This window comes from Cololabis saira, chromosome 5 (assembly GCF_033807715.1).
Source record: "Cololabis saira isolate AMF1-May2022 chromosome 5, fColSai1.1, whole genome shotgun sequence".
NCBI classification, from domain to species: Eukaryota; Metazoa; Chordata; class Actinopteri; order Beloniformes; family Belonidae; genus Cololabis; species Cololabis saira.
Genome location: NC_084591.1, coordinates 32,201,676 through 32,345,241, shown reverse-complemented (window position 1 = coordinate 32,345,241; position 143,566 = coordinate 32,201,676). Strand labels below are relative to the sequence as shown.

Below are 143,566 nucleotides of genomic sequence, written 5' to 3'. Positions count from 1 at the left end.
CTCACCAGAGCATCACTTAGACTCTGGCACTGCAGGCCTTTCTCCACCACTAGCTAGAGTATGTTGGTGTCTCAAATACGTTCACGTCCCACATGACGTTCTTCACTTTGCTTGCAACGGCAAATAGAACAGTTGGATTCAGGGATTTCATTTTTCCAGCATCCCTCGACTCTCTCAGATGTTGACAGGCTTGTACCATGGACGCTGACTTCACGTCCAACCAATGTGCTGTCAAACGTGAAGAACGGGGCACGTGTCGGAGCTCCAGATGTCCGTCGTGAAGCTGACATCTCGCTTCCTTTAACTTACATGGCAGATTTTCAGAGTCTCGTAGATTCAGAGGCGTATCCCTGACACCACGAGTCTAAAACCTAAAAGGGGGCTTTATCTTGTCATCCAAGTTGTGTTTTTCTGTTATTGTTCCTTGACTTAATAAACTCCCACTGCTCCTTCACCTGAGGGCTCCTTACATACTTGATAAGGCTGCTTGTGGTGCTCCTATAAACATTAGAACCACCTTTTGGAAGCTTCGTTCAATGATCATCCAATGATTATTCAAGCGTAACCCCTTGTGCTGGATTTTAGAGCCATGAAGAAGAGCTGGGATTCTAAAAATGATGTGGTTATCAGATGGTGCATAGACATGAATACTCACACACCCTGATTAATATATTTTGGGAGAATCTGGTTTTATTTAGCTTAATGGAGATTTGCCATGTGCTTTCAGAACCCAATAATCTGTTAAGGCTTTTGGTTCTGGTCATTTCCAAGGATAAGCTGGAACCTGTCTGAGTTGGTTCCTCCTTCATGAAGCTGGAAGACTTTCTACCTGACTTCTCCTACAGCACTGAGCCAGTGAGTGGTTTTATTCAGGCGAAGAGAAGTTAATTTCTTTTCATTTTTCTTTCAGGTCTTGCTGGATTTGCCAGATTGTGTGCTGGAGATCAGTATGAGGTTTGTTTCACCTTCTTTGTTCCTGCTGAAATACTTGCTGTGGTTTTAAGAAACCACCGTTTTGGTTTGTCTCCATTAGTCCAGTGTGTGGGTTACCATAGCAACTATGTGGATTAGGACACATCAGCAAGGTTTTAAACGTGAGCTCTTATTGTTGATGAAATGGTTTAAACATCTAAAATATTTTCTATCTTTGATTATAAATAAAACTGTTTAGGTAAACAACGGATACATTTTTCATTCCACTGTGTTTGAGTTTATGTTGTTTATTTATGTTTTTGTTTATGTTGCTAGCAGTGATAACGTTCTTATTATAAATATTTTTCTATTTTTTGGGAGCTAACTGGTCTGTGTTTGAAGTAGAAATGCAGTTCACCAAAACGACCATATCAGTCTGGTGACGTGTGCTGTAACTTTTCTCAGACGGGTAATATGGTTCCCTAGAAAATCAAGGATTTATCAGAAAAACCTTCCACAGAGGTGAATGCAGGAATGTCGGTGAGTGTAAGGTAGAAATATATACTTTATTTATCCCAAGCTGGGATAGCTGGGTCTCTATTCTGCTCTGAAGGCCAGATTTCTCCTTACAGACCTCCATCTAGATGGAGGAACGTCTGCCCTCTCTCCCATGACGTGGTGCTCTGAAACTCACCTGTAGTTTCCGTTCTAGAAGCTTCCAAACGAGACAATTAACTCACAACCCGTTTGTCGACAATTTTATCGCAAAAACCACAAATGTTTTGTAGTTGTTACCATAGCAACAAGATTTCAATTGAGTTAGTTTCTCTTTAAATAGCAGTCGGATGGATGTTTGACCTCAGGTTACCACGGTAACCATAAACTCCTAGTCAGAGGTCAGTAACTGAAACTCAGAAGTGATGGTCATGGAAAGACCAGAGTTAGGGAGGGATGGGGGGCGGGTCGCCGTAGGACTCCCAGCACAGTTTCTTACTGTAGTAATGCTGACTGATGCAGGATTCAGTTCTTGACTAGTTCAGAGACATTTTTCAATGTGTGTGTGTGTGTGTATGTGTGTGTGTCCGTGTGTGTGTATGTGTGTGTGTGTTCATGCAGGTGTTCATGAAGTACGGTCGGCAGCGCTGGAAGCTGCGGGGGAGGATGGAGCTCAATGCCAAGCAGGTGTGGGACAGCGAGGAGATGGTGTTCGTCCCGCTCGTCAGTGACTTCCTGTCAGTGAAGGTTGGTGTCTCCTGGATGTTTTTATATTTAACTGTTTAGTTTTAACTCTAACCAGTAAAACCAGTCCGATCTGGACTGCTGTGGGTTTCAGCTAGACCAGGTCCAGGTTGGAGGGCACAGGCGGCTAAAACCAGGACAGGGTTCCTGACATCAGTCCTTCAGAGGCTGAAGGAACTGGATGGATGGATGGATGGATGGATGGATGGATGGATGGATGGATGGATGGATGGATGGATGGATGGATGGATGGATGGATGGATGGATGGATGGATGGATGGATGGATGGATGGATGGATGGATGGATGGATGGATGGATGGATTATGGCATAATCAGATGCATCTTTGTGGTTTCCTAGGTAACAGAGCTGAAGAGCTTAGCCAATCACGTGGTCATAGGGAACGTTTCCTGTGAAACGAAGGACCTGTTTGCTGCACTTCCTCAGACGGTTGCTGTGGACATCAACGATCTTGGAACCATCAAACTGAGCCTGGAGGTCACCTGGAAGTACGTGATACTTTCACTCTCAGAACCAGACCTGAACCTGCTGATGTTCATTGCTTTTCTTTATTGTCTCTGTTCTCCATCTTTTATGCATCAGTCCATTTGATAAAGATGACCTGAGCTCACTGGCGAGCACCGTCAACAAGGCGCCATCTGTCAGCAAGAGATTCTCCACCATCCTCAACCAGAGTCCGCCTGACACACCGTCTCTACGAGAACAAGCCTTCTACGTGAGTTTGTCACATGTCGGTTGTTGCTTTTAACCACCTAAAGAGGACCCCTGAACAGAGGGCAGTTGACCCCAGAGACAACTGAACCTGTGTTTAATCTCCTAAACCATAATTCAGTATACACGTTCAACACACCAAACGTGTGGAAAAAGGCCATTTGTAATCCTGGAAAGACCATTTCCACCTTACAGTTTACAGAGTTTGGTTCAGATCTTCTGGTCTAGACAGTTTGGTTCAGGTTTTCAGATCTAGACAGTTTGGTTCAGATCTTCTTGTCTAGACAGTTTGGTTAAGATATTCTGGTCTAGCCAATTTTGTTCGGATCTTCTGGTTTAGACAGTTTGGTTCAGATCTTCTGGTTTACAGTGTTTGGTTCAGATCTTCTGGTCTAGACAGTTTGGCTATGGTCTACTGATCTAGATTGTTTGGTTCAGATCTTCCAGTCTAGACAGTTTGGTTCAGCTCTTCTGGTTTACAGTGTTTGGTTCAGATATTCTGGTTTACAGTGTTTGGTTCAGATATTCTGGTTTACAGTGTTTGGTTCAGATCTTCCGGTCTAGACAGTTTGGTTTGGTCCACCCCCCCTAATGTCTCCATCCATCTCCTCCACCTGCTGCCGTTGTGGGGTCTAGTCTCTGCCTCGGAATCTAACCAGACGGCAGCACTGGCCGATGCTGACCATCTTCAGAGGTACGCTGAGCCACAGCTGCCCCTGCAGTGACATCTCTCCAGGACCGCCGTCAGCAGTAAGTCCTGATGACATCACAAGTAGAGTAGCAATCCTCTGGTACCCTGGTGATAGTGCAAAACTAGACTAGAACCGTGCTCATATGGATGGTAGTGGCTTCATGGAGACATGAGGTTTGTCTGGAAGGTTTCCAGCTGATTTCACCAGAAATCTGCTTCCTGTTCCTGCGTTTGGTGAAACTGCAGATCTGAACTCCTCATGTATAAATGTCCATCAGCCTGATGGACTCCATCCATCCATCCATCCATCCATCCATCCATCCATCCATCCATCCATCCATCCATCCATCCATCCATCCATCCATCCATCCATCCATCCATCCATCCATCCATCCATCCATCCATCCATCCATCCATCTATCCACCCTGTACATCACTCACTTTATTTGTATTCATCCTTCCTCCCTTCCTTCACTCAATTCTTCATTTTGTCATCCCTAATGTCACGAAAACCAACAAAGTGGACCACATCAGTCCAGCTCTGTGCTCTTTATCTACCTTATCTATTGTCCTTATTTCTTTCTTTTTTGTTTACATTTTAAATCATGCTTTCAATTTATATTTTAATGTCTCTGCAAAGCACTTTGAATCACCTTGTTGTTCAAATGATTTATAGATAAACTTGCCTTGCCTAGCCTTGTCCAGCTATCTTTCTCTCTATCTTATTCTTCTTTGTCTTCTTCTAACATATGTTTGCAACCAAGTGACCAGAGGAATTTATTTTGTATTGTTTTATTTCAGTGGTTTTCGATGTTCTCAGTCTTCTGCATCTTGATCTGTCACAGCAACCATCTCCATAACCTTAGCCATCAGTCCATTCCAGCTAAAACTCCTCGTTCCTGCTCCTGCCCACCTCACTGTTGTCACGTTGAACTCACACATCCTGGACCTCAGACACGTCCTGGACCTCAGACAGGTCCTGGGCCTCAGACAGGTCCTGGACCTCAGACAGGTCCTGGGCCTCAGACAGGTCCTGGACCTCAGACAAGTCCTACACCTCATGCGCATCCTGGACCTACCTCCGACATGTCCTGGATTTAAGACCTTTTTGAGATGCCAGGGTTCATCATCTGTCCCCCATCACTGTGTCATACACCTTCCTGCTGATCACAAACCAGAACCAGTGTCTGTGACAACACTGTAGTTAATGTTTAGCTCTGGGATGGTAGAAACAGCCGGAGGGTCTGTTCAGAGGTGAAGGTAGTCAGGTGTATGCAGGCCAATCCCCCTGTGAAGGTGGTAGCGAAGAACAGGGGAGGTGAATGGTTAAAGGTTTACCTCTGACTGTCCCTGATGAACTCCATTTAATCTTTAACAAGCCTGTTCCAGTTTCAGCTAACTCTCCGTCATGTCAACTTTATTCCACACCTCCTCCTTCCAGGGAATCATGGTGACATTCCCGATGAACTCGCCTCCAGTTTGATCTCTGACTAGATGAATAACCTGAATCCAGATATGGATGGATGGATAGGTAGATGGATGGGTGTGTGGGTGGGTGGGTGGATGGATGGATGGATGGATGGATGGATGGATGGATGGATGGATGGATGGATGGATGGATGGATGGATGGATGGATGGATGGCAATAGTCTAAGGGGCTTTTCCGTATAGGCTAATACGAAGCTTTAAAGGCTTGAGAGAACCTTGTGATTCAGACACGAATGAATGAATATGATTGTCAGGAAAAGTTGAGATGATATACAAATAACAATAAACAGAGTTACTCTTTGATTTCCTCAGTTTCACCAAGCTTTATCTGTGAGACAGATCTCCTCACATTTGTCTCTAGAAGACTGCAGAGGAGTTCATGGTCCGTGACTGACAGTGTGTCCAGGTCCAGACCATCATCCCTCGACTTCTATGCTCGACAATGGGTCTGAGGTGTTTCTGCTGGTTTTCTCCAAACATGGTTCTGGATATGTCCACTTTGGTTACCTGTGTCCAGAGGACATTGTTCCAGAGGTCTGTTGGTTTGTTCAGTGGTTTGTGAACCCCAGTCTTGGGTCCGTGTTCTTTTTGGACCAAAGACGTTTTGCCCTGGAAACTCTTCCAGTCTACATTTTACTGGGCTGTTATGGACTTGATCATCTAACATGCCTGTGGGCTCTGACATGGAGCTCTTGGTTTTGGTTTTTCCCTGAGTATCACTTGGTCTGATATGGGGCAAGTTTCCTCCTGGGAAGATTGACAGCTGTCTTCAGTGTTATCGTGAATAATCTTTTCAGATTAGAACGTTGTACTACAAATTTTTCGGAAAGAGTTTGATAACCCTTTCCATAGTTTTTAATGTCCAACCTGCGTCTAAAATTGAACGATTATTGATAGAAAAACTTAAACGCAACCGGTCTCTTTCAGAACATGATTCTTCGGCGACAAGAGTTGGAGAACGGGACAGCTTGGTCCAACTCTTCAGAATCGTCCGATGACTCGTCCAGTCCTCAACTTTCTGCTCAGGGAATGCGAAGCTCTCCGGTCCAGAAGGTAACACACGGTTCAGTTCTCCCACTGCTGCTGATTCACCGTTGTCTCTACATCTCTGTCCTGGTTCCGTGGGTTAATTCAGCAGAGCTTTATCAGCAGGAACCAAGACACAAAGAATGATGCAACGCATAAATATATAACTTGTCCAAGTATTATAAGTGGGTGACCCATCATACATATGGCCAGTACAGTCATTGACTGTATCCCATAATACATTACACCACTAGCACAGACTTTATAAGAGAACGGGACAAACCCTCTGTGGGGTCAACCCCAGGTCTCTGAAGAATGGTTTTGACTCTGCTGAACCCTAGTTAATCCAAAATGTGTAGAATGGATCCCAGGAGCTCAGTCGTAGCTTAGTCGTAGCTCAGACGTAGCTCAGTCGTAGCTTAGTCGTAGCTCAGCCGTAGCTCAGTCGTAGCTCAGTCGTGCTGGATCTCAGGGCAGAGGTAGCTAAGGTTCTGGAATGGCCCAGCCAGTCGTTGGCCAGAAGTCTGGTTAGCTCAATCAAGCCTGGAGGGCGGCTCAGTTGGAGGAGCTGCCTTAACTGAAGGGTTTCTGGCTGGACTTCCTCTGGTTAGCTCCAGCTAGCGGCCTACAGAAACAAAGGTAGCCTGTTTAACTAATCTTTGTCCAGGACACAGGAGCAATTGAAAAAAAACAAGTTATCTGAAATATTAAAAAGATTATACGGTGTTGGGTCTTTAAAGCTCACAAGTCAAGTTCAATGAAAATGCTAAATGGCTAAAAGGATGCCAGCTAGATGTTTGACACCACAGACTGCAATACAGCTGTCAGTCATAAAACCATGCCCATAAATGTGTGGTTTATATATAATTTTACCTTGACATACTCAAGAAAACTGCTGGTGTAGATCTGGACACTGGTGCTCTGTAAAGGAACTGCAGGTCTGGATTTGGACCCTGGTAATCGATAGACAAAACTGTGGGTCTGAATCTGAACCCTGGTGGTCAGTAGAGGAACTGCAGGTTTCTCTTCTTTCGTCGCGTTGTTCAGGTTTATAAAACGTCCCACTTTTACACTATTTTGCGGACCAAAAGGTGCACCAGTTTAGGTTATGCTTCCAAACCCTGCAATGTTCTGAGGATGTTCAGGTATAACCCTGTCTTTATCTGAAGCTAGTTGGGATGGAGTCCAGCAGACCCTCGAGTCTGGTGGATGGGTGATGCTTGAGATGCTGGTGGATGATCATTTAAAATAATCACAATTATGTTTTTATTCCATAATCAAGCACCTTTAGTCTGAAGGTCCCTGAGCTCTGACAGTGGAACCAACAGTGGGTCAATAGTGGTAACTAACTCCATCTGTCGTCGTGTCACTCTAGGCGGTCCTGGTGACTCCAGAGACAGAGGAAGCAACAGGAAGTCCCTCCCCACAGTCCGACGGACACTCTTCTACTCCAAACGGCGGTCAGAGTGTTTGCACTGCCACTGAGCCCACCAACGTCATCAGACGCACACAAAACAGCAGGTAAGATCCCAGTTTCACCTGTTAACTGGTTTCAGTGATGGAGACTCTCAGTGACTGGATGAACTGGTTTACAGGGAGGAGGAGGAGGTCGAGGCTGTGAAGATAAAGCCCAGCAGTGATGGGGAGGTGGCGATCGGCGGCTCAGGGGTGTTCTCTCGCTCTTTGAGCCACATCAGTGAAAGCAGCGCTGACGGAGTCGTGTTGACAGATCGCTCAGAGTCAGGAGAGGCAGTGTCCTCACCCTCTGAGGTGTCCATCAACGACATCGTCATGGAGATGCCTATCAAGAGCCCGGAGCCCCCCAGTCGGGTTGTTGCGGAGGAGGTTTTGTTGTCTACCACTGCCACCAATCAGACCCCACCTGAGTTTCCAGAGGCCACCCCCTCCCCCACAGTCTGTCCCTCCAAGGCCAAGGCACAGGAGCCTCTGGTACAAACGAATCTGGACCTGCCCCTCGTACAGAGCAAGGATGAGACGTACGTGGCTCGGCGGGTGGCAGTGGAGGAGGAGCTGCCAGCGATGGGCGGAGCTGTAGAGGACAGTGGGGTGGAGGATGCTCTAGGGGGACTGCTGTCCTCTATGGATGACTATAGAGGACAGTTCCCTGAGTTACAGCTGCTGGAGCAGGAGCTGAGGCTGCTGCAGGTCACGCTCAAGGTGAGGGGGGTGCATGTGAGGGGCGGGGGTACGACGGTCAAAGGTTAGGGGGGTCAAAAGTGAAGGGCGGGGGGTACTAGTGTCAAAGGTGTGGGGGGGGTGCAGGTGAGAGAGGTGGCTACGAGGGTCAAATGTGAGGGGAGTGCAGGTGAGGGGCAGGCCGGGGTGACATAATTCCTGGCAGTTCTTTGCCAATCCAGCACCTTAATGGACAACAAACCCTCTTTTGACCAGAAACCAACCAGAAAGCAGAAATATATAAATTGCACCTGTATACAAGTCTTATAGCATGTTCTTGGTTGCATGTTTCCAATATTCTTTCATCAATGTATCAGTTATGGATCTGGTGTAGTGTAGGTTCTTTTAAAAGTCTGGAGGAGGTTCTTCCCCCCCCGGCTTCCTCAGGCACTTATTCACCCTCACTTCCAAAAGCTCTCCTTACCCTTCGCTTCCCCAGGCTCTTCTTCCTCCTCACTTCCCCAGGCTTTTCTTCCCCCTCGCTTCTCTAGGCTCCTCTTCACCCTCACTTCTCCTGGCTCTTCCTCACCAGGCTCTTCTTCCCCAAGATTTTTCTTTCCCCTCGCTTCCTCAGACTCTTCTTCCCCCCTCGATTCCCCAATCTCTTCTTCCTCAGACTCTTCTTCCCCCCTCGATTCCCCAATCTCTTCTTCCCCAGGCTCTTCTTCCCCCCTCAATTCCCAAGGCTCTTCTTCCCCCTCGCTTCTCCAGGCTCTTCTTACCCAGGCTCTTCTTCTTCAGCTGATCCTTCTGACCCTTTATTTTTCTGCTGACTTTCATTCATTCTACGGATTGTAAACATGTGGAACATCTGTACTGGTGGAATTACAGACATAGCTGCTTCCAACTGTATGTTCCTTAATGTGTAGGGTGGCGGGCGAAGCCCCTCTCCCAGCGTGGTGAGCCTCACTGTGGAAACAGCTCTGGGTAGCTTTGACTTCCTGGACACGTCAGACTGGGAGGAAGATGATGAGGAGAGGAGTGGCAGGAGGAGCAGAAATAGCAGGTGAGGTCTGGTGGTGTTTGGGACGTGTGTTTACGATATATATATTTTTGAGTTTATTTCTAAACTTAAGTTAGACACAAAATTATTGCTCATAAATAAACAGTTATGAACTGCATTTGAGAACTCTGTTTCTGTAATTTTGTAGGCTTCATCAGGACCAGACTGGGCCCGGGCTATCCTCCCCTCCATCCCCCCTCACCACGGGCTGCCCAGCTCTGGACTGCTCCCTGGTGGTCCACCTGAGGAACTGCAGCACTCAGCTATTGGTAGGACATTCCTCTGGTTTCTGTTAGCAGATTAAGGTCCTGAAGCAGCAGCTAAGCAGTCCGTTAGAGTTCCAGATCAGCTCAGGTTCTGGTTCTGTCAGTATGAACAGAGGAGCAGGAAGTGGTGTTCTTTAGATTGGAGCTGAAGGTGATTCATGATGTAGGACCATCAGAGGTCTCAGTTAGTTTAACATTTGTCATGTTGTTGTGGTCACTGTTTTACTGGAAACGAGACCGTCTGTGGGAGGGTTACCGCAAGATCCTTACATACTAGCTTTAGCGTTTGCAGAACATTTCTCCATTTTCCTGATCTCGGTGCCTTTATTTCAGAGCCACTTTCCTGAAAGGTGGGAAATTAGATCACCTCTCTTTTCTGCCCGCTGAGGTACACAAAAAAAGGTAGAGCAGTCGTGTATGTAATATAAGGGCCATCCCCCCATTCCTTTACCGAGGGAGAATTTAACAAGTTTCTGAACACGTTGGACCTGTGCCAACCGTAGTCGTAAGAACAGAGGAGGAATTCCCTCCAGGGACAAGCAGCGCTCAAAGTTAGAACCGCTCACAAATTAAATGGCAGGTGAGGGAGACCTGGACGCTTCCTGCGGGAGGAGCTGCAGCGTTTTTAGTTACTGTACTGATGCTGTACGTCCAGCTTAATCTGTATAAGTACACTGTTCAAACCTTCCCCATCACGTTCTACACAAACACACACACACACCATCACATGCACATACATGCACAGCTCGGCCTGATAAAAGGACAATGACACTCCACAATGTGGAGAACGTTGACAGCGTCACCTTCCCCCACTATGATTCTTTTATTACTTACTTACCATGAACACAATGGTTGTGATTGACGCCTTCTGCCTCGTTATGACGTCCAGTCACACATTGTTTCCAGAATCCTGGTTTCATGTATGTATGGACGCGCATTTGATGGATTTTTCTGTATTTCTTGGGCCAGTATGTGAAGACCAGTGGAGTAAAACTGGTGGTGCACTTTTACGGAAACATTACAGAACACCGGTGTGTATGCGCCGAGTATTACCGGTAGTGATGCCCTAATAATCTGATCAGGTGATCGGCTAGCAGGGCGGATCAAGTAACTTCTGAATGATTGGAATCCGATGCATATGATCAGATTGTTTTCGTTTTTTTTTTACTATATCACATCATTTTTTGATTAATTTATTGTCTATCCTTAAGTTGCACCCTTAACAATTAGAGAATATGTCAGGCAGGAAGTGGGTGTAACCGTAAATCTTGAGTAGCTGCAGGCGGTGAGCTGATGTTAACGTAGAGCAAACTTCAGACGGGCTCCTCTGCAGTTTGGAAATGTTGGAAATTAGGAAATATTTGTGCATTGACAAAGTCTTGTGGCCGAGCAAGTAAAGTCAGAGGTCATTGAGTCGGTTTAGGAGGCAACTCAAGTGTTCATGAGTGGAACTGTTTCCTGCTCGTGTTGCTTATGGAGTTTCCTGGTCATGTGATTAATGCTCCTGGTCATCTGACACATGTTCTCTCTGGTGCAGCGTCTGGGCATGTTCGGTCCTCTGCGGTGTGGAGAGATGTACGCTTTAGACAGACTGCTGAGGGAGGCTGGAGTCCTCCAGATCATCCGCCGACTCGACAACCCGCAGCGCCCCAGACACCCAGAAGAAGGTACGAAGTCTCAGGACACGAATAAAGCTGCAGCCCTTAGCTCCAGGGACGGTCATTATTTTTGAAAACAATAAATATATTCATATTAAATATCCACTTCATTCATTAGAAAAATACGTGATTATCTTTATTGAACACCCCCACTACACATTTACAGTCCCTCATGACTTAAACCCATCTGGAGTCCAGGTAGTGAACTGAGGTTTAGAGCTACTTTGATTGGATGACCAGTTGCGTCCTCCACATGGTTATTTACCCACGGTTCAACAGCTGAAGGTAAGAACATGGATCCAGCAGTAATCAGAGTCCAACCCCCCCAAATATCCTTAAGAGTCCATGGACTCGCCCTAAGTCTGCTTCAGATATATGCTAGACAGATTCTATCTCTTGGCTGGCCAAGGAACACCTCACTGTCCTAGAGGAGCTGGAGAACTAGGAACACATCTCTGCCAGAGCAACTGGAGAACTGGAAATGCCTTGCTGTCCTAAAGGAACTGGAGAACTGGGAACGCCTCTCTGTCCTAGAGCTGCTGCTGAACTACACATGCTGGAGGTGGTGGCCAGGAAGTGGAATGTGGTTCACGCCAGACATCCTACAAATGTGCCCGAACATCCAGAATTGAATGTTGAGCGGCTCAGACCCAGACGCCCTGGAATTCCTTCCTGGAGAAGCTGAAGGAGCTTCAAGCAGCTGTTTTTGTTTTTTTATACTTTATTTTTGTAGAAAAATCATACAAAAAAACAACAAAACATACAGAATAACATACAACAAGCAGTCGGTCACCGATACATTGATACATACGCTATTCTCATGGGAATACTGTACATGTCAGTCCATACAGAAGGTGGTCAGTGGACATCTCTGGTGGTCACATACACAATCCATTTATCCCAGTATTGCAGATATTTTTCCATCCGTAGATTTAGTGAGAAGGTCATTCTTTCCATATTTTGAATGTTAGACACAGTATCTATCTAGTCTGTCTCTGTTGGAGGAGAGGCCTGTAACCATCTTCGCGTTACAGCTTTCTTGCTGGCTGCTAGCAATATTTTGAGTAGGTACTTATCACGCACAAATAAATGGGGTGCGATGTTGCCCAAATAAATAACGGAAAAAGAGCAATCAATTACATCACCAAAAATATTTTGTATTGCCTGTATGATCTCTTGCCAATATGGCAGAATAGCTGGTCAGCTCCAAAATATATGAAAATGATCTGCCAGCTGTTCTCCACAGTTCCTCCAGCATAGACCCCTGCCCGTCTCCCCTATCTGCTTACATTTTAACTTAGGGGGTTATGAAATACCTAACTAAATTCCGCCAGCAGAAATCTCGCCAGAGCCCGGAGCTGGCAGATCCAGACTGCACATAGCACATGTTCAACCAGTCTTCTTCTGTGATGACAATTGAAGATTCTTACTCCCATTTTAATCTAATCTTATTTCAACCATCTGTCTTTGTTGGCTTTTTCTTCTGCCAGTGTTTAATGGACGTGTTCAGTAAAGACAGACGTCTCAACAGTTTGTGGTTTTGTCTGTTATTGTGACTGATATGAAGAAAAAAATGACATTTCATGTTAAATTAGTCCTTCACATACTTGTATAACCCTGCATATCTCCTGTGTTTCAGTGATCCCACCGCTGGGCCAGTGTGCGGGCGCTGCGCTGCTATGGCAACAGTGTGTGGGACAGGGTAGCATCTACTACGTCTCTGCTGACAGCTTCCTGCTTGCCCTGTCTGAGGTCTACTGCAACCTGCTACAGGACCATGCCAGCTCAGGTAGACATCACATTATAGAAGAACCCGGACCCTGGTGGTCAGTAGAGGATCTGCAGGTCTGGATCCAGACCCTGGTGGTTGATAGAGGAACCGCAGGTTTCTTCACATCCTGGTTTGGATCAGGGTAGTGAGCTGTATGTCATCTCTTGGTTAATACTGAGTACCTGTTTCTGCAGTGTTCCTGTGCCTGACTGAGAGAGTCTTGGATCAGAGGTTACCACGGCGTGACAGCGGTCGAGATGGCGTTACAGTGACGTTGTTCCAGCTATGGAGCTACCTGGAGTCTCACAGCATCAGTGACGTGGAGACGCACCTGACCCAGCTGGCAGAAGAGGGTAACTCACACAGAGCAGTTTGTCTCGGTTCAGACCCTTCAGATGTGTAGACCTGCAGCCACCACGGGCCCCTTCTAGGGAGGGTGTAGGGAGGGTGAAGGGAACTCTGGACCAGCTCTTTACCCTCACAATGATCTGTTTGTTGTGCTGGTGTTGTCTCAGTGATCCAGGTCTTGGTAATCCTCTGGGGCTGAATCAAGGTAACTAGACTTCCTCTGCTCAAACTCACTGGCGGGGAGTTTGGATCTCATGATCTGTCCACCAGTCTGTTTGAACTGAAGGAACCTTCTGGTTGGAAGGTGAAACGTCCTCAAGAACCAAGGAAAGGAAGTTCCCGTGCCTTGATTCAAGCCTCTGACAGTTGTTTTTTGAGACTCAGAGAAGATGGATCCTTTTCAAGACTTAGAGAAGATGGGTATTAGACCGATTCTGTTCTTGGTCTCTGATTCTGTTCAGAACCACTTTGGACAGAAGTTCTAGGTGCAGGTCTGGAGTGGAGGGTGTTTTTGCTGACATTGATGTCCTGTTGGCTTCAGAGGCTTCCAGCGGTTACTTGGGCAGTTGTGCAGCCGGGATGAGAACCGGTACCTCCAGTTCTAAGACCATGGTCTAGGGTTATCTGGATAGTTCACCCTGGGTTGGAACTATGTTGCTTGCTTGAGTGAAAGAGCGCAAGTACTGTGGGGTGTTGTTTATAAGTAGGGGAAAAAGACAGCAGGAGATTGACAGGTGGGTTGGCCTAGTGGGAAAGAAAGTCAAACCCCTTTCTTTACCAGTTGATGTTTAGAAGTGTTCTCATTCGAGGAGATCAGTTGTAGTTTTACAAGGCTTCAACCACTGACACATGCTTCTGCCACCAGGAACTTCAGGAACTTCTGGGTTTTCTGTTCAGCAGAAGTGGTATTGAGCGTTTTCCTGGTACGTCAGTGGATCCTACCAGGTTCAACACGTTATTAAAGACTCAACAACTGGAGGAGGTCGATCCTGTTGCTGCTCCAGCTTTCCAAGTTTTACCTGGAACCTGCTATGGGCAAATACAAGCTGCTGAAATGAGTTCTTATCGAAGGCCATCTGGACTAACACTGCCTGAGGTGTTAGTTAGAAGACCTAGTGGTGACACAGTTGGGCTTGGGCATTGAAGACCAAGGTTCAAATCCCCAGGTTGTCAACAGAGGTGAACAACTGTGGGCCCCTGAGCAAGGCCCTAAACCCCCCAACTGCTCCCCAGGCGCCATAAAAATGGCAGCAGCTCCTAGTGGAACTTTTGACGGTTTAGAAGCAGAGGACTAATGTAGGTGTGTTTCGTGACATCATTACAACATTATTGTTATCTTGGTTGATTTGGTTTGGTTGGTCTTGGTGTCCCCCCAGTAGAGCCAGAACTGAGACAAGGGTCTGGGGATCCTTGCTCAGACAGGACCCAGTCCTGGTGGAAGAGGCTCTGTCTTCTCCATAAGAATGTTTTCATCCTCCTGTGGTTTGACTCTGAATCTGTCTCGTACCAGGCACGTTTGTGATCATTAACTTCATCCAACAGTGTGGCTAGTGCAGAGACTGGAGTCATGTGACCAGGAGGTGATCGTAAACGCGCTACGGCGGCCTGCAGAGTGCAGTCTGAGGAGGGAGGGGCTTCACGCCGTCGCCAGGTTACTGAAAGACCCTCGAGGGAAAGTGTCGGCGTCAGCCAGCTCGGTGCTGAGAGGACTGGCTGCTCAACCCCAACAGAGGGAGCAGGTGAGATCTGGACACCCGAGGACACCTGTGGACAGGTGACACCTGCGCATTTGTCCACAGGTGGACATTAAGTCGATGTTTTGCCACAAGCTGCGTGTCTGCTGCAGTTTTGGTGCAAAACTTGATGTCAATAACACCGAACTGTAAAATTAGGCCGGCGCCAGTTGCACGGTGACACGTACAGAGTACAGAGTACGCTGCATCGTTGGCATCCTTGTCTTTGCATATTGTTGTCCCCCCACGTCTGCTTCAAATCTGCCACGTTTGTTTACTAATGGTCTAACTCAGAGGTTTTCAACTGGTTTTGTCCCAGGGACCACCATTATAACCAAGAAGCAACTCGGGGACCAACTGCTTTTGGGGATGTTTGTTTTATTTTGCACCTTGCTTTTAAATAAGAGTATGGGCCTATATAGGCTATTTATTTGCATCAGTTTATATTTGTATTTGCACCTTTTGCTATAAAAAAAAAAACAGTCAATGAAAAGGAAGCCAAGAGGGCTTATAATATTACAAAGTTCACTCTCACTCATAATTTGGATGGGTAAATTATTCACAAAAATGAATAGTAAATGGAAAATAAATTGAGTCTAAAAATAAATATATATTTTTTAAATTATTATTGTTTTCCATTTACAATTTCACGGACCACCTGCAATACCGCCACAGACCACCAGAGGGCCGCGGACCACCGGTTGACAATCCCTGGTCTAACTAACCGGAAGAAGGCTAATGTGAAAGGGCGTGTAGCACCACCTAGTGTTGCAGAGTCGAACGCATCTCACTCGATAATTCTATTCTCTTCCTGCACACCTGTACTCGGATTTCTGGGAAAGTCCAGTTCAATCCTTGGCTAGATTATTGCCAATAGCTCGATTTAGATGTGTGATTGTCCTGCACCTCTTCAGGCGTTGGTGACCTGTCTGGAGCTGCTGGAGGACGACAGTGTGGACACCCGCGTGTGTGGATGTAAAGCCTTGGCGTGTCTGAAGGTACAGAAGGGATCATATTTCTACGATCCAGTTCAGGGCAGCGGCCCGGTCACCAAGCCTGTTCTGACTGAGGCTCAGTCCTGCTGCAGAAGACTCACCGTCTTCATGATCTGTCCTTTCAGGCCAAAGAAAGCATCGATCAGTTGGTGTATCTGTGTCGGACGGACAAAGAGGAAGTCAGAGATGCCGCCAAACAAGCGCTGCTGGTGCTGGGTAAGCCTTCATGTTACTGAGACCGCTGCCGGACACGTGGCCGTAAACCAGCGGGTGATATTGTGTCAGCGGAGGAGAGCTCAGAGAGAACAACTTCACTCTCCACTGTCTTTGTTGTACTGATGCATTGTGGTCGGTGTGTTGCTTCACACCGACTATGAGGGTTTCAAGGGTTAACAGAGAGAGACGGGCTCAATCTTGTCCAAGTCAGACATCTTTTACATGTTCATGCATTCACAAATTCACCCGTTCTCTCTTTTGTCTTCTGTTCTTCATCGCGTGGAGCAGGTGAAGAAGGGAAGATGGCCCACAGACATGTGGAGATCTCTCAGGACAGCTTACCCAGGCTCTTCGCTCCAGGAAGTATGGCCAGCACCGCCTTCTAACACCAAACCCAACCACACAGGTTCCCAGTACCTGTCCTGACCTGACCGAACCAGCAGCTCAGATTTACTGAACCACCGTGACCCGTCAGTCACAACAACCCCAACGTTACACAGCAGCTTCCAGTTGGGTTTTGAGTCATTCAGAGCTTCATTGGACGGGTGCAGACTCACCTGAGAACCTCAGGTGGTCTCGCTGTGTCTTCACCACATCTACCGAAGCGTCCAGAGCAGACGACGGATCAAAAAAGGTCCAAAGAGAGTTATTTTTTATCTTTTATAAGCTGTGTTTGAAACTGTGGTTTTGACTGCTGACTGTTGGACGTTAGGAGTTCTGGTCTGGACGGACTCGGTGGTCAGCAGTCAGCTTTATGAACCGTGCGGTTCTGCATGGACAGACCTGCTGAAGTTTACCACCTTATGCTGGTCACAGCTGTGCTTCGGCCATTTTTAAGACAGTTCTGGGGCCAAATCACCAAACCGAAGCCAGGCTTTAACCAGAGCCAAAAAGCAGGACTTGTGAGAGACTTTTCATCCTGCTGCCTCCCAACGAATCTGCCTTAAATCTTCAGTCTTCAACAGCCATCGTTTATCAGTGCTGTTGCTGGAAAGTCAAGAGAAGTGCTGTTCTTGGAGAGGAACTCCAGCATGCTCCGCAACACATGACGGGCCACAGGAACTTTTCTTCTGACGGAGCAGATCTTTGATGTGTTCATGGTATTGGAGCAACAACTAGGACACTGTTAATGCTGCGGCACCGCTGAGCCAAAGAAACAAGACGCTGGCGTTAGAAGAGAAGGAAGCTGCTACAAAATATTAACTACAGTCATCTGCAAAAGTAAACGTCCTTCTGATCCTGGTTTTTGACGTGAAAACATAATCAAAAATCCTCTGGTTTTTGGTCTGACAGTCAACCTGCACAAGAACATGGTTTAGTTGGCACCTCTGCGCCCACGATGGGAACAGAAGAGGTCCCCCTCATTTCCCCGTGAGCTGAGAAGAGCAGTAGATCTTCTAGTTGTAGAAGAGAAGAAGATCTTCTAGTTGTAGAAGAGAAGATCTATGAGAACCTGAGTTAGAAAACCTGAGATGTTGCTTTCCTGCCTCTCCTCCTCAGCCTCATCTCTTTTCTTCCTTGGTCAGTTCTTTCTCTACCCCTGCTGCAAACACCGGTTCACTTTTAGTTCCCATTCAGACCGTAGACCAATCACAGGATCAGAACCAACCCCCTGTGACATCACACACAGGTTTCTGAAGACGACCTCATCTTCCTCGTACTCACGTCACCATATTAGTAGGAACTGACTCAGGTCAAACACATGAGAAAAGCAGACCTGGAATCTGTGGACCATGCCCACCTCAACTCGGCTTACAGACACCTATGATCCTGACTGAAGTCAACTTACATTACGTTTTCAACCCATATGACGCCTGAAATTAGGACAGGAGGAGCTGAAACTGAAACTAGTAGAGCCAAAACCAGGACTTGTAGAACCAAAACCAGGACTATCAGAGCTGAAATCGAGACTATCAAAGCTGACAGAGGGACTAACAGAATTGAAACCGGGACTAGTAGAGCTAAAACTGGGACTATCAGAGCTGACACCGGGACTAGTAGTGCTGAAACTGGGGCTAGTAAAGCTGAAACCAGGACTATCAGAGCTGAACTCGCCGTTGTTCGTCACCCACAATAAGCCGAGGCCCTCTAGCAGCAGGTTTCCCAACATCCTGGATAAACACATGACCCGTACCCATAAACTTGGAAGGGTCTTGAAATGATCTAAAGCATTCAAGCTCTGATAAAGTGAACCGCGTCCGCCGGGGACGCTGAAGTGCGTGTTAGTTCCCCCATGACTTCAGCACCCACACCCTGGGTGGGGTTGGTGAAAGGGCCTTTCTGTGTGGAGTTTGCATGTTCTCCCCGTGTTCCCCTGGGTAGCTAGTGGGAGCTACCCTCACAAAAACATGCAACAGTCCTGGGCTATACATTCCCATCTGGCCAGTCGGGGCGCCAGATGGGGTGGGGAGGATCCGGCTGGAATAACCTGATCCTTCCACGCGCTACGTGCGGCCGAAGAAACCCCACCCTGTCTAGTGAAAAGATGCGGCCTGCTCACTCCTCAGGATAGGGAGGAGACCTGAGCTCAGTGCAGGGCCCTCCCGGGGTTGGTAGAGGATGGCAATGCCCAGGACTGACTTAGGTAGGAGCACGGGGTGATATAATGGGGAAAAAATCGGGGATAAAAATATTTAAAAAAAAAAAAAGGTGATCTGCGTCCAGGCTCTGTGCCAACCATTCTAAACCCTCCCAGAACCTTCCAGGACAACTCTGACTGTTGAGCAGTTAATAAAACAACAAGCCATATGATCGTTAAAACAAAAATTATCATGTTCTGTTAGATCCTTATTTACAGCTCAGAAGTTGAAAAAAGTGAAGACCCTGGTGGTCGGTAGAGGAACTGCAGGTATGCATCCAGACCTCAGTGGTCGGTAGAGGAACCGCAGGGCTGGATCCAGACCCTAGTGGTCGGTAGAGGAACTTCAGGGCTCGATCCAGACCTCAGTGGTCAGTAGAGGAACCACAGGATGCTTCGCTGCCTCATTAGGGGAAGTGGGTGTGGCCCCGTGGTTGAAGGTGCTTCTAGGGCTTGGATTGTGTTTCGGTGACGCAGGTTTTGTTATTGGAAATTTATTCCAGTGAACAATCTTACTGGATAGCAGTTGTGGGCCGTTCCAGGCTATTCCAGGCTGTTCCAGGCTGTTCCAGGTCGTTCCAGGCAGCTCCGGCCTGCTTTCGCTGTGTAACCAAAACAAAGCTGTTAGACCTTTCCTCTTCTCCTCACGTCTGTCGATCCCAGTTGTAAACCAGATGGAGATTCCTGCTGGACAATGTGCCAACATTGTTTGGTTCTCTCACGACTGAATCTGCAGTTTTATGCAGTCCCTAATCAGGATCAAGTTGTTGGAGGTGAGGGTTGATGGGAAGTCACGCTGCACAGGTTGAGATTAGTCTGGAATCGTGGAGGGATGTGGGGAAAGTGGCTGCTACCATATTTACTGCCGTCTGCTCAGGACGGGAACGCTTTTTTGTTTTCCAGTTCTTTTTAGTGCCTTGATGATGCAGACTTCAGAGATGAGCATCCTTATTTCAGGATGGACACGCCAGTGCAGCACATGTATAGATATTTTTTCACAAGCTTTATAAATTGTGCATCACTGGATATAAAATGTTTGTATTGTCAAATGTATACAAATTATTAAACATTTATTCAGATTTCTGTGTGTCGTGTTGATTCCTCTATGAATGCTTTATGAAACAACTAATTATTTTACTTTATTTCTGTTTACGTATTGTTTCCTGGACCAGGTCCTGGCCCATCCTTTTCAAGGCTTTCTTTCGTTTTTTCTCCTCATCTCTCTGTTGTCTTTTCTGCAGAATCTCGCCAGCTTCGGTCTGACGGGATTCTTCATGGCTTTATTTCAGTTTTGTCCACGCGTGCAGACACAGACCTGTGTCTGCACGCAGACACAGCAGGTCCCTCCCGGCAGGTCAAAGGTGGAGGAGGTTAATCATCACAAGAATAAGGTTAAGCAGAAAGTTCACATCGGAAATGCTCCGCCAGGACTGTGATGTTAATAACGTTATGCTAACTAACGGCCCCAGATGCAGATGTAATTATAATTTAAACATCCTTAATCACATGACATGTATTTTAGGTAAAAGGGGACTCCAAGACTCAGCCCAGTTCCCGGGTGGGGCTAATGACTGGATCAAACAAGTCTGGGACATGCTTACTTATGTCATCCTTCCACACTTACCCCTTTTACACCAAGCTGGTTCCAGGGCTGGTGCTAGTGCTGGTGCTAGAGCCGGTTCGCGGTTGGTTCTAAGTAAGAACCGTTTGCTTTTACACAGATGGTGTTGGCCTGCAGCTGGCCAGAGAGCCATGTCATCACGTCACCACTCCCCCAACACATTGTTGATAATGATCCCTGAATGTTGATCAGACCAGTTTGGATGGTCTCAATTTTACTGTCAAAATGAGCCATTATATCAACTTTGACTTGTTGAATGGCTTGCCAGATTGAATAGAGATCGACCTTCTCCGCCATGCCTCTGCACAAACAATTCCCTCACTACAGGAGACCAGGTAACTCCACAGTAGGGCTTAACAATGGTTAAAACGACAGTAAACAAATCTAGTCGATAACCTTATATCTGTGCACTTTGGTGAGGGTATTAAAGAGGTTTAAACAGCCCAAATTAATGCACCAATCTGGAGTCTGCAACAGACGCTCACTCAGATGTGGCCATCTTGAATGGATCATCTATAAATTAAAATGTTTATTTAAACTAGATATATCTTTATAACCAGCCCATAACATTGATGTAAACATACACACCTCAAAAAAAAAAAAAAAAAAAAGTCCAGGGCCCGCACGTCCCCAGGTCCTGCTCGTGCGGGCCCTGGACACGTGCGGGCCCCTATGCAGTCGCATTGTCTGCATATTCATCGATATCATGTGACGTCACACAGTACTCGCAACGCCATCTTGAGGACCGACTTGCAACATGCCGTCTATCTGTTGTGCCGTGGGATGCGACAACAATAAGTCTAAAAAAATGGGATTGACCTTTTATAATGTCCCCAAAAACACTGAGCGTCGAGAGAAATGGATTGCTGCTATCAGGAGGGACCACTGGACTCCTACAGAGCACTCTAGACTTTGCAGTGAGCGCTTTGTTTCGGGTAAGTAGGCTACCCACCCGTCCCTTGAAATACAGAATTGTTACGTAATTGGGAATTAAAAGTTGCGTTCCGTATTGAACCAACACGGAACGCAGTTTATTCTGTATTTCACAATTGTCCCATGCACGTCTGTCACACACAGGAACAACGAACTAACAGTAATAAACAAAATAAAGGAGAGGATATATTAAAGACAGCAACATGTGTTGGTTCTCTGTTATTTATTGATGTCATGTCACCTCATTCGTTTCAGTAAATTCAACTAATATATATATAAGGTGAAAACAAATATATTAGATATATTATTTCCATTACATGCAAAGTGATATATTCCAAGCCTTTATTTATTATATTTTTGATGATTATGGCTCACAGTTTATGAAAAGCCCAAATAAAAAATCTCCAAAAATTTGAATATTTTATTAAATCATTAAACAATTCAATCATCAAAATTATAACAGATAAAGGCTTAATATATCTTGCTTTGCATGTAATGAGACTATGTAATATATTAGTTTCACCCTGTAAGTTGAATTATTGAAATAAATTAACTTTTACACCATATTCTAATTTTCTGACCTTCACCTGTAGCTATATTTATATTTACTTGCATGCACATCTTGGCTGATGTGTGACTGATGTGATGTACAGAGCATTTCAGTTGCATGGTTGGCTGTCGGTAGGCTTCGGTACTTTTAAAAGCTTTGAGAGCTTTGCCGGTGTATGGAGAAAGATTGTGGACCAGGTAGATATATATGTCCGCAAAAGACAAATTTGGCAGGTTTTTGGCAGACTGGAGTGGAGTCAGTAATTGATTAGATATTATATACGGATCGAAACCTAAAGTGTCAATTTTCTGTAGATACCGTTGCTGTTCTTCGGGAGTTAAGTGAGTTATTAGGTGAGACGTCATATTGGCTGCGCGACGTGAAGGTCCCCGGTCGGTCCTCAACATGGCGCTGACAACAAAAAATGTCACGTGACTGATACCCATCGCCACTGTTCCAAACCCTGGAGGTCGTTAGCAGAACTGCAGTTAAGGATCCAGACACTGGAGGACCTGCAGGTCCGTTTCAGGACCATAGAGGTCTGTAACAGAACTGCAAGTCAGGATCCAGACCCTAGAATACAGTAGAAGATCTGCAGGTCTGGTTCCGGACCCTAGAGGCCAGTATCAGAACTGTAGCCATCAGACCGGAGATGCAATACTGAAACCATGTCAGGAGAATCAGAAGCAGAGAAATTCAGAACCAGCTGGAGGACTGGCCACAGTTCAGATCAGTCCTTCAGGTACATCCCATCAACCTGCCATCAATTATATTCTGATTAAAACCTGATAAAAATCAGCTGTTGCTGTAGAATTTGCTCAGATATTTTGCAATTGGACTGCTGAAAGCTGTGAGGCGCAAAGAGCTGCTAAATAAACTGTGAAATTTAAGAGAGGGAACACTGTCAGGACCACCGTCCACCGGAGAACGGGTTGCTCCACAGAGACGACATAAAGGTCAAGACCAGCCTCTAGGGCTGTTGAGAGGATGAGGAGAACACTTCACGAGGAGGCTACAGGAGGCTGCCGCAGCACTGAGGGAACTCCAGGAGGTTATGGTCACTACTCACATGTGACACATCTCCTGGATTCTGCCTCGGTCCGGTCTGGGGGGGTAGGAGCAAAAGGTGGAAACAGAATAAAGAATAAAAGTAGAATAAACAAGCGGGTTTAAATAACAGATCCGGTCAGTACCCCGAACCAGGAGGAAACAGGGTTTGACACGATGCCGGAACACGTTATCACGAACCAGAAGTCAGGCATGGGGGCTCTCCTCCCCTGGAACGGACCCGGCAGAGTCCAGACCTCAGTCCCATGAGAGTCCAGACCTCAGTCCCGTCAGAGTCCGGACCTCAGTCCCGTCAGAGTCCGGACCTCAGTCCTGTCGGATATCCATCCATCCATCCATCCATCCATCCATCCATCCATCCATCCATCCATCCATCCATCCATCCATCCATCCATCCATCCATCCATCCATCCATCCATCCATCCATCCATCCATCCATCCATCCATCCATCCATCCATCCATCCATCCATCCATCCATCCATCCATCCATCCATCCATCCAGACTTCCTTCACCCCAGACACTTCCTCCAGCTCCTCCGAGGGGAGTCCGAGATGTTCCCAGGCCAGCCGAGAGACATACAGTAGTCTCTCCAGCGTGTCCTGGGTCTTCGCCGGGGTCTCCTCCCGGTGGGACATGCCTGGAACACCTCCCTAGGGAGGAGGGACATGCCTGGAACACCTCCCTAGGGAGGAGGGACATGCCTGGAACACCTCCCTAGGGAGGAGGGACATGCCTGGAACACCTCCCTAGGGAGGAGGGACATGCCTGGAACACCTCCCTAGGGAGGCGTCCAGGAGGATCCGGTACAGATGCCCAAGCCACCTCAGCTGACTCCTCTCAATGTGGAGGAGCAGCGGCTCGACTCCGAGCTCCTCCCGGGTGACCGAACTCCTCACCCTATCTCTAAGGGAGTCCAGTCACCGTGCGGAGGAAACTCATCTCGGCCGCTTGTATCCGCGATCTTGTCCTTTCGGTCACTACCCAAAGTTCATGACCATAGGTGAGGGTAGGGGCGTAGATTGACCGGTAAATCGAGAGCTTCGCCTTTCGACTCAGCTCCTTCTTCACCACGACGGTCCGGTACATCGACCGCATAACTGCAGACGCTGCACCGATCCGTCCGTCAATCTCACGCTCCATCGTTCCCTCACTCGTGAACAAGATCCCGAGATACTTGAACTCCTCCACCTGAGGCAGGACTTCTCCACCCACCTGGAGAAGGCACGCCACCCTTTTCCGGTCGAGAACCATGGCCTCGGTTTTGGAGGTGCTGATTCTCATCCCTGCCGCGTCGCACTCTGCCTCAAACCGCCCCAGCACATGCTGAAGGTCCCGGTCCGATGAAGCCAACAGGACAACGTCATCTGCAAAAAGCAGAGACGAAATCCTGTGGTTCCCAAACCGGATCCCCTCCGGCCCTTGGCTGCGCCTAGAAATCCCACAAGGAACTCAGTAAAGATAATCAAACTCACATTTCTGACCTTATGCGTCACATCAATGCACATAGGTCACCTTTGTACAGACTCTTTAAAACCAACTAATATTATTTGTTCTTTTGCATTGCACCAATCACCACAACAAAATCCTTGTGTGTGTTAAACTACTTGGCAATAAACTTCTTTCTGATTCTGATTCTGATTTATATATCGTGTTTGATGGTTTGTTTCACTGTGATTGTATGTGTTTGACTTTGTGCTGCCTCTTGCCCAGGTCGTCATTGTAAATGAGAAACTGTTCTCAATTGACTTACCTGGTTAAATAAAGGTTAAATTAAAAAATAAAATAAAAGTCTTTTGGATCTGTTCTAGAGAACACTTGGTCCACATTCATGTCTGTTTTGTTTCTCCTAGGCCGGATTATCCATATACTAAACCGGGCGAGCGCCCAGGGGCACCAGCCAATGAGGGGGCACCAAATCAAATGACTAACTGGACCATATGTGTCATATTTTGTTATTTTCTCTATATATTTGCTGGAAGAGAAGCAAACAGCAGTAACCAATGATATAATAAAAATACATGAAAATAATCATAATAATAAAATAAAATAAAAGGAATTGCGTTTGAGTGAGTTACATTCTGATTGGAGCATCAGTGTAGTACGGCGTTTGTAGACTCATGTCTATCTGTGGTGCTACTCTTAGTTGGTTGCTTGTCTTATATTTATTTATAGTATGAGTGTTAAGCATGTACTTCAGCAATACGTTCATGTAAATCTATGGTCTTTATAACCATAGTAATTTACCCTTTTTTTTACCGTAAAATGTGGGAGGAGGGGGGCACTTCAGGTGAGGTCACCCTGGGGAACCACACTGATTTAATCTGGGTCTGTGTTTCTCTGTAGGAAAATGTAAGAGATATAACAATCCTGTCATCTTTATTTAAAAATCCTGTCATATTTATTTAAAAATCCTGACATCTTTAGTTAAAAACCCTGTCCTCGTCGTCTAACTTGTGGCCTGCCACAGCAGCTGCTGACCACCTTCTACTCTGCCATCATTCAATCTGTTCTCTGCACGTCCATCACTGTCTGGTTCAGATCAGCCACCAAACTAGACAGACACAGACTGCAACGGACAATCAGGATAATTGGGACTAACCTCCCATCTATCCAGGACCTGGACCGGTCCAGGACCAGGAAACGGGCAGGTAGCATCTCTGTAGACTCCTCACACCCAGGACACAGTCTGGTTGAACTCCTCCCCTCTGGACGGAACTACAGAGAACTATACGCTAAAACCTCCAGACTCATTCTTCCCCCAAGCTGTTGCTCTGGTGAACTCTCATCACTCATCAGTCTCAGAGTAATCAACCACTGTGCAATAATAATAATAAAAATAATAATAATAATAATAATAATAATAATAATAATAATAATAATAATAATAATAATAATAATAATAATAATAATAATAATAATAATAATAATAATAATAACACAATCATATGCTGTAACAATGCACCTTTCAATAATGCACCTTTCAAAAACCATGTCTACCTCATACTGCTGCACCTTTCACTTTTTTTAAATTGTATATATGTTAATAAGAGCTGTCATTTTTTTATTTACTGTACAGTAACAAAAAAATAACCGAGTCAAATTCCCTGTCTTGTTTGACCTGACTTGGCCCAATAAACATGATTCTGATTCTGTGATTCTGTGATGAACTGAAATTATGTAGATCTCTGTTGAGTTTTAAAAAAATATTGAAAGACAAAATAATTAGGGATTACAATGCAAAATTATTTGAATATAATTTAATTATGCAGAGCGATTTAGAGTAAATTTTCTTTTATTTCTTTTCTTTTGTATTACTGATAAACTGGGTGATCTTTTGGAAGGTACAGGATAGGCAAAAATAATCTTCGGCTTCAGCTTACTCCTTTTTCGGTTACACAGATTTTGTGTGCTATTGTTTATTGTGTGAAACTGATTAGTGTAAATATGTGATGATGTTTTGTCAGTTACATGCACACAAGTTAAGTTACATATAATGTAATGTAACCGAAATAAACTATTCATTCAAGCTGAACTCTATCATGAACAACCCCTCTCACCCCCTACATGACACCGTGGGAGCCCTCAGCAGCTCCTTCAGCCAAAGACTGATCCACCCGCTGCAAGAAGGAACGCTACCGCAGGTCCTTCATCCCCACAGCCATCAGACTGTACAATAACCAACTCTAGTCACTCGAGTGCAATAACCTGTTTTTCTGATGCAATAATCTTCTCCCTCTAAATACCTCACTGGTATTTTTGCACATGTATACAGGACTGTCTCAGAAAATTAGAATATTGTGATAAAGTTCTTTATTTTCTGTAATGCAATTAAAAAAACAAAAATGTCATACATTCTGGATTCATTACAAATCAACTGAAATATTGCAAGCCTTTTATTATTGATGATTATGGCTTACAGTTTGAGATTAAGATTCCCAGAATATTCAAATTTTTTGAGATAGGATATTTGAGTTTTCTTAAGCTGTAAACCATGATCAGCAATATTAAAATAATAAAAGGCTTGCAATATTTCAGTTGATTTGTAATGAATCCAGAATGTATGACATTTTTGCATTACAGAAAATAAAGGACTTTATCACAATATTCTAATTTTCTGAGACAGTCGTGTATATATTATTCGTTTTTCAGGTTTAGTATTTTTGTTTAGTATTTCTTTTGTACATTGTTCTTTATTTATATTGCTCTTTTTTTAATTATTTAGCTATTTATTGGTTCTTTTTATTTTTTAGGATATACATTTTTTTTTTTTCCTTTTCATACTTCATGTGTATTTTGTAAAATTGAGTGTGTATGGCTGCTGCTGCACAAGCAAATTTCTCCTCTGTGGGATTAATAAAGTTTATTCTATTCTACAGGACTGTCTCAGAAAATTAGAATATTGTGATAAAGTTCTTTATTTTCTGTAATGCAATTTAAAAAAACAAAAATGTCATACATTCTGGATTCATTACAAATCAACTGAAATATTGCAAGCTTTTTATTATTTTAATATTGCTGATTATGGTTTACAGTTTGAGATTAAGATTCCCAGAATATTCTAATTTTTGGGGATAGGATATTTGAGTTTTCTTAAGCTGTAAGCCATGATCAGCAATATTAAAATTAATGAATGAATGAATGAATTAATTAATCTTTATTTCGGCTTGTACAGAACAAGATGAAAAGGAAGGAAAAAAAAAAAATCAACATTTCTATTGCCGAAAAGGTGTAGGCTGAAGCCGTAGCTTATAGTGCCTACCCTTTTTTCTTTTGATCAAAAAATATGAAACATTAGTTTTTACTCAGTGAAAACAAACAATACATAAAGAAGAAAAAAATAAGTAAGACAAAATATAAAATTGACATTTCACATCCTAGAATGTTTTTGATTGTATACTTTATAATTATAGTGTTTTATATTTATTTACAATATTTTCTTTAAACAATTTCTTAAACTTGACGATAGAGCGACACATTTTTAGGTTGTTATTACAACTATTCCAAATTTCTCTAGCCTTAACTGATGTACATTTCTTTTTAATATTAGTTCTTGCTGTCGTCATCTCAAACATGAGTTTCCCCCTCAGGTCATAGCGGGTTTCTTTTATCTGGAACAGGTCCTGAATGCAGTTTGGAAGCAGTTTCTGCTGGGCTTTAAAGGCAAATAAAACAGTTTTCTGCTCTACTATATCATGGAATTTTAAGATATTATATTTAATAAAAAGATTATTTGATGGTTCATAATAGTCGGTTTTATTAATTATCCTTAACGCTCTTTTCTGTAATAGAAAAATAGGGTTTGTATTTGTTTTATAGGTGTTACCCCATATCTCCACACAATAAGTCATGTATGGAACTATGAGTGAGTTATACATTAAAAACTGTGCTCTTTGACAGAAAAAATAATTTGTTTTATTTACTATTGCTAGGGTTTTAGACATTCTTGATTTTACACTATTTATGTGTGATTTCCAGCTAAGTTTATCATCGATTATTACCCCCAGGAACTTATTTTCATATACTCTTTCTATTTCCATACCACTAATTTTAATTGTTATATGATTATTTTTTTTTCTAGTGCCAAAAATTATGAACTTAGTTTTAGTTAGGTTTAATGATAACTTATTGATATCAAACCATGCCTTCACATTTTTCAGTTCTCCTTCCAGTTCTAAATAATAAAAGGCTTGCAATATTTCAGTTGATTTGTAATGAATCCAGAATGTATGACACTTTTGCATTATAGAAAATAAAGGACTTTATCACAATATTCTAATTTTCTGAGACAGTCCTGTATATTATTCGTTTTATTCGTATTTCTTTTGTACATTGTTCTTATTTTATATTGCTCTTTTTTTAATTATTTAGCTATTAATTGGTTATTTTTATTTTTTAGGATTTTTTTTTTTATACCTTTTCATACTTCATGTGTATTTTGTAAAATTGTTGAGAGTGTGTATGTTTGTTGTTGCACAAGCAAATTTCTCCTCTGTAGGATTTATTAAGTTTATTCTATTCTATTCTATTCCTTCATTCTGATTCTGCCGGTGTGTGTGGTAACGGGCGCCCCTCCTGGCCACTCAGGAGCATTACAGGAGCTCCGACACCGCCCCTCAGCGGCCAGTCAGGGCGGTGCAGGAGCTTCGACACCACCCCCCAGCGGCCGCACAGGCGCACTGAGCCCGCAACTGCCATTTTGTGTCAGGATCTGCAGTAGTGGAGCAGGAGATTAAAAGAAGCTGCTGCGGCTCCGGGGCCGCTCAAACTCCGTGGGACAGGCTGCGTGGGTCCGCCGCGGGCCGCGGGACCTCACCGGCGCTCGAACAGGTGAAGTAGCACTACTTTTCTGAGGCGGAGGGGGTGAGTTTGCAGGATCTTTCACCGGCCTCTAGGTGTCACGATGGGGCTCGGTCCCGGCAGCTCCGAGGAGAGTGTTTGTCTCCCTCTATCGTTGTCCACAAACCCCACAAAGAGCGTTCAAACGTCCGCCCGGAGCGGCGCTGGCGCGGGCCCGGGCGGGACGGCGGGATTCCCGGATGGATCCGCGGACAGACGGGGGCCCAGGGGCCCGCCGACCCTCCGCGGAGCCGCGGTCGAGGGTTCGGGCCACGGCGTCCATTTCCTGCTTCTTTGTTCGCGCCGCAGCCTCGAGGACGCGGCGCGGCTCCCGCGCGACGGTTACATAAACTACGGTGGACGGTGACGTCAGCACTCATAAAGGGCCGGTCTGCAGTTCTGAGACCAGGTCCAGGTGGGGGCCAGAGCAGACCTGGACCGACCTGGACTGACCTGGACCAGATTGTCCCTCTTTGTAAAGATTATTGTGAAACCGGTTTTCTGTGTGGAAATGGGAGAAAAGCGTCTTTCTTGTGCTTTTTAGCAGTTAGACCAACTTAGACCAGGTCCCACACAAAAACCACTTTACTTTGACTGTTCCAACCTCGATTAGATGATCAATAACAACTATATAAAGTCATATTTGAATTGTGAAACAGGTAGTGATAAAAGGAAAAAAAGTGATTTTGGTAGTTTGACCAGGTGCTGTTCAAAAACATTCAAACCTGGACTAAATTAAAACCAGGTCCTGATCAAAAAACACAACAAACCTGCATCAGATTGTCCCTCTTTGTAAAGATTATTGAAAATGCAACCACTGTTTTGTGAAACCTGTTTTCTGTGTGGAAATGTGTGGAAAAAACCACTTTACTTTGACTCCTCCAACCTCGAATAGACGATCAATAAGTTATTGACAATAACAACTATATAAAGTATTATTATTGACTTGTAAAATAGGAATTGTTTTGTGATAAAAGGGGAAAAAAGTGATTTTGGTAGTTAGACCAGGTGCTGTTCAAAAACATTAAAACCTGGACTAAATTAAGACCAGGTCCTGATCGAAAACCACAACAGACCTGGATTAGATTGTCCCTCTGTAAAGATTATTGTGAAACCGGTTTTCTGTGTGGAAATGGGGGGAAAAAAGCGTCTTTCTTGTGCTTTTTGGCAGTTAGACAAACTTAGACCAGGTCCCACACAAAAAAACACCTTACTTTGACTGCTCCAACCTCGATTAGATGATCAATAACAACTATATAAAGTCATATTTGAATTGTGAAACAGGTAGTGATAAAAGGAAAAAAAGTGATTTTGGTAGTTAGACCAGGTGCTGTTCAAAAACATTAAAACCAGGTCCTGATCAAAAAACACAACAGACCTGGATCAGATTGTCCCTCTTTGTAAAGATTATTGTGAAACCTGTTTTCTGTGTGGAAATGGGGGGAGAAAAGCGTCTTTCTTGTGCTTTTTAGCAGTTAGACCAACATAGACCAGGTCCCACACAAAAACCACTTTACTTTGACTGCTCCAACCTCGATTAGATGATCAGTAACAACTATATACAGTATTATTATTGAATTGTAAAATAGGAATTGTTTTGTGATAAAAGGGAAAAAAGTGATTTTGGTAGTTAGACCAGGTGCTGTTCAAAAACATTCAAACCTGGACTAAATTAAGACCAGATCCTGGTTGAAAACCACAACAGACACGGCTCAAACCTGGATCAGATTGTCCCTCTTTGCTAGTCAGACCAGGTGCTGTTCAAAAACATTCAAACCTGGAATAAAATAATTAAATCAAATCAAATCAAACTTTATTTATAAAGCACCTTTCATACATAAAATGCAACACAAAGTGCTTTACATAAAACAAATACAAACATGAAATGTATTAATGCCCTGCCCCCCTCCCCGCACACACAGACAGACAGACACAAGCACACCACAATTCACCCAAGTTACACGCAGACACGCACGCAGACACGCACGCAGACACACGGTGTAGACATGACTGAGCATTGAGGATCCAGGTGAGGAAACGGTATCAGGGAGCCGTCCACACCAGGAGGTCCCATAACCTGCAACCACAAGGGGGGGGGGGTCCTCCACAGAGACCATCCAGACGTTCTGCCAATTTCTGCTGCTTTGCCAAAAAATGCTACCTAATGGTTTTCTACCTTTTGTAGAGCTACAATTTTACTGTGTCTTACTCTCTAAGCACACTTCCTTTTCCCCCAAGTGGTCCTTGTCGCTTGCCAGGCCGTCATTGTAAATAAGAATGTTATTAACGACCTGCCTGGTTAAATAAAGGCCAATGACTGAATGAATATCAAATAAAGCCATAGAATTATTTTTTTTTCTCTTTATCGCATAATGTTCAAAAAGTGTGATGTAATTCATGTCATGGGTAGTGTATTTTGAAGGATCAAATACTCAACATCCCATATTATCAATTTAGCGTGGCAATCAAACTTTGAAAATCGACCGTGCGCATGCGCAGAACCACAAAGTAGCATTTCTCGGCAGGTAGCAGAAATTGGCTCAAACCTGGATTAGATTGTCCCTCTTTGTAAAGATTATTGAAAACGCAACCACTGTCTTGTGAAACCTGTTTTCTGTGTGGAAATGGGGAAAAAAGCATCTCTCCTTTGCTTTTTGGCAGTTAGACCAACTTAGACCAGGTCCCACACAAAAAACACTTTACTTTGACTGCCCCAACCTCGATTAGATGATCAATAACAACTATATAAAGTACTAGTATTGACTTGTAAAATAGGAATGGTTTTGTGGTAAAAGGGAAAAAAGTGATTTTGGTAGTTAGACCAGGTGCTGTTCAAAAATATTAAAACCTGGACTAAATTAAGACCAGGTGCTGTTCAAAAACATTAAAACCTGGACTAAATTAAGACCAGGTCCTGATCGAAAACCACAACAGACACGGCTCAAACCCTCTTTGTCCCTCTTTGTAAAGATTATTGAAAACGCAAACACTGTCTTGTTAAAACCAGTTATTTGTGTGGAAATGGGGAAAAAAGGCGTCTTTCTTGTTTTTTTTTCGGGCAGTTAGACCAACATAGACCAGGTCCCACACAAAAACCACTTTACTTTGACTGCTCCACCAGGTGCTGTTCAAAAACATTAAAACCTGCACTAAATTAAGACCAGGTCCAGTTCAATCTATGACACTTAGACTGCTGAAACTGGTTTGAATCGATCCGTTGGCTAGTAACGCATGTAAAAGATGCAGCTTGCTGCATGAAACAGGAACCGTGGGGGTCGAGGACTTTGAGCAGCATCACGAGTCAGCAGACCTCGTTGTTGACGTCTGTGTCGCTGCTGGTTCAGGTTATCTCCAGGTGAAAGGCCTGTGTTCATGGACGTCCCAGAGAGATAGAACCACAGCTGATGCCATTTTCAGTAGATGACAGTTCCTGCTTCTCTAATAGATTACAACCTCAGGTCCAAAATAATTTGAAAGTAGAATTATATGAAACCAGAATGAAATGTAAACATCACTAACCAGCTGCTGGTCCTGTTACTCTGAGGGTTTGTTGAAGACTGCTGGGATTCCTGCTCCCTGAAACTCCCGTGATGGGGGTCAGGTCCCTGAAGATGATCTGTGCGGTGATGCACTATTCTGCTACACTTTCAGAAGTAAACGGGCCACTTTTGTTTAAGTGCAAAGTCAAGTTGAAATAAATCAAATCAACGTGGCTCGTCAGCAAAGTCATATCAGGGTAACCGGGGTAACATGGCGGGATGTTCTGGTAACGTGAGGATAATAATAATAATGATAATACATTTTATTTATAGGGCGCCTTTCATGGCACTCAAGGTCGCCGTACAACATCAAATACAGTCGATAAAATAATTAAGACAGACTCGTAAAATATAACAGACTGCACAGAACACGTAGCAGAGCAGCCACAAACAGGGGAACATCAGGTCTCATATGCCAGTCTGAAGATGTGGGTTTTGAGGAGGGACTTGAAAGGAGAGAAGGAGTCAGTGTTCCTGAGGTCAGGGGGGAGGGAGTTCCAGAGATGAGGGGCAGAGTGGCTGAAAGCTCTAGACCCCATGGTGGACAGACGGACTGGGGGGACGGTGAGGGTGGTGGAAGAAGCAGACCTGTGGAGCAGAGGACAACGTTGCATGATGGCGTATGTGTGACTTTATAAACTCAGAAGCTGTTCCTGCTAGACCCCATAGACGTCAAGGACAGTACATTTTTAAAGTAGTCGATAGCTCTGTGACACTGAAGCTCTTGGGTGGTGGGCGGTTATCATTTTCTCTTTTGGTCCCCCCTTATGATCCAGGTCCTGATCAAGGTTTCTTTCCTCCTAAAGGGGAGTTTTTCTTTCCACTGTTTTGTTTAAGGTTTTTCTCCCACTAGGGGAGTTTTTACCTGCCATTGTTTATGTAATAATTGCTCGGGGGTCATGTTCTGGGTCTCTGGAAAGATCTTAGAGACAAATTTTGTTGTAATGGACGCTAGGGGTGGGTATTGGGAAGGACCTCACGATACGATACGCATCACGATACTTGAGCCACGATACGATACACATTGCGATATCCCGATTATGCGATATCCCGATTATTATATTCTACATACTTCACCGAAAAATTTAAAAATGCATTACACATCTTAAAATCCAAGTTGTATATATGTACATCAGATGATGGTGATGGATCTTAAAATCCGAGTTGCACGTTCATCAGATTATAGTGACAATTCATGGGACAAACTGAGTCAAAACAATGTTTTATTATAACTATACAAGCTAAAGTTACAACATATTTGTATATGTTTTTCATATTATTTACATCATGTGAAATTAAAATTAAATTTAGTATGAGGTCGCTTTAATTATGTGGCAAATGATAATAAACACAAGAAAGATGGTACTAAAACCAAGGACAGGCACAGAGATCAGTCAGTATAGATATAAATCCATAAATAAATAAACCTCTGTCCATTATTTTTCATTTTTTAAGGACAGGCAATTGTGTTATATAAAAAATAAATTATAAAATGAAATAAAACGTGAAATAAAACCTGAGCTCAGTGCAGGGCCCTCCCAGGGTTGGTAGAGAGTGGCAAGGCCCAGGACTGTCACTTGGGTAGGAGCACTGAGTGATATAATGGGAAAAAATCGGGGATAAAAAATATTAAAACAAAAAAAAAAATCGATATTCAAATTTTTAATATCGATATTGAATCGGCTGGAAAAGTATCGCGATATATTGCCATATCGATTTTTGCCCACCCCTAATGGATGCTATATAAATTAAATTGAAATTGAATTGCAGTTTTTGGGGGTAGAGGGTTAGGGTTAGTTATCTGGGTCTAATGTACACGTCTTTAATGTTGTCATTTTTAGTGTCTTTGCACGCCGCTATGTTTGGCACTTAACACCACTCTGGTAAAGTTGAGTGACACGACTACACGTTCTTGGACATCTCACCTACAACTAGCTGTCAACACGTGCGGACACAAGACATGCACGTTAAGACGCACGCGTACGCCAGACGTCAGTCTCGTTATCCTTCCAGGTGAAGCTGAAACAGCCTTCTTCAGTAAAACAGTGCGGTATAGAACATACTGATAACGGCGCCGTATTTCCTGTAGCTTATCAGAACTGTGGTACTGACCTGGTAAGGTACTGGTACCAGAAGTGACCAGTACCCTGTACTTTCCCTAGCCCTCGCTGTGTAGAAACGTCTGGGGTATTGGTTTATAGTAGCGTCGAGGATTTTCTTTGAGATCATACAAGTCAGCATGCTTTACATTTAACTGTCAGTTATAATTACTTATTCTGAATTTATTACTGTCACAAAACATTGCTTTTTAATTTTTTTAAGGGCATTATTGATGATGATGGATGCACTGCCAGCTGGGGGAGCAGTTCTGGGGGAGCAGTTCTGGGGGTTACTCCTGGTTCTGCTGGATGAGTCTTGGATAACCATCAGCTCAATGATGTCTGTGTCCCCGGCGTGTTTCAGATATCGGTCAGCATGGACGGCAGGTCAGCAGAGAGCGTGGGCGAGGTGGACGTCCCCACTAAGGACTTCCCATCCATTCAGACCGTCCACACCCAGGACGCCATGGTGGCCGACCTGCTCCAGCAGGCCGCGGAGGCTGGCGGTGTGGTCCAGGGACAAACTGGAATCGTACTGGAATCAGGTTCGTCATCCATTGATAATTAAAAGAACTGTAGACTAGGCCCGGGACGATAACAAATTTTGCTGGACGATATATTGTCCCACAAATTATTGATGATAAACTATATTATTGTCGACATTGTCTAGACCAAAATAAGCACTTACGGTATATAATGTTAATATATCATAATAATGCAAGTACATCCTTTCAAATGTAATAATTAAACCTTTATCAGACATTGGAGAACTTTTAAATATGCAAAACAAATAAAACAAGCAAACGGGGGTTCGAGCCTTCGTGCCCCCAAGTGCAGACCGCCGCGACGTGCGGGACCCGCCCGGGGACCTCCGCACCCCTCGCAGAAACCGCCACCCCCCCAAACAGCAGCTCTCACCCGCGGGGGTGAGACGAAAAAGGGAGTGCCGTCTCCGCCGAGCCCCGCGGCTGCCGGTGGACCTAGGTCTCCGCGCTGACCGCGTACCACTGCGCCTGCGAAGGCCGGTGGAGGCGGACACACGCTCCCATCCACTTGGGGGATCTTGGCGGCGGACGCGTGGGGTGACGGAGCTCCGGCTCGCCCCTCGCCGCGCCGGTGCGCCCGGCAATCACCCGAGCACTGAGCCGTGGACTGGAGGGAGAGAGACGGCCGACCCCCGGGCCGCCACCGCCCCTCTCCTCATCACCCGCGCTCTCCTTTTTTTTCGCCTACGACCTCAGATCAGACGAGACAACCCGCTGAATTTAAGCATATTACTAAGCGGAGGAAAAGAAACTGGGGTCCGCGCTGTCTGCCCGGGGGATTAAACTCGGGGGATTCAACCCGCGGCTCCGCCTCCCCCCACAGATACAAAGAGTCTGAATGATTGACAAGATGGTTCACTCCGTTCATTTTTTTCCGCTAAGGAACAAACGCGCCCAGGTGCTAAGACCGATGCGCAGAGTGAGCCCTCTTGTCATCCAGTGTGTTTGGAGGCCGGAGACGAAGAAAACAAATATGCGTGCATATGGCCATTTATCGAGGCCGGAAAAATTATCAAGTCCATTTTCATTTATCGTGCGATTAATTGATTTATTGATTATCGTCCCAGGCCTACTGTAGACATCAGTTTCAGGTTGTGGGGGGGGCTTTGTGAATAGCTGTTTCAGCTCTGTATTCTACATCGATGTTTCAGGTCACGGTGAAGAAATGGTGGCAGTCAGCCAATCCCAGCAGCAACTGATGGAAACCGGGGTGGGGGTCCGTGTTGACGGTGGAGCAGGAGTGGAAATGATAGTTATGGACTCGCTGGATCCCACTTTGCTGCAGATGAAGACTGAGGTAAGCTCAATGTGGAGACTGATGAAGGTTATGGTTGATGTTTGAGTGTGAAGAAGAGAAAACTTATAGCAATACTTCATTAAAACCCCTTCAACGGTAAATCTATTATTATCATCCCTCTGAGTTATTAATCGTGGAGCATTTGTGATTTCCGGTAGATGACATTCTCTTCTGAGAGTTCCTCATTAGGTTTGATGTCGCTGAGGGATCCTGGTTTCTGAGCAGAGACGTCAACCTTCATTCTCAGGAGGACTGATGACCAACTCAAAATCAGTACTAGTGCTGGTGCCGGTGCTGGTGCTAGAGCCAGCTCTGAACAGGTTCCAGAAAGAACTGTTTTTTTTCCACTGGTTGGAGAGCCAGGATCCTACGTTGTTTGTGACGTCACCAAAGTAGAAACAGGAAATCAGTAAACGGAGCATGAAACCTAATATCTCAAAGAAAAACCTTTAATAGAAACACCTCTAATTTTAAAAAAAAAAAGCCAAATATCACAAAAAACCTTTTATGGTTTCATGAGCTGTTTTTTCAGACGTGACGATGTTCCAGTTTATCATTCTGCATGGATGGATGTGACGTAGCCGGCCGATCTAAAGTCACCAACATCTAGTTCCAGCTGTTTCTGGCCTCATTGAAATGATGTAGTTGTACTGTAACACCATTAATCATTACTACGGCGTTACTGCAGTACATCAGGGCCTCGTCTCTGAAGAATCAGTAATGGCCATCTGCTGCTCTTCTTGACTGTTTTCTCAACCGCGGTTGCGACAGTCGCAATTACTTGTCAAAGATGAAAGATAATTTTGTTCATCTTCTTCAAAGTGGAGATTTTCTTCGTCATTGTTTTGAAGAGTCGTCTGCAGGACGAGTTACGGAGACAGAACTAGGAGAGTTATGCTGATAAAAAGAAAAACAGATTAGTGGAAATATAGACCCCCGGCAGCAATTCCTTTATTTCTCTTTTCTACGAATGAGTCTGGTACTACAACCGGACTAGCAGAGCCCTATGTGCGTCCCACTGACTGACAGGACCTTGATTTCGGTGTTCTGGACACTAGAAGTACTGTGCAATACTAATTAAGTTGGGCCGGTAAAATATAAATAAAAACAGCATGCAATGATTTACAAACCTCATCAGCACATTTTATTCCCGGTGGAACATGACAACATATCAGGTGTTGGAACAGAGACATTAAAAATATTGGCTAATTTTGAACTTGCTGCAGTGTCTGAGGTTGCTGGGAGTTTTCTGTTTTGGGTTACGGTCTTGTTAGAAGACCCACCAGACCTGAAGCTGGACTGGCACCAGATGTATTTACTGTATTCCTCCAAATATCAACGCCATCCTCTTTTTTTGTGATCACATATTCAAGGCTACAAGGTTCCCAGTGCCCCAAGCAGCACGACCTCCCCACAGCATGATGCTCCCACCACCCTGCTTCAGTGTGGGAACTGTTGTGTGTTTTTATTTATATTATTTTTGTGAAAGCTTCCCCCTTCCTTCACCAAATCAGAACAGGGCATATGTGACTAAACAGCTGGAGTCATCTCTTCTTCTTCCTCTTCCTTTCAGCTGCGCCCTTCAGGGGTCGCCACAGCAACTCATCCATCTCCATCTACTCCTGTCCGCTGCCTCCTCTCCTGCCACACCAACCAACCTCATGTCCTCCTTCGCTACATCCATATATCTCCTCTTTGGTCTTCGTCTCCTGCCTGGCAGTTCCCACCGTAGGATCCTTTCCCCAATAAAATCACTGTCCCTCCTCTGGAAATGTCCAACCCATCTCTGACGTTCTCCAGAACATGTTTGTTCCTTTGATGTCCTCATCCTATCCATCATTGTCTCTCCCAAAGAGAACTTCAACATTTACAATTCTGCTACCTCTAGCTCTGCCTCCTGTCATTCTTCAATGCCACTGTCTCTAAACCAGATACCTCTCTGGTCTGTAGACCTCCTTTCATTCTTATTGATACTCTTTTGTCAGACATCACTCCTGACACTTTCCTCCAGCTGCTCCCTGCTCTCACTACAGATCACTGCCATCTGCAAACATCAGGGTCCATGAAAAGTCCTGTCTGACCTCATCTGTCAGTCTGTCCATCACCATAGCAACCAAGAAGGGGCTCATGGCTGATCCTTGGTGCAGTCCCACCTCCATCTTGAACTCATCTGTCACACCTCACCACCGTCTTGCAGATCCCGTACACGACCTGCACCGCTCTGATATACTTCTCTGCTACTCCAGACCTCCTACAGAACCACGGTTCCTCTCGGTACCCCGTCAGAATTTTATTCCAGATCTACAAAGACATGATGAAGCTCTCTCTGGGTTTCCCTGTACTTCTCCATCAGCATCCTCAAAGCAAATACTGCATTTGTAGAACTCTTTCTTGGCATGAAGCCATACTGCTGTCTATTGCTCCCTTCCGTCCTCAGTCCAGTTTCTGTGAGTCTGTCCCACAGCTTCACTCATTAACTTTATTCCTTGTAGCTGCCGCGACTGTTCTTGCCTCCGTTCCTCAGGCCTCCTCTCGCTGTCTCAGATCTTGTTGAACAACAGACTCAAAACCTCTACTGCCACCTCTCCCCAACTCTTCCACACCTCCACAGGTGTCTCATCAGGACCAACCACCTTTCTACTCTTCATCTTCTTCAATGTCCTCCCAACTTAACTTTTACTCATCTTCGGTACTTCGTGGTCCACAATGTCACCTCTTCTACTCTTGGTTCTCTAATTTTCTTCATTCATCGATTCTTCAAAGTTCTCTCTCCATCTTCCCATACTCTGCATCACTTCATCTGACTCACTCCAGAACTTCTCCTTCTCTTCTAACTCACATTCCTTGATTAAAAAAACACACCTTTAGGTTCCACCTACAGAACATTCCCAACAAAGTCCTCCTTCAAGATACCTCTTCCTCCATTCCTCCTCCCATCAGCACCACGGTAGAACAGCTTAAACCCCGCCCCAGGCTCCTGGCCTTTCTACCTGGACACACTGAGCATCCACTTTCCCCCTCTGCATCACCGCAACCAACTCTAGCATTTCCTGTCATCATCCCCACATTCAAACTCCCGACTCTCAGTCCTGGACTCTTGACTTTCCTCTTCTCTCTCTGCCTGTGGACACACCTTCGTCCTCTCCTCCTCCTTCGACCCACAGTAGCCCGGTTTTCATCAGCCCCCTGCAGGCTAACCCGGGCCGCGACCGACCTGGTATGGAAATCAGATTTGTGACTTGTATCATTGTTTATGTGACGTAGGTTTTACGTCGGATTCCCTTTCTGACACAACCGGCTGCATTTATCTGGGCTTGGGACCGGCACCAGGAAGACACTGGCCTGTGCCCCCCCACCCCTTAGGCTGCGTTAGCTGGAGTCAACTCTCATTCTCCTGAACTACAACTGAAGAGAAGTTGTGTTTTTCTGTTTTTTCAGGTGATGGACGGTGCAGTTAGAGGCTCTTCAGGTACAAGCGGGGTTACAGGTGCGGCTCATCAGGCTACTGTAACCACAGTGGACCAGACTCAGATCATCACCCTGCAGGTAGGTGGTTTTAACGCCAGGGACGGCGCCGTATCTGTCACTATGAAAGACAAGCTGACGAACTCCTCTCCATCCACAGGTGGTGAACATGGAGGAGCAGGCAGCCCTGGGCCTGGGGGAGCTCCAGCTGGTCCAGGTTCCTGTTTCTGCCACCGCTGTGGAGGCTCTGCAGCAAGGCACGTTCGTAGACACCACGGCCATGCCGAAGGACGGAGACCCGGTCATCTGCCACACGCTGCCGCTGCCGGAGGGCTTTCAGGTGCTTGCATCTTCTTGACCCTGAAGTAGACCAGAACTGTTTCAGTTTCTTCAAAAATAACTTTTCATATCCAATCAAAGGTTTGAATCACTCCCAGATACTTTGGAGGCTTAAATCTAGTACTGATCCACCCTCAGAAGATGAGGTTGCTTTGAGATGCAGACCGACGTAAATTCACTGCCTTCTTCTCATTTTATTTGATCATACTTTACTCAATTAAAAATTTTTATTTTATAAAATTGGTTTCAACTCATAAATTCTTGCTTATTGAAGTCAGAATTTAAAGTTTTGACTTCATAATGTCAGACTTTAGAAAGTCATTTATAGTCAAAATTTATCTGATTACTTTAATTAATGTCGCTTCGGGGATTAATAATGCATTTTTTAACTGAATTTAAGTTAACTAAAATGTGCCAGTTTACAAACGCAGACGTTTAAAAGTAAGACTAAAAAGCCAGACTTTTACCTCCTACAGAAAGTCTGACTTTATACATACAGACTTAATCAGGAGTTTAGAATATAAATCAGAAATTGACTTGTTAAACCGGAAAAATGTTTTTGTTAAGTCAGAAACTGAATTTCAGATTTGTTTAATTTATTAAGTGACACTATTAGAAGAGTTGTTAAAGCCTGACTTTTTAAAGTCAGACTTAAAGTTACAGAAGTGCATTTCTGTCACAAGTGCTGAAAATACCACTATTTTCAGGCAATATTACAAAACTAGGTCATTTGAAAACAGATCCGCTCTTTGGCGCCACCTGCAGCTCCCAATGTGGAGTGCACGTTGCCACCGCTCCCGTTGCAACTCTTCCAATCACAGCCAGGGCCGTGTTTACACAATGTCAATCACAGTCAGTGATGAAGCATTTTCTCACATGACCCACTGGTTTCTGAGGACCGGTTCCAAAGACCGTCTTTCTGCATACACGACAGAACAGAATTCAGAAATATTGACATTCCTAAGCTTGAAAAAGGTTTCGTGAATGACGTCAGAACTACTGGTATGAAAACGTGAAAGGTGTGTTTTATGAAGAGAACGACCTCCATCTCCCAACCTTGTCAGGATGTTATAAGTTAGTGATGCAACAATACAGATGTTAACACCAGATATCAGGCCTGATGTTGTGGAAATAGCCGGTTTTGGTATCGGAGAACAGGATTGGTCGTTGAGACGATCTAATTAACTGCATCAATCTGCCACGACACGTGATCTGAGCTCCACCTAAGTCACAATAAAAGACAAACACAGTCACTTGTCATTGTAATTCAACAGTAAATAACTGTAGCGTTAAAATGTTACAATCACATTGAAGTTTAACAAATGAAAACACTTCAGACGTGCGGCTTTGACTGAACGCAACAATATGTTGGATGTTTAGGTGGTGAAGGTTGGCGCTAACGGGGAGGTGGAGACTGTGGAGCAGGAGGAGGGAGCTGAAGCCCACCCTGTAGAAGAGGAGGAAGAAGGGGAGGTGGGCAACCAGCTGCTGGAGGGGGAGGACGAACCTGTTCATTCTCTTAATCATGACCCCGACTGGGCCAAAGATCCAGACTATCAGCCTCAATCAGAACTGAAGAGGAGTAAAAAGGTGAGCTGCCGAAGCCGCTGTTCCAGCCTTTGTTGTTGACGAATGTTCTGGAAAACTGAAGCAAACCTGTCACGCCTGTAGGGGAAGAAGAGTCGTCTGCGGTATGCCGAAGGAGATAAAGACATGGACGTGAGCGTTTACGACTTCGAGGAGGAGCAGCAGGAGGGTCTGCTGTCCGAGGTCAACGCCGAGAAAGTAGTCGGCAACATGAAACCTCCCAAACCCACCAAGATCAAGAAGAAAGGTAGGATGAAGGGATGTGACGTCGACGTAGAGACATTCAGAGAATAAACTCCAGCTAATGCTGCTCAACTTTACATCTTTGATGGATTTTAAATGGTTTGGGAAGGGGACGTTCCTCTTACCCAGAAGGCAGCAGTTTGGGCAGAGCAGCCCAGACCTGCCCCTCACCAAAAACCTCTTATATACACTTATTGTTTTGATGTATAAAGTACACTGCAGGTACCTGGAGGATGCAGTCAAAGCAGTCAGAACGTGATAGTGGAATACTTGGTTGTTGACCCCCTGGAACTATTAAGACACTCAGTTTTTTTTAGTTAAAAGGGAACAAGTGAGACCCTCTTGGTGGTATTACTGTAGCACTGATCCACCTCTAGATCTGCTCATTCCTCCCTCACGCATGAACACGCCTCCTTGTTGAACTCGTCCACTTGTGCAGCCACCGTATCACGGTGGAGGGGGTTTGTGTGCCCAAATGATCCCAGGTATTATGTTGTCTGGGGGGTCCCAGATGGCGTTACGTGAGGCAGATTGGTCTTCGGAAACAGGTTTGACTAAGAAGAGAAAACAAGGCACCTCTCCCAGGTGTAGGGTCCCATACCTGGAGGAGGGACTTGTTGGTGAGCGCCCAGTGGCCACCCCATTTCACTACCTGCACGGGGCCGTATGAGTCAGGTGCACATAGGGCTGGGCGATATATCGAGTATATTCGATGTATCTCGGCTTCTACACTGTGCGATGTACAAAATGACTATATTGTGAATATTCGAGTATACATTGTCACGCATTTGCTTTTAGCCGCGGGCATTAATTTAAAAGGCTTTTCTCACTCTCGTCTCGTTTCTCCTTCTCTGAGACATAGAACAAGCGCACCCTGTTACATACGTCAGTCACGTGCTGTCGTGCGTGCATCGTTATACGACCAGCTGCTGATGTTGGCACCGCTGTCCGGTCCGCCGGTCAGTTCCACCCCGCTTTATCTTTAACTTAACTTTAATTTAACTTTAACTTTCCCAAACTCGGCCGGTTGCTACGCGCGGCAGACTCTTTTCAAACTACACTGGGACGGTTTAGTAATGACGGGAGGGGATGTTTTCTCCTTGCACGCTGCGCTATTGCAGCTCCAACTATGCTGCTCAGTGCGACACACGTCCGCGCGCAGCGAGCCGCCGAGCCTTTCTCTTCCAGAGCTGAGAAACGTCACCTCATGTTGTCGGTCCCAGGCTCTGAAAAATGAGGGGGTTTGTGTCAGGATCCAGCCCAAAAAAGAAAAATGAACATTATCAGCTGTGTGATCCCTGCAAAGGAACATTTTTGCATCAAAAACATTTTAACAAACAACAACGAACCATGACAGCCTTTAGAATGGGGAAAATTGTAAAGTAAAAATAAAAAAAGCTTGCGGTTCTGTTTACCGTTTTACTGGGCTGGTGGCGGTAGCATTGAAACCAAGTCTTTCTGGGGTTACAGGAGTGAAGAAGACGTTTCAGTGTGAGCTATGCAGCTACACCTGTCCACGACGCTCCAACCTGGACCGCCACATGAAGAGCCACACCGATGAGCGGCCTCACAAATGTCACCTGTGTGGGAGAGCCTTCAGGACCGTGACCCTGCTGAGAAACCACCTGAACACTCACACAGGTGAGCATGCTGGAGCAGGTGTAGGAGTGGAGATGGTTGTGTTGGAGAAAAGCTTTGCCCATCATCTTTGTCCACGCAGGAACTCGGCCACACAAGTGCACAGACTGTGACATGGCTTTCGTAACCAGCGGAGAACTCGTCCGCCATCGTCGCTATAAACACACGCACGAGAAACCCTTCAAATGCTCCATGTGTGACTACGCCAGCGTGGAGGTGAGAACGGCTCTGCTGTACCAGTTTGAAATGTTACGAGCGTCGCTCACGGGGCATTTGTGTGCTCATTGTGCAGGTGAGTAAGCTGAAGCGCCACATTCGGTCCCACACCGGCGAGCGTCCATTCCAGTGCAGCCTGTGCAGCTACGCCAGCAGAGACACCTACAAGCTGAAGAGACACATGAGGACGCACTCAGGTAAAGCCAGACTCCATCTACACAGAGGAGGGGGGTGTTGTTTCTTTTTGATTATCCAGCAGAAAACTCAGTTTTCATGTTAAAAATATAATATATTATAAAAGGATTAATTTAAATCGTGATTGTTAGAAATTGACCTCTTGAAGGGGGCACCCTTTCAAACAGAACCTTTTAAAGCTTCAAAGTTTGACACTGGATTTCTGATTAAATTTTGAGACATGAACGGTACAGACTGGATCAGCTTGACCTGGGGTTCTGAAGCTTTTCTTGTCCCTCTACATCAGTGATTCTTCACCGGAGGTCAGCAGACCCCTAGTGGTCCGTGGTGTCATTTTAGGGGGGTGATGGGTCCGTGATAATAAAATATATATATTTTTAAAAAGATCCTCTAACATTTATTGAAATAGAATATTATTTTACTCAAATGTGACCGAGACCTTTATCCAACTAAACTACAGAGGGTAACATGACCTTCTTTTACTCTTTACAAGTGTAATTCGTTATATTTTAATGAGAAATATTGCACTTGTTTGCATTATTGAAGTTAATGCATGAGACTGTTAATAAAAAACGTAACACGATCTGTATCCTTTTTAAATTATGAGCCCCCTAGCGTTTCAGTGGGCATACGCCATTCAGTTCTCAAAAACTGCTTTTATTGTGAAATATTTGCAGGAAGCTGTTGGGGGAACGCTCATTAACTTGCAAAGTTCAAGTTAGCACTCGAGATTGCAATAATGTTATAAAAAAAAAAACAAAGAACACCATAAGGACAGTGACAAAAAAAATAATAAGGAAAAAAAGAAGTAGAGGATGATGGCTCGTATTTATGCTTGTTCCGAACGTAGCCAACTCTGAGACACCGGAAAAGAAAAAGTTTCTTTAGGTTCCTTCAGAATAGCCAGAAAACTAATGATCTTTTCATCGTTGTTAGCAGAATTCTGAATCCATAAATGTACATTTTCTAAGAGGCAGATACGTTTATCTTGAAGAAAGTTGAAGCATTAACGATTTTCATCTTTTCCAGTGTAAGAATGACATTTCAAGTTTAATGTTCATCACTTGCTGCCTATATTGTTCTGTTTGTCCTTTGCGTTGCTGCTCTTCGTACGTCTGTAGTTGCTGGACGCATTTCAGTAAAGAAAAACAGCAGTGGTGTCATGTTGTATACGGTTATACTTCTGACTTTGGGTCGACATTGTGCCCAAGTTGACACCTCTGGTATCACATGTACTGACCCGCAGAACCGAGGTGAGAAATGTTGGCATCTCGGCTGATTGTGTACGAGAACAAAGTGAACGCTCGGTCATACCGTTTACCAGACCAGTTTCCATGAAACCCCCCTGAAGATATGTGAGCTTCTCTCGGCTGCCAGTTGTGGCCAATGTCAAGCGTTTTTCAAAAGAGGAGATCATGTTTGTTGCTTTTGACCCTCTGACTAACTCCGTCTTCTTGCTCGATGTTGTTGTCAGGAGAGAAACCGTACGAGTGCTACATCTGCCACGCCCGCTTCACCCAGAGTGGAACCATGAAGATGCACATCCTGCAGAAGCACACGGAGAACGTGGCCAAATTCCACTGTCCTCACTGCGACACCGTCATCGCACGCAAGAGCGACCTGGGTGAGACACGGCCTCACGCTCACAGACGAGTTCCTCTGCCGCTTCCCCCACTCATGTCTCCTCCTAACTCGTGTCTCCTCCCGTCTGTGTGTTCGTGAAGGCGTCCACCTTCGGAAGCAGCACTCGTTCATCGAGACGGGGAAGAAGTGTCGCTACTGCGATGCGGTCTTTCACGAGCGCTACGCCCTGATCCAGCATCAGAAGTCCCACAAGAACGAGAAGAGGTTCAAATGTGACATGTGTGACTACTGCTGCCGCCAGGTTCGTACACACACACACACACACACACACACACACACACAGAGCCATCTGGGAGATTTGCGAGGCCCTGTGCGAAATGGCTTGGGGGGGCCCTTGCGCGCTCGCTACGCTCACGCGCGTGACAGTTTTGGGTTTTTCGGGTCCGATCGGGTGTCTATATGCGCAATTTTAACTCTCCAATTAGCAAAATACTGGATACCTTCCCCTGCCTCATCATTATCTGGGCTTGCCTGAACGCGGGGCCCACGGCTGCTTGTGACCCGGTCGGAATGGTGATTTTTGTAACAAATTTATCAAATGAGCCTTTCAGAGAGGCATTAAACTCTTCCATTTTCTTTAGTTTTTTTTTCTTTTTTCATCCCCTGATGGAAATTTCCTGAATCTGTCTCGTTCTCTCGTCATTGTGTGACAGTTTGTTCCAACTCCACCCGTCTGGATCAGAGCAGCTTGTGTTAACGCGCTTGGTCTGATCAGTTGTATTGAACAACAGACACGTGCATCATTGCACATATATTTATTGATATGCACAGACTAGTACACATTTAGGTCTGTAATGGAACGTGACTGTTGATATTTATAAGGGAAAAAACGGAACGAGAGAAAAAAAATTGGGAAAAAAAAAAAAACGGCCCACAGCGCGAGGCCCCGTGCACACACACACACACACACACACACACACACACACACACACACACACACACACACACACACACACACACACACACACACACACACACACACACACACACAAAACACCAGGATTTCCACTCATGAAAATGGTCCCACTGGAAGTTCAGTCTCTGCTGGACTCTGATCTGTTTCCAAGCGTTCAGTCCATAGAAGTGAACAATTCACTGGATGTTGACTCGTATTAGAACCCAGCAGATGACCCTCACCCCTCAGTCTCAGGCCACGTTTACACGTAGCAAAAACGGTGGTGTTTTCATCAAAAAACTCAGTTTTCACATTTGCTTTTAAACGGAGAGAAACGGACATTTAGGCTTCAGAACGTCACATTATGCAACAGAAACGTCACCAGCGTCATGAGTGCCACCTGTGTTTACAATTTGTTTGGCAACTGTCAATATTTTCTTGTATTTTACCTGTTTTATATTCTAAAGTCACACTTAAAAGTAACTCCACTTCTCTGTCACTCCAAACGAAAGACTCGTTCCATCTTGGAAGTAACTGGAAGTTACTCGTGTCATTTGTTGATGTTTTTTTCCAGGACTCTGATTGGCTAGCATGACTTTATCTTCTCGTTACACTGCCCCCTGTAGGTTTGGCTGCTCATAGCACCTTAACAGCAATTTATGCGGGATCCTGTAAATGATGGTATTTTTCAAAACATAGAGGGGAAAATATCCGTTTTTGTAAATACTATGTGTAAACGTGGCCTCATTCTCTTCCCAGAGTTCCCTGCTGATGTTTAGATGAACCGCTCTGCAACCTTTGCAGGGACATTCTTTGTTCATGACTGTGAAATCGTACTTTTATTTAAACATGAAGTTTATTGGAGCATTTCCTCAGAAACAGATGCAGAGCTGAAGTTTAGTCGGCCAGTCTCTGACCTGAGCTGCCAATAATCACTTTGCTGTCCGTGTGCTGCAGGAGCGCCACATGGTGATGCACCGCCGCACTCACACCGGAGAGAAGCCGTTCGCCTGCAGCCAGTGTGAGAAGACCTTCAGGCAGAAGCAGCTCCTGGACATGCACTTCAAGCGCTACCACGACCCCAACTTCGTCCCCACTGCCTTCGTTTGCCCCAAATGCAGCAAGACTTTCACTCGTAGGGTGAGGACACGCGCTGCCTGTCTCAGCTGAGGTGCCTCCCTGCCGGGTCTCTGACCAGTCCTGACTGCTGTTCTCCTGTTTTCCAGAACACCATGGCCCGCCATTCTGAGAACTGCAACGAGGGCGTGGAGGAGGCTGAGAACGGAGCTCCCAAGAGAGGAAGGAGAGGCAGGAAGAGGAAGATGATGACGGGGGACGACGACAGCGGTGAGGGTTGGATGCCGAATGCTGCAGCGTTGTGTGGTGACAACCTGATCTGATGTCTCTTTTTATCCCTGGTTCAGAGGACGACCTCCCCGAGCAGGACGAAGACGACGAGGGGGATGAAGAAGCTGCTCTGCTGCAGGAACAGGAGGAATCAGAGAGCATTGAGCTGGACCAGGCCCCCGCTGCCGTCCCCATGCCGGCCCCCGACGAGCCTCCAGTCAAGAGGAAACGAGGACGGCCCCCGAAGAACCCCCCCAAACCTCCCACTCCCACCAAGTCTGCAAAGAACTCCCCTGCAGGTGGGTGTCAGTTAGGGGTGTAACAATATATTGTGCCACGAAATTTCGCGATACAAAAACATCACGATGCGTGTCGTGGAGGTGACAAACTGTATCCTGATATTGGGTTATTAATATTAATCTATTGTGTTGACTAGAAACGTGCAGTGTATTGGTGCCGACCGCGCCTCAACCCGCGGACCAAAATCTTCCTCCGCTGAGAAGAAACTAGTACCGTTTTGGTCCCGATCACGGGACTCTTGCAGGTTTTGAGCTCTGAACTTTTACTCATGTAAGGCGTAGAGTTAAGCCTTACCTTATTAAATTAAACATTTTTGGGGTGGTGAGTAGGATAAACACGGGGACAACTTCTGCTGAGTTCGAGTGTACTTTAATGTCCCTCAACAGTGTAGGATTTCAGAGCATCAACACAGCACCTAGTGCCGTACTGTGACGTATCACTCCGCCCAATCTAAAACAGACTAATCACTACAGATAAACTGACTAGTGTCATTATAGTCCCTGATTTACATCAGAATATAAAGAATATATTTATAAAATAATGAACCCTGAATTACCAAAATAACCTTCTTAACAAAAATAAATCTCCTCTAACACTTATAAGGTGAGCATGAATCAATCTTTTTATGATGTAAAATTGTATGTATTTATTTACTTTTATTTATTTATTTAATTTTAGTTGTTAAATTTCTGGAAAAGAAAAAAGTCAAGTCATACATGAGAGAACTATTCAGTTTGTGACAAAATATCTTTACTTGTATGAAACTGAAGATGCATAATGCAAACCTGACATTTACTTTTAGTTCAGTTTGTGGAAAATGGTTGGCCTGGCTTTCTCTTTAAAACTTAAACAGTTATAGTTTCTTTCAAATAAAAGACAATTTTTTCCAGTCATATGTTCCTCATTCAAGGATTTAAAAAAATACTGCTATAATATCGTTATCGTGACCTCAATATCGTGTATCGTACCGTATCGTGAGATTAGTGTATCGTTACACCCCTAGTAACGATACACCCCTAGCTGCTGACGTTAGTGTTGGGCATCGTGGTCCCAGTTCCTCGTCCTCTGGAGTTCAACCTCCACTTGTTCTCCTTGTCTTCTGTCTTCTCCTGGTCTTTCTAACACTCGTGTCTGTCGGCCTGCAGCTGCTGCAGTCATCCAGGTGGAGGACGAGACCACCGGAGAAGTGGAGAACATCATCGTGAAGAAGGAGGACGGCTCTGTGAATGCCGTAACGGTGGACGGGGTGGAACTGGCCCCCGAGGGGGCGGAGACTATGGATCTGGGCGCAAACGACACGACAGCTGCTGCCGCCAACGGAGACCTGACACCAGAAATGATCCTGAGCATGATGGACCGGTGAACACGCCAAGACCCGCTCAAAGACTGCATGTACATACCTGATCTCATGATCATCACATGACCCACCAGATGGTTCTGATCTTTTCTCAGTCCGAGTGTGTCCTGAGTGGGGTCTGTTTGGTTCTTCTGCTCCAGGAAATCCTCTGACAAAGATCTATGTTTTAGTTTGATTCTCTTTTTCTTTTATATGTGTAGTTTTCCATCATCGAACCAGAACTGTAATCTAAACGATCTGTACTTCAGCTCCCAACCACCACAGGAACCAGAACCCTCCTGGTTGTGAATCATGTCCTTCATCTGCAGCTTCATCTGCTGCTTTTCCCATCCTCATTCCTGAGTTTGGACCCGTTTGCGTCTAAATTCTCTGAGGAATCAAGTTTGGTCGTATGATCGATCAGAGACAGCTGTGAGGCGACGGCTGACCCAGACAGAGGTTCTCCGTGAGCTGCAGTCCTCACGTTCATCATCTGTACCCACAGTAAACCAAACTCAGATTTTAAAAACTCAGCGCTCAGTTTCCGATGAAACCATCCGTATTTGTCCGGGGATGATGGACTTGATGGTCTGGAGGAACCGCAGGTGTCGGTCTGGACCAGCCGATCCCAGGTGGGACCATGATCCGATCCGTGTTGGTGTGCAGGTGAAACATTCTTCCCTCCAATGAAATTCCAGGTTCCAGGAATGCTGCTCCATCTGCAGGTCTGCAGGTGGGTGGAAGCTGGACGCGTGATGTCATCATGATTTCTTCCTGCTGGTTTCATCGTTGTCGTCTGAGCAGAGGAAATGTTTGTCTTGTCATTTCTGAACAGAACTCTGTACAGCTCAGAAAATAAATCATGTTAACAACAGCCAACACTGCACGCTTCCTTCTTTGTTCAGCTCAGGGATCGGATCAGAACCTGCTGAGGTCTGGCCGCCCCAAACTTTTACTGTCATTTAGCAGACGCCTTTGTTTTCAGACAGGAAGTCCGATGTCATGTTTCAGATAAACGCTGGACTTTCTGCTGGAAGATGAAGATCACAATCAGTCCAGCTTTATCTACATAGCGTCTATTACAAGTTGTCTCCAGGATGTTTCCAGAGACCAGAACCCCGATCAATTATTACATAAACAGTAGGTAAAAACTCCCTGGATCATAAGGGGGGAATCTCCTGCTGAAGACCAGCCGGGTAGAGCAGGAAAAAAGGATGAAGAACAGGAGAGACGGATACAGTGGGGCAAGAAAGGGTTTAGTCAGACACCAGTTGTGCAAGTTTTCCCACTTAGATAAGAGAGGCCTGTAATCTTCACAGGTATATCTCAACTATGAGAAAACATTTTTTTTAAATCCAGAAAAGTCACAGATTTTTTTAAAATGTATTTCAATTTCAATTTATTTGTTAACAGGGACTGTACATATTGATGAACACAAGTGTGTGCTTGCATGATTATAGCCATAGGCTAATTTCCACCATTCGTCCCTGCGGCAAATCAATGCCAGACACCAAAATCGGACACCAGCAAACAAGGAAGACAAGATATAACAACGAAACACAACATTCAAAAGACACGAGTGAGCTAGATAAGAAAGTTACAATTGATACCAGTAATTAGTAAGTGACCGTCATGTTTGAAGTGAAGAGATTTAAAGTGTTAATGCAGATTACACATCGTCCCATTATTTCTAGTGCTCGAATGCTCAGATTTGTAAAGTGCTAATGCATATTGCACATTGCAATTTGCATTTGCAAATTATAGAAGAAATTATAGAAGAAAATAAGTATTTGGTCAATAACAAAAGTTAATCTCAATACTTTGTTATATATCCTTTGTTAGCAATGACAGAGGTCAAATGTTTTCTGTAAGTCTTCACAAGGTTTTCTACTCTGTTGCTGGTATTTTGGTCCGTTCCTCCATGCAGACGGACTTTCAGCTCCCTCCAAAGATTTTCTATGGGGTTGAGATCTGGAGACTGGCTAGGCCACTCCAGTACCTTGAAATGTTTCTTCCGAAGCCACTCCTTCGTTGCCCGGGCGATGTGTTTGTATCATTGTCCTGCTGAAAGACCCAGCCACGTTTCATCTTCAATGCCCTTGCTGATGGAAGGAGGTTTTCACTCAAAATCTCACCATACATGGCCCCATTCTTTCTTTCCCTTACACGGATCAGTCGTCCTGGTCCCTTTGCAGAAAAACACCCCCAAATCATGATGTTCCCACCCCCGTGCTTCACAGTAGGTATGCTGTTCTTTGGATGCAACTCAGCTTTCTTTCTCCTCCAAACACGACAAGTTGTGTTTCTAGCAAACTTCAGATGGGCCTGGACACATCTGGCACTGCAGGATCTGAGTCCCTGGTCGTAGTGAGTTACTGATGGTTCCTTTGTTACTTTGGTCCCAGCTCTCTGCAGGTCATTCACTAGGTCCCCATGTGGTTCTGGGATCTTTACTCACCTTTCTTGATCATTTTTACCCCACGGGGTGAGATCTTGGTGGAGCCCCAGATGGAGGGAGATTATCAGTGTCTTGTATGTCTTCCATTTTCTAATAATTGCTCCCACAGTTGATTTCTTCACACCAAGCTGCTTACCTATTGCAGATTCAGTCTTCCCAGCCTGGTGCAGGTCTACAACTTTGTTTCTCACGTCCTTTGACCGCTCTTTGGTCTTGGCCATCGTGGAGTTTGGAGTATGACTGTTTGAGGTTGTGGACAGGTGTCTTTTATACTGATAACCAGTTAAAACATGTGTCTTTTATACTGATAACCAGTTAAAACAGTGCCATCAATACAGGTAACGAGTGGAGGACAGAGGAGCCTCTTCCTCTTCTCAGCTGCAGCTGCAGCTATGACTACTGGCCCTAACACACTAGAGTTTAAACTAACTATAGGCTTTACTAAACACTAACTATAGGCTTTACTAAACACTAACGTTTTAAGTTTGGTTTTAAAGGTGGAGGTGGTGTTGGTTTCCTTAACCCAAACTGGAAGTTGGTTCCATAGTAACGGTTCCTGGTAGCAGAGCCGTCCGGAACTATGAGTAAACCTGCACTCTAAGACTAGGGAGCTCTATTAGGAACATAAGGAACTATCAGGTCTTGGAGAAACCAAGAGTTTGGACGTTTAGGATTTATAAGTAAGTAACAGAACTTTGAATTGGAATCCTGAGTTTTACGGGGAGCCGATGGAGGGAGGCCAACACTGGAGAGGTGTGGTCTCTCTTGCTGATTCCTCTTAGCATTCACGCTGTTGCATTTTGGATCATCTGGAGGATATTCACAGAATTACTTGGACATCCTGCTAATAACACATTATAGTAATCTAGTCTATGAGATACACACACCTGAATTAGTTTTTCAGCATCACTCTGGGAGAGGATTTTCCTAATCTTTGTGAAATTATGGAGATGGAAAAACGTTGTTTTACAAACCTGATTAATATGCTGTTTAAACCACAAATCCTGATCAAAATAACTCACAGTTGCACTGGAGGCCATCGCAACATCATCTAATCCTTTCCTAAGGTGTTTGGACCAAAAATAATAACCTCTGATTTATTGGGAATTTAGAAGTAAAATGTTAGTGGACATCCAGTCCACTAGAGGTTCTATTTCATCTGGCTTCAAAGACAAATAGAACTGTGTATTATCAGCATAGCAATGAAAACTGATGCCGTGATTCTGGATTATACTTCCCAAGGGCTGCATGTATAAACTGAACAAGATTGGCCCTAGCACTGAACCCTGCGGGACACCGTAGTTAACCCTCATCTGTTCTGAAGAAACCTCATGTACATGAACAAACTGGAATCTGTCAGATAGATATGATTTAAAACAACCTAGAGGGTGTCCCTTTAATCCCAACAACATGCTCTAACCTGTGCAGTAAAATGCTGATCTACAGTGTCAAAAGCAGCACTGAGGTCCAGTAGAACCAGTATGGACACTAATCCCTTATCTGAGGTCATAAGAAGGTCATTGTTGACTCGAATAGGTGCGGTTTCTTGTGTTATTTAAGTTCCTTCATAAAGTTTTAAGTAACAAATGAAAGCAAAGAATATTCTGAATAAAGATGTTCTGCATCGTCAGCGAGCTAAATAATGACTCAGATCAGCTGCGAGCTGGTAAAGTAGAACGCTCACATTTACGCAGAATTAGGGGACTGATATTTTGATTGACAGCTGGCTAGGGTTAATTAGCTGTCGTTACTTTAGCTGCTTGGTGTTGTCTTAATTTGCTATAATGATTAGCTAAAGTATCTTCACTCAGCAGAGAAACCAGGTCCCAGTGTTCAGTAGAGGTTTTTTGAGGTCTTTTGTTTTAAACTTAACTGCCAACAGAGACAGTGAAGTTCCCGGTGAAGACGAGACCTTTTTCTCTCAGATGTTCTGACCCAGATACCAGCAGGCGTGGTCTCATTAGGAGGTTGTTCCACGTTTATGTCCATCTGTGGACCTTCTCCATCCATCCATCCATCCATCCATTTCCTTTTTTTTTAATCAAATTTTAATTTTATTTTCATTCAAACAGAGAACAAACAATGATGCACAGGCACTGAATATATTGTTACATCAATCCCCCCACCCCCACCATACCCACCCGGACACGTACATAAAATGAAAATAAACTATTAAAAGCCAGGACAATTATTTGACGTGTGTATATGAAATTAAAATAAAATTGAGACAGGGCGGCTAAAGAAAACAACAACAAAAAAAAAAAAAGGAGAGTGAGAGGACTTGTGGAACAGTTAATATAAATCTATGGATGCTTCACGATGCTGAGTGAGTTAAGTCAGATACACAACAAAAACCACGAGGATCAAAGCAAGCGCTTCAGCTGTGGTGAGCCACATATTCACATTTGCCTCTTTGGCTCCATTTATACGGGCTGACGATAACTCCATGTAAGTAACATCAAGAAAAGTCTAAATCCATTGTTTGATGGTCAAAGTATGAGGGGGCTTCCAACGTACTGCTATCATTTTCTTAGCAGCTGTTAGACCTGCTAATACGACACGTTTCTGACATTCAGTGACTCGAAGTGCGTAAAGATCATTCAGCAATAACACTGGTATGGTCACAGCTAACGTCTCTGCTATGCATCCATCCATTTCCTATACCTGCTTAATCCGTTGCAGGGTCACAGGGGTCTGCTGGAGCCTATCCCAGCTCATTACAGGCGAGAGGTAGGGGTTCACCCTGGACAGGTCACCAGTCCATCGGAGGGCCACATATAAACACACAACCAGACACACTCACACTCACACCTATGGGCAATTTAGAATAATCAATTAACCTAATATGCATGTTTTTGGACTGTGGGAGGAAGCCGTAGTACCCAGAGGGAACCACGCAAGCACGGGGAGAACATGCAAACTCCACACAGAAAGACCCCGCCGGGGAGTCGAACCAGGAACCTTCTTGGTGTGAGGCAACAGCCACTGTGCTGCCTCTGTGGACCTTCTCAGTTATTACAACTAACTCAGGTTTTGGAGCCGCCTGGTGACTGAAGGTCATAGCAGCCAGACGGTCTGTGACAGAGCTGCCAAAGTGTTCATGTGACCGTTTCTCCTGCAGTAGAAGCTCTCAAAGCCTCATTTGGTGCTCAGATCAAAGTGCACATTTCCTGACAGCGGTTAGCTCTGCAGAGGAGGTGTGCTCAACTTCCTGCCTGTTTTTCTAGAACAGTGACTCATAAAAATGAGACAGGATGTGTGCGTGTGATGGCACGCCCCCCAAGCCCCGCCCCTCCACAGCGCTGGACCACTTTTGCAAGTTCTGTACCGGCAGGTGACTTGAGCGTGTTGCTGATGTGCAGCGGAGAATCACAGCTGATGGTTTCCTGATCTACAGCATGGACGGTGTCTCTCAGAAGCTGCGAGGTAAGAGCGTCTCCATGGTTACCTTCTGTCCACCTAAAGATGTGCTGTGTAGCAGACTACAGAACTCAGTTCGTGTTCTCATCTTGTCTGGAGGTAAAGTCATTTCAACTCCACATACACAGAAACTTCCAAGAGGAACGCTTGTGGAACATCACAGATGTGCTCCTCATCAGCACAGACTCCCCTCAGTGAGCCAGAGCTTCAGGGAAGCTGTAGGCTCGACGAGTTTCCACTCTGACAGTCAGCAACGCCAACGGTTTTCATGAAAGAAACATGAGTCAGTCTGCAGGCGCGCACCGATGCAAACTGACGTAAGAACCTCCATCAGGGGCAGGTCTGGATCCAGAGAGGAGGTGACCTGAAAGAGCCGGTAGCCACAGCTACCTTTGACTGACATGCAGTGCATGTTTAGCCGTCGGCTTCCCGGGCAACGTTCGTGTATGAAGAAAAATAGACTTCAAAACAGGTCTTCAGAAACCAACGGGTCACGTGACCTAATGTTTAGTCCATTGTCTTTGTGGTCTGTGATGCGGACTTGAGAGTTGGAACAAAACTCGGGCTGCAGATGACGACGTGTCAGAAGTACAGACAAGTTTCCACACGGAGAAACGGCCATAGTCTTGTCTTTGTCTTCCTCCTGGCTGGTTCGTCCATCTGTCCTACCTACTCTGTTTCTTCCTGGTCTTGTGTTTTATGTAGTGGAGGTATTTTGGGTTTGTTTTGTCTTCCTGTCCTTACAGTGCTTTTGTTAAATTAAAAGACGGTTCAAACCCCGACAGCAATTACCTAAAACTTGAATCCCTTCTGCCCAGTTTTCAGATAAATGCATTAGCTTCAGCAGATCATTTTAAAGACATACTTTCATTGAGGTCTGAGCAGTTACCCCTAACTCTAATCCAACTGGGTTAATTGGGAAGTCTGCTAAATATCAATCTAAGTCATCTATCTTTACTGCCAGGTAGATATAAGTGGGATGGTAGCGCTGATGTCACTCACAGCTACAGATGTTAAACTGAGTTGCTGCTCTGCACAACTTTCTAACATCTAACAAGCTGCTTTGGTTCTAATATTCTGTTTTGAAGAACAGATTTCAACATTTTGTGTGGAAACACTGTGCAGTTTTCCTTTGAAGAGGTTGCCCCTGGCAACACAGCTCCAAGGATTATTCGGGCACACAAACCCTTATATCACAATAAGGAGGTCAATCATCTTCCGCAATGCGTTCCCTGTACCTGAGTGTTGTAGTGAAGACGGAGGTGACCACATGTTCCTACTCTCACCTGTGGTCACCAACTGTGGGGAGTGACGGAAAGAGCTAGACGACGACACAATCAGCTCATATAAGTTTCTCCTGCAGGGTGCATAGAAGGAGAGGTTCAGTCTTTCAGGAGAGACTTGGAGCAGAGTCACGGCTCCTGCACGTCCAGAGGACACAGCTAAGGTTGTTCATCTGGATGTCTCCTAGACGACTCCCCTGGGGGAGAACCCGAGACAGAAAGACAGACCCAAGACACCCTGGAGAGATGGCTCACATGGTCTCAAACAGCAGAAGGAGGTCTGATTTGACTGCTGCTTCCACAATGGATGGATGGACCTAACATAGGTTAGCTCTTTCAGTGTCGTTCATCCCATGCAAACCTATGATGCTCATGTCATCTTCCACCCTGTGATCAGACCTGTCATCCAACCTGTTTGGTTGTTGTTTTAGAAGGGACTTCTGACTTGAGGATGTTTGGACAGATTTGATCAACTTCACCTCCAGACTCCTCCAGACCAGTGAAGAACTGGGCTCTGTGGTCTGTTAACAGCATGAATACAAGCTGAACGGCATGAAACTTCTGCATTTCCGGTGGTGCCTCTTTAAATAAAAGCGAATGCAGAGGAAATTCTTTCTGTCTGACCTTGTTTGATCTGTGAACAGATGAAATCTCAGAGCTGGTGAAGCCTCACAGAGTGTGTGTGGTCGCCCCCGTCATCCTGAACGCCCCCAGCCAGCCGTGTGGTAAATCTGCAGACCGGTTTGTGGTGAGTAGTCTGTCTCTCCTGAGCCAGAAACAAATCTCTGAGAGGACGTCCATAAAGACGATAGCAATGCTGTTTCTAGTGTTTTAGGTTCTCTGTGTGTGTGTGTGTGTGTGTGTGTGCGTGTGCGTGTGCGTGTGCGTGTGCGTGTGCGTGTGCGTGTGCGTGTGCATGTGTGTGTGTGCAGGTGCTGAGTCGGTGGAGAGGTTACCTGGTCACAAACAAGAACCCGCTCAAGGTAAAACCCTGATCGAACATTGATCAGCAGCCAATCTTCAGCAATGACCGTTCAAATATAAGTTCCTTTAAGCACCGTGCTTCATCTATTTATCCAGTCTAGTTAACCTGTTGAACAATGTTTTCAGTGCACATGTTAATGTAGTGTAACCTCAGAGTACAGGGGTGTATTTGGAGGAACCTTTTAACATGTTTGGGACTGAAAACATCAGTGAGGACCTCAGAGGAATTTAACTGTCCCAGTTTCTGATTTCTGATTTTTGCAGGTGGAGAACACATTCAGCTACCTGGAGATTTCCTCCATCAACATCCCCAGCCTCACACAGGTAGGTCGTCAGCGTACAACTTCCTCAGTGCCATTCAGAGGATCCGAACTCATCCATGTTTTTGTTCAGAATGGCTCTCGTTAGAGCCCAGGTGAATCTGTGCAGGAGTCTGGTCCTGCTCTGTGAGGGTCAGATCCTTTGAAAAAGTCCATCGCTAACAGAAATAACAGACTTCTTTTTAAGCCAAAGATACTCACCTTTGACTTAAAAAACAGGGGGGAGATGTTTCATCAACACTTCCCTTCTTGCATAGGCACGGTAAGAAATCTTGCCTAGAATGATTAGGATGAGGATGGTTGGCCGAGACAACAGGAGAGGTGGAGCCCTAAGCCATACCTGTCACTGTTTTGGATCTAAATATAAGGGACATTTTCTGCCACCCGCTTTCCCTCCAAGCCCGACCAAGGTCCAGTATCCCTTACATTCTAAGAGAGGTTTACAACAAATCTACAATTACGTGAATCTGATAGGCCTACCTTTGTTGACACTGAAATGCTCTGGGCATTCCTATGTATGTAATTCCTATGATAGAGCCTAAATGAAAACACAGAAGTGAATTAAAGCACATGTATTTCTTTTACACACTGGTTGTCTTCAAGTGAAACATTTCGCTCATTTTCACTCATGTGGCTCTCTGGCGTTCACTGACTGATTACAGTCAGTGAATGCATGTTTCTGTGCCTCTAGCCACGCTTGTGCTGCTCACCGACATCATTCATTCCCCTGTGAGAGACACTAAAATCACAGTTACAAATCTTTCAGAATGCGTAACTGTGCCCCATCCTGCTCTTCATTAGGAAAGTATCCCATTTTTGGAGATATTTACATGAAGTCTTTGCTTTTTTGGCAGAAATGCCTTCTCTCTCGTTACATCCATCCATCTCTGATTTGTTGTTCCGAGATTGTTCCTGTTGTTCCCACTAACCTCGCGAGAACTACCACCGAGGCTACAGCAAGCAACATTTCTCGCGAGGCTAGTTAGAATTCAGTTTGGAGGTGTGGGGATGTTTAGGAGAGATAGCAGTTGAACTTTTAATAGAACGTTCAACATGATCTAAGAAAGATAGAAGATGCCAGAACAATGATCGCAAAGTGTTCTACTGCTGATTTTTCAGAACAAGGTTGATGTCCACAGCTGCCGTAACTATGGAGGCATAAAGCTGATGAGCCACACAATGAAGATCTGGGAAAGAGAAGTGGAAGCTCAATTAAGAAAGAACATCCCTATTTGTGAGCAGCAGCATGGGGTCATGATCAGACAGAGCTCTACAAAGGCAATATTTGCTTTAAGATTGCTGATGGAGAAATATAGGCAAGAAGCTGCATCTTGTGTTTGTGGATTTAGACTAAACATATGACAGGGTGCCAAGACTGGGACTGTGAATGACATGAAGGAGCTAAGATGTATGGTAGGTGTGATAGAAGGATTCAAAGTAGAGGTGAGATTGCATCATGGTACAGCTCTGAACCCTTTTTTGTTTGCTATGGGGATGGACAAGCTCACAGGTGAGGTCAGGCAGAAATCTCCTTGGACTATCATGTTTGCAGATGACAGGGATCTGTGCTGAGAACAAGGAACAGGTGAAGGGAAAAGCCGGATAGGTGGGCATATGCACATATGCACTAAACACTAAAAAGAAGAGGAATGAGGTTCAGGCATAGGAAGGCAGAGTATATTTGTGTTAATGAGAGGGAGGAGAGTGGAATGGTTAGGTTACGAGAAGTAGAGGTGGAGGAGGTATAGTAGTTTAAGTACTTGGGGTCAGAACAATGGAGTGTGGAAAAAAGGTGAAGAGGAGAGTACAGCCAAGGTGGAGTGGGTGGAGCAAAGTGTCAGGAGTGATGAGTTAGAAGAGGTTTAGAAGACATTATGTGGTTTATAGATGGTGGCACTGATGAAAAAAAAAAAAGAGCTGAAGATACCAATGTTCTCTTCAGCAGAGTTATAATAGTTTGTGATGTCTTAAAAGTTTCTATTTTTATTTTGTTTTTCACCGTATTTGATTATTTCAGTTTTAGTTAGTTTAACAAGCTCAGGGACCATGGATATAATTCAATTCAATTCAATTCAATTTTATTTATATAGCGTCTAATACAACAAAAGTTGTCTCTAGACGCTTTCCAGAGACCCATACCCAGAACATGACCCCCGAGCAGTTATTACATAAACAATGGCAGGTAAAAACTCCCCTAGAGGGAGAAAAGTCTTAAGCCGAACAGTGGCAAGGAAAAACTCCCCTTTAGGAGGGAAGAAACCTTGAGCAGGACCAGGCTCATAAGGGGGGACCCTCCTGCCGAGGGCCAGACTGGTGGGTCAGGGACGGCAACAGCACAGCAGGCAGGTGGAAGCAGCAACGGGATGACCAGGGGTGGGGACCGCAGGCCAGCACGCAGCTCCCGAAGCTCCGGCCCAATCAGCAAGTCCCAGGTTGGGGTGCAGGGTCAGGGAAAGACTTGTGCTCCGTAATGCAAGCTGCAAGCCACCCACGACCACCTGCAGGACAAAAGAGAGAAAAGGGAGGAGAAGGGGGGGGCCAGCAACGGGATGACCAGGGGTGGGGACCGCAGGCCAGCATGCAGCTCCCGAAGCTCCGGCCCAATCAGCAAGTCCCAGGTTGGGGTGCAGGGTCAGGGAAAGACTTGTGCTCCGTAATGCAAGCTGCAAGCCACCCACGACCACCTGCAGAGAGAGAAAAGGGAGGAGAAGGGGGGCCAGCAACGGGATGACCGGGGGTGGGGACCGCAGGCCAGCACGCAGCTCCCTAAGCTCCGGCCCAATCAGCAAGTCCCAGGTAGGGGTGCAGGGTCAGGGAAAGACTTGTGCTCCGTAATGCAAGCTACAAGCCACCCACGACCACCTGCAGGTTCCGGTTTCCGGCAAATCATGCTGCAACATGGACAAAAGAGAGAAAAGGGAGGAGAAGGGGGGGCCAGCACAAGAAACTACAGGAAAATATATGGGAAGAAATATGCTGACAAAGCTAACGGGCAGACAACAAAGAGGTAGACCATATAGGAGGATTATGGATATGGCGAAAGAGGACATGAAGCTAGTGGGTTTGCAAATAGAGGAGACAGAGGACGGGATGAAATAGAATAGAATGATTTGCTATGGCGACCCACTACTGGTGTTCCCCTGGGCCCTATCCTGGGGCCTCAGTCATTGCAACTACTTTGTGGCAAGGTGATCTGAGGATGATTTCAGTCCTTTCAACTCTCCTGAAGTTGATGAAAACAATTGAAAAACTGTTAGACGGGCACAGACAACATTCTCTGGTTCATGCAAGTCCATCATGTGTAATGTGGTTCCAGGTGGTGTTGGAAGTGGACCAACAGATTCTGTCCTTCAGCGTACTCCATGTCACAGATATGGAAGCCATGATCAGTCACATGACTGCTGCACTGAAGAGGATTTTCCATGATTCTTCTCCACGGTGGGTGTCCCTCAGGTTGTCTGTCTGTAACAGAACCAATAAGTTCAGGATGTGCTGTTGCCTCGTTTCAATTCCACTGTTACACAGATACAGACAAGGCGCAGTTAACAAAAAACATGAACAAGAACCCAAATAATATAACAAAAGTACATCTGAATGTGACATGTTTAAACATAAAATTCTAGGACCATATCCAGTATTTACACTATAAACATTGACAAAAGAGTCCCTAAAAGGTTTTGCAAGCCAAACACCCTAGCCTTTTAGGGGCCATGATCAAGTTTCTATTTCTGGGTCCCTAGTCATTAAAACGCCAGTGTGATGGGAGATGGGGTGCGGTTTCAGCTCCTTTAAGATTTTCATGTGATGCATTAATCTGTTGGACTTTAGGAAGAAAAAAACCTTTCTAGATTTGTGAATCTAAAGTTCATATTAGAGTTGAGCTGCCTAAATGAACCTAGTTATCTCACATACTGCAGCTAAAGCCCCGCACATCTGACTTTACAATACTTTTACAATACTCGGATGCTGCTTAACTGAGTCACAGTTGCAGGTCTTCACAGTGAAGTACTTTAATGTTCTTGTTTACAGACTACAAATGAAAACAACTCTTTAGCATAAAGCATAAAGTCAAATGGTCCTGCAACACTGGTGACTTTTCCAGGGTTAACCCGGCCTTTTAGCTGCCTTTCACCTGCCTTCTCATCCTCCCCTAAAGACCCTTAGCAGATTAATGCATCACCACGGATCATCTTAAAGGGTCTGACCTCCCCCATATTCAGGGGCGCAGCTTGTGAACAGGCAAGGCAGGCAACTGCTTGGGGCCCCGAGTTGTTGGGGGGCCCATAAGGCCCCCCCCCAAAAAAAAAAAAAAAAATTTTTTTTTTTTTTTTTAATTATTACTATAAACAAAGGTGTTTCCTGTCAGGGGTATTGAGGAATAAAAAACTATTTTGAAGGCTGTTTTTACTCCACAGATCTCAAAATGTGGTAACCGCAATGACCACACCTCCCTCCTTAAACAAACATAGGGCATTTATCAATGACATCTCAGTAGCCAGTAAGAAACCTCCCTCAAGGGCCCCTATGTCGTCATTCCCATGATCACGGATCATCCACCTGTACACAGTGTCAAAAAAAAAAAAAAATACACACAGTGTCGTGTGCACAGAATTTTACGTTCATGGAAGTTTTAAATGGAGCCGATTCAGCTCAGCCGAAGGTAAAGAAAAACATTTGGAATAAAAAACAAAATTTCATAACGTTTTCGTTGGTGTCAGTTTATTATAACATAACGGTGATGAATGCTGGTTTGAGGGGCCCCCTAGAAATTTTTGCCTAGGGCCCCAACAGACCCTAGAATCGCCTCTGCCCATATTAAAGAGTTTTATCAAACAAGGGCCCCCAAACAGAAACTGTCACAATGTCTCCAAAAGCAGGAACATCCTGCTGACGGGTTAATTTTCCTGAGATCTCGCAATTCTTCATTTTAACCAATCGCTGACTCTCAGTTCAGTCTGCTCTACACTCTGATGTTGTTTACAGTTAATGTAGTTTCTCCCCGGTGATTTTACACCACATTTGTATGATGGAACGAATTACTTTGACTGAGAGAAAAACTTCTTCAGTCTTGACTGGAAACTCCAGCATACCTGTGCCCTGGTCCAGCCTTCCTGAGCTGCTGCTATGGATGCAGATCCAGTAGGACCTTTATGTTATACATGTATTTGTTCTATCACCAGAAAGCTTCTAAAGATGGTTCCCCCAGATCTGCAGGAGAGACTCCACACACTGATGACCATGGTTGAGGAGCAGCTGGACGGCCAGCCGGGCCCCTGTGGTAGGCCCCTCCCTCACCCCGAATGCACCAAAATGGTTACATGTTTGAATACTCCTTCCAAAAAACATTTCCTCAATGTATGACAGTAAAGTTGAAGAATCAGGACATCAGGACAGAATAGAGCCCCTGGGGCCTCAGGTGGTATAGAAGGTTGTCCAAGGATTGGCAGTCCGAATCCCGCTCCCCCAGTCATCTGTCATTGTGTCCTTGGGCAAGACACTTGTGTGTGAATGTGTATGAATGTTCCGGCAGTGGTTGGACATGTTGAACATGGGAAGACTTGATTTAAATTCTGAGGCCTAGTTCTGAGGCCAGCCTCAATTTATTACAGCTGACTGCATGGTTTGAAACAAAGGAACCTCCAAAATGACTCAAGGCCTCAGCAGGCTTTGCATTTACGGCCCTTGGTGATAAGGAATAGCCTCCTCATTGGGCATGAACCCCCAATCACAGGAGGGGCCGCTGCCGATTTATGGCAGCTCAGGTCTGTCTATAAAGAGCAACCTCCCCCGTCTCTCTCTCTTTTTCTCCCAAGCGTTCTTCTCCCTCAGCCCTGTCCACTGTCCCATGGAGTTCTCTGTGAGCTATGAAGAAGGTCACAGCTCTTATTTTAGCATGAAGAGCTACTAGCTATGGGTCGGCTTTCTCCATTATTGTGCCTGAAGTAGCATCTGGTTGCCTTGAAATGGCAACCACAGTCTGCAGTGACCCGCGAACGATCCGAGCACCAGATGAACGGAACATGGGTCCCTTGCATGCCTCGACGTGAACGCCTTTGGACCAACCTGGAGCTGAAGGAAGCCCAGCTTCAGTGCCCATCCTGCATCCCCTCGCCCACACAGAGACGAGGAAAGCAGGAAAGAGAGAGCTGCTCTTCACCAGGGTCACTTCCCACCTGCATTGCTAGTCAAACAAACAAAGTAGGATGACAACAGACATGGATGCGACTCAGGGGAGCGAGGCGAGAAAATCTTTGCTGGGGCCTTTGAACGGCAAGTTTCTGTATAAAAAGAAAGAAGACAGGACTATCAACAAGAACGCAGTGATTTGTACATTTTGTAAAAAATAATTTTCCTATCACCGGAGCTGCTCCAGCCTGAATTATCATTTAAACGCTAAACATGTCCGGACGAGTTCCACTGTAAACGTTACAGGTACTAGTGCTTGAATTGCTGTATTGAGTCAGCTTTAGTTTTAATTTTAAATTGAGAGTCTGCTTAAGTGCCTATTTGAGACTCAACCTTATTTTATTTCTGAATTTAATTTATTTAACTGTATTTGTATTGCATTTTTGAATAATGCACCTGGCCTAATTGGTTTGCTGATGTGCTTGAGCTTTTTCTTTTGAATTTCATTTATGAATTCTGATTCATTTGAATGAGAAAGTTGTTTGTGTTTATTTTATACATATTTGTCACAGCTGCTGGTTGCAAAGGTCTGTGTTCAGACTCCTTCCTTCACTGTTATTCTGTAACGCCATCCCTGGCAACAGGCTGGCACGTATGGAATAACAGCTACTTTGAGACTGATTTTGCTGTTTAGTTATTATTTCCTGATCAAGTCAGCTGGTGCCCCGTTTTGATTGATTCATTTTGATAATTCCTGCGATGGACTGGCGACCTGTCCAGGGTGACCCCTGCTGCCTCTTGCCTGAAAATTATCTGGGATAAGCTCCAGCAGACCCCTGACCCTGCAAAGGATAAAGCGGGTATAGATAATGGATGGATGGATGGAGTCATCTTCTTTATTAATTATCAATAACTATCGTAAGACAATTATTAATATCTCTCCAATAACTGAATGAGCATTCCCTTTGTGGCACAACATCGGAGAGGCCGTTGGTGCGGATTGGCTGCTGCGTTTCTGTCAGTCTGCCCCGGGGCAGCTGTAGCTACACAGTTCACCATCACCAAATATGAATTAATAATGGACTCATTGATTTGATTTGATTTGATTTGGATCCCCATTAGCTGATGTAGTTTACATCAACTACTCTTCCTGGGGTCCGATCAATAAAACAATAAAAATAATATGTTAAAAATACAGTTCAGAAATACACTAACAAACATCACAAAAAGATTTACATAGACAACATACAGTCTATAAAAGTAACAACATTTAACAAATCAGCAAATTTAACAAACATCACAAAAAGATTTACGGTACATATACAACGTACAGTCTATAAAAGTACCAGCCATTAGCAAATCAGCAAATTTAGCAAATCATTTAGCAAGCAAATAGCAGCAAAGCATAGTCTTAACATCCAATCAGATATAGTGACATGTGATTTTGTGGGGGATCATCACACACATACAGTACAGTGTCAAAAACACACACACTCAGATACAGCAAGACACACCGTAAATAAATAATTTATGGCTACACTACCTTTTGTGAGCTATGAGTTTCTTCACTTGTTTTTTGAAACTGACCTATCTCTGGGTTTTAGAAATGTAATCCGGAAGAGAATTCCATTTAGCAATAACTCTGTAGAGCACTGTTTGTTGAGCGCTTTGAGTGTCCAGGAAAGTGCGATATAAATCCAGTCCATTATTATTATGAGATGGTATGATATGATATACTTGTTTTGTGTGGAATGATGGTATCTGAAGGTAAATACTTGTCTGATGTTGACCAGGAGGATTCTCTGACACGTATGCTGCCCTGTGCGACTTAAATGAGATGGCATTTAAGGAGGAGATCCAGTGGGTACGTGACCACTGTAATCTCACACATAACACTTCAGAGGGGCCTGTTTTTTTGTAAACTGGTTCAGTTGAGAAGAACTGGTTTCTGATTTGTGCCTTAAAATGAGACTTGTATGTTTGTGTAGGACATTGATAACCTTTACTACATACATCAGTGGAGGAAGTTCAACCTGCAGGACTTCAGCCACCTGGACAGCAGGTGAGATACAGCTTTGCTGCTTCTTCATGTAGTCTCATCTGATCAAAGTTACAGTTCCTTGTTGGTTGTCTCCTCAGCGACTTGGCATTGGCAGTGGCAGCTCTGTCATTCAACCAGTGGTTTACCAGGCTCTGCTGCAAAGAAATCAAACTGGTACACTTTTGCTTCATTTTTCTCTTTTGCTTGTGTTCTGTTCCCACATTAGCACCCCTGGTGCTGATGGCAGAAACAACAGTCTTTCAAGGCCTTTTTTAATCACAAAATACATGATATAAAGTGCATATGCTATGCACCAAACAAAGAAGAGAAAGCTTAGCTCCAATCCTATATGGACCATTTCCACTTAAACTAAGTGGAATTACCCTTGTGACCAGCTGAGGGAACACATTGTAAAAAGAGCAAAAACAGAAAGTTGGAAGCACTGAAGTTCACGTTTCTCTTTGTGTCCTCAGTCAGTTGATGTCCAACAGCAGCTGACCTTCCTCCTGTCCAGCTCTCCAAGTCTGCAGGAGCTCTCTCTGGAGGACTGTGGACTCAAAGTGTGAGTGTTTTTGAGACAAACTTGAGTGCAGCATAAAGCAGGTAAAGAAGAGAAAACAACAGCTCCTTCTACACACATTCACAAAGGCACTTTATAAATAAGCACTTGACTCTCAGCTCCCCCAAGCAGACATATTTAGCTAATTTACAGCTGATATTGCAGACAGCTTAACTTAACGCAGGTGTGTAAGGTCTTTGACGTTGTAGTGTTGAAACTCCACAATGCTACTGTCTGCTGCTGGTCGGGAAAAATTTCATCCGCAGACAGAAATCCATCCACAGATGCAGAGAAGAAGAAAAAAACGTTTTTAGGGAGATATTTTGGAAGGAAATACAAAATCCTCAAAGAGAAGTTTTAGCAGCTTCCCCAGCCGAAAATACACATTCCTTGGAATGGAGCCGAAAACGTCCACCAGCAACTGATAGGAAGCTAAGATCCTGCCTGGAGCTTTTAAAGACACGCTGCTTATGTAAAACAAACGGGCTATATCCAGCTCCTTGCTAAGGTCGAAATCACGTTACTTATATTTCCTTTACTGACCTAAAACAGCACAGTCATTCTCATTTTAAACATAATAAAGCAGTTGTGCTGTGGGTTGTACTAACACTTAACTTAGAAGGTGCTAACCATGGCTTCAAAACCAGTCTTTAGATACCTATGGGTGACATCAATGAAAGGTTTGTCCAGTTCTCCTCTGTCAAATATAGCGGAACTAACAATATGCAATGACAGAGCAGCTGAACCTGGTATTGCAACTCTTCAAAAGTCTCTCTTCTTGAAACAAACAACTCAAATGTACAAACATTTTCCCACATCCAGTCACGTGTAAGTTTTCCAAATAACATTGTTGATAAGTCAGACGTGTTATGAATCTGTATTCACCATGTAAACCTGAGCAGACTGTCTCTGTTTTTAATTTACCATCTAAATCATTGGTTCAAATCAAATCGTTGTTATCGTGTTGTTGTCAGAGATTTTGCAGTCAAAATGAGTGCAGCCCTCCGAGAGCACAAGTGCTCCCCCCTGCAGTCCATCAACCTGTCCGGCAACCCAGTAGAAGACAAAGGTATGCTTTCCATGAATCCCTTCAACATGCCATTATCAGAGCTGTCAACCATCTGCTGGATCACATGAATTCCAGACCTCTGGTGTCCGTCTCCCGTTCTGTGAGGGTTGGGTTTTTTCTCAAGGTTGTGTTGTGTGTTTTCTCTTGTAGGTGTAATGGCTCTAAGTCAGGAGTTACAACATCTGGATGAAGGAGTCAGTCATCTTTCCCTGAGTCGAGTGTCGATGACAGCTAAAGGTACATACAACACATCTGCTAAAGTCAGCACCCACTCTTTTAATACTGTAACATCATAATAGAAATAATGTGATCATAGTGGGTTTCAGAGTTTCAGAGACTGATAAGACCTCAGACGAGCAACATCATCTTACAGTAGATGTTTCTTGTGTGACTTCATCAGCGTCTCATGGTTCTGGAGGAGTTCTGGTCCATTCTTCTTTAAAATGTTGAGGTTTTTGGACATTCACTTCTCCCCAGATCTCTGAAAGTCCACCACAGCATCTAAGCCAGGTTCAGATCTGGAATTGGGTCAGTTTTTTCGGAAGCCTTTGTAGACCAGGAAGGCGTCATCCTCTGAAGGATGCATAGCCAATGAGTGCAAGTCTCCAGTTATCCTTCACCCCCGTGCTTGACGGTGGGTCTGGAGGTGAAGACCAAAACATCTCCACGTCGGTTTCATGTGTGCTTCCAGAAGTCTGCTGGTCTGTTCAGATGCAGGTTTTTGGACCTCGGTCCTGCGTCCAAACAGATTCAGTCTTCTTTTAATGGGCTGTCCCTGACTCTAAGATCAAACATGCTCATGCGTGTGTCGGCTCTGCCATAGAGATCTCTGATTTCTTTCTAGTTCTCTGAGCATTGCATGGTCTGATGTTGGGGTACATCTGCTGGGACGTTCACTCCTGGGAAGATTGAGACCTGTCCTGAATGTTTTCCATGTGTGAATATTCTTTCTCTATCTAGAACATTGAAACCATTTGGAAATGGTTTTATATTCCTTTCAAATTGGTATTCAACAACAACTGCTTCTCTAATCCCGTATCTGATCTTCAGGTGAACTCAAGAGCTGTCAATCAACCTCCCTTAACCACATCGCTTTAGAATGAGGACGGATGAGCTGAGATCTGTGGGATTTGTGGGATCTTTAGGATCTGTGGGATAATCCAAGTGTGGTCTGATTTGCTTTCAGGTCTGGGATGTCTTAGCAAGGTGTTGTCCTCCAATCAGCTCTTCTCAACCTCCCTGACCCACCTGGACCTGTCTGGAAACTCGGGGAGCCTGGTCACTGAAGACGCTACGGTACTCTGCAGTGTGTGTGTGTGTGTGTGTGTGTGTGTGTGTGTGTGTGTGTGTGTGTGTGTGTGTGTGTGTGTGTGTGTGTGTGTCCAGCAGCCTCAGCACCTGCTGGAGGTTCAACACACCACAGAGTAACACCTACTGATCTGTTAAAAGCTTGCTCCAGTTCTTGTAGACTTAATCCTTTTACATTCTTATTTTTATGTCATTGCTGTCACGATAACAGCCTTCATTCATGAAACCTGAGCAGAAAGAGTTTGTGTGAAGAAAATAAGGAGGGACTTAAACACTAATGTCTAATGTCTCAGGGTTCTGCTCCACGAACAGAGACCTTTCAAAATATTTTCAAAATAAAACACCATTAGCGCTTTGCGGTTGGTACATTGAAATCACTTTCACCTGTGGAGGCCGTGGGTGAACAGTTCAGAGGCTCTTCTATTTAAAAGCATTCGTCCTTCTTCTGTGTATAATTCCAGAAAGACAAGACAGAGAAAAATATGTCTTTAAAGGAGCAGGCTACTGCATGACTGTCACATGATCCCACTCCTGAACACATAAATTCCACTTCTCTGGTTCTGTTGAACTGGACAGGTTCTGCAGGTCTTTAACAGTTTTTAAGTCCGACCACAGACTCTTAGTCGCAATGAGGTGTATAAAAGATGTTTGAAGACATTTTTTCATCTTTCTGCGCAACTCCAGTTAATCCAAAAGAGATAGAACGGCCAGACCTGAAAGAAGGCTGGAAGACACCTACTTTATTTCAGCTAGCACAAATGAGCTGTTTTAGCTTAGCTAACTAAATATACGCTAACGTATAACAGGCAGCGATCCCCAAACCCTTGCACGAAACACTGAATCAAGGGATGTGAGGAGCTGTGGTAACTGGAGATGATGCTAACTAACATCTAACTAAAATAACTTCATTCTGACCAAATCTGTTCAAACAGCATGATACTGCCACTTGCTGCACCATGATTGTATGACTGCAATCCCTTGTGGTTTTATTTGATGGATGAGAACCCAACCACCTGCAGTTCCTCCATCCTGAACACCTCCCACTGGTTTAGAGCTGAGCTAGAGCATAGCAGACCAGGACAAATATGAACATCAGTGTGTTTATGTGTGATTGTGCATGTGTGTGTTTTGCAGTTTCTCTTCAAGTTCTTGTCCAGCACAAACTCGCTGTCCCACCTGGACCTCAGTGATACCAGCTGCCCCCTGGACACGGTCAGTTCCAGATGTTCATTTCTGTCCTCTGTCATGATGCTTTCACCCAGAGACTTGAGGTTTATAAATGACAATGTTCTTCCAAGTAAGAAGAGTGAAACTGGAGAAGTTGTGGTCTGCTTGTTACTACACATAGGGCCCGATTTACTAAGATCCTAAATAAAGAGTACTAAATTGCATGTGCACTGAAAAAGTTTGCGTGTGCTGTTGTTGTGTGTTTTGCGGGTGATCAACTAAGATTGCGTGCGCAATTGATAACAGGTGCAAACCGCAGTATTTAAATGAGGTGTTGCGTGTCTTAGGGTTTGCGCCATGGAGAGTCTGGATGGAAAGCAGGATAGTCGCAAGCGCAAAATGAAATTTGACGAGTTGGACTTAGAGATATTAGTGGAAGAGGCAAATTGTTGTGCCGTATTCAGCACCCCTGCCGTGAAAAGCACCCCCTCGTATATTCAATGATAAGTAGACCAAGAAAAAAAACAACACACTGACACTTCAATATATTTATATATACACACTCACACAAACACATACTTAGGAGTTTATATTATATATATTTACAAATATTATGGAAGACAACACAGTAAGCAGGCTATTAATTAATGACATCAATAACCATTTACCCGATTTTTGTTATCTGTGACTGTGATTGTGGGAAAGTATGACTATTGTGGAATCCATGAGCGCATTTAAACATGAATCATTAACACAAAACTGGACGCTAAACAGAACGTGACACGGAATGAGAATATCATTTTTGTCAGACAAGGGGGTGCTTTTCACGGCAGGGGTGCTGAATACGGCACAACACCGGGGTATGACAACTGCAGAGCAAGTATAGGCGCACAATAAGAAACACTTTTTTCTCCATGAAAACACGTGATTTATTTATTATCACAAATAAAAAAATGAATGTGCCTCCTGTGGCAACCTTTTGCTGAATAATACTCGATTTAACATTCAAATAAAATATTTCTCCTTTTGCATGTGGAGAATCCTCACAATAAATTGAGCCATCCCCACCCCAGTCCTCAAATCAGGCACCAACAAGCATCCCTGCGTAATGCTGGGCAGATTAGCACCTTCCTTTCGAACGTATTAAATACAGACGCAATCACAATCCCCGCAAAAAGCCGGGTGGTAAATGGACATATTTGCATTTTCCCTTCCCAGTATTTAGCGATTTCTGGCGGGTACGCCCCATATTGATTATTCATCAGGGCAAAGGTACTAAATGAACAGCGTGTGCTATTTTGCTCATTTGAGAGGCGCAGTCCTCTTTGCACGCTGTTAGTAGATCAGCTGGCACATTGGTTTGCGGGTGCTGTCAAGTTTGCACACGTTTTTACGCACGCAAACCTTTAGTAAATCAGGCCCATAATGTTTTGTGTTTCATACCTGCAACACTGGTCTAAAAGAAGGTGGGACACTTCTGGGAAAAAGACGACGGTAGAGATCAATGTGGAGAAACGTGGTTATTTCATCAAGAAACTGCTAAAGATTGAGAGTAAAACCTCTGGAGACCTCATGAACTGGTGCTGGCGCAGCTGCCGGCCACTGTTCATGTTGTGGATCCGGGACCCGTCATCTCTGACGAGGCTGACAAACTCCTCCTGGAGCTGTGTTGACGTGCGTGAGCACGTACACATGTGATCAGTGAGGAAGCATAAACTGTTGCTATGGTAACCACATTTGCCTGTATCCCTCTTCTTCCTGCTGAGCATTTTCTGGAGGCAAGTCACCAAGCCGAGCTCAAACCAACCATCGGTGTTTGTAAATGAGTTTCTTGTGAGTAGCGAACTCTACTGGATGCACTTATGTCATTTTTATTGTGTTAATATTTCATATTTGAGATTTATGGCATGTTAGTGACAGAAAAGTTAACCAGAGTTGTGCTGGTGTGTAAGATCACAGGACTAATGGTTTCCTGTTGAGATTTAAAAGGACACTGAGCATTCTGGGATGCTATGACATGAGTATCAGAAGAGTGTAGAGTTGGTGACATCATCACGCTGTGGACCCCAGGAAGAATAGTCTTCATATTTATTCGGACTAATGGGGATCCAATAAATAATAAATAATAAATAAAATGCTACGGCTCAAAGCCTCCTTCAAATGTTTCCATGGTAACTGTGCTTGAAACACCTCCAGAGAGGGCTGGGTTTATCACTGCTTTCAGCCAAACCCCATTATTTTCCTATAAATACTCCTTTAAACACATACAATTAGCGTTTTTTGTCTTTTGTTTGTACTTTCATGAATAGCAGCGATCGGCTCGCCGCCTAAGGTCAGAGGTTCTTCCTGACTGACCACGTTGGTGTACTTTTTTTTTTCTTTTTTTTTTTAAGATTTCAGGCCGTTAAAAAGTGAAAAGAAGGACGGTATAGGAAGAAATGGGACTCATAAGGAGTGCTCAGTGCTGTGCATCTATGTTATCATTGGCTGGTGAGCCCAGATGCCTCCAGATGTCAGCGTCCTTCAGAGACCTGCTGGAGGTCTTCAGGTGTCCAGTTCAGACTTGAGAACTCCTCCAGATTCCAGGAATGGTTTCATCATATTCTTTGATGCTGTGATATTTTTATTTCCCCTCTTTAGTGATACTAAACTGCTCTATACCAGCTTCCTTGGGAAGTGTTGCAGGTCTTAAACATGAAGGTGGATGTATAATGAGCAAGTAAATGCCTGGTTTGCATGTTGAGATAGATAGATAGATAGATAGATAGATAGATAGACAGACAGACAGACAGACAGACAGACAGACAGACAGACAGACAGACAGACAGACAGACAGACAGACAGACAGACAGACAGACAGACAGACAGACAGACAGACAGACAGACAGACAGACAGACAGACAGACAGACAGACAGACAGACAGACAGACAGACAGACAGACAGACAGACAGACAGACAGACAGACAGACAGACAGACAGACAGACAGACAGACAGACAGACAGACAGACAGACAGACAGACAGACAGACAGACAGACAGACAGACAGACAGACAGACAGACAGACAGACAGACAGACAGACAGACAGACAGACAGACAGACAGACAGACAGACAGACAGACAGACAGACAGACAGACAGACAGACAGACAGACAGACAGACAGACAGACAGACAGACAGACAGACAGACAGACAGACAGACAGACAGACAGACAGACAGACAGACAGACAGACAGACAGACAGACAGACAGACAGACAGACAGACAGACAGACAGACAGACAGACAGACAGACAGACAGACAGACAGACAGACAGACAGACAGACAGACAGACAGACAGACAGACAGACAGACAGACAGACAGACAGACAGACAGACAGACAGACAGACAGACAGACAGACAGACAGACAGACAGACAGACAGACAGACAGACAGACAGACAGACAGACAGACAGACAGACAGACAGACAGACAGACAGACAGACAGACAGACAGACAGACAGACAGACAGACAGACAGACAGACAGACAGACAGACAGACAGACAGACAGACAGACAGACAGACAGACAGACAGACAGACAGACAGACAGACAGACAGACAGACAGACAGACAGACAGACAGACAGACAGACAGACAGACAGACAGACAGACAGACAGACAGACAGACAGACAGACAGACAGACAGACAGACAGACAGACAGACAGACAGACAGACAGACAGACAGACAGACAGACAGACAGACAGACAGACAGACAGACAGACAGACAGACAGACAGACAGACAGACAGACAGACAGACAGACAGACAGACAGACAGACAGACAGACAGACAGACAGACAGACAGACAGACAGACAGACAGACAGACAGACAGACAGACAGACAGACAGACAGACAGACAGACAGACAGACAGACAGACAGACAGACAGACAGACAGACAGACAGACAGACAGACAGACAGACAGACAGACAGACAGACAGACAGACAGACAGACAGACAGACAGACAGACAGACAGACAGACAGACAGACAGACAGACAGACAGACAGACAGACAGACAGACAGACAGACAGACAGACAGACAGACAGACAGACAGACAGACAGACAGACAGACAGACAGACAGACAGACAGACAGACAGACAGACAGACAGACAGACAGACAGACAGACAGACAGACAGACAGACAGACAGACAGACAGACAGACAGACAGACAGACAGACAGACAGACAGACAGACAGACAGACAGACAGACAGACAGACAGACAGACAGACAGACAGACAGACAGACAGACAGACAGACAGACAGACAGACAGACAGACAGACAGACAGACAGACAGACAGACAGACAGACAGACAGACAGACAGACAGACAGACAGACAGACAGACAGACAGACAGACAGACAGACAGACAGACAGACAGACAGACAGACAGACAGACAGACAGACAGACAGACAGACAGACAGACAGACAGACAGACAGACAGACAGACAGACAGACAGACAGACAGACAGACAGACAGACAGACAGACAGACAGACAGACAGACAGACAGACAGACAGACAGACAGACAGACAGACAGACAGACAGACAGACAGACAGACAGACAGACAGACAGACAGACAGACAGACAGACAGACAGACAGACAGACAGACAGACAGACAGACAGACAGACAGACAGACAGACAGACAGACAGACAGACAGACAGACAGACAGACAGACAGACAGACAGACAGACAGACAGACAGACAGACAGACAGACAGACAGACAGACAGACAGACAGACAGACAGACAGACAGACAGACAGACAGACAGACAGACAGACAGACAGACAGACAGACAGACAGACAGACAGACAGACAGACAGACAGACAGACAGACAGACAGACAGACAGACAGACAGACAGACAGACAGACAGACAGACAGACAGACAGACAGACAGACAGACAGACAGACAGACAGACAGACAGACAGACAGACAGACAGACAGACAGACAGACAGACAGACAGACAGACAGACAGACAGACAGACAGACAGACAGACAGACAGACAGACAGACAGACAGACAGACAGACAGACAGACAGACAGACAGACAGACAGACAGACAGACAGACAGACAGACAGACAGACAGACAGACAGACAGACAGACAGACAGACAGACAGACAGACAGACAGACAGACAGACAGACAGACAGACAGACAGACAGACAGACAGACAGACAGACAGACAGACAGACAGACAGACAGACAGACAGACAGACAGACAGACAGACAGACAGACAGACAGACAGACAGACAGATAGATAGATAGATAGATAGATAGATAGATAGATAGATAGATAGATAGATAGATAGAACTTTATTCATCGCCAAAGGGAAATTCAACCGTCCAGCAGCTCATCAAAACATAAACATAAAAAATCAACCACACAATAAAAGCACATTCATAATATTAAAATAAACATGAAATATAAGGTTTTTAAAACAAATATCATGTAAAGTGCAAACTAAAATATAGTCCAGTTGTGGCAGAGGTGAGTGTGTGAGACTGAGTTCAGGAAGAGTTAAACAGTGTTATGGCTGTGGGGACGAAGGATCTCCTGAACCGTTCTGCAGCGCAGTGAGAGGAGCCGACCGCTGAGGACAGCGATGGTGGTGAAGGAGCTTCTGATGGGGTTTTTCCTTCAGTCTTTAACTTCTGTCTCTGTATAACTCTCATTTTACCTTTCCTGACAGCTGTTCGTGTCCCTGTCTGCTGGATGTTGTTACAAGCTGGTCCACCTGAACCTGGCCAGGAACCCCTTCACCCATAGGTCAGCTCCACCCCCGTAACCATGGAGACCATGGACATGTATTGCTATGTTAGCACAGTCTAGTGGGTGGGGGGCTCAGATGTTGCTGTTTTAATAAAATGAACCCTCATCACGCCAAAAACTCTGGTCGTGTTTCAGTGTGAATGTCAACAAGTGTGGAAATATGACAAATGTTCATCAGTTCATCAGCACTTTAATAATGTAAAAGTGCTGTAAAAAGTTAAAAAAAAAAAAGGTGCAGTACTAGCCAGCAGAGGGCAGTCTCAACCTGCATATAAAACATGTTCTTCTTAGACAGAAGATCTCCTGGAAACTCTTCCAAACAAACTGTCCTGGTTCCGTCTTCTTCTGACTGGGCTGTGATGGACTTTAACATGCTCACGGTCACTGAGGCCTGTAGGCTCTGAGATGTCTGACGTTGGGGTAAATTTGCTTGCAGAAAGGTACGGGAGGTGACGAGGAGCATCCAAGAGTTCTTCGGTCAGAGCTGCCAGCTCAGATATGTGGGTCTGTCTGCAACCAGGTTACCTCCACAAGCTCTCAGGTGTGTTTCCTCCCAATAATGAGGCCAGACTAGGTGGAATACAGAGCTGGTTCTGTCTGTATCCAAAGAGTGTGTCGGTACTCTGTAGCCACTAGGGGGCCCAGGCTACAAGATGGATCTCAGTGTCTTAAGTTTAAAAACAAACTGAGCTGTCTTCATTCCCTAGGAGCATTTAAATACTTCACTGTTAAGAGCAACAATCAATTCTTCTTAACTGCATGTTTGTGATGTTGCCACAGAGGCTCTATGTATCTGTATAATGTGTGTAAACAGCTCAGGTTCTACTGTCCGGCTCCACTAAGACTCGGGTGACCAGGTGTTTCTGTGCTGCACACCTGTAACTCAGATTCTTGTGCTGCAGGCTGCTGCTGCAGGGTCTGGCCACCAACACTCGACTCTTTGGTCTGGAGCTGGACCTCAGCAGCTGTGAGGTACACAACAGCGTCACATACAGTCCAGCGGGAACCAGTAGAACCAGTAAACCAGTGTTTTTGTCTCTGTCCAGCTGCGTTCGGCAGGAGCTCAGGTGGTCCAGGAACACATCTGTGAGGCGTCATCCATCAGCAGCCTGGACATCTCTGACAACGGTACATGTCTTGCACCTCCAACACATCCTTCTCCTTTACCACTTCCATTACTCTCTTCCTATATGTTCCTCCTCCATCATATCCCTGACCTCCTCCAACCTCCCCCCCCGCCCCCTTTGGTTCCAGGTCTGGAGAACGACATGGTGACTCTGGTTCTGTCCGTCGGTCGCTGTCCGTCTCTTCGTCATCTTTCTCTGGGGAGGAACTTCACCCTGAAGTCCAGGTCTCTTGAAGGTTCCACTCTGATCCCTGCCCACTGTTAGTATTGGTGGATTTCCACTAGTGGAAGTCTGGAGTAGTTTTACAAGGCTCGGACACTGGAGCAGGTTTCCATCATCAAAAAACTCTCCTGCAACAGGAAACTGAAACAAGTGCCTTCCTTGGGTTAGATGCCTCAGAACAGCCCTGAGTGGGGGTTGGTGATGACTTGGGTGCAAACACAGCAACCCCCTCACCTTCTTCATGTTTGAGTCTAAAGTCATCCCTACGCTCACCGTGCACAACTCCAATCGCTATGAAGGGAGGTTTTCCAGGAGCAGGTCCTACACTGTAATGGAGACACAATGACTGAAAGGACCAAAGGAGGAGGTCTTCCCTGGAGTCATGCTGGAAAACCTCCCCAGGGAGGCATCCAGGAGGCGTCCTCACTAGATGCCCGAGCCGCCTCACCTGGCCCCTCTCGATGCAAAGGAGCAGTAGCTCTACTCTGAGCTCCTCCCAGATGACCAAGCTGCTCACCCTATCTCCAAGGGGGAGCCGAGACACCCTGCGGAGGAAGCTCATTTCTGCAGCTTGTATCTACGATCTCGTTCTTTCAGTCACCACTGAAGTTCGTGACCACGGGTGAAGGTTGGAACGTAGGCCGACTGGTAAAAAAAGGCCCTATAGGACTCTTTCAGCTTGAAAGCATCCCGAACCACTAGTGTGTTGGGGGATTACTGCCACAACAGGTACTGACAATCTCATGGCCACAGCTTGCATAGATGCAAGGCAAGGCCTCGCATCCTTCAGCAAGGCAATGCTAAACTGCATACTGGGTTTATTCATGGTCAAATGTCTCATTTTAAACATCTCCTCTGGTTCCTGCATTCTGTTCTGACTAAAACAGGGGTTTATGAGATTCTGGTGCTGGTCTTAAATGAAGCCATCTGTTTTAGTGTTTTCTCACCTCGCTCTGGTGAAATGTTGCTGATTGTATCTTCTCCATCCTCCTTCCCTTCCTGCAGAGCTCTGACTGACCTTCTTCATCGTATCGCTCAGCTCATCCAGGATGAGGAGTGTGTGAGTGTTGTTTCCTCATCTCATCCACTTTCACTCATTAATGCCAACTCATGTCAGTTTTTGTTTGTATGTATGTGTACGTGTGTGTGCAGCCCCTCCAGTCTCTCTCTGTGTGCGACTCAAAGCTGAAAACAGGGATGCACATCCTGCTTAGCGCTCTTGGAGGACATGCCACGTTGGTCGAGTTGGACATCAGTGGGAACAACATTGGAGACACTGGAGCCAAAATGCTGGCTAAAGCCCTGATCACCAACACCAGACTGAGGTAAACCCTCTACCTGGGGCAGCAGGGGGGTTCGGAGCCTTGGTCATGCACATGTACTGTAGGGGATCAAACCTACAGCGACTTTCCAACAGCAGCCACAGTCGCCCCAACTAATTTCTGCTGACAGAAGGTCAGTTAGGTCCAAACCAATCCCATCCAGGATCCTGGTGTTCCAGCCGACTGCCAGGCTGATCCACTCTACCCATTTCTGCAATAACCGGCTGCACAGAGTCAGCTCCTCCCACATAGTGACCACCAGAGAACCATTTCTTAGGAATTGTCTAACAAGTGTCACATAGGTATTGTTCAGTTGTGTTCATGCAGTCAGGGGGTTGCGTTGATCCTGAACTCCTCTGTTTTCTATCTTTGAAGGACATTGTCATGGGACAGGAACAACGTCACTGCCAGAGGTTTCCAGGATGTGGCAGATGCCTTAGAGAGGTCTGTCTCACACACACACACACACACACACACACACACACACACACACACACACACACACACACACACACACACCCACAGCTTTGGTCTGTATAGTCATCCGTGACAACTGTTTTTTTTAACATAGTATATGAGGGTAAACCACAAAGGTATCTGTGGGGGGGGGGGGGTGTCTTGACTTATTTTAGTTAACGGCCAGCTGTCATCACTTTAGCTACTTCCACCACGTTGTCGTGGAAGCACCAGGCGTCTTTCACTGGCTGAGCGTAGCTGTCTAGAGCGAGTGTAGCTCTGGATGAAGGAGTGAAGGTAGGCAAGAGCCGTTTGGGTAATTGTTTGGTAACACTCCATGCAGGCTGGCCTGCCCACTTTCTGACTTGCCTGGACCTCCACTGAAACCCAGCTGTGATGAAGCCACACGGACCTCAAGGCCACCAAAACGGGAGTGCCGACGTCCGACAGGAGCTCCCCAGCTCAGTACAATGCGGCAATGGGGCGGCAGTAGCTCAGGTGGTAGAGCGGGTCGTCCAATGATCGGAAGGTCGGCGGTTCGAATCCCGCTCTGTCCCAGTTTGCTGTCGTAGTGTCCTTGGGCAAGACACCTTACCCACCTTGCCCCGTGTGAATGTGTTTGAATGTGTATGAATGTTTGGTGTTGGTCGGAAGGGCCGTTTGGCGCGATATGGCAGCCACGCTTCCGTCAGTCTCCAGTCCCAGGGCAGCTGTGGCTACAAATGTAGCTTACCACCACCAGTGAGAATGTGTATGAATGAATAATGATTTCTGTAAAGCGCTCTGGGTGCCTAGAAGGGCGCTATATAAATCCAAGTCATTATTATTATTATTACAATGTAGAGGTCTGTACAGGTGGGACACTCCATACCTGAAGGTGGTTTTCTTTGTTGTGCAGGAACTTCACACTACAGAACGTGTCCCTCCCCCTGGCTGACATCATGCAAAGTTACCGGAGCAACCCCGAACGAACTAAAGAAACACTCCACAAGGTGGTTTGAGCTGTTAACGGATCAATGAATTCACACTGATTACACATTCTTATGATCTAATCTGATAGAAAGATGATCAGGTCATCTTGTTTCTTGTATATCTCATGTCTGAGAGTGTGTGTTCAGATTCAGGCGTGTTTAGACAGAAACAACCAGAGACAGTCCAGCAGCAAGCAGCTCCAGCAGGTGTTCAAAAACCAACAGTCTGAAAAGGTAAGACACATGTACAGTTGAGCAACCGCCAGAGGAAGAAACCCAGCCGTGGATGTTCAACTCTGTCTGTGCTCGTTGTCGGCCGTTCCAGGTTCTCCAGGGAATGTGCCGGCAGTTGGAGGAAAGTCTTGACCGTTTGAGCCACTGCAGTACAGAGGAGGTCCAGAATGACGTCCTGATGACACAGGAAGTCCTGCAAAACGCCAGAGACTGTATGAAGGTAAACTATTTGCATGGGAAAACCAAGAGTTTGCAGCAAGTTTGTGGGCATCAGTTTACCACTTATGAGCTCTACTTCTCCAAGCTCACTCATAAATTCTTGTTTAATCCCCGTCAGATGGGACAGAGATGATTCATGCCACTTTTAATTACCCAAATCACAAAACAATGGACTAAAGCAGCACATTAAATGAACAGGCCTGTAGTTTCCACCTACAGATCCCAATCTCCCAAAGAGTCCATGCTGTGTGTTGAGGTGAGCCCGACTGTAGTCGGTACCAGGAGACTTTATGCACAACCTCAGGCTCCAACCAGGTGATGTTCCATGTTTTAAGGGCCATTTTCAGCAGCTGAGGGTCACTAAGCTGTTGCAGCCCACACCTTCAGCTGATACAGCAATACACCACATTGCAGCTGACCTGTATGCCCACTCCTGCAGGTGGACAGTCCACAGGAGGTCTGTGTAACTTGTTCGGGCTCAGCCCACTAAGCACCATGGGTAAAGGCCCGGTCACTAGATACCCCTCAATGAGCCCCTCTTCCAGCCTGGCTCCAGTGTGGCTACCCAAAATCCCTGGTCTAGGTGAGGGACATTAAGGTCCTGACTCTCTACTCTCTCAAAAGAGTTAATACATTTACCCTTCGTCAACGAAAGCCTCCCTGGCCCGAGAAGCTGCTTCTGCCTCCTGAACCGCCACTCTTGGGTTCCAGTTCCTCCCCAGGGTTGGATTTGGACCCACCTTCCTAACCATTGCATATTTACTCCAGCTAACAGCTATGTCATTACCTTGGAGCACTTCAACCGTTAAACTAGATATTGGTAGCTGCAGTATTCCTGTCCTGTACAACACTGCACCAGTTAGACACCTGGGACCCCCTAGTCACTTCCTTATATAGGAAGTACACAACCTCATCTTTCCTTGGAGACCTGACTTGTCTACTCCATCTAATCCTTCAGCAATATCCTTCCTGATTCATCTCTCAGGTCCAACTGTACCACCAACCTAAACTTCTCAGTGACTTTTCCCTTACTGTTGGGATAAACTAAGACTCATGGAGGGGTTAATGAACGTCACAATGTTCAGTTTTGATTGATGCTGTCAGAGAGCTGTTATCTGAGCTCCCTGTTTGTCTCTTGTGTGTTTCCTGTTTGTCTTTATGCAGCTGCTTCCATCTCTGTGTGAGGAAGGCATGAAGTCTTCCTCTGATGAAGACCAGATCAATGACATCCTCTCTGACGCTGCTGCAGCTCTGACAGAGGAGCTCACCAGGAACATGCAGGTACATCCCTGGCCGTGATGGTCTCTCCAAATCTTTCCATCGTTGAGGTCAGATACTTCAGCAATGATGTGTTTCAGGAGCTGGTTCAGGGTCTGATGAGGCACGCCGAGGCAACATGTCCACGTGTGGTGCAGCGGTCCAGCATTTGTAAATGTCTGTCAGACTCTGTGAACAAAAGAAGCCGGCAAGCTCACGTCTTCCTGAGGAACACTGTCGTGGAAACCACAGGCAAAGTCATCAGTGCCAAGCTGTGGTAAGAACTCATCTGAAAGCGCCACATTGACCCGGTTTAATCTCTGGAGACCTGCTGTGGTCTCTGTACCCGACGCACCATGAGAGGAATTGTCCAAGCCTTCTGAGAAGGACAGTCAGTCACATGTACCCTCATCTTTCCTCCTTCCAGTGATCTGAGACAGACGTTAACCGACACTCTGGCTGAAAGTGTTGTAGAGCAGGTCCTGCAGGATCTGACGGCAGCGCAGGACAAGATGGTAACATCATGATCACCGGCCTCAGTACTACACTATGGGCCCGATTTACTGAGATCCTAAATAAAGAGTACTAAATTGTGTGTGCACTGAAAAAGTTTGCACGTGCTGTTGTTGTGTGTTTTGCGGGTGATCAACTAAGATTGCGTGCGCAATTGATAACAGGTGCAAACCTATTAATTAATGACATCAATAACCATTTACCCGATTTTTGTTATCTGTGACTGTGATTGTGGGAAAGTATGACTATTGTGGAATCCATGAGCGCATTTAAACATGAATCATTAACACAAAACTGGACGCTAAACAGAACGTGACACAGAATGAGAATATAATTTTTGTCAGACGAGGGGGTGCTTTTCACGGCAGGGGTGCTGAATACGGCACAACACCGGGGTATGACAACTGCAGAACAAGTATAGGCGCACAATAAGAAACACTTTTTTCTCCATGAAAACACGTGATTTATTTATTATCACAAATAAAAAAATGAATGTGCCTCCTGTGGCAACCTTTTGCTGAATAATACTCGATTTAAATAAAATAAAATAAATAAAAAATAAATAAAAATAAAAATAAAATATTTTTCCTTTTGCATGTGGAGAATCCTCACCACAAGTTGAGCCATCCCCACCCCATTCCTCAAATCAGGCACCAACAAGCATCCCTGCGTAATGCTGGGCAGATTAGCACCTTCCTTTCGAACGTATTAAATACAGACGCAATCACAATCCCCGCAAAAACTTTCAGGCTTGGTAAATCTCATTGCGCGTGGTAAATGGACCTATTTGCATTTTCCCCTGCCAGTATTTAGCGCTTTCTGGCGGGTACGTCCCATATTGATTATTCATCAGGGCAAAAGTACTTAATGAACAGCGTGTGCTATTTTGCTCATTTGAGAGGCACAGTCCTCTTTGCACGCTGTTAGTAGATCAGCTTGCACATTGGTTTGCGGGTGATGTCAAGTTTGCACACGTTTTTACGCACGGAAACCTTTAGTAAATCAGACCCTCTGTCTGCAGTACCGGTTTCAGTACTACAATATCAATGCAGTACCGGCCTTAGTACTACCCTGTCACTGCAGTACCGGTCTCAGCACTACACTATCTCTGAAGTACCGGCCTCAGTACTACACTAAAACCACGTACCGGCCTCAGTACTATACTGTCACTGCAGTAACGGCCTCAGTACTACACTAACACCGCAGTACCGGCCTCAATACTATATTGTCACTGCAGTACTGGACTCAGTACTACAGTGAAGGTACATTATGTTTTACTCCACCTTTTACTCCACAGTGAAAGGTGGAGTAAAGGCGGAGTAAAGGAGCTTGGATGATGTCTGAAATGTATAAACAGATGTGAAAAGCCTGTATTTTGTTCAGATTTGCTCATCTCACACTGTGATGGACTGGACACTTGTCTTATCAAATCAAGTCAAACTTTAATTATACAGCTCTTTGTGCAATAAAATGCAGCACAAAGTACTTTAGAGAATACAAAAATTTCACTCGTCTCCTGAAAACTTTGTGTAAAAAAATATACAAGAAGATGGTTCTTTATAAATGTGGTAAAAAGATTATCTGCTCATTGTGGCTCCTCCCACTGGCGTCTTTCAGATGCTACTATGAACAAGTCTACGAAGTTTCATGAATGTCGGTCAGTCGCATTTGTAAATGCAACTGTGAAGCAGTCTTTGCATGCTTCCTACTAGTGAAAGTCCATATAAAGAGCCCGAGTTCGCGGTTTTATGTGGTTGCTGAGCCAGATTTACTCTCCCAGCAGGAAATGGGTTTTTCACCGATCGTCATAGACACTTCACACAGTATACAAAAACTTACTACATGGAAGATGTTAAGTAACTGGCGGAGCCGACTGATGTGAAGTTATTGATCAGACATAGTTTGAAGAGTATGGAGATGGCAGATGGTACAAAGCTTCTCTTAAAGGTGTCCTTCTCCATCTCAGGGTCTCATACCTGCGGCCAGAGGGCAGGAGTCTGAATTAGTTGTTGAGGGGGCTCAGCATCTGTGATTATTGTTTCGGCAAGGTGGGCTAGTTCTTTGTTATTGTGCTCTGACATGTTGGGTGTGAGGGAAGCCGTGTGATCTTGTTTGTCTTGTTTCTGTTGGAGACCAACAGCATGGTGTAAAAACGGGGGAGCAATACAACAAATGGGTTTGACTACCTTCTTGTATAGCAGTAATAGAAGATGGGGGTATGGATAATGTAATCTTTGCTGAGAGCCATGAATAATATCAGTTACGTGGCGGTCAAAGGTTAGGGTGTTGTCCGGGGTATTTGAATTTATTGGCCTGTTCGGTTGTTTCCAGTGATGGAGATCTGATGCAGACGGCAGCTGGGGGTGTTCCTTCATTGTCTCTCTATTGACGTGAAGGTGATTATCCGTGCACTATTGTATAAACTGGGGGACCGTGCTGAAGCAGTGATGGAGTTGTCATCATCCAGGAGATCCAGAATTACAGGGTTATCAGAATATTGGTAGTGTGGTCAGATTCAAAATACTTTATTAATCGCATGAAGGGAAGTAAGTTGTTGCAGTAGTAATGATTTTTTTTTTTGGGGGGGGGGGGGGTTTACATACTTTTTTGTGGCTCTCGTGGGCTTTATTTTAAAAGTGGCTAGACAGGAAACTTTGGTAGAGAGAGGGGGGAAGACCCACAGTAAAGAGCCACAGGCCAGGATTTGAACCTGCTCTGTCTGCAAGAGGGCGACAGCCTCTGGATACGGCGCACCCGCTCAACCCACTGAGCTACCCAGGGCCCAACTGTAGGCAGGACTTCAGTCTCTTCTAAGATTCATTATTGAGGTTTATAGCTGTGGGTAGGACGGATCTGTAGAGGATCTCCTAGAGGTCTGAAGGATCTCCTGTAGAGGTCTGACGGATCTCCTGTAGAGGTCTGAAGTATCTCCTGTAGAGGTCTGAAGTATCTCCTGTAGAGGTCTGAGGGATCTCCTGTAGAGGTCTGAGGGATCTCCTGTAGAGGTCTGAGGGATCTCCTGTAGAGGTCTGAGGGATCTCCTGTAGAGGTCTGAAGTATCTCCTGTAGAGGTCTGAGGGATCTCCTGTAGAGGTCTGAGGGATCTCCTGTAGAGGTCTGAGGGATCTCCTGTAGAGGTATGAAGGATGTCCTGTAGAGGTCTGAAGGATCTCCTGTAGCGGTCTGAAGGATCTCCTGTAGAGGTCTGAAGGATCTCCTGTAGAGGTCTGAAGGATCTCCTGTAGAGGTCTGAAGGATCTCCTGTAGAGGTTTGAAGGCTCTCCTGTAGAGGTCTGAGGGAAACTTTTGTTTAAAATTGTTGTTGTACTTTAGAGACTTTTATTACACGAGACATTTGTGTTCACTTTCCAGTGATGGATTCTGGGATAATTCTTTTTTACTTGCCCTTCAGGATTGTCTTGTTAAAGAAAATTCATGCAACAGAATCAACATCCCAGAGCTCCGACTGGGAGACGGAGACTTCCCCACTGATGACGTAAGCGGCACACAGCAGTTCACATCTTCTTTTGTTCTGTTTACTCATGTGGTTTCTTGTGTGGTTCCTTGTGTGGTTCTTCATGTGGTTCCTCTTGTGGTTCTGCTCCCTGGTCTGAACTCTGCTCTCTCCCTCACCAGTACAGTCCAGCGATCTGGAGAAACAGTGTACACTGCAAGAGCCTGAGGCCTGCTGCTTCACTGAAGAGTAAGGAACATGAGCATGTGACCTGGGACTGGCCCGTCCTCCTTCTGAGGATTCATGTCATCTACAGTATCAGTGCCATCAACATTCAAATTTTTGTGATCCATCCTAAACTTAGCCAGCTAAAATGAGCTAACTTTAACTTGATTAATAGTAGAAGTTTATTGGAATCAGCTAACTTTAGCTAACTTTAATTAACTTTAAGTTGCTTGACATTACAAGTTTATGGGAAACAGCAATGGTCAGCTAACTTTAACCTGGTTAAAGCCTGATTTAAGGTTCTGCGTTAAATCAACGTAGAGCCTATGCCGTTGCCGTGACGCCGTCATGAACCCTTCGGACTTCTCCGTCACTCCATTTCGCCACGGTGCAGTACCCCCCCAGAGCGCTAGTTGATACCTTGTTTAGCTTCCGGCTTTTCCGGTCACAGTGAATCAAAGAGATAAGGACAACTATTGTGCAAAAAAACAAAACAACCCAAAAAAAATAAAATCACACGCACACGAAGAAAAGAGTGTTGAAAGTTCACGACTGCTTCACAAACTGGAACCGGAAATGCGTTGCTACCAAGCAAACCAATCACAGCCCTCTCGGTCTGCGTCGGGTCTGCGTCGGGTCTGCGTCGATCTCGACGCGTAGTTCCATTTTTTGGGAGGTGCATGTCAGGCTACGGCGTAGGCTACGGAGAGACTTCCGCGTAGCCGTGTACCCTACGGCGTAGGCTCTGCGTTAATTTAACGCAGAACCATAATTCAGCCTTAAAAAGTCTTCAGTCTTCAGCAATTCTTTTACTTAACATTAAATGTTTACCAGAGCCATTTTAGCTTTTAGCGTAACTTGATTAACATTACAAGTTCACAGGAGCAAGGAACAACATATATATATACATACATACAGTATATGTATATTTATTTATGCTACATACATATACTGCATGAATATATACTGTATGTATATATATGTATATGAACGGTTCTGTGACGGAAAAGCAGCACTGGTCAGCTAATTGGAGCACAGCCTGTTTACTTTTACACCAGTGACTTCAGTAAGGGAGGGGTGAGGTGGAGGAGGGGATGAAGAGGAGAAAACACTCCTCTTCATCTGACTGGAGGCTCCCAGCACTCCAACACCCCCGCTGCTGTTTGATCAGCTGAAGAAGAAACAACCAGCTGAAGCCGACATCAGGGAAGGGCTTCAACACACTCAGAGTTAGGTAAACATGTTATGATGTCTCTTGACGGTCAACTCATCAGTTTGGATTTCACTGGACCCTGAAAAGAGTAGATGAGGAGGATACATATCACCACCTTGCTTTCTCCATCTATGACAGCACTGGGTCTTTTTGGCAGGATTCAGGACTGGCGCATCCATCTGCTGCTCTGCTCTTCCTCTCTGCATGTGCTTCACCCTCCTCCCTCAGACTCCCCTTCTTCCTAACCCTCCTCTTCATTCCTTCCACAGCTCTGTTTTCTTTCATAATCAGTGTGTCCTCCTCCCTGTGCCTCCTCATCCTCCTGATATCATTATTTTCAGGTCTCTTGGATGCAGACTGGGAGCATCAGAGCAGGGACCGACGATCAGAGAAGCAGGGAGGAGGCAGCGCTGGAGAGGAGGACGGGGGAGGGAGCTTCATCCTCCCACGGCTGCTGCCAGCCACCCCCCCAAGTCCCTCCCCTTCCACTTCCACTTCCTTGTCCCCCCCCCCACCAGCAGGCGGGGGGAAGAGGTGTAGGGAGGGGGAGGTGTCAGCGGATGCTGCAGTATCAGGAGGCAGAGGAGCAGTGCTCGTCTCCCCTCCCAGTCTCCCCCCTCCAGCTCCAGAGGAGGAGGCGGCCGGCTACGGACGCTTACACCGAAGACAGGCGCCCTTCCCCGGCTGCGGCCCCCTCCACGACCCCGGAGCCCCCTCTGCTCCCATGGAGCCTCTACCCACTGGGGGCCACTCTCTCCGGCACTACACCGCTTCCCGTCCGCGGCCGCGGCGCACGCACACACAGCCCCCTGCCCCCCGGCCTCAGGTGAGCACATACACACTCATTTAACACACTAACACACCAGTCAAAGAGGAGGAAAGGTGACATAATACACCATCTGTCTATCTATCTATCTATCTATCTATCTATCTATCTATCTATCTATCTATCTATCTATCTATCTATCTATCTATCTATCTATCTATCTATCTATCTATCTATCTATCTATCTATCTATCTATCTATCTATCTATCTATCTATCTATCTATGGTTCTGCATATCTATGGTTCTGCAGTTGTAATCATGGAAGCCATCTTCAGCTGTAAATTCTCTTGCTGCCTGTAGTCACGCTCACTGTGTGTGTGTGTGTGTGTGTGTGTGTGTGTGTGTGTGTGTGTGTGTGTGTGTGTGTGTGTGTGTGTGTGTGTGTGTGTGTGTGTGTGTGTGTGTGTGTGTGTGTGTGTGTGTGTGTGTGTGTGTGTGTGTGTGTGTGTGTGTGTGTGTGTGTTGGGAGTGGTGTTTCCCAGGTTTTTCCCAGTGCCAACCCCCATCCCACCATCGTGAAATGCTTTCTGATTCAATTATTCATGTTTTCACATTAGTAGGGTGTTTCTCTGTCAGTGAAAAATTAAGCTTCTCTTTACCTTTCATTTGTAACCTTGTATGTATTTCAACCCTTTTTATTTTGTAATTGAAATCTCACCACTGAAGCGCTGAATTAAAGGCACACTATGTAATAATAATCATCCAGACCTGACAGGGCCAGGATATCATGAGAGAGTCAAGGTACCGTAAGACCATAGAATGCATAAAAGGAACTGGAAAAACCCTTTTGAAACATAAACAATACATTTATGAAGAATTATGTTTTTTGGGCATCGATTCAGCTCTGGCAGCCCTTGTTTCAAGTGTTGTTGGTTAGTCAACTTGGCAGGGTCTTGAAATGAACCAAAGTAAAAGTCAGTCAACCCGAGGACTGAGCTGTCACAAGAAGGAAGAGGCAGTCCTCTGTTTAGCCCTGGCTAGCGTCCTTCAACCAAGGGTGAAGATTCAAGATTCTTTATTTGTCATTGAGTCAGCGTCCTGACTCATCGTAATTTCATTCCATTACAGCCCGTCCAAAGAGAAGAAAGAAGAAAAACACACAAACAACATAGGACATGGGTAGACAGGTGCCTGAGGCTGCAGCCATGGTAGGCGCTGCCCTTTCATTAGCTGAGAAAGGGTGACACGGGGGAAGAGGATGGGGAAAAAAAACATCCTCACATTGTGTGACAAACACAGTATGAAGGTGCAAAAAACACCTCAGCACAGAAAAATATTCAGACATCATAACAAAAAAGCCGTGAATAGCATACGTGGAGGGGGTGAGGGTGTGGGTTAGGGTAGAGGGGGAGGGTTCCCGGCACAGGCCGCCGAAGTGGGCGCCTCAGCCTCCTGGTGCAGCGCAGCTAACCTACATTGCGTTCTGGGGGGCGTGAGAGGAGGGGGCCAGCATAGGCATTGCAAGGAGGGTTAAGGGGTGTGTGTTGTGTGTGTGTGTGTTGTGTTGTGTGAGTATGGGTCAGTCTGTGAACTCCAGTTTCAGTTCTTTCAGCCATAGACCTTGATAGCGATGGAATGCTATCAGCCAGCCTCGGTTAGTTCTGGTTCAGGTCCACATGTGTCATGAGGGGAAAGGGAAGGGCAAGTGGGAGCAGATCATCTTGTTAACATAACATCCAGGGAAGATTGTGGCTTGACCAGCCTGCCAAGGCCGGCCTCATGGAAGCCAGATTCAGGTGATAACAATTGTATTTGTGTCAGCCCAACTCCAGTCATTTTCCGACTGCCTTAAGTCTCTCTGGTTCATCTCCATGGCAACTCAAACAGACAAATTCATGGGTATTTTCCGCCAAGCCGAGCTTGCAAATCTCCAAGGTCTTTTCCATCCTGCCAATGAGTTCAAAACCGCAACGAGCCTGCGATTCTGTTTGAGAATTGCATCCAGTTTGCGATTTTTGCTCACACGTCTGAGTCTGAGTGTTGGTGGCACAGCTTATCCCTTCAGACACGCCAGGCAGCCTTCAATGAGCCAGAATAGCTGTCGATGTTTTCTGAATTTGTCGATATGCCAGGTAACTGCCAACTCCAAAAACCAGAAATCAAATGATAGTATGGCCTGACACACAACCCTCCACATCTTCCAGGAGTCCATCATGTATCCGGCCGCAAACATCCCATCGGGGCAAGAGGGCTCCCCTCAGTTTTGGTCAATTGCGTTGAGAGACCAGCTGACCAATTCCATGATTTAAAAAATGTGAGAGAATATGAAAAGAGAGGCTCCAATAGAATGACAAGACAGCACCTGACAGAATACAGTGGCAGGGTAGATAGGGAGGGAGCAGGAGAGAATAAATGTCCACCTTCACTGAGAGCAGAAAGTGAAATACCGGTAGCTGCTTTGCCAAGCTTCACCCCTGAACCTTCCAGACCAACCCAGAACTGGTCTCAGTGGTCTCTAAGTACAGGTAACACCCAAACAAGACATGCTATATACATTCAATAAGAATATATTATAATATATATAAGAATAACGCTCTGTCAGTGTTTATTCAGAGCTCAGAAGTCAACACAATGCTAAGTAGCTAAAGTGACAACAACTAGCCATTGTCAACTGTCACTTAAAAGATTATTCATCTAATTATACACACATTGAAACTGAAGATTGAACATTTCAGTTCAGTTTATATATGAATTCACCATTAACATCTCCTGGTCAAACAAAATCTTTAGATATAAGGACAAAGGGTCTGATAAAATGCTGTTATGACATATGCTGGAAAAACTTTTATTTTAGTTTTCAGGTTTTACGATTTCTGAATCATCAGCAGTGAAAACAGGCTCATTAAGTAGAAACAAGTAAATATGTATACTCAGGTTCCAATGGCTTGTATTTGTATCTTGGTCAGAGTTAGCCTATGGTCACATATATCAGGTAAAAACTGTGAGTGACATATGGAAAATGCCAAGGACGTTGTACGAAGTAACAAGGACTGTGTCAGCCGTTGAGGGACCAGGGCACACTGATGAGAAATTAGCTGCTGTAACAAGACATTTGTAGACTAGAGAGGACAATATTGGAATGTTACTATACAAGCAACCCCAGTGAGAGAGGTTACATGTAAATGATGTGGAATCTACTTCAAAATCCAACATTTAAATTAAACAAAAAACACCTGGTGATTCAGTGCCCCAACATCCACAAATGAAACCTGATTTCACAACTGGCGAATGATGGGGTACAAAAACAATGCTACAAAAAGGGGCAGCCGGGACAACAGGTCATCATTCCCACCCTTGATGAAGGGCAAAGGCAACAGGAAAAGATGGATTACTTTAGCTTACATTACCCCTTACCAAGGCTGTGATAGAGTTCCCTCTGAAAATCTACTTTACGATAGCTACTGAAACAATCACCAACATCAGTCAGCTGGTGTGCAGCAGCAGTGATAGCAGCTACGAGATTGGCATCATAGGTAAGAAGCAGAGCTCTCCATAGCCAAGAAGATTTAAAAACCAAGATCTAGGCTGTGTGGAGAGAAGTAAGCCAGTCGTCCAAACAGTCGAAAGGAAGCAATGAAGCAGGTTGCAATGAAGAAACAACTGCCCAAGAAATATCATACACTGTCAGGACCTTAAGCACTGGAATCTGCCAAACAAAGACTCTTAGCCGTGGCTACCCAACTGAGAAGAGACACAGTGGAAGGTAGGAGAATCGACAAGATGTTCTTTACCAAACCATCCAAAGTGTGCTTTCAGTAGCAGGGTATTAATATGAAAATCTACTCAAGGCTGAGACTGAACTGTACAGGAAAAATATGTGGATCAACATAACAAACCTTAGAACTTAGTACCTCAGTTGAGTATACTGGAATGTTTGGAGCAGTACAACATCAACAGGGCACTGAGAGCCATTATCACTAATAACTCAATGATACAGTGGAGGACAACTATAGAGGCCAACTCAAAACCAGTTGGACAAGTTACGATCAAGTACTGCTCACACTCAACAGATGCTCGTGAGCGCTGGTGAGCGGTGATCTTTTCCCTTTCATTTTTAGGGCCAAAAATGATCACCAGCATTTAGCTGGAGAAAATTCTGGCACATCCACTCATTGATTTGATGAATACAGTTACTGAATGAGAGTAAGGGACTGTAGTCATGTGATGACACGGAAATATAGAGTTGTGTGTCATCGGCATAAGTATGGTAGGAAATGTTTTGATGTTCCATAGGGGTAGGGCTAGGGGTAACATATAGATGTTGAATAGAAGTGGTCCGAAAATGGACCCTTGAGGAACCCCACATGTGATCTTGGTTCTCTCAGACTCATGGTTTCCAATTGACACAAAAAAGGCCCTATCTTGCAAGTAAGATTTGAACCATTGAAGCACAGTGCTGTTAAGTCCCACCCACTTTTCCAATCTGCTGAGTAGCATGTTATGATCAACTGTGTCAACTGTTGATCATAAAGTGTTGCAGCACTGAAATCCAGTAATACCAGAACAGAGGATTTGCCTGCATCATTATTCAGATGAATATCATTTAAGACTTTGATGAGTACAGTCTCAGTGCTGTGGTGTGGCCGAAATCCAGACTGAAATGCATTAAAAAGGTTGTTTTGCATCATAAAAGCATGAATTTGCTGGAAAACAACCTTTTTAATGATTTTTTTTCCAAAAATCGCAGATTTGATATTGGCCTATATTTACTAAGTGTTGTAGCATCCAGATTTGATTTTTTTAGAAGAAGTTTTATTACTGCAGTTTTCAAGGCCTGGGGAAACTGCCCTGCTTGAAGAGAAGTATTTATTATCTAGAGTACATCCAGAGCTATGCAGTTAAAAACTGTTTTAAAAAGGTTTGAAGGCAGAATATCAAGACAGCATGTTGTGGGCTTTAATTTTGAAACTGTTTCCGTTAGGGTTGTACAATCTAAGAGGCTAAAATATCCCAGCTTGACTAAAGGATGGAAAGGCAGAAGTGTTGTTATTCCTGAGCTGGAACTGTCTTTTGCTTGTCTTATCTGTAATATTTTGTTTGTGAAAAAGGCAGCAAAGTCATTGCATACCTTTTCAGACAGTAGTCCAGGGGGGAATGAGGCTGTGGGGTTTGTCAGTCTGTGTACCACAGAAAACAGTGTGCAGGCATTATTACTGTTTCTATGAATAATCTCTGAAAAATATGATTGCCTTGCATTCTTCAGTTTCTGGTTATAGTTGCAAAGACTCTCTTTATAAATGTCTTAATATACCTGGAGTTTGTATTTGCGCCACCTGCGTTCTGCTTGTCTACATATCCTTCTCTTTGTTTTAACCAGTGTGGCGTTTCTCCAGGGTGATTTTTTCCTCCCTGACAGAACTTTGGTCTTAATTGGGGCGATAGAATCAATAACAGTCATAACATTGGAACTAAAAATGTTAACAAGGTCATCAACTAGAACTGAGGGAAGGGTTGGTGGTGGTGTAAAACCCTGGGTGAATAATGCACAGGTGTTATCATTTATATAACGCTTTCTGATTACCTCTGCTTCACCTTTCATAGGATTGGCAAGGGTGGTCATTTTAAACAATACACAGTAGTGATCAGAAAGAGCAACATCGTTCACTACAACCTCTGAGATATTAAGACCTTTGGAAATAATTAAATCTAGTATGTGTCCTCGGTTATGCGTTGGATCTGTGACATGCTGGGAAAGCCCCAAATTATCCAGAATATTTAAAATTTCCTTAGCACACCCATCTTTAGGATTATCAACATGAATTTTAAAATCACCCACTAAAACAACACAATCAAAATCCATGCACATAATTATCAGTAGTTTGGCAAACTCATCAAAAAACATTCCATCATATTTGGGGGGTCTGTAGATGGTCACTAAGATTCATGAACATGCAGGGGGGGGGGTGTAGGGGGCTCAAGCACCCGCCCCCTTTGATCAGATGCCCAAAGTGCCCTTCTGTCAAAGGCCTTTAAGAAAAAAAAAAGATTTCCATTTTCAAGTGTGGACCTATCGTGCCATTCATTTACCAATATAATCTAACAATTAATAATAATTCAGCTAAATAAAATGATATGATGAACAACCCCCTCCCTGACATGCATCTGGCAGGCCCTCATCACCCCCCCCCTGCATTGGTGCAGCGGGGCCGGAGCGCACTTTGCAGGTCTGCAGGAGATTGACACTTCAACTGAGGATATATTTTTAATTTCACTTACCGGTATGGTTTGCGGCAAAAGCATTATGTGCACATTACTTGTGTGTGTTGTTGTTGTAAGGCACTTGACGAATTTCACTTAGTCAAGTGCCTTACTACAACAACAACAAAGCTTTGCAACTGCACGACATATACTGTATATTGCTGTTAGTAATTAGTCACCATTAGCTGCTTGCTGACGGAGAGAGGGATAGAAATGCAGCTGCTCGTCTCTGTAGGTCTATTTTTCCCACCGTTTTAGAGATCATGTGATTTTAATTTAAAGTAATTTAAATTAAGTTGCAATCCCCCACTTGGCTGCGAGTATGTGTGTGTGTGTGCGTGTGTGTGTGTGGGCGCATGATTTATGTGCATCAGATCTTTATTTTATTTCAGGATATTTAATTGTGCAGACATGCCTCGTAAGGACAGGAGGTTGAGAGAGAGGGAAAAGGAGCGGAGTGAGGCTGCTAAAGGCCGTGGATCCATCACCAGCTGGGTAGCAAAGTTATTTATGTTGATTCAGATCTGTAATGTTCATCTGTCATTACTTTAGTTTTGATTAGTGGGTATCCAGAGTTATTATAGTTTTGTATTTTTCATTTAGTTTCCATTAGTTTAAGTATTAGTTTTAGTTTGTTATTATAATACGGGGTATTTGTTGTGGGTATTTGTTGTGGGTAAGGTATAAGAAGTTCAGAACAGGTATTACAATACAAAACACAACAGCGTTTTGTATTGTAATGTAACAAAGTTATTGTCGGAAAGTGTTTAAGTCATGTTCCATGTGTCCCTTTTTTAAATTTCAACACCTGCCCCTCCAAAGGTCTCTGCACATCCCTGCTAAGATTGCTCGACAGGGGGATATTAACTGAATGGCAACATATTCAAAGGAGTCAAATTGACCATAAGACATTTTCTTACATTGGAAGCTGTCCTTGAACAGAGTGGCAACTCCGCCTCCTCTCTTATGTATTCTTGCTTCACTAAATAAACTAAAATTCTGGTGTATTGACTCAATAAGAACTGCTGCACTATTATCCTGACTTAACAGGGATTCAGTTAAAAACATAAAATCAAGGTTGTGTTCGTTAATAAAACCATTGATTAAGAAAGATTTGCCAACCAGAGACCTGATATTTAAAAGAACTAAATGTAAATCCTTAACACGAGACACTGGTGAGTTTCGAGGATGACACACTATACTCAATAGATTGGCAGATTGAATTGAACTCTTTTCATTTCTCACCAGTTTTATACCTTTTCTGTTACCTATCATCACAGGGATAGAAAAAGCTGATTGAACTCCATGGGGCCCTGACTTTTCCTGGGACAGAACAATGTTAATATTGACATCACAGTCTGGACCCGGCACATATCAGACATCACTGACTTTTGGTTGTGGTTCTGAGGTGGTGGTTTAGGAGGGGTTGGGTGATGTGGGGGGTTAAATAAAGGATTTTGGCATGGTGTTAGCTGGATTCCAATATTTACAAGGCTCTTCATCCTGTCAGTGAATTCCAGACGTGGGGAGTCCTGACTGCTGGAGAGAGTTGAAAGCTGGGTGGGCTCTGGGGGGGTGAGGGTTAGGTGTCTCCTGTTGGGGCTGGTGGAGACTCCACCTGTTGGGGTGAGGATGAGGATGATGACCCTGCAGTTTCTCTCTGACTCTGCTCTCCTCCAAAGTCAGTCCTTATCTCAGTGTCATCACCAGAGCTCCGTCTTATCGGTTGGTAAAGCATACAAGGAATGACACAGTCAAGTAGTTTGAATGGTGTACTGTACGGAGATTTTGTGGGACTTTCAGATTCAGACTGATAAACTGGTGATGGCTAACCAATTGGACATCGTAATGGTTGACAAACTCCAGAAGAGAGAAATATTGATAGATGTAGTAAAAGATACAGCAATATCGCCAAAAAGGAACAGGAGAAATATCAGGGGTAGAAGGAAGAGATTAAGGAGATGTGGAAGAAGGCATCAAGGGTTGATTGATTTATTTGCACAGATTGAGATGAGATAAAACTTTTTTTTAATCTCAAGGGGAATTCTGATGCCAGAGAATGCAGGAAGATGGAGGTAGAATACAGAAATGTAAATTCTAAGTTAGTTAAGTAAGTAAGTTAAGAATAAAATATACTGGGCTGCTCGGTGGCGCAGTGGGTTAAGCAGCGGCTCATATACTGAGGCTACAGTCCTCCTCCTGCAGCGGTCGCGGGTTCGAATCCAGCCCGCGCACCTTTGCTGCATGTCTTCCCCGTTCTCTCTCTACCCCTTTCCAGTCTGCATCTCCAATAAAGTGCCACTAGAGCCCAAAAAAAAAAAAAAAAAAAATAAAAAAAAAAAAAAAAGAATAAAATATACTAAAGAAATAACTTGATTTAACTTTATTGTTCTAAAAAGATAACAGAACATTTTATGTTTAGTTTATTGAGTAAGACTGGTGGAGACATACACTCCCTTTCTTTCTTTTTGGTATTTATTTTATAAACAGCAGTCTTATGGAGATACTTATCTCCAGACAATGTCACAAAAACTCAACATGTTGTAATGGTTTCAACAGAGTAGTTGGACCAGATAGAAAAGAACAGTCTTGATCCAAAGTTGAGTTAATGAGTTAAACTTGGCACACAAAGCTAAAGGTCAGATGTCCTCCTGACAAATGAATATCTGCATATCTGAATCTTTGGTGATGTGTAACAGTGAGTAGGACTTTCATGTCCGTCCTGGTGTTCCTGCTGCAGAATAAGTTGGGGGTGGATCAGGTGTAGGAAGAAACGTCCCAGAAGATAACTTCTTGAAAATGTGCGTGTCATTTAGCTTGTGCCTCCGTTGGCTGTGAAGGAAACAGACATTGAGTGAGGTGTTTTGTTGTCCCGTTTGTGTTTTGATGTCAAATTAAGAGGAATTCATAGTGATTCACGTAGGAGGTCCTCACCGCAGCTTCGTTTATCAGACATGTGACGATCCACATCCACAGCAGAGACATAAGAGTGTGGGTGTCACATGTGTGAGGAGAGCGGGGGAGGGGCGGCCATGTTGGCGTGAGTCTCGTGGAGACAGGTGGCCGTTCAGGAGGTGGCGAGCAAGAAACAGAAGCCGAGTGTTTTCACTGCCGATGCAGGAAGGAGCTGAAAGATGCAGGCGGACGCTGCTTCTGAGCAAGAGAAGGACATCTGCCTGTTTTCTCCAATTTTACAACTGATTTTAATTCACTCACATTCACATGATCTGTATGCAATGACTGGAGAGTCGGTGAAAAATGACCCAGATACCAGAGGATGTTTGGCCAAAACTGGCCCTCATAGTTCCTGGCGACCCACAGAGAGGGGGATCTCAGAGAAGCCTGCAGGGGACTGTTGGGGGGAGGGGGGTCAGTCCTGATCTGATCCACCTGCTCTGTGTCCTGATGCTTGCGTCATCCCACCATCCAAGGGTTTCCAGTGGGTTCTCTACCACTGGTAGACTGTGCTCCTTGCTAGTGGAAAAACATCTGTCATTGATTGATTTGCTTGATTTTATCTGTAGTCTGACCTGCCGTGGTTGTGAAGTATAACAAAGGGGAGGCGCAGTCCGGTGCCGGGACAGAATCATAACAGTCAGCTGTAATAGTTATAATCAGTGGCGGCTGGTCAGTAGAGGGCGCTAGGGCGCCACCCATCAAATCAAGAGATGAAAAATTAAAAATAAAATAAAAAACATGTAAGATACAAATAATTATTAAAAGAAGGTGTTATTTCAGTCTGTGGGTGACTGTGGTTTTATTTATTTCTGGAAGTAAGGGTCAAACAGAATCCAGTGTAAGCTCTTCAACATTTGATAAGCACGTGAGGATCTCTTAATTAGTTCGAATTAGATTCGACGCATATTATTTTCTACCTTTCTTTTTTCCTCATTGTACAAAGCTTGTACCTAACCGTGATTTCTGTGTACCGTTACACCCCTATGTATGCCAAGGTAAATTGCGCCCCCCCCAAATTTTTTTCAGCTGCCACTGGTTATGATAGTTATAATAGTTCTGATACAGAAGGTAAATGTGCTGAATCCTGAGCAAACAGGTTGACTGCAGGAGTATTCACTGTGACACTGGCCAGTTACCTGCCTCACGAGTCTCGAACTGGTGTAATGTTCATATTCACAGTGAAATATTCCTTTATATAACAGTTATACTTTTGTATCTCCCATGTACATAATGGAACACAGTCTTATATTGAGGTTCCAGCAGGTTCCGAGAGTCTAAAAGACATTAATGGTTTATTTCACGGCTGGTTGTTACAGGAGTCCGAGTCGAAGGAAGAGAAGGAAACTGATGAGGTGATGGGCCGAGTAGACGAGGGTGTCGAGGAGTTCTTCACCAAGAAAATCATCCCTGACTATGCACTGTAGGTTACAACATAACACACGCACACACACGCACACACACGCACACACACGCACACACACACAGAGCTTTCTTTCACCTAATAGCAGCTGAAGGCAGGAAAACTGGAAATGAAAGATTTGTAGTGTTTAATTTAGTCCACCAATGAGAGGAAACACGTTCCAGATCCAGATCCAGATCCAGGTCCACCTGTGCACCAGCCAGCGGGCAGCTGTAGAACACGCTGCTACACACAGTTAAAAACCAGGTAGGAGTTATCATGGGAACATTCCCTCAGTTCCCAGAACTATAGAGAAAGAGGTCAGCGGTGAAGAGGCGCTGTAACCTGTTCCTGATCAGCTCCCCAGATCTGGGGCAGACGACTCACAGACCGTGCAAGTCATGTTTAATCACTGTTGCTGCTGAGCTTAGGTGCAGAACGTATCTTACCTGATTACACCCCCAACCCCCCACCCCCTCCGTTCCCTTTAGTTTTCTGTCCTTGTCTTCTACTAAACTCTCTTTCAGTCTGCTTCAGACAGATGACTCTTGCTCAACAATGCAGGACGGGGACTTCCGGTGGCATGGTAACTGGTACGGCAGCACAGAAATAAAACCACTAATTCAAGGCCATAACGCTGTAAAAGTGAGTTAGGGTCCCCGAGTGGGGACAAAAACAAGAAGGGAAGAGTCACATTTTAGAGACACGTCAACCCAGACGCTCAGATGAAAAGCAAAGCTAGCAAAGCAGGCACAAGTGAAAGGGGGACAAGATGGAGGAGGTAGCCTCAGCTCCTAGAATCGGCACGTGGACAGCGAGATGGTGGTGAGGGCATGCTGGAACTCACATCAGAAATGAAAGAAGACCTATTGCAAGTAAGAGTAAATTTGAAGGAAGACATGAAAGCCCAGATGGCCAAGCTCAGAAGGGTCAGACTTGGGAGTGATGGAGAGGAATATGGCAGGGAAGGAGACATGGGACATTGGAGTACGGGACACGCTCGTCCAGCTGCTGAATAACCAAAAGTCACTTCGGGATAAGATCACCAATTTTGAGGGGCGCCCACGCCGGAACAACACACGGATTTATGGCATCCCTGAAAATGCGGAGGTCTCCTCTATGTTGAGGTGTGTGGAAGACATGATTATAACTGAACTGCAGGACAGTGTAGACCTGGGTGGTGAGACGAGACTGGGGGACAATGTGGACCTGGGCTGTGGGAAGGGACTGGGTTAGAGTGTGGACATGGAGGGGTTAGAAGAGACTGGGAGAAAAATTGGACCTGGGCTGTGACTGGGGATTGGGGACAGTGTGGAAATGGGGGGGTTAGGAGAGACTGGGAGACAAATTGGACCTGGGCTGTGACTGGGGACAGTGTGGACATGGGGGGGTTAGAAGAGACCGGGGTACAGTCTGGACCTGGGTGGTGAGAACACAGGGCGATGGGGCGGTAGCACGCCTCCGTGTTTAATGTTGGTGTGTTGTATCAGACCTCTGAGATTTTACCGGTATTTACAGATGTGAAGCTTCTTTAAAAAAGAAATAACCCCAGTTTTTATATGAATATTTATGGATGCCTGTGATTCCAAAATCCAATGGGTAAACTTTATGAAAGGCGCCCATTCATGAACAAGAATCCAGCAGACTGCATCAGAAAGCGCTGGGAAAAAGAAGCCGGTACGGTCATTTCCGAGCGAGCATGGATCCTCCACAAAAACTCTTTAGGTTGGATGAATTTCTGCTGGAAACATTTGATTCGATTTTTCACCACCCCATGTTAGAAATCAAGGATAAGTGGTTCCAAGTTTCAAAGTCCAGAGATATGTCTCCTCTGGCTTTCCTGAAGCCGTCCCCTGAACCACCGCCCCACACCCGCCCTACAGCGGAGTAGAAACACCAACGCAACATTTAGCATCAGTAAAACCAGAACCAGCTCGCACCTCAGCATGGCCTCAAGGACCGTTCATTTCAGTTTGTTCAGTTCACCCTGACAGTAGCATGTCAGGCCCGCCCACCCGCTTCTTAGTGGAACAGGAACCTTTAAATGCTGACCGATGTTCTGTCTCCGTGTGCTGTTTGCATGAACCTTCCTCCCGTGTTCCTGAGCGCTGCATGTGATTGGCTCTTGGATGTGTAGTTGTAGTACTGAGCATCTCTTTGTGTCTGTTGCTCTTTCTGCTGTCTCCCTGCTGCAGAAAAGGCCAGTGGGAGGAGTCAAACCCTGCCCAAGCCACCCCCTCAGAGTTAAGCCCCACCCACCCAGCCTCCACCTCTTTTTCCTCTTCTTCTGACTTCATCACCTCATCCATCCCTGTCACCTCTCCTGTACCTACCGACACGTCCATCACATCTCCTGATACCACTCTCCCTGCCACGTGTCCCTCTCACCCCACCTCCACTGCCATCACCACCACCACCACCTCCACTCTTCCCACCAAAAATATCAAGAAAAAGTTTGGGGATTTCTTCGCCTTCAAGAGGGCTCGAACCGGCCGAGTTGCGAAGGCAGGTGGGGGAGAGGGAGGAGGAGCAGAGGGGGTGAAGGTTAAAAGGACCTCCATCGCAGATCTCATCCGACCCCTCCGTGAGGCCAAGGAAAGGGAAAGAGAGAGGGAGAGGGAGAAGGACAGAGAGAAGGAGAGGGGGGAGAGGTCAGTGGAGGATGCTAACGTTTGTAATGATGCCACCACCACAGAAGGAACCGCCGCTGCCAGCCGCCATCTTGCCGGCGAGGCGACGGAAACTACGCCACCTGTGGTAATCACCACAACACCTCCCAGTGAGACCGCATCCTCCTATCCCACCATCACCATGAGCCCTGACCTCAGCAGGGGCCTGGCAGAATCTCCTGTACTGCTGGGTCTCAGCCAGAGTCCTACAGGGACTTCTTCTAGAACTGAGCTGGACACGCAGTCAGGAGGAACCCCGTCTGGAGAGAAGAGGCTCAGGGTGACCAAGAGACTGAGGGAGGTCAAGAGCCAGAGTCTGATCCTGCTAACAGGACTGGAGCCTGAGGATAAGGACAACACACCCAGTAAGGTTAGTACAACAACACACAGCGAATGTCTGAGGGGTGTGTTCATTCAAATTTGTGTTGCTAGCTTAAAAGGGACACAGGATAAGAAAAAAAAAATTATTTGCTTGAGAGCATATATCTGGGTCTCTGAAGTGACAACTAATGAAAAATTCTAATATCACACAACCCTGTCCCTTTGCGGTCAGAGTAGAATTATCCAACTATCCACTCATGGTGCAGCCTGTGGTGCTCCGAAAGCTACCCGTGTTTTTAAAAGATGCCTACCCTCCAGAGGAGAACCAGTGGAACCATCTAATAAAGTAGACTCCACCCCACTTTACTGGATGACTCCACCCCCTATAAATCACCTCCTGTTAGCAGAGCTGCAAAAAAGCTGTAGCGAAACGAGCTCACTGTGGTGTTTTGACCCAAAGATGCCACAAAAATGTTTTCACCCGGTGTTTGCATATACTGTATATTATTGGTAGATGAATGATGATTCAGTAAAACCTTTGAATGTCGGTTATATATACATTTGGATTGTACAGCATTTTTTTTTGTTTTTGTGTGTAGGTGTGAAAAAGAGTGTTTCCTTTACAGCCCTCTTTGACAGTCTGAGCTAACAAACTTTACTCACATTTGAATTCCTGACTCTGTAGGAGACGACTAAAATCACTGACGTGAAACATGAAAGGAGACAAAAGAGACTCAAGAAAGTGATGGGTGTGGTGTGTGTAGAGTGGTGAATAATGCAGCGCTTGTGTGTGCAAATGAATGTGTGCTGAGTTGTGTTGCCATAAAAGCACAGGCATGCAGATAAATGACAAACAGATATAAACATTGAAAGAGAGTAGCACTTCCTACTCACTTCTACCATTTTGTGTAAGTGTGTGTGAGGTGTGTGTGGGATGCTACAAAGCACACATGAAATTGTGTCGGCCTTGTCCATAATGTCTCCTTAAGTGGACTGCGTTTTTCTATCATTTCATGTCAAAGGGCTTCGGAGACTTTTTTTGCCACTAAATGGAAATCTCTTATCGGGTAAAAGTACTTGACTTCCTGGTGGCATCAAGAATGTTTTTATCAATCACAAATGAGACTCAAGAATTTCATCTGTTTTACTTTATTTTAGACTCCGTTTATAAGTTTTGATGGCGGGGCAGCAGTCTATTATTTTATTATAAATATGTCTTTATTTGATCTCTTTTACGCTCACACTTTAATGAAGACATTCATTTTGTCTTCCAGAAACATGCATCTGAGAGCTCGAGTTTTGAACAGAGGCTTCAAGTGATGCTGCACAGGATGGGTGTGACCAAAAGTCCACCTGCTGACACCAAGGCACGCCAGGTAGAATATCCGTGTGTGTGCCTGTGTTTGTCTTTAGTACATGGTGGGGTCCAAGGCCCGGCAGCATAAGCTCAGTGTGGTACAAAAGAACATCTTTGCTGCAACCCAAAAACATTGTAAAGTGAAAAGAAGGTAATTGGAATGTCCTGTTAAAATGCTGATTTTGACCACATAATCCACAAAAGCCAACATTGAATTCTTAGATGTTTGAGGAGGTAACTCACTACTGACCCTGAGTGGTAGGAGGTGGTACTGTAGAAACACAGTCATACACAGTGTTCCTTGTTTGGTGGCATTGGAGGGTCATGTGACCAAATGTCTGCAACTGTGATATTTTTTAGGTGTGACATCTCCTAAATTACTTGAGAAATGTATATTTTTTAATTGGTATACATGTTTATTTGGAACCGTAATGAACTGATTAAACGTTTGACAGTCTAAAGTCATGGTCACGTAGACCTGACAAAATACATTTTTCCTCCCGATAAAAGCACTTCCCCCGGCAGAAACTGGAAAAATCTGGATGCTTCAGATTTTTTTCTTTTTTTCTTTTTGTGATCAAAATCTATGATCAGGGTTTAATAGATGTCATTAAAACTTTGATAAAGCAACAAAATGAGGAAAACGAAAGTATTTTGCTTAGTACTGTAAAAGTATATACAGTACTTGGTTAATAAATAAACCGCCAACCAATTAATCAGTTTCCCACTCATATCATAAATGTATTTTCTGTTTGCACTTTCAAAAAGATTACATTACATTACCGGTACATCTATTAATTTTTCGGTTGGTTTGGTCCGTGGTCAGAAGTGCTACTTTCATTCCAGCCCAAACGTCGCACCACAAGCCACAAGACCACATTCAGAGATGTCATTGGTCAGTAGTGTAGGGAGAGTATTGTGTTTGCACAGAGAGCTGAAAAGCATAGCAAGCATAGATGATACCTCTGTGTTTTTCTGTTGTTTGTTTGTACCAATCTGGACAAACTACCGTATACAGTTTCTAAGTGAAGCCCGACTGCAGTTGGAAGTCATTGGTCTGCTGCTGCTAGCCTTACTATATCTATGGAAGCCTTCTCAACTCAAACGGGAAGATCGAGTTCGCTCCACCGGAGCCCGCTGGTCGCTGATGTTTGGTTCCTTTGCTCAAATCGACCCAAGTGAACCAAACTCATGTCCAGTGTTCCTTTGCAAAATAACACCATTGAAATTTAGTTAAATATTCTTTCAAATTAAAGTGAAACTAACATTTTAACATAAAAGAAAGTCCCAACTGGGAGACTGATGATGGTCAAACACACATGAACCATGCTGGTTTTGACACGGGAGGAGTTGCTGTCTTTTCACGAGCCGTGACCTCAGGATGGAGTGTCTAAGCTGTGTCGTTCTCCTGCATACGCAGTTTTGCAATTTAATTAGCTGGTTCTTATATCAAAGACCATAAAGTTAAACTTTTCTCAATGTTGAATGGTAGCAGTGCTTCAGACATGATATGGACCCATAATTCAGTTCGGAAACTCTTGATGTCACCCCATCCTGTCAAAGGGACAGTCGGGGCTGCCAGTAAAACTGTTTATTTCCAGCTGATCTCAGCGCGCCCTGACATCATTCCTACCAGCCAGCATTTGTGTGTCTCAATTCAGGGTTTAAAAGCGCTCGCTAAATTTCGTACTTTTTGACTTTTTAGTAGACTTATGTTTCTCCAGTAGGTGTCCTTCCAGTTGACAGGTCTCACGGTCAGGACGTCTCTGTATTGTTGCTCAGATGTTGTAGTTTAATGCCGTCTGGTGTTTCTGTTGCAGAATAAAGACGAGGAGCTGAGAAAGGCCAACTCTGAAGGTGAGCGCCTCCATAACTAACCCTCATTTTTATCGACATGCTCAGAGGCTGTGTACAGTTAAACATTCCCTTGTGAATTTGTATAAGGTAAAATAAATAACTAATTCCATAGAGTGGTCCACAAACATAAAACCTGCCCCAGAGTAGTTTAGTGACAGGTCCGTGTCCTGTCAGGAGACACGTCGGTGCTGCTGAAACTATCTTCCAGTCCTGTGTGAACTCCACCAACAGTTGTGGAGCAGTGAGAACAGCCACATATGTGCGTGTTCAGTGGCAAAACAACTCAGCACCGGGCCCCGATGCAAGATCATTAAACCGGGCCCTGCCCATCACAATGTAAAACAGACACGCTGTGATTTACGCAATCTCACAGCAGATGCATCACCATTCAAATGACAACGGGCACTACTGACAGCTTTAACCCGTAACACAACCACAGCGCAGATATATATGTTTAAAAAAAAATCCACATCAATAACACAAGCACATTGCAATTTGGTGACACGGCGGAACACCACATAAAAACAATCATAGCGCATAAACACAACAAAAAACACATATAACCAACAGCATAACGCACACAGTGCGCCGGTGTGCGACAGAACACCGGCAGTGCCAACAGCTGAGAATAAACCCAAAGTCATTAATTAATTCCTGACAACAGTTCAACGCTGAAGGCTGATTTATGGTTCCGCGTTACACCAACGCAGAGACTACGGCGTATGGTACGCGGCGACGCGCTAGGTACGACGCGAGACGCCGCGTACCCTACGCCGTACCCTACGGCGTAGGCTCTGCGTCGATTTAACGCTTAACCATAAATCAGCCTTAACTCCTTTCCTCTCCTCACTCGCCAACTCTTCCTCTACGCAAATATGGGTTACATGCGCACTACACCGGCATCATCCGAGATCATCTATAAATGTAATTTTTTATTTAAACTAGATATATCTTTATAACCAGCCCATAACATTGATGTAAACACACACACCTCAAAAAAAAAGAAAAAAAAAAAAAAAAAAAGTCTGCACGTCCCCAGGTCCTGCGCGTGCGGGCCCTGGACACGTGCGGGCCCCTATGCAGTCACATTGTCTGCATATATGGTAGTTTCGCCACTGTGCGTGTTTCTGTCATGCAGCATCATGGTTGCAGATTGGACTAAACTCCCCCTGCTGTTTTCTGTTTCCTGTCTCAGGAGCAATCCTGGACCGACATGATCCCCCTCCTGCACACACCAAACCCAGAACCATGTCCAGCTCATCAGGTATCAGTGACTTCTACTCCAGTAAAATGTTCCAGCGTGGAGCTAAGTGTTTCTGCGACCTCATGTCAGTACTGAGTTGTTCTGGTATGAGCTCACACACCGGAGGAAGCGTGTCGTCATGGGGACACACACCCACTACAGTAGGAACCACCGCTGAGATGGAGCCACGACACCCTGCAGTCTGAGGCCCCGTTTACACGTAGCAAAAACGGTGGTGTTTTCATGCGTTTTGGCCGTTCGTTTACACGAAAACGAAGCTCAAAGTCACCAAAAACGATAATTTCTGAAAACTCCGGCCGAAGTGGAGATTTTTTTAAACCTCCGTCTTCACGTTTGCTTGTAAACAGAGGGAAACTGACATTTAAGCTTCAGAACGTCACATTATGTGACAGAAACGTCACCAGCGTCATGTGTTCGACCTGCGTTTACAATTTGTTTGGCCACCGTCAATGTTTTCTTGTATTGTACTTGTTTTATATTCTAACGTCACACTTAAAAGTAACTCCACTTCTCTGTCACTCCAAACGAAAGACTCTCGTTCATCTTGGAAGTAACTGGAAGTTACACGTGTCATTTGTTGACGTTTTTTTCCAGGATTCTGATTAGCTAGCATGACTTTCTGCTTCTCGTTACACTGCCCCCTGTAGGTTTCTACATCCACACTGGAAACTGTCAGTGTGTATCACATGACCTCTGTGCTCACTGGGCACGTGCACAGCTGAGCAAAACACAGTGAAATTACCTTTGTTACATACAGTTACAGGTTTATGATGATTTTGTTGACCTTATTATTAGTCGTACGCAATATAGCTGCTGCTGACTTCATGTCCCAGATGTCAGCTGTTCTGAGTTTAATTAACCTGAAACTGTTCCATGTGCAGGATATCAGAACAACGTCAACCAAAGGGGATTTTGGCAGTCCAGTGGGTGTGGGTGATCATGTGATACATGTTTACACTGGTGTTATGTGGTGTTCTCTGACATGGAGGTGAAACACTAGAGGGGTCTTTTGGAACAGATATGGACTAGAGTGGATATAGCCTCAAGTAAATGGGGCAGTCTGTATATAAGAAGAAATAACTCATCTCCTAACTTCCTGTTACCCTGACCGTATCTTCAGCTGAGCCAAGGCATCCCACGAGAGCACAGGGTCCCATCCCACCAGACCCTGTCCTCCTGCCAAAGCCTCCCATCCCCGGGCGGCCTGCAGGCTTCCTGCCTCCCAAACCTGCCGTCGCAGCTAAACCAGCCCTCTCCACCGCTGCAGGAGCTACGCCTCGTCCCTCCTCTGCTCCTCCTTCCAGCACTTCCACACAGCATCAGGTGACAGCACCGACACGTGACGGCAGGCCTGTGGAGGTGACAGCACAGCTGATATTGGCTTCAGTGTCCCCCAGTACTTCCTGCTGACATGTGCTACACATGCTCGTGTGTTTGTTGAATACATGCCGAAGCTCACTGAGCATCTTCTGATCATCACATCTAGGATGGAAGTCTGGAAGGAGAACAGGGAGCAGCCCCAGCTCTGCCCCCCAGGAGAGAAGTGTTACCTTCACCTCCATGGACGGCCGTCGGTGCACAGCTTCGCTCTGAGAAAGCACAATCAGTGACTGAGGGTGAGTTTGGCTGATTGTTCACGTTTCCTGTATAAAATTAATTGTAATTTGTCACATGGTTTTTGTTATTTAGTAAACAGTTAGTAAACATTTTCAGGTTTAAAGGATGTTTAAAAGATGTTGAAAAAACGGCTAAAAAGGATTTTTAAAAGACGGCTAAAAAAGACGTTGAAAAGACGTTGAAAAGACATTGAAAAGACCTTGAAACAACGGCAATGTTGAAAAATAGTTCAAAATTGGTTCAAAAGTGAAAGTTTTTCCACAAACTCGCGGTGCTGAGAAGCGAAAAATGACTGTATGACATTCCTGGGCTGACACGAGTTGCAGTTGGGTCATATTAGATGAATGACAAATTTAAATGTATGTGTGACAACAGAGAGTCTCCCGAAGCCTCGGCAGCACCTGAAGCCTCCTCCACAACGCCGAGCTGTGTCTGTACACGAGGACACTCTGGCCATGACACAAGGTGAACGTTCGTCTGACAGCAGCTGTCCCCTCGTCTGTCCCTTTGTCTGTCCCCTGGTCTGTCCCCTGGTCTGTCCCCTGGTCTGTCCCCCTGCTGTTCCACATGCAGCTTCTACTCATACACGTTGCTAATCGATGCCTCACCAGTAAGTCTCTGGATCATCTTTTCTTTATTTAGAGCTTAAGGCAGTCTTACAGAAGTCGCCCATCCGTTTCCAAGGAAACAGACGAAATCTGCCCTCGTGCAGAGAAGATGAAGCACAACAAACTCAAGGTGAGACCTCTGACCGTCTTTGTTCCTCACTTGTCCTTCTGTCGGTAACAGACATCTTTGGTTTGTTTCTCTATAGATAGTTGCACAGGACAACAGACGGATGAAGACACAAAGGATAAAGAAAGGATTAAAGACTATGGAAGAGCAGGACTGAGGAGCCAGCACCCACTTCCAGGAGAGGAACGACCTCCACCTTCAAGGTGTGCTTCCACTCTACAGGAAGTGATGCTGCCGTCTACCTTGGAGAAGCCTCCAGAACCAACTCAAGCCCTGCAGAAGTCTCCTGTAACCCCAACTTCACAGAAAAAGAGCCCAAGCACAATCTCTGCCCCCCGGACTCCAGAGAGACTGCAGGTCTCCTCCCCCACCACAGCCCCAGCGTCCCCTAGATCCCCAGAAGCCCCCCAGGTGGGACCCCTGCCCCACCTGAAGGATAGGAGTGGCAGAACAGAGCGGAGAGGAGAAGCGGCATCTCATCGGAACACAACAACACCAGAACCAGCCCACAGCAAAACCAGCAAACACCACGACTGACTGACAACTGGGAAACGTGCAGTAAGGGGAGGGGCAGCCCTGCACCAAGAGGGGGGGGACTGCAGACACATGTGTCAGGCGAGTTCTCCCTAAACTCTGACAATGAACATGCAGGGAGCAACAAACTTATCAATACTAGTTTGAAGGGAGCTCATGGATTTTAATATGGCAGGTGCCATGAAAGAATTTGAAAGCTATCCTTTTTGCCCAAAATTATTCTTCACTCCAAAATATCCAAATTATCATCCACAGCTGCACGAAGACGGTGTGGTGTCAGGTCATCCGTGGACCAACAAATCATCATCATCTTGATTTTCCTCTTTGGGCTCAGACTCATGATGTTTAATCACTTATTTTAATACTGATGTCCAGTGTTCTGCTCTACACCCCAAATGTAAAGAAAGTTGGGACAAAATGAAAAAAACTAAAAAGAAAAACAAATGCAGAAATTTACTCTGACGTTTAGTTCTCTGCAGAAAGCATGAACCCAAGATATTTCACACACACTTCTTTGTTAACTTCCCACAAGGCTCCATATGACAACCTCTGCTTTAATTCTACATAAAATTCTGCATCATCTGGTGTTAATGAATAAAAATTCAATACAAAATTCAAAACTACTCCAAATCACCAAGAATAACTTATTTGTTGTTAATTAAAATACATTAATTGCTGTTACTATTAATATAAATGTCAGTTTATATGCAGATGACACTGATTTATGTCTCCTAATCAGTATTCCAGACCATCCGTTGGGTGCTTTATGCTCTGTATCATTAACTAGCCCAGAATCCAGACTCTGTGATTGTCTGGGGTTGGATAAGTGTCCTTGGTAAAGCTCATTTCCACGTCTGTGATGGCAGCATCAGTATCAGAATTGCATGAAGCATGTCCAGGAATGTGTCTTAGAAGTTCACCATCAATGTCCTTGGTAGGTAAAAGTAAAACCTCTGGAAGCCGAGGTTCCGTTTCCTCCTGAGGTCCTGGGTGATCCTCTCCCAGGACAGAGAAAGACTCCATGTTGTTGACTGAGGGTTGGGGTTGGGTTCTTCCAGGAGTCCACTAGTACCTCCACTGGTTGCACTAGAACTCCAGGTGGTGAATCTCCTGCGCTCCCGTTGTGAATGCACGGATGTCAGAGCTACATGCTGCTTCCTGAGACAAAGATATCCGGCCGGTACAATTGCACACCTGAGGACGAACGGGGGCAAAACTAACACCTGAAGACCAGAATGGCTTTTAGATTTTGTGAAAAGGAGTAGAAACACAACAAAGGCTTCACTAGAAGACGTTCTTGTGGAGGGTGTTGCAAGTCTGAAATGCTAAAACTGATGTTTGTTAACAAGTGAAGAACAGTTGTTGAGGGAAACGGTTCATGTCTTAGCTCCATACAGTCTGCAAACAACAATGTCAAAGTAAATGTAAGAATCAGTGCTTTTTTTATATTGTCCTAACTTTTATTGATTTGGGGTGGTAGGGGGTTCTTTTCCATGTCTGGTTGAACCTGTCAACAAGTCGGTGTTGTTCCGAGTCTAAAACCAGATTCATGAGCACCTGGAGCATTAGTTTGTAGGCTCCTCAGACAGGGGCAACTCGTGAGCATGTTTGTGAGTAATATTTGACTTGTCGTTTTCATCGTTCTCTCGACACTGCATTATGATGATTTAAGGGGCTTTCAGGTGCGGTTTACTCCTCAATGTGAAGAGAACAACAATATTCAGGGAACGGCTGCTTCCTCAGAAATCTGCAGCAATTCTGACAACTTTTTCAAAGGTTTATCAAGATGCAGCATTGATCTCTTTTTTTGATCAATGACATAGTCGTTTTACTCTGACTCTGAAACTGTTAGATAGTTTTTCTCGTGTGAGTCCTGCTCCTCACTCCTGTTACTGGGTTCCTGATCCAATCAGTCAGGCTACTGCCCGTCATGTTGCCACGGCAACAGGTGCTTTTGTCTGAACTGAATCTGGTCCAAGGGGATCGAGGCAGACCCCGAGTGAGGATAGTTGCTCATCTATGACTGGAGATTCGAGGAACAATCTGCAGATGACATGAATACTTGTGGAAGCAGAAAGTCATTTTTAAAGATAAAAGTCTCTGTAAGCTCTTGATATGACGGTTCTTCCAGACCCCTATTTAATGCTGTTTTGCTGGTGCAACTCTTAAAATGACATTGATAAGCCTGGAAACTGTGTATATGACAGTTTAGGGCAATTCTGAACCTTTGAAAGTCTGAAAAAGCAGAATATCAGACATTTAAACTCTTGTTTTTTTCTTCCTCATTTAAATTCCAATGGCTCACTGGCCTTTAGTCACCAACATTCAACCACCGAGATCTGAGTCAGAAAACGTTGTCCTCGGTTTTTCCATGCATTAATGCTAATACTGAGTAATTCAAATGTATTTTTTCCTTAAAGTGCAAAAGTCAATGTTCACAGCAGAGATTCCATTCTCACTGAAATGGTCATGTTTTGACCGCATTTTTGTTATTTCCCTTTTTTATGAGCTCACCGTTATTGATGATTCTTCAGCAGCTCCAACAGCTGAGCCGAGCCAGCTGTCTTAGTGAATGAGTCTTCACTCAGCCCCGCCCCTTGTATCACAGGAGATGGAGGGATTATTTTGCTCCTCCTTCGGTTCAGGGGGCGTTATTGCTCTTTATAGTTCAGCCAAATCATAGTTTAGCAGTTGAGCTTCAAGAGCCGGTTTCGGCAGCCAAGGCTGTTGCAGTTCAGCTGTTGCACATTGTACCTGACCCGTATGTCCCCTGGTGTCGGTGCTGGGCCCATGCACCGGTGGGTCATTTGGGCTGAAATGGACCTTAAACCAGTGGAGTAAATGGGCGGGTTGATGGGTGGGTGAGTGGGTGGGTGGGCGAGGGGGCGAGTGAATGGGTGGATGAATGGAGTTTGACCTTCATTTGATAGTTATTCCTTCATTCCATATCCAGAGGTTTCCCTCAACATTTAATTCCAGATATTTGCTTCTCAACAGTTTTTTACTTTGACATTAACTCTCCAGTAATTTCCTCACCAGTCCCCTCACGCCCCCACGTTGGATCACTTTCAGTATTTTTCTTTGTACCTTGTTTTTCACATTAGATCTTTTGAATCTTCTGAAGCTGTGCATGTTTTTTCTTCGGTGGAACCACGTTAATTTGTGACTGTCAGACGGATTCAGGTTTATTTGTTCTTCTGGACACGCTGGTAAGGTGCACCAACATTCCTCTCCCCCAGTGAAAAACAAGCAAACCTGAGCGTTTGTGATGAGGTGTTGTGAAATAACAGTTTGAGGCTTGTGGGTGTGAAAGCGTCGATCAGTGAGTTCAGACTTCAGACGGGATCGCCGGGCTGTCGGTGACTCGCTGTCGTCCTGGAGGAGACGTCACTTCCTCCTCCCATCGTTCTCTTTGCCTTGCACGCTCAGAATATGTACAAAACAAAAAAAAAATCTACTTATGAACAGAGTGTAAATCCATGCCTATACTTGTTAAAAATGATTAAAATGTCTATTGAGTTCTGTCACTACTTACCTCCATTATTTGTGTCACTTCTTGGAGTCTGTGGGTGGACAGGTTTTCAGGTTCAGGTAGGAACCGCTTGGAAAAATAATAATAAATATAAAGGCACAATATATAATGTACCACTCCACATTAGCTGGATGCAGCGTATCTCAAGACAGTGACTGTGTCGGCCTCTGGTGTAAGACATGACACGGTCCACAGAAGCCCTGAGCCGAGAAAGCTGGAGAAAGTGGAGCTCCGGTCTAGACTGGAAACACGTGACCTCCAATCTACAGAGTCCCCTTCCCTGATATGATACCTTAAACTAGAGCCTGGTCCTGCTCAAGGTTTCTTCCTCCTAAAGGGGAGTTTTTCCTTGCCACTGTTTGGTTTAAGGCTTTTCTCCAACTAGGGGAGTTTTTACCTGCCATTGTTTATGTAATAATTGCTCGGGGGTTTATGTTCTGGGTCTCTGGAAAGCGCTTAGAGACAACATTTGTTGTATTAGACCTATATAAATAAAATTGAATTGAATTGAACTAGTCTTAACCCCTCCAGAGACGAGGTCTCCTGCAGTGGAGCTCCACTGTCTTCATAGTTTGCAGTCAGATCTTCTTGACTCAGGTTTACACTGGACTGGACAAATCCACCAAGATGTCAAAGGTTTTCTGAAGAGTACTTTTGAATCTTTTTTTTTCATGGTACTACAGGTACTGCAGTGTTACTAACTGACCTTATGTCAATGCATTTTAGCTTAGCTTATGTTCATCTGTTCTCTTAATTCCCATTTCTATCTTCCGCCACTATTCGCTGGCTATCAAGTTCCACTTTTTTTTTTTTTTAGCTATTTCAGCCATTCAGATATCAAAACGTTCAGCTCATTCAGGTTGTTGATGGCATGACATTTGGTCCTTCAAACCCTTAAACTTTTGAAGATATTCCAGGGTTTCCAAAACCTAAGGCCCATTGGACTATAATGGGGAAATCTTCAAAACCATGAAAGACCTTCACCTCTTTGAGACTTTATTACTTACTACTACTTTCAGCTAGACACCATTCAAACTAGTCTTTAAAGACTTTAAACTCTTATCACTTGATTCAGCTATTTCAAATGTTTAGTAGTTTTTTAAATGTTACCCTTTAATTTTAAATGTTACCCTTTAATTTTATGAAAAATTCAGCGTTTATAATGGATTTCAATTATATCTTTGAGAGCTCACTACTTCAGCATACTTTCACCTACAGATACTATCCAAACTTTGAACAAGTCGTTAAGAGTTTAGACTACAACATATTTAAGTAGTGTTTAAATTAAGTTTACGGTCTTTGAGAAATGATAGCTAACGTTTTATGATTGTTTTGAATAATCTTTGCCGCCAGAACTGCCCTCTAGCTCATTATGTAATCCAGTCTAAGCTTCAAAGTCAGATTAATAACCTACAAAATTCTGTTTCAAACCTCTATCTTGTCTACACCTTTCACCCACACCTCATAAATATTTGTAATACTCTGATAAATAGCAGTGGTATTTAATTTATAATTTTCATGGGTATAAGATAAGGATACAATGCCAGTTCATGGTGTAGTTAAAATGTACACTATTTGATAAAAAATATTAATATATAAATAATTTATGTTGATTCTGAGTGACTGTAAGAACATCATTTCATGGGGTGTGTATGCCTTTAAAAAAATGTTAAAAGTAATTTGATTTACGTGTGCGAGTTCAAGGACTCAGAGTTTGCTTTTATTTTGGGGACAGGAGACCCGGGAAAAATACCAAAGAAGAAGCAAAGTATTCTTGGTGGAGATTAGCTGAACCTCCGGGACTGTGTGTGTCCTCACTGTGGAGTTTATGAGTGATGGACGGTGGACTGTGGTCGACTGACGTGTTCGGAGTGTGTGAGTCGGACTCTCCACCACACTTGCGTTTTTGGCGAAGTATCACGTAAAAGTTTACAGGTCAAGTGTTACTGTAAGTGTATTCCCCTGTATGGATAATTTGAATGGATAATTTTAAAAGTGAGAATCATACAGTACCCTAGACTGATATTTATTATTTGAGATGTGACTGCTACCATAAAACCTAACTAAAACAAGTTAAAGCCTCATCCTCAAGCATAAGATGGTTCTCCTGGTACAGATGAAGGACTTGGCTTCTTCCACTCGTATCCATCTTTAACAGTGAAGGTGCCAAGAATGGGCCCCTGAATGATTTGTTAGACAAGTAAACGCATCCAAATGAAGACCAGAGGCACTGGTGTCATTTTAACACTTTATAATTGTACAATAAGAAGAAAAAAATACATTAAACGTTTCAGAGAAGAATTTTTGATCTTCAGTCTTTAACGCTAACTTATCCATCTGCTGTTTCACTCACAAAAATAAAATATCTGGAGAATAATCAAATTCATTCTCTTCTGCTGCTTCAAACATCAGAATCTGAGCAGCGCTAGTCGGCGTTTATATGTTCTGTAGCTAATGAAGAGTAGGAACAAAAACGTCACCAGGTTCTCGTGAGCAGACCTTCAGCGTCACACAAAAGACGGCAGCGAGTTTCCCCGCTGAAGGTGTTGCAGGTGTCTGGATGATCCTGGATCTCTGGGGCAAATGTAGGTAACAAACCCCTCCTGCTCTCCATCACCCTGCAGGAGGACGCTACGTATGAATATCTAAAACAGTAAGGGGATTCTCCGGCGCTGCCGCGGGTCCTGGACTGCCTTGTGTCGTTATGCTCACGTCTCCGCTAGTCTTCTTCACCACTGTCAGAATTAGCTCCTTGTTCTGGCTGCACCACGGGATTGTGGGATGGTTTTAGCAGTTCCTTTGAGGTCATCTCCCTCATCGTCCCGTCCATGCCGAGCTGCATGGGCTGGATCACGCTGCTCCTGCAGGGAGGGGAGGAACATCCTCAGATAACAAACAGTGAGGTGAAAGACTGAAAGGTGTTGCTCACGCTGTCTGCTGGTGGCCTAACATTTAATCATGTCTGTTAGCATTAGACTAATACCCAGTACTGGAGTTGAGGGGGGATTCAATTCAATTCAATACAATTTTATTTATATAGCGTCTAATACAACAAAAGTTGTCTCTAGACGCTTTCCAGAGACCCATACCCAGAACATGACCCCAGAGCAGTTACCGGATGAGGGGGGGATGGCATCCCCCCCTGAAATAAAAACAGTCAAAATCTTCCCCCCTGTAAAACTGCCATCCCTTATGTCATTTCATCGATGAATGTGGTTTTACTGCTATTTCAACATTTAGAGTCATCACCAGAAAAATAACTTATTTGACAATTTTCACCTGTTTCAAGTAAATTTTCACTTGAAATAAGTAGAAAAATCTGCCAATGGGACAAGATTTATTTTCTCATTACAAGCAAAAAAATCTTGTTCCACTGGCAGATTTTTCTACTTATTTTAAGTGAAAATCTACTTGAAACAGGTGAAAATTGTTGTTTTTTCCAGTGATGAGTCTTGTTTTAAGTGTAATGAGATTCTTTTACTAAAATGAGATATTTTAACTAGAAATAAGACAAATATTCTTGTTAAGATTTTAAGTTTTTGCAGTAATCCATTTTACTTATCCTGTGAAGGACAGTCATATTGATAAGTTCAGAAAACTGTTTTTTATTGTTGTGTTTTGATGTATTAGATGTAAGCCCAGTGGATATTTAAAGCTTACAGAAGGCTGCATTTAACTGCTGCTATGTCATTCCTGCAGTATTTCTGCAGGTGTCTTGGTCAGTGCTATTATTTGTAATATATTATATTATTTGTAATCAGCACAAATTATCTGTCCCCGTATGATAAAATCCACCATCCCCCCTGATTTTTTTTTTACAACCCAAGTACTGCTAATAACCACAAACTTTCTGGCTCCCACAGACAGATGGATCACATCACCTCCTAACCTGTCCTCCAGTCCATGTCTCCATCACCCTGTACAAGACTCAACAACTGTTATAGGGTGTCAGGGACCAGACTGCAGACCTGCAGAAGGCTGGAATGGAGGGCAAAACCACCAGCAAGAATCCTGGTGAAAAGGAGGTGGTGGAGTTTAAAGATGGAGCCACTCCAATGCGACGTTTGCAGCGACGTAACTGATGTTTGCAGTGACGTAAGGACGTGGCTCCCCTTAGCACCCGAGCTATGAAAAAACAAACGGGTTTCAGCTGGTTCACAAGTTGAATGAACGAGTTGTGAACCAGCACCAGCCCTGGAACCGGTTTGGTGGAAAAGGGGCATTTGTGAAAGCACTGATTACATGTTACACTGTCTACTCATTGGCAGTGTTGCTCAAAAAAGTAATCCATTACATATTACTAGTTACTTTTTTTAAAGTAATCCCTTACACTACTTAGTTCCTGGTTGCTGAAAGTAACTAGTTACATTACTAGTTACATTACTTTTGGATTACTCAATACGCAATATCACCTGAGCTGCACCATAATTCGATTGCCAATGAACAACATATACAGGACTGTCTCAAAAAAATTAGAATATTGTGATTTTCTGTAATGCAATTACAAAAACAAAAATGTCATACATTCTGGATTCATTACAAATCAACTGAAATATTGCAAGCCTTTTATTATTTTAATATTGCTGATCATGGCTTACAGCTTAAGAAAACTCAAATATCCTTTCTCAAAAAATTTGAATATTCTGTGAATCTTAATCTTAAACTGTAAGCCATAATCAGCAATATTAAAATAATAAAAGGCTTGCAATATTTCAGTTGATTTGTAAGGAATCCAGAATGTATGACATTTTTGTTTTTTTAATTGCATTACAGAAAATAAAGAACTTTATCACAATATTCAAATTTTCTGAGACAGTCCTGTAGTTGGAACCTTATTACTGCAGTGCCCAGATCAGCACAAATGTGTATTTGTAAAGTCCCGTAAAATCACGTAAAATCACGTAAAATCACGTAAAATCACGTTAAGTCAAACAAGTGTTGCGCAACGCGTGAAGAAGCATGAAAGGCAAGTTTGATTTTCTTTTCTGTTCTCCCGTTCGACATGTAGCTGAAAAGCTTAAAGTAACTAAAGTAACGTAATGTTTTTTGTCTTAGAGTAACTATAATGTGATTACCCAAATTACAACTGTAACGCGGTACATTACTGCGTTACTGGCGAATGTAATCTCGTTACAGTAACGCGTTACTTTGTACCGCGTTACACCCAACACTGCTCATTGGTAAGACCGCTGGAAACCAACGAGGAACATCCAGTCTCCAGAGGAAAAACTGCAGGTTTCTTTACCGACCACCAGGGTCCAGATCCAGACCTCCAGTTCCGCTACCGACCACTAGGGTTTAGATCCAGACCTGCGGTACTCCGACGCAAGTCTTTCTGATGTGGAAGGCAACACCCTGAGCAGAGAGGTGCGTGTTCTGACCTTGATAGTTTGTCGAACATTTTGACCAGCTTCATGGCCTCAAGCTCCTTCTGCTCCTCCGTCATTCCGTCCATCGGGTTGGGCTGGTCTTCCTCCACAACTCCTGTGACCGGGTTTATACTGGAACAGGAGGGACGGAGAGGCTTCGTCAGAGAACAAGTAAGGAAGCAGCTGATGAGTAAGATTCAGTCTACAAAACTTGGGAGAGAAAGTTGAGATGATATGGAAACACTTATTTGACCAGTATGAAGCAAGATGTTTCCTCTCCAGAGCAGGATTTGATCAATATTCCAGGCATCAGGAATTCACTCTCACACGCACACGCACAAAAACTGACAACTGCTGCAAGATCCACATTCACATATGCTGGTAAATTAAGGCAGTAACAACACAAATGTATGTAGACACAAAAAACAGCAGAAAAGAAAGGGAAAAAGCACGTAAAACTCTTCATTAGTTGGTATCAATGACTAAATTACTCTTGGGTGTTGTGAGAATGAACGGAAACATTACAACATTACAATGATAAAAGTTTTCATGTCTAAAATAACTTTTGACTTCTTGAACGAGTAAGAAACGTGACATATCCTGGTTCATACCGTCTACACAGATTTATTTATCAAAGGACATGTAAGAATCAATTTTCCTTTTTTCATATTTCCCTGATCCATATCATCCGAACTTTGTCTGACCTGTGGTTCTCTATCGTGGACTGTTGGTGAACGTGCTATGAATTGTGTCTAGTGAGTATTTCTGTGTTGGGATGGGACTGACTGGGCCTTCGCCTCCTTGTACTCCTCCGTCTCAGAGTCTTCATCTTCGGAGTAGATGCCAGAATCTCTTCCTCCTCTCAGCAGTCCTCTGGCAGCGAGCAGACCCGCAGCATTCCCGTATCCCGTGTACTTAATGAACCTCGACACTGGAAATAAAACCACAACCCTTAAACTGGCAGCAATTTAAAACAAAGGAAGAAATGTATCATGTGATCCGTGAAGAACTTTGAAGAAACACCAACACAGACGGGACAAACAGCAAACTTCCAGTCTGAAAACGGCCAGTTCCTCTACTGACCACTAGAGGCTGGCTACAAAATAACACCCATAAGATGTCCAACTTCACAGCAAATCAATTGATAGTGCAGGAGAACCTGCCTGGTAGCAGCCAGCAGACTTGTCGAGAGCCAGATTGAGCAGTGAGCTCCACAGTACCCTCTTGTCCGGACTCTGCCACCTCTCAGGACAAATGACAGATCACCAAGTGGTGCGTCTACTAACTCAGACCAAGGAGTCAAAGTCACAAGTCAGTGGGCTGATCAGATGTCACTAAATGGATGATGACTAGATGGATGGACAGGTGATCACAATGACTTTATGCCAACATCAGTTAGCAGTCTAGCAGCAGCAGTCTAACCAGAGAGATCTAGACCTTCTCCTCCCCTGACACTTCTTCCAGCCCTTCCTGGGGGACACTGAGACATTCTCAGACCAGCTGAGAGTTATATCCTCCAGTGTGTCCTGGGTCTGCCTGAGGGGGTTCTCCCGGTTGGATACGCCCGCAACAGGCGTCCAGGAGACATCCTATACTATCCTATCCCATTTCAATTTGAAGGGGACCTATTATGGCATCTAATACCTATTTTAAACAGGCCTTGAATGTCTTAAAAACAAGCTTTTGATTGTTTTTGCTAAATAAATTAGAAATTAAGCCTCTGAGCCATGTCTTTATCTTCTCATTCTCAAACCTCCTTCTCTATGTGGGATTCTGAGTGGGCGGGGCTATGATAATGAGGCTCTGTGCTGATTGGCTGCCTGAATGACGCGATACACCGCTACGAAAAAATGGCGGAAGCTCCGGCCGGCAGAGTTGTTGTTGTTGTTCCGGCCAGAGTTAGTTGTGGGCGTGATTTTTCAGGTTCTGCTCCCGTCGTTACGTAACGAAAGGGAGCAGAATCTGAACGGCTCGTAGATCCACATCACACTGGACGGCTCATCCGGGCGGCTGTACAGACACTGCAGAATTTGGTTGCTTTCCTCCTTCTCTGAGTTGGCAGGCTGAGGGGAGACCACTTTATATATGTTAAAGCAAGAAAAAACCTGTTTTTCATAATAGGTCCCCTTTAACTTCTCACCTTTCTCTTGTTCCATCGTTTCTCTCACTCATGAACAAGACCCTGAGGAACTCTATATCTTCCATTGCAAGCAACACCTCACTCTGAGCTCATTCCACCTTCCAACTGTTCAGACGTATGGGCAAATGCCCAACCTTGAGAATATGGTCTTCTGTGGTTTCTCGTCCCTGCTAAATCACCCCCAACTGTAAACTGTATTTAAGAGAGAGGAAGAGCCCCACTCAATGACCCCAACAGGACCGCATGGAGTCCTGAGGCCGCCAACCCTTACATTCGTCCATTTTTGTGGAGTGGGGGTGTGGGGGATGTCATTGAAGCATATCAATCTAGAAAGCAGATAGTTGTTTCTCTCACCGCTTTCTTTGCAGAGAACGAAGAGGAACTCTGCGGCACAGTCCTTGACGTCAGTGTCGATGTGCGTCATCAGACGAACTATTTTATTCCTGAGAGTACTTCCCACCTCTGGCCTGTTCATCACATCACGGAGGGGGGGTAGCACCTTAACAAAGCACACACATGGAAACAGGCCGTCACACAGAGACCTTGCTCGTATGTGGCATATTTGCCTCGGCCAGGTACTGACTTTAGAGCGCAGGAACTTCCTGGTCTCCCGATGGATGCGAGCACTTTCAGTCAGCAGATTCAATGACGGAATGAGGGTTTCCTTCAACTTCTGGCCCTGAAACACAGGGAACCCAGGTTCTCTTGGTCAGAATCGTCAGTCTTGTCCACAGAACATCAGCTTTTTAATACCAGTGTAATTTATTTATTGAGAAAACTTACACATATTTACTTATAACTAAACTCTACCATCAAACTTGTCCCATATGAGAAAAGGGTGGGATGGTCCCAGGTGGGTTTGACCACATGTTCATGGTGATCCTACCTGTGTTTTTTCATATGGAGTCTAAGTGGGATCTACCTGTTTGGGCAGGGCCCAACTGGTTTGTTTTTTCTAATGTGGGGTATATTTTACTTCCCGTTTCTTAGCCTATGTCCATTCAGCCCACTTGTATCCCTCCTGGCCTCACATATTTCGTACACATAGGCTTATTATTTGGGGCCCATAATACTATCGGAATAGGAAATGTCGGGTAACTTCTGGCTCTAAACATCCCTTTCACTTCAGGTATCAGGTTTCTCCTGATACTTTTGTAAATGTTACAAAACAGATCTGGGAAAATTCATAGCACGCATCATATGACCAAGCTGGTAGATTTGGACCAGTTCTACATTGGTGAAAGACACACATCAGGGAGACGAGTACATTTTTATTCTTACAAGATAAATCAGGATTGTGCAGAAATCTCACTGAAAATGCACAAGTACTTACATAGTTGCAGTCGTTTAGCATCACTTCCTGTGGACCTCACTTGTCCTTGGTTGAGTTTCTCACTCCTCCGGCCCCCCTTCCTCCACCCTCAGCTGATTATCTCATTTCTTTGAGCATTTTGACAACAGTGCTTTTTTTATTGGTATTTTTAAAGTCAGCTAGCTTAGAATGGCCACTGGTTCTTCTCCATTGCATCACAGCTCAGCTAGCAGGCTAACATGTATCAAAAACATGTAAAATTAGTACCATCATTTTATATGATGTGTCTTGAACATGGATTATAAAACAATGGACAAAGCATTAGGTCATGTGACCCGTTGTTTTTAAAGAGCGGTTTTGCAGCCTGTTTTTCTTCGTACAGAGTGCAGCCATGTTGCTCTGGAAGCCGACGGGATCCCGCCCACAATATTTCAATTAAAGTTAGCGGTGGCTCCCAGCTCCTTCAGCTGTTCGGCTGAATCCCGCTGAAATATCTTACCTCGACGTTGAAATCAATACCATTGCGTTTATTAGCTGAGCTGACTGTCAATTAATCATATTAGAAATAAATGTATTTCTTTATATAAAGTCTCCTGACGCGGTACAAAAACATTCACCTCCCTCAGTTGTCATTGAAGACAAGAAAAGAAAACACTGGGGGAAACTTTCAAAGAGGCTCTGTGATAACCACAAATATTAAATCAGAACAAATACAGTATGAAAACATCTTTAAAATGCATTTTGTTACTCAACCATGAAGTTATAACTTCCTCCTTTACTGCTTCACCAGTACTTCTGGTTGTTGAGGTGAAATGCATTGTGGGATAGCTTGTCGTCTCCCCTGGATGTATTTAAGTAAAATGGGCGAAGCCAGAACATTCTGGGATTTGGACCACTCTGGTCTAGATGTGGACTGGATTGGAACAGAACATCAGCTAATGATGTTTCACAGAACTGTCGAGTACAGACGATGACATCTGAAGCATCAATACAGTTAATCTGCTCACCAGATTTGCTTCAGTGTCATCATGCTCAAGGACTGAAAGAAGTTTTTTAAACAGGTAAAAGGGATAGTCAGAGGGCCGCGGGGCATGGATCCCCGTCCACACAGTCTTACCCGGTCCAGTCTTTTCTCCATGTAGTCCAGCAGCATATTGACGGCGTCCATGTTGACCCCCATGTATTCGATGGAGCCTTGCTGCACCTTGGGCATCAACAGAACATCCAAACAGGGCAGGGGGAGGTTACCCAGCAGGTTCACGGTGTGGCTGATTAGACAAGAAAGAAGTTGTTATGTGGTGCCCTGACAGGGAACCAGAACAATGATCGAGAGGGATGGACAGGCAACCCGAGCACCACTCACCTGTGAAACTCCTCGGTGCGCTCTTCTCCATCCGCATGGCTCATCAGACAGTGTCTCAGAATGGCTCCTAGATGTCTGTACTCAGCTGCTGCTTCCTTCAAACAAACACCGACATGTTTTCTCTTCAGTCACATTCAGTACTCGAGTTGTAAAAAACAAATCAGGGGGGATGGTGGATTTTATCATATGGGGACAGATAATTTGTGCTGATTACAAATAATATAATATAAATAATAGCACTGACCAAAACACCTGCAGAAATACTGCAGGAATGACATAGCAGCAGTTAAATGCAGCCTTCTGTAAGCTTTAAATATCCACTGGGCTTACATCAAATACATCAAAACACAAAAATTAAAAACAGTTTTCTGAACTTATCAATATAACTCTGTCCTTCACAGGATAAGTAAAATGGATCACTGCAAAAACTCAAAATCTTAACAAGAATATTTGTCTTATTTCTAGTTAAAATGTCTCATTTTAGTAAAAGAAACCTCATTACACTTAAAACAAGACTCATCACTGGAAAAAACAACAATTTTCACCTGTTTCAAGTAGATTTTCACTTAAATAACTAGAAAAATCTGCCAGTGGAACAAGATTTTTTTTGTTTGTAATGAGAAGATAAATCTTGTCCCACTGGCAGAATTTCCTACTTATTTCAAGTGAAAATTTACTTGAAACAGGTGAAAATTGTCAAATAAGTTATTTTTCTGGTGTTATTTTTCTGGTGATGACTCTAAATGTTGAAATAGCAGTAAAATCACATTCATCGATGAAATGACATAAGGGATGGAAAGGGGGGGTTGCAGTTTTACAGGGGGGATGATTTGGACCGTTTTTATTTCAGGGGGAAGCCATCCCCCCTCATCCCCCCTCAACTCGAGTACTGGTCACATTCTTACAGTTAACACCTCCTCTGTAGCACCTTTACACACTTCCACGCAACAATCTTGTTATAAGGTATTGCAGATTCAGCCCTCTCCAGCTGTGCATGCACAGTGATCCCAGACACCTCTCCAACACTTTCACCCAGCATTACAAAGTTCAGGATCTAAAGACCTCCCTTGCTCCTGCTTGGTGGCCCAGACATCTGGTCATTGATCTATTCAGGTTCCCCTGCTTGTTCCAGCGAGATACGCTCGGCCGGGCTGGCCTCAGTCTCCCGTCTTTGATGGAGTTGACGATGTCACCACGACTGGAGGAGGAGCTTCTGTGGGAGAGAGATGCCAGCCTGACTTCAGCTGCTGGAAACACCTCCAGGTCGCTAAGCAACAGCAGCAGGGTTCTCTGGGGAGCGAGGACTTCAAGTCAGGTGACAAATGTCTCTTCCTCTCCAACTACTGCGCTTGAAAACCTGGCTTGTTTGTTTATTTTGTTACATTTGCCTCTTTATTTCATCTGATCGCCACTGTCAGACGGCTCCCTTGGCTGCATCTCCCCCTTCCCAACAGAGTTCATCCCCAGCTGGAGTCTGAGTCTCCGAGTCTCTGATTCTCACCCTGCTGGACTCCCAGTTGCCAAGGAACAGCACTGTTCTGGCCGAGACGGTTGTTGCAGAGGAGCAGCAGTGTGGAAGCAAGAACTGTGGGTAATGTGGGTCTGGAAATGTGTGATGCAATGATTCTCGTTGAGGAATGTGCACTGTTTTCTTTCTTAATGTGTCAATTATAGTATATCGGAACATAGCAGTTTGTTATCCTAATTAAACTTGGAAAGTGTTCATACTGAGACGATGAAACCATCAGAATATAGCACATCTAGCACACGTGTAGACATTCTTCATCCTGCCTAACATTCCAGGCTACCTGGTAACTCCTGGTCGCTTCAACAGGTCACAATTTAGTGTTGAACATTTGTTCTTTAAGGGTACACAAAATGAGCCTTTTACATTCATCAACCATGACCATCGCTGGTAAAGAACAAAGCCAATGGTACGAGCAAACTGGGAACACGACGGGAAAATAACAAAACTCCCCGACACGGAGCCAGAGTCCAGCTGGACCGGCTGTTTTACAAACTTTGCAACTCAACTTGGACCACTAGCTACTCTGTCCTGACTGTCCTGGTGGGACGATGGTGTCGTCCTCACAGAAATTGATATCTTCAGTCACACTTGGTTCTGGCATTGATGTCTCCATGTGGACCACAGAGAACATCCCAGTTTGCAGCCTCCAAACATCCCTGCAGAGTTTCTTTCAGCTTCCTATGACCCCTTCCTCTCAGTCCTCCTGGTCCCAGGTTTCCTCTAGATGAGGGTTTGTAGGTGGAGAGAAAGACCAGATTCTGACCCGTCTTGCAGAGAGCAGGAGGTGCAGAGGAGCTGTCTGCATCTCTGACGTTTGCATAAAACAAATCCAACGTTCAATTCTCTCTGGTGGAACTCTTAACAAACTGTTGAAACATCAAAATGTTCTAGAGAAACTTGGTGGTAACCACAAGTGAGAGCTGGAACAGCGCTGGTTGTTGTAGAGTTGCAGAGCTGATGACGTCACTAAATGGAGCGATGTCATCAGAGTAGATGGAACGGAGGAAAAAGGGTTAACCACATGGACATATCAATGGAGATGTAGAAGTTCCCCTCAGCTATGGCAGTGCACCATACCACAAACCTCACTGTGGAGGTAACTGCCCAGTTTGCCGCAAAGCCTGTGGAAATACAAGGACAAGTCCCTGCCATTGCTTTTAGGACTTTGGGACTGTCCTGGTAATAAAACCCGGGGGGGGACTACATCATACAATACAAAAGATTTATTTCTTGGACTCGTGCGTGAAGGAGGCTAAAAATAGACAAATATTTGTTTAATATGCTGATTGTAGGCAAAAACGTATACCTAATACTAATTGGACCCTCCTATGTGATTTCTTGCTTGTGTTGTTCTCTCAGATGTAAGTTGCTTTGGAGAAAAGCGTCTTCTAAATGACAGTAGTAGTAGTAGTAGTAGTAGTAGTAATAGTAGTAGTAGTAGTAGTAACACATGTTGGGAATGAAATGTAAATAAAGACTAATTGAATCCCAGTGACTGGCGCAGAATTGCTAAGAGGTTTTAATAACACTTTGTATCAACCGGTTCTTAAACCAGCAGCCTTCCTGCTCCACATCTGGATGTCCTCCTTGATTCTAGTCTGGTTGGAGCTCGGCCTATGTGACGTGGCTCCTGTCTCTGATTGGTTGGATGTCTATCCAATGGTGTTCAGAGACAGTTTCTTCCGTGTCCGTTGACACCGCCCCCTGGAAATCAAAGTCCAGCGCAGAAGAACCAGACTGGTTCTTTGGACGACGGAAAGTGGTCTTTGCCAGGCCCTCGAAGTGATAGATGATCATGAAGTAGGCCCTGTCTCAGAAATACCTCCACGCCTTCTGGTTCCTCACATTATTGACCATGTTGGTGGGATTTCTGCTGGCCAGTAACTTTATCTCCTCACATTCAACATATGTCTATATGGATGTCACTGAGAGGAAACACGAGGAAATCTTGCTTACCCCTGGATTACTAAGGTGGTTAATGTCTGTAGTAAAATAATTGGCTCTGCTCAGGTGACTCTACACTATAGAGTCACCTGAGCAGAGCCAATTATTTTACTCCTGTAGAGTCTACAGGACCTGTATAACAAACAGCTGTATAGGAAAGCAAAAACTATCCTATCGGACTGTTCCATCCTCTACACCAAGAGTTTCAGTTTCTCCCATCAGGTACACTGCTCAGACTTCCACTTGTCAAAACTAGCAGATATAAATATTCTTTTGTACCTTCTGCATCTCCCTTCTCAATTCCATGAGGAAAAGGTAGCTGTTGTGGGGCTTGGATCTTTATATTTAAACTCGTTGTCCTTTTTTCTATGTGTATATATGTATATATATTGCTGCAAAATTAATTGGCCCATTGGGGACAAATAAAGTGATTGATTGATTGATTGATTGATTGATTGATTGATTGATTGATTGATTGATTGATTGATTGATTGATTGATTGATTGATTGATTGATTGATTGATTGATTGATTGATGAAGTCTACGCTGTATGCTAACGTGGGCTACGCTGCATCAGACCTATGGTAGTTAGCTGGTACAACGCCTTTATTTGTTCTGTAGCGTTATTCTGGATTCTTGACGAAGACACGTATTCTTAACTCTGGTAAATATTATTAGCACTGATATTATGAGTGAATTTTCTTCATTACCTCATCCACCTTACGTCTGTTTGTGTCAAATGTGACATTGAAGAGTATTTTCAGTATTTCCATGGCCAGCTCCGTCTGCTGCCGGCTCAGTGGGGGGAGTTCCTCGGGCGGGACGCCCTCAAACCCTGCTCTTGCTGTCTCCATGGTGTCCGGCCAGCACAGACCCAGAGTGGCTTCCAAGTGGTTGCCTAGAACATGAACGGAACGGGAAGATCATGAATCCACCTCACTTCAGGTGCAGTCAGAACTGGTGGGCTGGAAACACTGATCAGAGCGGTACTGGTTACACAGGACATGAGTTACCCAGGAGGTTGACGCCGTGGAGCTCCTGAGCCAGCTGAGCTCTGACGTCCACTCTGAGGGCAGTCAGCAGGAAACAGAGCCGCAGATCAAAGAACCGGACCTGGACGGATAGAACAAGCCACTTCACACTCATGCTGGTTCTCCTGAGTAAAACGTCCTTTGGAACCAAATAAAGTATTAACTATTTTGGTAATATAAACTATTTTCCATTAGAGGCAGTTTTATCAGAGTAAATAAGGTTGACTATGTTCAACCCCCCCCCCCCCAATGGTTTCACTGTTCATCCATGAAAATCCCTACCTCTTGGTTCCAGGTTGGGTCGTGACATTGCTTCATTCTCGCTGCTACACCTTTAATCAGCTGCAGCTCTGCTGCCACCACCTGTCATCCATCATCACATCCACCCATCACATCCATCAACACCCAGATTTGGTAGATTAGAACCAGTTGAGTCTGGTTTTACACCGTGATGAATTGATCCCAGCAGTCTGACCTGTCCCGTCTCATTGTGAAGCAGGATGTTACAGATGGATTTCAGGGCTTCCATGATCACGTCCTGATCCGGGTTCTCCTCCACAGCTAGCCCCTCCCCCTCTCCTCCTTCACCGTCCACTGGGAAGAACAAAAGACCACCACCGTCAAGAAGCTGGTGGACATAAACATTCTCACGAGACAGATTTGGACAAAAGTTGGTGATCAAGCCTTCTGTCTACGATTTACTCTGAAGGTATTTCTCTCCATGTGGTCAGTGGTCTGTGTATACACACACACACACACACACACACACACACACACACACACACACACACACACACACACACACACACACACACACACATATACATACACACACATATATAGATAAATACATGTACATATATGTACACACACAGAATACACACTCCAATTCCAGTGAAGTTGGGACGTTGTTCAAAAAGTAAATAAAAAGAGTAGAATACAAATATTTGCAAATACTTTTCAACCAATATTCAACTAAATACTCTGCGAGGACGAGATAACTAAGGTTCAAACTGATCAACTTTGTTGAAGTTTATAAATAACCACTCATTTTAGATCAAATGTCTGCAACATGCTCCACTAAAGCTGTGACAGGGTCATGTTTCCCACTGTTTTACGTCACCTTAACCCAAAAAGTGTTTAGGAAATGAAGACACTTGAGGTTGTTACGTATGCCAGAAGAACGGAGGGATTTCTTCCTGTGGAGGATGAATCAGTATGTATGTTTGCAGGGAGACAGATCTGGGAGACAGGCCCAGACTCCGGGGAGATGGGTCTGGACTAGAGATGCCCCGATACCGATATCGGTATGGGGGCCGATACTGCTCTCATATACTCAACACAAAAAATTCTCTGATACCACGCACCGATACCACTTCATTGTTGTTGTAGTTACTGATCAGCAACTCTAGGGGGAGATGTTGAGCCGCAGTCAGCGTGGTGATGAGAAGAGAGTGATACCCATGAGTGAGACTGGCAGCGCCATTTCAGGCAAGATTATTAATGCAATGCAATTAATGCAAGCGAAATGTCAGCAGTGTGGACATATTTCAAAATGAAGAACGACGACAGAAGCAAGGCAGACTGCAAGCTACGTGCTGCTAAGGTGTCAAGAGGAGGAATTTGATAAAACATCTCAAGACACAACATAAAGCTGAGTATACAGAGTTTGCTAATGCTACTGCAACACCACCACATCTAGAAGACAGTGCCAGTGTGGAGACTTTTTATTTACACAGAAAGATTATTTTTTGTTTAAAATAGTTATTCTACTCATTTTATTTATTTATATTGAATTTATCTGTTGCAAATAAAACCTGTCTTCCAATTCATTGCATTTTTCATTGCATTTTTAGCCTAGTTATTTTTGTGGTAGAAGTATTGGATCGGTACTCGGTATCGGCAAGTACACAAATTAAAATACTCGTACTCGTACTCGTACTCGGTGTGAAAAAAAAATGGTATCTGGGCATCCCTAGTATGGACTGCAAGGAGACAGGCCCATACTCCAGTAAGACGGGTCCGGACTGCAGGGAACGGGGTCCTGACTGAAGGGAGACGGGTAAGGACTGCAGAGAAATGGGTCTGGATCAAAGGGAGGTCAGGTTAGCACAGGGGTCTCTGAGCCTGGTCCTGGAGAGCTGCAGATTGTAGATGTTTCCCTGCTTCAACACAACCTTGATAGACATGACTGTGTCACCAACAGAGTTGTCCAGACCTTAACGACAAGCTGATGATGACTATTAATAAGAATCAGGTGTGTTGATGCAAGGAAACATCTAAAACGTGCAGGACAGGGGTACTCGAGGACCAGGGTTGGAGATCCCTGGTCTAGTACCTGCACTCTTACTAAAAAAGCCCTGCAATTGTACCACATGCAGAATATGTGTTGGCGTTGTCTTGCTGAAACAGGCAGGGACTTTATTGACAAAGACATTTCTTGGATGACAGCATGTATTGCTCCACAACCTGTATGAAGCATTAATGTTGCCTTTACAGGTGGTATGAGGATACTAATGCAACCTCAACTGTGTGAACTTTTGGACTTTTTTGCCCACTCAGTTGTTCACAAAGTGGTGAAGCTTACACATCCTTGTGTCATGGTTTGGTTTAAGTTCCTGTTTTATTTTGAAACCTGTGTCTTTGTGTTTCAGTTCTGTTTTGACTTTCCTGTTTCCCATCTGCCCTGATCGTCTGCACCTGTGTCTCGTTAACCCCTCTGTGTATATCTACTCTTGTCTTTCCCTTGCTCCCTGCTGGTCTGTACTGTTTGATTCCTCCGCGTGTCCTGTCAGGTTTTTCTTCTGCTCTCATGTTTGTTTGGTTAACCCTGCTCAGCAGCGCTTTAGGTTTTTGGTGATTAATAAACCACCATTTTTGGAACTCCTGCTCTCCTGCATTTGGGTCCCATCTACAACAATATGTTACACCTTGCTTGTGAACAACTGAGATGCTCCTTTCATACCCAATCATGGTACTCACCCGTTTCCACTCAACCTATTCACCTGTGTAATGGTCAAAAACAAAGCAAGTATTTCAACTATTGCTCAGATTTCCAGTGTTTTCATACCCCCATACCGGCTTTTTTAAATTTGTGTTGCAGATGTCAAATTCAGAATAAGTGAATATTTGAAAGACTTTTTTTTTTTTCAGTTTGGACGTCAGATATCTCGTCCCTGTAGGAACGCTAACTTACGATGTGGTTAATTATTTGTCCGTTTCATTTTCCATGTTGCGGTGCGGTGAGCCATGCTAATGCAGATAAGCCGTGCTAATGCCGTGCTAATGCGGGTGAGCCATGCTAATATAGGTGAGCAATGCTAATCCAAGTGAGCCATGGTGATCGCCTCATTTGAAAATGGAAATGTGGCCATGCATTACCTTGACCCTCAATTGTATGGCTGTGGTCAGTTGAGACGGCACCCTGCACCCCAATCCCGGCGTAGTGGGCGAGGGTGGACATGGCCGAGAGGCTGAGGAATGGATCCAGACAGTGTTTGTCTCTGGACAGGATTCGGACAGTTTCCAAACAGGCCAGCAGACACGAGGGTTGCAACTTCCTGTTTAGGTAACCAAGCACCAGTTCGCCCAGATCCTGCACCACACAACAATTAAGCAGTTAGACTGAAATTTCTCAAGCAGAGACTGTGCAGATTTTCACCATTAAATGATTGCAGTTTTCTTTAACAAAATCCATCTTACTCCAGATCTAAAAAGACTGGTTACCCATGACAAAAAAAAAAAAAGAATTCTTCCAATTTTACCTCACCCGCCCTCTTAGGAACCTGGCTAACTGGGTTCATAATAAAGTTTGAAACTTTATTTGAAGCACACTTTCTGCGTAACGCCCTGAGAGGAAGTTAAACCGGTGACATCTAGTAAATAAACACCATCTGGACTAAGTTAGACTGACACTGATGTTTTGAATCCAGTCAATCGGTAATTCTCTGAAGCTTTGATGTAAAATAAGAAAACTGAACACAGTAATTAAACAGACGTTGGAGAACAGTACAACATCAGTGTGAAAAGGAGAAAAAAAAAAGGCTCAGTCTGAAAGATACTCAGTCTAGTGATGACATGTGGTGATATAAATGAATCCTTTCATTCCTGATAATGAGGTCCTCGGGGGACTGAGGATAAAACTGATTGAAAACAATCACCTCTTGAAAGTGAACAAGATTTTAGATGGAGCAGGAATAAGTAAGACACCAGTTCCATCACGGGAGAACAATACCTTTGTATTCACTTGGACAACAGACTGGACTACAGTTGTAGTTGTCAAGGTTTTTAATGTTAAAATGGTAGTTTCTATTTCATTTGAATCAAAGCCAAATGGTGTTTTCCCAACAAAATCTGGCCACATTTCAGCTGGACAGCAACCAACTCCTGGTGAAAAAGTCCATCTATTCACAGCAAGAGCAAACATTTGTGGCAGCTGTTCTTTGTTCATTAGCATCCCAGGTAACAGATGCTAATGCACAATGGTAGCCATAGTGTTCATCATTCCTTGTTTTGTATAGTAAATGTAGTTGACTAGTTCTTTGTCTGTTAGCAATCACTTAACACATGCTAATGAATGCCAAAGTGTCTCTGATTCTAAGTTTAATAAAATAAACTCAGTTTTACAAAGTAAACCTAACCGATTAGCTGTTCTTTGTCCATTATCTTCACGGGTAATATAAAGGCGAATGGCTAATGGATAAAGTGTATTTTTAAGATTCGTAAATGTAGTTAGCTGTTTTTTGTTTGTTAGCATTGTGACTTCTTAGCCAGGTGTTTTCTTGTAATAATTGTGTGGTAGGGAAGGGGCGCTACTATAGACATACGTAGGACTGTAAATGCCAAACATTCTCAACTTTAGTCACTTTCATACATCACTTTAAGTGGCTATACATATGTTGAATAAAATAATTCATAACTAAACTGCATATGCTGATCAACGTAATGTGTGTATGTGCTAAGCTTGCTGTGAGTTTGCTCTGAATATTGCTGAAGGGAGCATGCTGTACCAGGAGATAAGAGGTTTCATCCTCCTGACCTTGAAAACCCAATAAAGCCTAGTCTCTCCCACAGAGTGGGCAGAACTCAGCGGGGCGTTGACAGGGCAGGCTGCAGAGTCTGTCTCAGGCTGATTTCTCCCTCTGCAGAGGCCAAACGGAATTCTGAGTCTTCTGTTCTCCTATAACTTTTCCAGCTCGATCAACAGATTCGGGGTGATCAGGTTCGATCACAACACCTACTTCAATTTCTTGTTTCAATTGGCTTTTTTTTTTTTTTTTTTACCTCATGTCACTTTATTTCCCTTTATTGTATTTTATTCCTGATTCTACATTTGCATTTAATATTTGTATTTGATCTTTTATATGTTTGTTTATCTGTTGTTGTAAGAGCTGCTGAATCCCCAGATTTCCTTCAGGATCAATGAAGTACCCAAGTACCTACCTACCTTCCTAAGTCCCTGTCTTTGTCCGTCTTTATACAGTTTGTGTATTGTCCATGCAGACCTACTCAAGGTTCTCCCACGAGTCCGAAAACATACTGTACATGTTAGCCTAACAGTGTTTTTTATCTACATAAAAACGAGTGTGAGTGATGGTCTGCTTGGGACAAGTTCATAAAAACAACATGGTCTCTGGCACAGACACAACATAGAAGTAGGCGATGATGTTGCAGGGAACTGTCACATCACTGCTTGTTCCATCATCAACGTCATTCATTTCATTTCATTGATTCATTCCAGACATGTCAAAACCATTGTACAGAGCCTAATAATGTTGAAAACTAGTAGGAATCTATTATGGAGCTAGAACAGTCTCATAATTCACAAATGCACAGGACAAGTTTTACAAATGCACAGACCGATTTGCAAATACACACACCGTTTCACACGTGCACAGAACATTTCACACGTGCGTAGGACAAGATATACAAATGTATTTTTGATGCACACACAAATATAACCTGATTTACAAACGTTTTTTTGTCTGTGAGCTGCGCTGGATTTGTGTGTGACTTTTGAGACTCTTCTGACGTGACTCGATCCACAAATAGGTTTTTTTTAACACGGAAGGATCTGCAACCAATCAGATGTCTTTCTTTGTTTCAGCCAATCATAAGAGCACACCCCACGTGGGTGACGCAGAGCAGTGGATAAAAATCAGATTAAAGGGGCGGATACACCTGCTGTTTGAACTGCGTTAGCACCGTTCGCTTAGAAAAGTGATTAATATTTCAAGTTGGTGGAGTAAAGATATCTCCGCTGTTTCTCATCATCAGATGTTGCATCGGCAGGACTTGGAGTGCAGTCTCCTGACGGCTCTGGTTGAACAGCCCCACAAACCATCTCTGATCGCGCTGTTTTCTTTAGATCACGAGAAAATCAGAACAGTGATCTCCTCTCCATCCTGTTTATTTATCTTTTATCTCCTGTTGCTGTTTATTTATCTTTACTCCACCAACTCGAAATATTAATCACTTTTCTAAGCGAACGCAGTTCAAACAGCAGGTGTATCCGCCCCTTTAATCTGATTGGTTGCAGATCCTTCCGTGTTAAAAAAAACCTATTTGTGGATCGAGTCACGTCAGAAGAGTCTCAAAAGTCACACACAAATCCAGCGCAGCTCACAGACAAAAAAATGTTTGTAAATCAGGTTATATTTGTGTGTGCATCAAAAATACATTTGTATATCTTGTCCTACGCACGTGTGAATTGTTCTGTGCATTTGTGAAACGGTGTGTGTATTTGCAAATTGGTCTGTGCATTTGTAAAACTTGTCCTGTGCATTTGTGAATTATGAGACTGTTCTAGCTCCATAATCTATGTCCTTGTTTCATTGACCTTCCACAGTGAATCCCTCATCAGGAAACCCATTCACTGTTATGCAAGCTAATTTCTATTGAGCCAATCAAATGTGTGCTATAGTTGATTTTTTTACATTTCAAATGTAGTCATGGTTGAAGGAAAATCAACAACACTGAGTTCTATGTTCTAACACTTCTAACCTCTGTTTCAGAACTTTTTCATACCTTCCGCAGGTTCTCTTCCTAGAGCGCCAAGAGAGCAAACATGAAGTGAGAAACAGGTGAGACACAGGTGAGAGACAGGACTGGTGTGAAGTGTGTGGAGTACATATCACGCTGCTTGTTACCAGGATATATAAATACTCACAGGTAGATATAAATATATCCTGGACCACAGCGATGTAAAATGTTTATGTCTGAGCTCTATATCTAGTTCAGGTTGCTAAAATGTCCTGATCACCCAGAAGGGAACTGTTTGAAGGAGATGGGATGCTCCTACTCAAAAACATGAATCAAGACAACTTCTCATGGTTCTGGAACACCTTTCACCTCCAGATGCCTTGATTCAAGCATTAGATGATTCATGTGACCTAGGTCCTAGGGGACTGAGAGTCTACACCACTGCAGATGGGAGGCTGTTCTATTGATTGGTGTCTGAAGGTGAGTGTGAAGTACCTGTCTGTCTTGTTCTTCTGCTCTGCTGAATGTGAAGCACTGGCTCATCTGAGGAAACAGAGATAGGAAGAAACAGAAGAACGTGAAACAGAATCGATGAGCATTGGATGACGGAAAGGAAGAGAAAGACAGGGAGACCCTCAGGACACCCCTGGATTATCACCAACATGTTAAACATCTAACAATTGTAGTATCTTAGGTCGGTTAAGTTTATTTATACACACAATAAATGTTCAATCAGAAAAATCACAGTTATTGAAAGTAAAATTACTCTTTTACAGATAAAGTTACAAAGTGTAACTTTATACTACCTACTGCGTTTTAATTGGAAATAATTATCCACCAATCTATCTATTAAATCTAATTCTCTATCTATTAAAGAACCAATCAATTTTGGCAAACATGAGATTCAATCCTTAAAGAAACATTATTAATTAATATAATAAGCATAAAAGTAATCAAACATGTTGCCGAAATGGTTTGTTATCAAGTGATTAGTCTTATGTTGTGAAAAACCCGTCGGCTCTAAAACATAACCCGCGCGAACCCACACCAACGGACCCGCATCCTCAGATACCAACAGACCTGCATCCTCGAACACCAATGGGCCTGCATCCTCAGACCTGCATCCTCGAACACCAATGGGCCTGCACCCTCAGACCCGCATCCTCGAACACCAACAGGCCTGCATCCTCAGATACCAACGGACCTGCATCCTCGGACACCAATGGAATCACATCGTCGGACACCAACGGACCATCATCATAGGACACCAACAGACCCGCATCCTACCACACCGAAGAACTTGCATCCTCGGACCTACATCCTCACACACCAACGGAACCACATCCTCAGACACCAACGGACCCGCATCCTCGAACACCAACAGGCCTGCACCCTCAGACCCGCATCCTCGAACACCAATGGGCCTGCACCCTCAGACCCGCATCCTCGAACACCAATGGGCCTGCATCCTCAGACCCGCATCCCCGAACACCAATGGGCCTGCATCCTCAGACCCGCATCCTCGGACACCAATGGAATCACATCGTCGGACACTAACGGACCTGCATCGTCGGACACCAACGGAACCACATCCTCAGACACCAACGGACCCGCATCCTACCACACCGATGGACCTGCATCCTTGGACACCAACGGACCCACATCCTCGGAACAGATATTAGTAGCCCTTATTTTTAAAGTGGTTAGACAGGAGATGGGTAGAGAGAGAGGTGGGGATCACATGGAGGAAAGAGTGACCAACAGATACCCGGATACCCAGCTGACTCATAAAAGAAATAAACAGCATAGCAAAAACTTTCTCCAAAAGAAATTTAAGGTAATCTCGACACTGGCCTATGATTTTTGGAGAGTTACCTCACAGTATCCACTAGTTTTTGTAATAGAGGCTCTTTAAAGAAATGAAGCAGGAAGAAATAAAAACACAAGAATGAAAGATGACTCACATGGATTCAAACAGCAAGTTTGTGTATTCAGATAAAGTGACAGGAAGCTGTAGAAGCTGTGGCATTCATTGGACAAAAGCAGTGATCTAAAACTGCTTCTTACCTGACGACAGTTTATATAAGCCCCACCCCCAACCACAACTCAGGGAGGCTTCTAGGGGGCCCCCTCAGTCTGATGCTGCTGCATGCACCTCTCTCTTTCTCTCACTCTGATTTATGTTTTGTTAAGTCTAGCTAAAATAGAACAATATATTAGGGAGAATAAAAACAAGATTCTAACTTTATAATTTCAGTATTTGTCAGCAAATACTGAATATCAAGGTTGATCTTGTAGCTTGGTCGCCCCCTGGTGGCCACACATCTGTGCCATCAGTACCATTTGTCCTGAAGCTCATCACTTTAGAAGCAGCTAGTTCCCAAGTTTAATCGTGGTTCTAAATACAATCCCTCCATATTCTGTACCTACTCAATCCTGTACAGGGTCATGGGGTCTGCTGGAGCTGTCCCAGCTCATTAAAGGCAATAGGCATGGGGACACCCTGGACAGGTCGCCCGTCCATTGCAAGTCCACTTTTATACAAACAACTACACATGCACCTACAGGCACTTTAGAATCTACAATTAACCTACCATACATGTTTTTGTACCGTGGGATGAAGGAGGAGTACCCGGAGGAACCACTACAAGTCGGGTCTTTCTTGCTGTGAGGCAGCAATGCTAACCACTAAACCACTGTTGACTGACACTGTGCTGTCCAATTCAGATAAATAGATAAGGTTTTCCCTCCGGCCCAGGTTTGTTGTCTAGAAACTCCAGCTACCTCTCCGCTGCAGAACGGTATTTAAAACTCATCAGTTCTACTGGCAGTGATCCTCTGGATTCATGATCATGTGAAGTACATTTAAAATTGAATGTATCTGGTTCTCACTGAGAAGCCCTGCATCCTTTTTAGGGTTCTATCTCAGTCACTAGTTCAATTAGGACTCAAAAGATATGTACATTGGATGTCCAATATGTGATATGAGTATAAAACTGTGTTGACATGATTGATCCTCTAAGACACTGGGATTCTAGCAGACGAAATTAACCTGAAAAGAGTGGCTGAAGAAAACTGGTGAAGGTAAATAACAGAGACTCATGAGCTTTAATGTCAAAGACTCCTGCAACGTTAAGCTCCTCATCTCTGAGAGCTCTTAAGTCAAATGAGATTTGACCAGGCTGTGTGTGTCTATTTGTGGATCAGAGAATCTAATCCTATTCCCTTCAAGATCATCTTCGTCTGTGGCTGAGAGACACTGCAGCAAGGTTCACCTGTGTTAGCATTCCTCACATGGGTTAGCATGGCTAGAGAACTGGTGAAATGAACCTTTGGCGATCTGGGTTGGCGATCCAGCTATGTCATCACAGCGTGAAAAATGTAACTTTATTTATGGTGAGCACATTTTTTTCTAAGATTTTGTGGCTCTAGTGGCCTTTATTTTGAAAGTGATTAGACAGGAAATGGGTGGGGGGGAGACACATTGCAGTAAGTGACAGGCCGGGATTTGAACCTGTGTGAAGGCAAAATCCTCTGGATACGGTCCACCCGCTCAACCCACTGAAGTATCCGGGGGCCCGAGAGAGAACATGTGTGCTCTGATAGCTAGAATTGGAAAAAAGCAAGTAGCAACTATTCTTTTGGGGGGAAAATAAACATGAGGATTAGTGGGACCTTGGTAAACGTTAGTTAAGATGAGCAGGTGTTTTCTAATTGGATGAATTCCTGTAACAGCATGAGGCTGCATCCATGTTTCAAAACTGGTGCCAATTCGCAGCTGGTAGTGCAGCCGTCTCACAGCAAGAAGGTCCTGGGTTCAATTCCTGCCGGGGATGCTGTGTGCGCTGAGTGCGTGTTAAATTCCCCCATGACTTCAGCGCCGGTTGGTGAAAGGCCCGGTTGGCCTTTCCGTGTGTGTCTCCCCTGGGTAGCTAATGTGAGCTCACAAAAACATGCAGCATATACACTTCCCCCTCTGGCCAGCTGGGGCGCCAGATGGGGTGGGGAGGATCTGGCCAGAATAACGTGATCCTTCCACGTGCTACGTCCAGCCAGAGAAACCCCACCCTGTCTGGTGAAAAGAAGCGGCCTGCTCACTCCTCAGGTTAAGGAGGAGACCTGAGCTCAGTGCAGGGCCCTCCCGGGGTTGGTAGAGGATGGCAATGCCCAGGACTGTCACTTAGATAGGATCACTGGGTGATAAAATGGGTAAAATGGGGAAAAAAATCTAATTTAAAAAAAACAAAAAAAAAACTGGTGCAGTTCCTCTGCTGACCACCAGGGTCTGGATCCAACAGTGAGTTCTGCACTAATCCACTGACCTCTATGTTTAAATATCCAACTTTAAAAACAGAAGTAAACATATTTAAAGTACAGACAACAGTTTTGTTTAGATTTCTTATCCATGATGACTGTACGGGGGAGTTTTTTTGCACCTTATCAAGTACGGTTATATTCAATTATGAGTTTATGCATAATGAGCAGAGTGAGCAGTGAATTAAAACTAATGTCCCTTTTCCACTAGTACCTACTCGACTCGACTCGGTTTGGCGCCTTTCCTTTAGGGGTCTACCCGTGCCGAGTAGATACTTTTTCTGTAACTATTCTGCCGAGGTTCTAAGCGGCTGAGTCGAGCTGTATCTGACGTCATCACACTACACGCCACCGATTTGTTGGGGGGTTGGAGTCAGATGTCTGAGTCAGGATGTGACATTAGCGAAAGAGCGACTCTGACGGCTTCTTGTTCATTTTATCCGACAGGCAATGGCAGCGCAAAAGTCTGTTTGGTGATCCAACTCTGAGGTGCAGATGTTCATAAACCTGGTGCTGAGGAGAGAATTAAAAAGGGATGTAGACGGGCGATAAGGAACGACAAGATCTACCAGGAGTTCTGTCACTTCATAGCTGACCGCGGCTCCAGCTGACTTTTCAGCAGCGCCGAGACAAACTAAAAAAAATTAAAAGGTGTCGCCGCTTGAAACTTCTCTCACTCTCATTTTTTAACTTGACATTGAACACAAGCCACAGACCCAGCAGCACGTATATCATCTCCTCCAGGTTCTACATCTTTAGTTTTGTTGTCTTCTTCGTTTAGATCACACGATCAAATACGTCACAGCAGCTTCGCTCCAACCCGCCTACTTGAATGAATGAATGAATGAATTGTTTATTTCGGTTACATTACATTATTTGCAATTCATACTTCTGCTGCAGGTGTGAATTGTTATGGAAAAGAAAGTAGGCCAGGTTGAGTCGAGCCGAGCTGAGATGAGTAGAACTGAGTAGGTACAAGTGGAAAAGTTCCATAACTGACATCTGCAACGCCGGGTTTGTCTTAAAGGGTAATGGTGAGATGGTCCCCAACCAGCCTTGGCCGGTTGGCGACCTTCACCCTGAGGCTGCTGCAGGCAACCCACCATCAAGGCCCTGGAATGAATGAGCTTGCCGTCGATTCAGCTGCCAGTTCTGGGTGGGCCATCTGAGATCGTGGTCTGGGTCATTGCTACATTCCAACCCTATACCACGATGAATGACTGTGGTAGAGTTAAGTTCCACATGTTCATTAAAAAGTTTTTGGTTCATCTGGGTAGGGTGAAGTCAGCTCTTGCCTAGATGGCTTCCATAAGTCCAAAAATCCTTTCCAGAAACCTTTTTGATGACATCACAGTCCCTGAAACTGGCAAACTTTCAGAGGTGGCCCTTAGTGGTTACTCAAGGAACCACATGTTCTTTCACTCTTTGACACTGTGGGCATTTAAAAAGTCTGTTTGTTGTCTGCACATAACCAACAGTATCTAGTCTTTGGTGGTGTAATTACAGACACGCGACACGGACACGCGTGACAGCTAACTACCACCTTCGTCCGACAGAATGGTGAGCTGCACACACGCCTGAAGAAAGACTGGATCAGACGCGTAGCCAGTAATGGGTCTGGGTGGCACTTGCCCTCCCACATTACTCACTGGCCCTCCCAGTCAACTTTGATCAAAATACATGTGTTTCACATAAACATATTCTTAAAATATTATATGAGAAAAGGTATAAATATAAACGTGATTTGTTGTTGACTTGTGTTCAGCCTTTATTGTTTTTCGTCTGATTAAAACTGAACTTTTGAAACAAGTTGTAGGAGCCTCGGGACATAATTGATTGCTCTGGTTCCGACAGATTGAGCTGCCTTTAGCCAGCAAGCTAGCCGGCGTTGCAACCAACTTTATCGCCACAACAATGGCTAAACAGAGGTCATTGATTAGTTATTTTAAAAAAACAAAACTTGAAGAAGACACGCCACAGTGCCTCGGACTGATTCCACCCAGCCCACTTCTTCAAACTCAGCCATGAACCACCTTCACAGCCAGGTTTGGGTGTTTTCCTGCAGTATGTTAAAGGGGACCTATTATGGCATCTATGCTATGCTGAATAAATAGAAATAAAGAAATTCAGCCTAAACCATGTCTTTATCATCTCATTCTCTAACCTCCTTCTCTATGCTGGATTCTGAGTGGGCGGGGCTATGATAATGAGGCTCTGTGCTGATTGGCTGCTTGAATGACGCGATACACCGCTACGAAAAAATGACGGAAGCTCCGGCCGGCAGAGTTATGCCTGAATTATGGTTCTGCGTTAAATCGACGCAGAGCCTACGCCGTAGGGTACGGCATAGCCTACGGCGTAGGCTCTGCGTTGTGTAACACAGAACCATAAATCAGCCTTTACACCGTGTCATAACTGCATGCGATGCGAGAGTGTCAGGGACAAAATCAATTCCATTGCTTTATTTTCTATTGGACTGTCCTAACTGGCCACAGCGCTGCGCATTGCGCCGTTTTTAGCTGAACATTTGTCGGACGCCCTGCTTCTATTTTCTTCCTGTCGCTCGCGTTGAAAGCCGGTTGAAAGCGCTGTAGGAAACGGTCACGGATGAGGAACGGCTGATCCAGTTAGTTGAAATGAGAAGTTATCTCTATGATTCCTCCTCATTTCACTACAAAAACCTCAATAAAGTGGCAGCTGCTGGAGGGAGATGGACAGAGAGCGTCTTATGTCACGCAGTGCGACGCGATAGTCGGACACGCTCATGCAGTTACACGGTTTTATAGTTATGGGCGTGGTTTGCATTTTGGTTACGTAACGAAAATACGCAGAATCTGAACGGCTCGTAGATCCACATCACACTAGACGGCTCATCCGGGCGGCTGTACAGACACTGCAGAATTTGGTTGCTTTCCTCCTTCTCTGAGTTGGCAGGCTGAGGGGAGACCACTTTATATATGTTAAAGCAAGAGAAAACGTGTTTTTCATAATAGGTCCCCTTTAACACATCTGCTGTTTGGGTTCATGTTTAGTTGCCACTTTGTACAGTTAAATTGTTAATTATTGTGTTGTAGCTGCAGAGCCAATGCACTGCCAGTTCAGCAAATAGGCTACAATAGTGGCAAATAGGCTACTGGCCTATATAGACAGGTTTTCATGTGATGTTGGTTGAGCATGTTGTGTTTAACTGTCATAATGCAGTTTACAAAGTAAAATTGACACTGTGTTTAATCCGTCTGTTTGTCATTCATTTGTTCGTTCGTTTCGTTTTCTTCTTATTAGTATCTTTTGTTTCTGAAGTCTGCCTTTGTTGAAAAGGATAGGCAAAATAAGCCATGAGGCTTCAGCCTATACCTTTTTGGTCAAAAAAAAAAAAAAAAAAAGGAAATGTGTACATATATATAATATATATATTTATACCTGTGTGTATACTGTACATACACAGTGTGTATATGCAAACATCTTAAAATGTAAATGACCAAAACAAAATAAACTAAACTAAACTAAACTCATGTTTTCTGCTTAAAAGTTTTTATAAGTCCGCTGTTTGTGGGACAATATGGCCCACCCGTTTTTGTCCTGGCCCACCTAAAAAAGTATTTCTGCCTACGCCACTGGAGTCTGCAGACTGGTTCCATCCTCAGCGTGATGGGGGGAGGAGCCTACCACACCTGTCACTGTTCAAGAGGCGGGGCTTACCTGGACAGGTGAAACCTGTACTGCTCCCCCAGTGGTCATAAGCAACACTGACGTCACTTCTAGATATAAATGTCTTCAGGCTATATTTGGAGCTCAAAATGACAGAACGGTCAGGTGAAGTGATGGCAGCCGACTCTCTGATAGACAGTCAGCTCAGGCGAACGTAGTTGCAGGTGAGCTGTGACGTATTTACCTGTGTGTTGAAGCTCTGCAGGGCCGCCAGCGCGCTGTCCTGGCTCCCCGTCTCCATCTGCTCAATCACGGCCCCTAGATCCATGTCCATGCTCAGATCTGTGCGGCGGTGCTGCGGATCTCCAGACAACGATGCGTGTGTGTTCGGGTGTATGCGTGCTGGCTGGACTAAAGGATACCTGCTGTCTCCAGAAGGGATCCGCCCACCGATGACTGCATGATCTCTGGATGCTGAGAGGAGAGAAGACGCGATTAGAGGATTTATTCAAGCTGCGTTCACTGGCCCCGGGAAAAGAGAACTTCCTCGTGTCCACTTATGGTCCAGTCCACGGGGACAGTTTCCCACGCTCTTCAGGGTTTCAGACAATGTTTCTGCGTCAGACTGATATTAAAGATAAGATAGGTAGATAAGATACTTTATTAATCCTTTGCAAGAAATTAAAGTGTTACAGCAGCAGCATCAGTGCGTTTTTCATGCATGCATTCAACACCAAGATAAAAACAGATTCAATAAAAAAAACTGATCACTTAGAATTAAAATTAAAATGCTGGGGTGCTAAAGTGCTGAGTAATAAAGTGCTAAGAATAAAGTGCTGGAGTAT

At 44.6% G+C, this 143,566-nt stretch overlaps 4 protein-coding genes across 10 annotated transcripts in view; 3 read left to right on the top strand and 1 right to left on the bottom strand.

The window, feature by feature from the left end:
• Window positions 1-19,930, top strand: part of ripor1 (RHO family interacting cell polarization regulator 1) — a 38,874-nt gene extending 18,944 nt beyond the window's left edge. For 3 of the 4 annotated variants that reach the window (XM_061721590.1, XM_061721593.1, XM_061721591.1), the window contains 17 exons: window positions 911-954; window positions 2,029-2,154; window positions 2,511-2,659; window positions 2,754-2,886; window positions 3,519-3,632; window positions 5,989-6,114; window positions 7,463-7,608; window positions 7,683-8,265; window positions 9,153-9,289; window positions 9,435-9,555; window positions 11,090-11,219; window positions 12,850-12,999; window positions 13,176-13,334; window positions 14,872-15,068; window positions 15,977-16,060; window positions 16,183-16,273; window positions 16,562-19,930. In XM_061721590.1, coding sequence (XP_061577574.1) covers window positions 911-954; window positions 2,029-2,154; window positions 2,511-2,659; window positions 2,754-2,886; window positions 3,519-3,632; window positions 5,989-6,114; window positions 7,463-7,608; window positions 7,683-8,265; window positions 9,153-9,289; window positions 9,435-9,555; window positions 11,090-11,219; window positions 12,850-12,999; window positions 13,176-13,334; window positions 14,872-15,068; window positions 15,977-16,060; window positions 16,183-16,273; window positions 16,562-16,659 — 2,588 coding nt within the window. In that variant the 3' untranslated portion in view covers window positions 16,660-19,930. The remainder of the gene's footprint in view (window positions 1-910; window positions 955-2,028; window positions 2,155-2,510; window positions 2,660-2,753; window positions 2,887-3,518; window positions 3,633-5,988; window positions 6,115-7,462; window positions 7,609-7,682; window positions 8,266-9,152; window positions 9,290-9,434; window positions 9,556-11,089; window positions 11,220-12,849; window positions 13,000-13,175; window positions 13,335-14,871; window positions 15,069-15,976; window positions 16,061-16,182; window positions 16,274-16,561) is intronic. The other variant, XM_061721594.1, reaches the window with a different exon arrangement.
• A 9,288-nt stretch (window positions 19,931-29,218) lies between these two features.
• ctcf (CCCTC-binding factor (zinc finger protein)) lies at window positions 29,219-50,920 on the top strand. Its single transcript, XM_061721589.1, has 16 exons — window positions 29,219-29,352; window positions 35,364-35,544; window positions 36,696-36,841; window positions 40,280-40,387; window positions 40,467-40,646; window positions 42,026-42,235; window positions 42,317-42,479; window positions 43,946-44,116; window positions 44,196-44,329; window positions 44,406-44,526; window positions 45,999-46,148; window positions 46,249-46,409; window positions 48,021-48,203; window positions 48,290-48,410; window positions 48,488-48,709; window positions 49,856-50,920. The coding sequence occupies exons 2-16, from the start codon at window positions 35,376-35,378 to the stop codon at window positions 50,071-50,073; spliced, it is 2,457 nt and encodes an 818-aa protein (XP_061577573.1). The 5' UTR covers window positions 29,219-29,352; window positions 35,364-35,375; the 3' UTR covers window positions 50,074-50,920.
• A 4,936-nt stretch (window positions 50,921-55,856) lies between these two features.
• Window positions 55,857-112,392, top strand: carmil2 (capping protein regulator and myosin 1 linker 2). 2 transcript variants are annotated; one of them, XM_061721588.1, is made up of 41 exons: window positions 55,857-55,930; window positions 57,852-57,955; window positions 58,140-58,190; window positions 58,456-58,515; window positions 61,828-61,949; window positions 63,692-63,789; window positions 66,431-66,501; window positions 66,626-66,699; window positions 66,777-66,852; window positions 67,152-67,240; window positions 68,212-68,306; window positions 68,457-68,543; window positions 69,493-69,602; window positions 70,749-70,826; window positions 76,531-76,607; window positions 77,047-77,151; window positions 77,513-77,582; window positions 77,657-77,738; window positions 77,865-77,961; window positions 78,965-79,019; window positions 79,112-79,284; window positions 79,657-79,725; window positions 80,636-80,729; window positions 80,856-80,942; window positions 81,034-81,162; window positions 82,326-82,442; window positions 82,520-82,695; window positions 82,846-82,933; window positions 86,344-86,427; window positions 86,568-86,634; window positions 88,165-88,649; window positions 99,123-99,226; window positions 101,401-102,244; window positions 103,470-103,571; window positions 105,373-105,409; window positions 106,605-106,673; window positions 107,794-107,996; window positions 108,160-108,289; window positions 108,666-108,755; window positions 108,933-109,028; window positions 109,105-112,392. In XM_061721588.1, the coding sequence occupies exons 1-41, from the start codon at window positions 55,903-55,905 to the stop codon at window positions 109,560-109,562; spliced, it is 5,331 nt and encodes a 1,776-aa protein (XP_061577572.1). In that variant the 5' UTR covers window positions 55,857-55,902; the 3' UTR covers window positions 109,563-112,392. The 2 variants fall into 2 exon arrangements, with proteins under 2 accessions (XP_061577572.1, XP_061577571.1); XM_061721587.1 differs by lacking the exons at window positions 55,857-55,930; window positions 57,852-57,955; window positions 58,140-58,190; ... (6 more) ...; window positions 67,152-67,240; window positions 68,212-68,306 and having other exon boundaries at window positions 68,507-68,543; window positions 80,615-80,729.
• Window positions 112,393-115,341: 2,949 nt separating this feature from the next.
• On the bottom strand, window positions 115,342-143,176 carry ric8a (RIC8 guanine nucleotide exchange factor A). 3 transcript variants are annotated; one of them, XM_061721585.1, is made up of 16 exons: window positions 142,966-143,176; window positions 135,255-135,302; window positions 134,805-134,822; window positions 131,160-131,373; window positions 128,254-128,372; window positions 128,061-128,141; window positions 127,761-127,860; window positions 127,458-127,645; window positions 123,276-123,370; window positions 123,030-123,180; window positions 121,184-121,279; window positions 120,955-121,099; window positions 119,247-119,391; window positions 118,473-118,592; window positions 115,804-115,952; window positions 115,342-115,709 (listed from the first exon to the last, which is right to left on the bottom strand). In XM_061721585.1, exons 1-15 carry the CDS (start codon window positions 143,053-143,055, stop codon window positions 115,811-115,813), a joined length of 1,752 nt encoding a protein of 583 aa, XP_061577569.1. In that variant the 5' UTR covers window positions 143,056-143,176; the 3' UTR covers window positions 115,342-115,709; window positions 115,804-115,810. The 3 variants fall into 3 exon arrangements, with proteins under 3 accessions (XP_061577569.1, XP_061577568.1, XP_061577570.1); XM_061721584.1 differs by having other exon boundaries at window positions 115,342-115,952; XM_061721586.1 differs by lacking the exon at window positions 134,805-134,822 and having other exon boundaries at window positions 115,342-115,952.
• Between the last annotated feature and the right edge of the window lie 390 nt (window positions 143,177-143,566).

What these genes read in the sequence shown, in the direction of transcription:
- ctcf (XM_061721589.1), top strand. Translation starts at nt 35,376, where the DNA reads ATGGACGGCAGGTCAGCAGAGAGCGTGGGCGAGGTGGACGTCCCCACT. An exon ending in CTCAGATCATCACCCTGCAG is followed by an intron (nt 40,388 to 40,466) that starts GTAGGTGGTTTT and finishes CTCCATCCACAG; the next exon opens with GTGGTGAACATGGAGGAGCA. An exon ending in GACGGGGGACGACGACAGCG is followed by an intron (nt 48,411 to 48,487) that starts GTGAGGGTTGGA and finishes TCCCTGGTTCAG; the next exon opens with AGGACGACCTCCCCGAGCAG.
- carmil2 (XM_061721588.1), top strand. Translation starts at nt 55,903, where the DNA reads ATGGACGGTGTCTCTCAGAAGCTGCGAG. An exon ending in AACCATGTCCAGCTCATCAG is followed by an intron (nt 106,674 to 107,793) that starts GTATCAGTGACT and finishes CCGTATCTTCAG; the next exon opens with CTGAGCCAAGGCATCCCACG. An exon ending in AGCACAATCAGTGACTGAGG is followed by an intron (nt 108,290 to 108,665) that starts GTGAGTTTGGCT and finishes GTGTGACAACAG; the next exon opens with AGAGTCTCCCGAAGCCTCGG.
- ric8a (XM_061721584.1), bottom strand. Translation starts at nt 143,055, where the DNA reads ATGGACATGGATCTAGGGGCCGTGATTGAGCAGATGGAGACGGGGAGC. An exon ending in CGCACCGAGGAGTTTCACAG is followed by an intron (nt 123,181 to 123,275) that starts GTGAGTGGTGCT and finishes TTGTCTAATCAG; the next exon opens with CCACACCGTGAACCTGCTGG. An exon ending in TACAAGGAGGCGAAGGCCCA is followed by an intron (nt 118,593 to 119,246) that starts GTCAGTCCCATC and finishes CTCCTGTTCCAG; the next exon opens with TATAAACCCGGTCACAGGAG.